Here is a 142,310-nt window from a genome sequence, read left to right as displayed (position 1 = left end):
ATGTGACCCGTTGCCATGGAAATGGCGGCCATCTTGGATCACCAATTGTGAACTCAGAAGACTTTGTGCGCAAGATATCTCAAAAAGTATTCACCCGAGAAAGATGGGATAAAAAGCATTTAAAAGCTTAAGCAATTGGCCATAGAATGAACTAGAATTAAGCCAATTGAGCACTGCTAACCAGTGGAAGTATTTGATTTGATGTGTAACAGGGACAAAAATAATTATTGTTTTCTTTATTGATGAAAAATATCATGTTCTCGTAGGGTTAGTGTCATCTATTTAGTTCATTTCAAAGCCACTCTCATAAGCAATTTTCTTGCCAAATGTGGTGAAAGTCCTAGCCCCTGTTTGAAATACCCTGCGTGCAGTGGCACAAAATTGTGTTTTTCGAGATATCGGCCGTTGAAGTGAAACGTTACTTAAAATTAATTAGGCAGTTCATTCATAGATCATCTAAATACATTTAGATGATCTATGGTTAATAATATTTATTATTAAATAAATGGACATAAAATTAAAGAATAATGATATTCATAAGTGATTCAAAGTAAATTAAAGCCAAAATATGTACGAATTTGGCCAAAATTGGGTCAAAATGGCATAAAATTCTACAAAAAAACAATAGAATATAAAAGAATTCAAAATAAATGAAATACATAAGAAATTCGCGATTTCACTGTATGTACATGGCGTGCAGAAAGGTCACAGAAAATATCGTCATATTTTGATGAAAATGGTCTCAAAATGTTCGACTTGTTATAACAATATTTTGCAATACCTGAGATGTTTTGTTGCCTAGGTAACACTGATACGGGTCAATACCCAATCAGTCCTATTGGTTGTGACATATTTTGCTGGGTTTCCTAGGTAACCAAATGTCCTAGATAGTGCAAACTACTCTTTTTCTTGATTGCTATTACAAGACGACAAATTTGAGAACATTTTAATCAAAATTTTCTGTTTTGACCCACGTACAGTGGACTTCGGGTATATATATAAATGCGCATTTATAAATGCGCACGTGACATCTACAAGTCGCCATACCGTGTTCAACGATGTAAGGTACCCGGATGTGCACAAATTCCACACGCAAAAGTATAGGCGAAAATGACAGGTTACAAGGAAAATTGGTTTTGCAAAATAGTGGCATTGATTGCAAAGGGCAAAATAATTTGACCCGAAACATAAACTCTTTATTTGGATTTTCCATTACGGAAAAAAAAAATTATGACGGAAAAGCTAGATATAGCTGATTTAAACAGTTATATTTCATTATTTCCGTGCTAAATGGGCGTGGCAATTGGCCATATTGATGACGAAATGTGATTCTTACTGGCATTAAGGTCAGAACTGGGTAGCTGCCGATGATGTTATTTGATAATGTTTGCACGTAGGGAACTTAGGGGGCTGTCATTTTCTTCTGAAGGAAGGGGTCATGGATTTATTTATTTGGGAGTCAAGATAAGTATCCCCCCCCCCGTAGCGCCGCCAATGAACATAACTCTGACCCTAATTTTAACTCTAATTATAACGTAAATTGAGACACTATAACCTTAGCCCTTTTTCGGTATAATGACCCTCTCAAACTAATAGGCTAGATGTCCCCGCCCGACCTCCTCAATTCTAACTTACTCATTCGCTCGCAAATGGACAAAAAACAAATTCAAAATGTGTTTTAAGCACCTTTTGTGTCCCCATGCTAAATCGGTAATCTGTACACCCTTTGTCACCCTTTGACGTACAATTTAGAGTATAAACACGTAGATGACTGTACAAGATCTAATCATCCCGGCTGGAAGATGTTGAGGAAGACTCGTATACTATACATCACGCTCATACGTTATATGACAATATGACGTACAATCACGTATGTGATGCATGGTTTGAGGTTTATTCAGCTAGTAAGTTAGATCTCGTCATACACATTATTGTCATGGTATATTGTAATTGTATACGTCAATTTTGTTCAGTTTGATTCAACCGGCTTATAAAGTTTTACTTTACACGGAAGGGGAAAGTTAGCAAAAAAACAATTAATTTATGAGTGTAAAAGGGGGAGGGGTGGGTTTTTTTTTTTGGGGGGCAAATAATATTTATAAAATTATAAGTAAGGCGAGAAAGAGAGAAACCCTGTTCTACGGGCGAACGGACCTTTCAAGTAGGGTCGGTCGGTCGGTTGGTATTTTTTTTTAAATTTTTAAATAAACCAAAAAATCACAAAAATCTGTAAATAAATTTCAATTTGAGAAAATACAAAAAAAAAATTGTCCTGAAATTTCCGAAATTTGGGGTCGGCATTCATTTGTACAGGAAAAATTTGTTTCCCAATTTGTTCAAAATAGAACAGGCTTTTCGTTTTTCGTCGCATAAATAAATAAATAAATAAATAAATAAATAAATAAACATTAGTTATGTTTGTACATGGGGGGTGCTGTGCAATAATCATGATCCTTTGATATCCATGATTCATCATTGCAAATTTATAGCATCGAACCTCCAGCCAATGTTCCTTGCCAGTGCTAGCCACGAAACAAGGTCACAACTGTAGCCACTCCTTCAATGGTCGCCATTTCAGTGATTGACAGTGATGTAATGCAAATATGGCGCTGGCCATCTGGTCACGTGCGCATTTATAAAAGCGCATTTATATATACAACCGAAGTCTACTGACGTATAGCCTAAATGTTCGACATTTTCTGAATACTTATGACCTGAGGAATATTTTGGAATAAGTTTGAACAAAAAGTGAGTAACTTTGAAATTTGACCCTGTGTAAACTTTGACCTTGGAATTCTGGGATTGCACAAAGGACTAACATTGGATAACGTACTTTTTAAACTGAGTGACCTCCTTGCTTGTATCACCTTAGGCTCAATTGTGGCATCAAAATTGGTTAATCGGCAGTACTATTACTAAACAGAAAACATTAGTACATTTTGCCATGAATGAATTGAATCATTAAAAACATCGGTCGATGTTTTGCCACAAGTTTAAAAAAATAACGGTTTGTTCATGAAAAAGAAGAAGTGAAATTTAGCAAAACGCGACGAGGTTTATTTGCCCGTATTAGAGCTCTATTGTTCCGCTATTGTATCCGCTATTGTATCCACTATTGTATTCTATTCATAAAAGCTACTGCAAGAATCGCGGCAATCCCTGCTATTGCTGGTGTCTACCGACGGCGTTTCGCATTTATTAACATTCAAAATGATCCGATACTCTTACATTTATAGACTTATTGCCGCTTTTTATATCATATTCAGAAATTGCAATTATGAAAACTACAAACTTTGAAAGTGAAATATATTTACCATCGAAAATATATCATACTTAAATTCTATAGAATCTAATCAATCTATAGATACCCAACCCAGAAGTGCCCATTTATTTTCTAAATTTTTGAGTGAACACGATAATGCGATTGATTTTCTTACACGTAAAATACGGCCAATTCAGAGAGAAAATCTTGTTTCACGTATAGGGCCAGCTAAGGGCCTACTATAGACATTTTCTTTTTCTGGGCTGGCCGCTGAGCTACATCTTTTTACTAATTATAGATACGTCAAAACGTGTTCCCATGTTGAAAGTGTACAAGCTATTTCTACTTGCTTTAGAGAGAGCACAATTGAATGAAGACGATTTATTTATGCCAGGATTTCATTTAATATAACTATTTTTTATTTTAATAATACCCCATACCTAACAAGAACATAAGGAAATATTGTAAAGGCCATAAATATACGCACTCATGCATAGGGAGACAAACATGATAAAGTTAATCTGTTCTTTTCATTCTCGTTCATTAACCTTTGGAACATTTCAATCCTTCTCGGCAATCTAGGGCCATAGGCCTATAGTAATTTAAATCGTGAAACCGTAGAACGATCTGTTGGTTGGCATAGATTTTGAATATAATTGAATCCCATCACATCAATTCAAAGCTACACCCTTTTTTGAAATACTGGCTACCACTGGCTTAAAATGAATTGACAATAACTTGTCATTTGGATATTTTGAGATAAATCCATATCATGGGTAATGTGAGGCCGCTCTTTTCATTGGTGACATCCTCAAACAACCACCATGCCGACAAATAATGAAAAGTAATTGAACAAAGTGGTGTTGTTCAACGATGTTTTAATATAAAATTATACACTGACGTTTCGTACAAAAGTACTTTATCAAAGTGAGCAAAATAGAGAATGTCTGCGAGCGCGGAAAATAAAAATGAGAAACGCGATGTTAAAAGGTGCGTACTGGAAATGGCGCAACACGCAAATTAAAGCAGCGCGAGCGAAAGCAGTCGCAGACAAACTCTAGATATTAAATGAAATGCAAAGAAAGAGGAAGAGAGACTGATGAAAATAAAGGAAGAAAGTAAAGAATGAACAAGAAAGAGAAAATAGAAAGAAAGAAAAAAAGAAAGGAGGAAAGAAAGAAAGGAAGGAAAAAGAAATGAGAAGAAAGAAATAAAGAAAGGAGAAAGGAAAGAATGAAAGTAGGCCTATGAAAGAAAGAAAGAAAATAAGAAAGAAAGAAAGAAAGAAAAAAAAAAAAGAAAAAGAAGAAGAAAGAAAGAAAGAAAGAAGAAAGAGAGAAAGAAAGGAAGGAAGAAAGAATGAAAGAAAGGAAAAAAAAGCAAGGAAGGAAAATGAAAAGAGAAGAAAGAAATAAAGAAAAGAAAAAGAACTAAAAAGGAAAGGAATAATGAAAGTAGGCCTATGATAGAAAGAAAGAAAAACGAAAGAAAGGAGGTAAGAAAGGAAGAGAGAAAGAAAGAAGGGGAGAAAGAAAGAAAGAACGAAAGAAAGAGAGAAAGAAATTAATACAAAAAACTGCTATAATGGAGAGAATGAAGATCTACCAAATGGGCAGGGCGTGACCAAAAGGAAATTAAAGTTTGAATGCAGAAAATTGGACATTAAGTCCGATGCTATCAGGGCCAGCAAGGGTGCCGTAATGGCATAGATGAAATAAATTGATTGATTGATTGTAGGTTGTTCCTTCAACCAACGCTAGTGATCTGAACCTGAGGTTTGGAGAAGGCCAGTGACTTTAAGATCAGACGGAATATGGGGAATCTCGTTGTAGTGGCGCATGATGGGAGTGTCACGGTTGTTTTTGCTCACTTTGATAAAGTACTTTTGTACGAAAGTCAGTGTATAATTTTATATTAAAACATCGTTGAACAACACCATTTTGTTCAATTACTTTTCACTTTTTACCATGCGATGTTACGTGGGACTCTTAATTTTTTTCTGCACCAAATAATGAGATTTATATATTTTCTAAGACATTAGATCTGTTTAATAATTTATTTTATTTAAAAAGAAAAACGTCAAGTGTTCAAACTTTAAAGCTCTTTTTCTCGAAACAGCGATTTTAATTTCAAGTTAGATCATTTGACCAAATCAGGGCCGAATTAGGCTGTTTAGCTTAATCATGTGAAGTGACCTCTTGAAATGATATCAGACTGATCTTTATGTTATTACAGTGAGGCCCACATACAAAGTTCAACAAAAAGTGAACGATGTTATAGCTTGGAGGGCTAACAAACCAACACCGCCAAATTCGACTGACGTGTGTATAACGTGGGAAGCTATGAGGAAATTGAACACTCGTTGTCTGCTCATGCATGGGTTTATGGTTATGGATTGAATACACTCTATATATAGTCATCAATATGTCGTTTCCAGTCCCTCGCTGAACTATTGGGTTCAGCTATTAATTTTTTAAATATTTCTTACCCCATGCAGCTGATTGGGGTGGTTACGGGTCGTCAAAACCACTAACCGTGAAATGAGGATATCGAACTAGTTTGCCCCGCAGGGCTAAAAGAACCACAAACCGCGAAATATGGATATCCAACTAGTTTGCCCTCGAAGCTTCAAAAACCACTCATCCCGAAATATGGATATCCAACTAGTTTGCCCCGCAGGGCTACAAAGAACCATTAACCGCGAAATATGGATATCCAACTAGTTCGCCTCGCATGGCTACAAAGAACCCACTTACTGCGCAATATTTTTACCTCAAAAAAGAATTAATATCTACCAAAAACGTTTCAAAACGTAAAAAGGGGCCAAAGTTTAAAAATCTTTCCTGTGTGGCTTTTCACCCTTTTTTAAACTTGGTCCCATTTATGAAAGTTTCTAAAGACCCATATGAAGTCATCTTTAGGCTACTTGTTTGTTTTCTTAGTTGTCATTGTTCATTTTGTAGAGTAAATGAATTAATGTTCTTGCGTGATTGAAGTTTTTCCGTAAAGACGTTATAATGTATTTTGATTTAAGCAAAAGTAGCAAATACTCACTTTGTTAAATTCTTCATCGTCTTGTGCGATTCTGCGCCTCATGTACAGATGTAGGGCCTATATGCAAGTTGACAGACAGTGAATTTGCTAAGTATATATAATACTCTACTACTCTCTATGAACACGCAATATCATAAAACATAAACCTTCAAATGATTTTGATAATACATAGCCTATGCTTTTGAACAGTCTTAAACCTAATTGTAGAAATTACTACTATACTGAATGGGACCAAGTTTAAAAAAGGGTGAAAAGCCACACAGGAAAGATTTTTAAACTTTGGCCCCTTTTTACGTTTTGAAACGTTTTTTGGTAGATTATCATTGCCTTTTGTGTTCAATCAATATAGTAAGGCATTCCAAGTATGTGAAAGCTGATCACGTAATTTAAGTCGTGTTCACACGGTCGGACATAAGTCACTTGTTACCAGTAATAAGTCACTATTACCGGTAATAAGTAACTTATGTTCGACCGTGTGAATACGACTTTAGTAAAGCACACACGTTTTCCTGCACAGCCCATTCTATTCTAAAGCTATAGTTCTTTCAGACACCCTAATGGTTACAGGCCAAAGACCGCGTGTTCTTCTGAGCTGTATAATGTTAACGTTCTCAATCTTCATTTATCATTTACACTCCGGCAACCACATGACATGCGATCGGAAATCTTATATGGCTCATTAATGTTAAGCATGAGCATTGAATAATAAGGTAACAAGCATTGATCTGAAGTTAACAGAATGAAGTCATTTGTTTAATGTATTGAATTAAAAGCTACAACCAAACACAAGGTATGGAGTCAGTCAATACAATTACCTGAATACGATATAAAAATGAAATAACCTTAGTCGTTTCTAACATAAACATGTATTTCGTAATCGAAACACGGATGTCGCATTTTAAACAAAAATCATCAAAAAGACAACGTTTGGTTAATATTTCAGTAACATATCCCATATGTGCGAAAACTTACATATGATTGATAATTAATTGTATTATTTTATCTACCTTTCTGTTAGGTTTTTAATGAATTTCCTATGCGGCCCCTAGGTGTAAATCGCAATCAGAAACAGTGTGTGCAATGAGAACGATAAAGAAAAGCCAACAAAATATGTTTTTATCAATTTATAGTACTAACTCTTTGAAGTATATCGAATAATATCTAGAAACAACTGCGCCGCTTTAATTTTGTTGGGATATTGATATAGCCCTGCATGCTATCATCTTTACATCTGGATATCTGTTCAAGCATCGCGTCTTATGAATTATTTGGTCTTGTAATGTATTCCAAATTATGAATAACTCAGCCGTACTTGATCCAGACAGTTCGAGAATAAAAACTACAAGCATATCACACTCAAATTCCATTGGGGTATGACGCCAAATAGTTTGCTGCTTTGAAGTAAAGTAGACACTTACGGTGCGTAAATTAAACACCAATATTCCTACAAGAGCAAGACTGTGTTCTATACTATTACTAGTACTAGCTCACAAGCAGACGATTTCTTTTTTCGCGCGCTTTCTGTTGGATGCGAAAACATGAAAATGGTTTAATTGGATAATTACTGAATTTATCGACTTGTCATGAATGTGTGGAAGCCGAATAAGCTGTTAAGCAGATAAATGCCGTTTAGGTAAGTAATAACTTATCATTTAATGTTTAACTAAGTTTCACGCGTTGTGTCTGATGTTCATAATTTGGACCGCTCAATCGTCATTATAGCTCACAATATATGTTGGTTGTATAAACACCACCACCACCATGACCACCCTACCCACGACGGACCACCCCATACACATACACTGCAGGTATTTAGAACGCTTTTCACCCAATATGCAATATACACATTTATAGTAAGTATTAAGATGACTCTTATAACAGTGTCATGTCAGAAGCAGTTCTGATGGTGATAAGCAACGAGTTCCACCGTCCGGCACTTTATACAGTGACACAAAAAACGGCGATCACCAATGGCTTGGTTCAATTAAAGGAGTGTTGTCTATAGCAGATCATGAGCGGGCGGGAACATAGATAGTGAATTGTTTGCTGATGAGCTCTGATGTAAGCAAGAACAAGGTTGTTTAGACGAGAACCTCAGGTAAACAGTTGTTTTCTTGGCCAGGGGTCCGAGGAATTCTGAAGTTGATTTAATTATTTCACGAAACAAACAGACTCGAACTCGCATCGCTAGACTAATGGCTATTCTTAACTGCCTACCTTAATGATGTTAATCCTTTAGGGGTTGTCATGTACCATCATGATCTGTAAAGACAATAATCTCATGCAAATATGTTATAAAATGTATTAGCTTTAACGACGCTCATGTTTTCATCGAAATGACGATCAAAAATAAGATGACATCGATATGCCAACTTGTTTTTGTAACCTAGTTATAGCTCAATCGGCAAGGCGCTATGATTCTGGTGCGTGAGTTTTTGACATTACAAGTAAGTGTAAGCCTATCTATTTCTATTTTCAAGGAAAATTGAACTATTTTGAAATTTCACGGGGCAAGGAGCTTACTCCTATTGTCCCAGTCACAAAATGTGGAGAGCTGATACTTGGTGCGATGGCTACTCTATATGTTGGCTGACTAGGGATCTGCGCCTGTATAAAGCTGCGTCCCTGAATGATGCTAAATGGTTTATAAGGTGTGTCTTGGGGTAGCGATGGTCATTCTATGTGTAGGCTTATTAGGGTTCTGTGTCTGTATAGAGCTGCATCCCTGAATGATGCTAAATGGTTTATAAGGTGTGTCTTGGGGTAGCAATGGTCATTCTATGTGTAGGCTGATTAGGGTTCTGTGTCTGTATAGAGCTGCATCCCTGAATGATGCTAAATGGTTTATAAGGTGTGTCTTGGGGTAGCGATGGTCATTATATGTGTAGGCTGATTAGGGTTCTGTGCCTGTATAGAGCTGCATCCCTGAATGATGCTAAATGGTTTATAAGGTGTGTCTTGGGGTAGCGATGGTCATTCTATGTGTAGGCTGATTAGGGTTCTGTGTCTGTATAGAGCTGCATCCCTGAATGATGCTAAATGGTTTATAAGGTGTGTCTTGGGGTAGCGATGGTCATTATATGTGTAGGCTGATTAGGGTTCTGCACCTGTATAGAGCTGCATCCCTGAATGATGCTAAATGGTTTATAAGGTGTGTATTGGGGTAGCGATGGTCATTATATGTGTAGGCTGATTAGGGTTCTGTGTCTGTATAGAGCTGCATCCCTGAATGATGCTAAATGGTTTATAAGGTGTGTCTTGGGGTAACGATGGTCATTATATGTGTAGGCTGATTAGGGTTCTGCACCTGTATAGAGCTGCATCCCTGAATGATGCTAAATGGTTTATAAGGTGTGTATTGGGGTAGCGATGGTCATTATATGTGTAGGCTGATTAGGGTTCTGTGCCTGTATAGAGCTGCATCCCTGAATGATGCTAAATGGTTTATAAGGTGTGTATTGGGGTAGCGATGGTCATTATATGTGTAGGCTGATAAGGGTTATGTGCCTGTATAGAGCTGCATCCCTGAATGATGCTTAATGGTTTATAAGGTGTCTTGGGCCATTATCATTATCAACGACTTTCTCTAGAGGCACAATGATCTTATGTAATGGTGCTAATACAAAATCGTGTTGTTGTTGTTTTAGTTTTAGGCTATGTTACATTGATATGAAATGGCGGGAAAAGGTTAAGGTTAAACTATTATTGGAAAAAAGTTTACATCTTTTCTCTCCTCATAGAGACGCTGTTCTTTAACCCTAACATTCACTCTATTGTTTTATTATTATATATAACGTAAGTATTGTTAAACAGTAATGTCATCACAAAATTTACATAGCAGACAACAGCAACTACGATATTCATGTCTATACTCCGGCATTCCATTTTCATCAATCAAGTAGAATATAAAAGATGACGTTAAAACATATTTTACTAACTCGATACATTTATAAGGTTGCGTGTTATGACAGAAGTAGCTATATAACTAAAACACGGAGTGTGTCTTTATACCGGTATATTACATTGATCCTTTAGGAAATGAGTCAAAGAAGCTAATAATTGCATTTATGTTCGCATAGGTCTTGCGGTTCTTGAGATAAAGCAAATAATATATCGAAAGTGTTTGGGATATTCACCCGCCTAAGAAAAATAAAACGCATAGGTCGGAAATTACACCCCTTATATCAATCCTTGATATATCTTTATAGAACCCTTAACATTATATTCTGTCCGCTTTATTGGTCTCAAAATTTGAGTGCAAACACAATTAGGTCATGCTCCTCTCCGACCCAGCGTAAGGATCATCAGCTACATATTTTATATTCCCAAAGTAATTTGCAAAGAATGACGTCATTATTAACACCAATATTATATGTTTGCTACATGATATTGCATTGGGCTATTCCAGTTGAAATCCATACACCCTATGGAAGACATGACCTTAATCTTTCACAGAGGGGCTGTATATTTCAGGTAGATGAGAGTATTCTTAATCCCTGTGTGGAAGATTAAGGTCTTGTCTTACATAAGGGGTGTATCATTTTTCAATTCAATTCAATTTATTTCTATCAAAATTACAAAAAATATTTACACACCAAAATGATTTAAAAAAACACAAGATGAAGGAGATGCAACAAAAGGCAAATGCCTTGCAAAAATAAAACATACACATAACAACAAGACAAGACAAGTGCGGAGGCCTAACAAACAAAGGATATACAAAGATAAATGAATCATGGAATTCAGCTGGTGTAGCCCATCATCATTACTTGATAAAAAAGCAGGTCAATTAATTCTGAAACAACTTGCGTGCATTTTGGCATTTAATGCTAGCGCCCCTAGCTGTGTTCTTCACCCCGATACCCCCAGCTTCAGCCCCATTAATGTTTCATTTGATCTCACACTAAAGGATAAGAACGCACTAATGCTCTCCCATAATTCATTAAGACATTATGTAAGAGTTGACTAAGAGATGCTATGAAGAGTTCAGCGCTTAACGGGGCATGATGGCCAAATATTTCATATATTAGTTTACCTTGTTAACAAATTATGATTCCAGGGGCCCACTGACGGTGGTGCCCACTGACATAACACATTACATGAGCCAACGCATAACTATATAAAAACACCTTCGCTTACCCACTTTTGTTGAATTGTTTTGAGACGCCATTGAAAGTCAGACAGTTGTAATCATTTGTTAATCTACAATTAACATGGATTATTTTAAACTGTTGCGATTTGGTAGTTCACAGCATCTTGCGAATGGTAGCGAGCTTTGGCAAAAGTTTCATTAATAATTTTATAGCGAATGTGTAGAACAATTCAAATATCACAGATATATTTTATAGGTCCTGTGGTTCTTGAGTAATGTTGCAAAGAGGGCCGAAACATTAACGTGTTATTTTTCAATAATATATTGATTTAGATAATGCAAATCGATTTTTGGCTGCTTCTACCAACAATACCGCGTCTACCCTTAAGGTGGATTGTAATGATGGGTTTCTTTTTTCGATGCGACACTTTTACCCATATGTGACGCGATCAAGCAAAATCAGTCGGAACTCGGAAAAATTAAATTTTCAGTTTCTTATAGAATAGTAAAAAGCATTTACAAGGCTGGATTTTGCAGAAAACCACATTGAAAATGAACAACCAGTTCCAAAGAGAAATTAAAGAGTTTCCGAAACAATAGGAAACAAAAGAAAATATTTCCTTTGCTTGGCTATATCTCAAAATCAATATTTCCGAGTTCCGACTGATTTTGCTTGATCGCATCACATATAATCAATGGAAACCGATGATTGCAAATTATTTTCATACAAACTGTAATCCTCGTGCACTGGGAATTTGCATTGCATATTGGGAGTATTAGTTACTATGTTTGCATCTTTTATACCTCGCAGGTCTTGTTGAGGATACTCTCATCTACATCATCAGGGCACACACTCTACGTGACTCTCAAGCATGACTCAATGTGTGGCATATCTGACACCTTTTTTCATCCTTTTAGTGGGTAAGCTAGACAGCTTTAATGTTTAATTTTATGCATAGTTGGAATTAGATTATTCCCTCTCTCTCTCTCTCTCCTTTCTCCCTCTCTCTCTCCCCCTCTCTCTCCCCTCTCCCTCTCTCTCTCCCTTGCTCGTTCTCCCTCTCCCCAGTCGCTCAAATTTGCAATATTAGTTTTATTTAATTTTACATTCTTTCTATAACAAGACAACTGACAATTATTCTAAAACAACTCACGAATTTGAATGAATGCAGGACGAAATCAAATACAATTGGCATCACAGTCCAAGATGCAACTTAAAGTTATTATCTTCCCGCCTGGAAATCGAACCCAGGACCTCAGGTTTACGAGACATATGCCTTAACATGATTAGGCTGGTTGAAATTCTAACCCATAAGCGGTCACTTAAACTTATCTCCTCCCCGCAAATAGCCCTAGGGCCGTAAATGCGAGAAATAAATTGCCATCCTCCCTGTGAGGAAATTGCCATCCTCCCGTGGCCAAGTGGTTAAGGCATATGTCTCGTAAACCTGAGGTCCTGGGTTCGATTCCCAGGCGGGATCATTTTTTCTCCTTGTCTCCTTTATTATTTGAGATGGTAAAAAATATTGTTTATTTAAATAATTCCGTGGATCATGCCACTGTTTTTCCGTGTTATTAAAACATTTCACACCCTTTATATCAGTGCCTTTACATTTACATATTCCCTATAAATTCGAACATTTTTCAAGATCGTTTCGTGTTTGCCTAGTTTTCATCTTTAAATTTTCTCTCAATATATTGCACGATCATATGTTATTGTGGCCCTCCTATTATCTTTGCCTTAATATTTCAAGCTACTAACTTAGTATAAATATTTTAGTAGTAAGTTGACGGCCATGCATAATTATATTCATAAGCACGTGGTAAGTCATCCATAGCTAAAAGAATATGTAAAAATAACGAGACATTACTCACCCGGTTCTCTCATGGTAATTGGCCAGGTAATGAGAATTTGTCACCATATTTATATTGCCTCATTTCCTCAATAATTTTAAGACGAAATACTCCATAAAAACCATAATGTAAAAATGAAATTGGTTAATTTCTTTCAAACCTGTTTTTGTTTTCCCACCTAAATGGAATCAACTAAATTGGTTATATTGGTCAGATCAAAATAGCACTTTTGACATACTGACATTTAAGTTTCCCGTACAAGTCCACATTAAACTGTAATAAAAATGTTAAACGTTGATTTCGTATTATATCATGAAATAATAAAGAACAAAATATCGTTACATTTTGTATTATCTTTATACAAACCGTTCGCCCTCCTTATAGCTAAATGTGGCTGAATGTAAAATAGACTTCTATGCATTTGACGTAGACCTGTATGTCTATCAATTCACTCTCCCAAGCTTTTAGATTATAAATTTATGGAACAATACTCGAGATACTATTACCTATGAGCTCTTTCAACAGTTTTGAAAGTATTCCACGTAGAATCTTGTTGTAAGGTTTAAGGTTTCAAACTCGTTTGCAGCCCACAAACCTAATTTCTTTCCATTTAAAAGCATTTTACTCGAGCCAAGAATGACACTATGTTTTTGCTTTATCTCTTGAACAAAGGCATAAAACATGGATAGCAATGATAGTAAACCTGATATCGATATGTTCAACAAAATACGACGCTCACAAATCAAGGAAGTAAAATCAAACCGTATTCGTACCATTATCAAGGCAACAACAATGATCATCGGTATAGTATAAATCTTCACTTTTACTAAGCATCTACTAAAATAAATGTAAATTACATTCTAAAATATTATTACTAAAATTAGATAATGAAGAATAGTTAATGAAGTGAGGCGATATAGTTACAGACACGGTAATACCGCACATGGTCGCTAGTATTTATTATATTATGTTTCAAATTCATATCGTATTATGTAATTTGAACAAAATATCGGTTACTTACACCGACATTCAAGTAAATTATATAACTATTGAAACAGCAGCTGTATTTGTCGAATGATTTCTTAATAATAACTCAAGACAAGATAAACCAAACGTGTGAAATTGTTGATTCAATATTGGAGTGCTTTGGATTCATTATATACCGTTAAATGACATTCGAGATCGGTTAATAGAGAAGAAACGCGTCATAATAAGGAGGAAAAGACCCTTTTTTTGTAGATCTTACTGTCCATGCTGTCCGGGATTTTAATTTATGAGCTCTTTTATCCGACAATTGTCAATGTTTCATACACACCATAAAGGTAGCGTGCGGAAATCCCGATATTTTTAACAGATCGTTTTCAACCAAAGAACCAGCCAGATAAGTTCTCTATATTTTTCTAAAACCACAGATACCATTACAAAGGCTATAATAATAATAATCAATTTTAAAGGCTATATACAAAAGTATAAGAAAAATTGATTGTCGGCTAAATATTTTTTCACCAAATTTTCTCCTAGATTGATAAGGAAATCACCATTTCAACTAAAAAAGTAAAAAGTCAGTAACTCTTGGAATACTTTTACAAGAGCGAAATGAAAATCATTGATTCTACTGTACGAACCAATGGTGTGCCTTACCAAACGCCCCTCTATGGTCATTTTTGACGCCCGATTCTATCCCCGGGTAAGATACTGGGTGAACATTTTATCACTTAAATGAGCGCAAAGGATGAATCTACGATTAGCTTAGGTCGTTTGGGCGGAAACACGCGCGTGTTTTTTTATGACGGACAAAAAATCTTGGGGATTTGTACAACCCCCCTCGTAGTTCTAGGGTTAAAAGAGCCGGAAGGGGACCCGATATATTTGGAAAATCGAATTCTTTTACGTTTAACATAAAATGCATATAATATTTCTTGTAAATGTGACTAATTCCTTATATAATTACTGACATTTATACAGCGTGATACTGGTAGTCTACGGTGTTTTTATTAATGACAATCGTCATGATCATGTAATATATTGATATCAAATGAAAGACCCTATTTTCTCATTAACATATTGAAATTAGGAGTTCCAAATCAGTGTATTTTTGAAGATATCATCAAAAAACTGTCAAATTAGTATCAAACGTGTCGAGACTAAATTCGACAGTTTTTTTTTATTGCTTCGGAAATATACCGATTTAGGATGCCTAATTTCAATACATGTATGTTAATGAGAAAAACATGAGCTTTCTCCTGATACCAAAATATGTATTTTGATACGGTAATGAGGCTGTTAATCGGGGCGAACAATGCCAATAACCTTTCATTGAAACAAAATCAAATGTTACATGAACAGCAATATATTATTATTCTCAATAAAAAAAATACAAATTTCAAACTACCTCAGCGAATTTCTCAAAAATTCCTAAATTTCTTTGCCAGCCCAAATAACCCGAGCTGCATCACCTGCGAGAACAGCTGAAAAACACCTTAAATCCAATGTAACAAGGCCAAGTACCCCGGGCCCCTTCATGAATAAGCGCATTGAATGTACACTGAATATTTTAACTCTTCTTTACCTTCAAGTCATTTGGGACAGCATGCTAAATGAGGTGTACGAGGTAATTATGGTATTTTATCTAAGCTTATATAAAATGTGTAATGGTACATGGTAACTAAGAGGTTCTCCATTTGTTCCACTCAATCTGTCTCCTTTCTTATTCTCTTCCCTCCCAGGCTTCCATGTTGTCCCCGGGTCTCTGTCTCACTCTCTTACTTTCTGTAGCACCATTTCTTAATTTTTACGATATTCCACACTCTGCATATCAGTTCTTATTTTTTACTCATCCTGTCTTTCGTCATCATGTTTCCAAGTGATGAAATTTGATCTGGTAAAAGAATTGACAGCGCAAAAGAAAATGAGTTTTGTATACGATGCGATGTGTTTGTGATAAGGGTAAGGACTGTACCACACATGTATTGCAAGGACATAAAACTGCAGCGTATATCTAAAAAAAAGTTAAAATTTAATCCAAAGGAAAATTATTACAAATATAATATCAAATTAAAGCTTAAATTATCTAAAAAATGACTATTTACATGAAGTAAAAAAAGCAACTGGTAAATGTCGGTATCTCTTTAAAACAAAAGCTGCTACACAGGAATATATATCCAGACTTGGCATGCCTAATCGACATCACTCAACACCACCAACGACATATCATTTGGATATTACTTTCTTTTTCTAGTGGATTTTGTTTTTCTTCATTTTTGAGATACACGTACCGCTTGATGAGTGAGTACGGTGTCTTGGCGTGTGGTGTGGGGATTGGGTTGGGGTGTTGTGCGAATGGATTTACTCTTTTTCTCATCTCCCCATCTCTTCTTATTTCTTTCCTTTTATTCTCTGGGTCTCTCTTTTACCATACTTCTCTCTTAACATGAAACTTTCACATAATCCGTTATTTTCACCTTTATACAGGGTATCTTCTACCGGTTGATAATGCCGAGAGTGTTGAAACTTCATTCAGGTGCTACAAGTGCGCTTCAATCTTGAATCCTAACTCGAGTTGTTCCGTTGGACCCGTGGCACAATTTGAAGAGTGTTCAGAATACTGTTTTGTAAGTTTCGTCATCAGGGTGTCAGATAACCATTATAATTATCTTTTAAGTTGAATTTGTATCGCTGAGCGACGAGCGATTGGTTTCTAACCAATGAGGTGAGGTAGCGGGCTTTTTGTTGCGTATGGAAAAGCTCGCAAATACCTCATTGGTCAAATACCAATCACGCGTCGCTCAGCGACATAGTATAAATCCAGCTTTACACTTAAACATTCAAGGAATGAGGAGAAGTATAATAACGTAATTTTATTTATTTTCAACAACTCTTCCTATACCTTTGTACAGGAGCCAACCGTTGTTAATCCGTGATGAATCCACAGTTCAGTAGCGTATACGCGAACGCAAGGTTACGCGTATGCTGTACGCGTTACGCATGAGCGCGTAAAATTCGTCATGCCTGGAACATAATTATGTGTAAACATGAACTCTCTTATGTTGGCAGTAGCAGCTAAATATTACCACTTTATTCTTTAGTTTTATTGCTGATATCAACAGAGAAATGCCGCGATCTTTTTGTAAGGTTGAGTGGCAATGATAAACGGACGAACGAAATAAACGAATGAAAGAATAATGTAAATGTAGACATCTTTAGCTTGTTTCGCGTCCGACGCGTCTGCGTGGTTTACTTCACTCGGGCAGCTAAAGCTGCCCTCGCGAAGTAAACCACTCAGACGACGCGGACGCATCGTTGTTAATCGGTGATGAACAAAGGTGAAACATGATTGAATCCTTAAATAAAGTATTGTAAAATATTTTGCAAGTGTTTGCCAAAATACATTTTACAATAACATTTTGACATTTTTGAAATGTTCTCGTGTTGTTGTGCCGATATTTAAATGTTATTACAACGTTTGGAGCAAAACCAAAACCTGTATATAACACGTTTATAATGTTTTAAAACATTTTTGTGTTTGCTGGGTTATACCCTTACTTTCACTCTGACTTTCTCAGACATCCAGAAATATTAATATATTTAATATCCAAATATATAGTATTACGGTAATTTATCAAAATGTTGACGACGATGATATTTTTAATGTAATTAGCTATTGTAACTTTAATGGTGTGATTTTTAAGTAATTGCATTAATGATAATAAATTATTATTTAGCTTTAATTCACTTGTTTCGATTTCATTACCATATGTTACAGGTGGACGTATATACTGCGGCGGGAGTAAGGATTCACATTACCAGAGGGTGTTCTGAAGATAAATGCTCACCATCAGAGTCCTGCAAATTAAAATCTAGAGTTGGAAGATGTAAATCCTGTTGCCAAGGAGAGTTATGTAATAATGGATCCCCAGATATAGATGGCGCTTTAGCTTGTAATAGTTACTGCAATACTCCCATGATCGTAGTGCTTTCATGTTCTGTATTAATGATGACGATGTTTGGGAGAAGATAACATTCATTGCATTGATTCTTTTTATCTTGAGAAAGGCGCCTAATGTTCAGAAAATTGATTTGACTCTTGCGAGTTGATCATACCAATTTGAACTCTGCAGTGAGACACGAAATTTGACTGTTAGCTGATGTTGACCGCAATTCAGTATCGAAGTTACGTAATGTTACTATGTCAACGGGATCACGCACTAGAGTAATGAACCACGATCGAAATGATCACCACATAAAGTATATGGCACTCGAAGGCATACCAAAGTAGCGTGATCCGGTAACCAAGAGAATTACGTAACCACTTCGATGCTGAATAGTCAACTTATTACCATTTGATTATGGAGGTCCCGGCAATTGAACCAGGAGAATTTCGCAGCAGCACTGTCCAATATCCTTTGAAAGGAATTGACGCGTTTCTTGAATTTGCACCTCGGTTCTGAATAGTATACATAATGCATCAGGCAAGCTTAATATGCATCGGTATATAGAGGTCAATTTTGATGTCATGCAGCAGCTTTAACACCTGTCATCATCTTGTTTCTGATCAGTGGACCGAAACACTTATCCCTCATCATCAGATGTCACAACATTATATTATGTTTCAAGTTATTAAAGGGCAATATTAAATTGTGTGCCTTAAGCCGTGTTCAGACAGGTTGGATTATTGAAGGTGTCGGACCCTCGAGTCGAAGAGTGATACCCCCAGTGAGGTATCCACACAGCGGTTTGCGGTCACGACACCCCGCATTACTGTAACCCAAGTATTCGCCGTAGAAGTGATGATGTAACAGGATTAACTACCATAGCAAATGGTTCAAACAATTTCGGAATATACCGCACTGCACTAGTACGTTCACCCGGTATCTCTGCATTGAACTATAGATATCAATGAACAGGGATAAAGACCCGGATCGTAATTCTATAGAATATTCATATCGTGTTGATCACTCGCACCTGTGAGATTCCTATCTTTGAAAAGAGTCGCATTGTATTCAATCTATGATTGCAGCCATGTAAGCGTTCACAGGTGATGATTGCAACCTACTTGTAGTGCAGGGAGATATATTCAAAAATTGTTTGAACTAATTGCTATGTTAGTTAAGGTTACACGAAGAAACGTATAAAAAACGTATAAAAGACGTATAAAGTTGTTCTCTAAAACCGCGTTTTCTCAGCAATCAAATATCGCAGTGAGTCAAATGTTGGTGCATGGATGTATCTTACCATTATTTTTGTGTGTTTATACAAATTTGTAGAATCCGTTTGAAAATCCTTTGTTTAAATCATTTTTACGCACCATGTTCACAAGATCAAAAACACGTTCCATGCAGTTTTTTTCAAATATTCGCTCCGTATAAAACCACGCCGAGTGATTGTTTTCTCCTTTTTTGTATTGTACTACAAATCGACCAACGAAATAATGTTGCCATGGGGAAGAACCAAATACAGTACCGATTAAATTTTATTAGCCCGTTTTTGGGAACAATTTTCGAGAATCTTGTACCACAAAACCCTGTTATGTAACATTATCGATATCTGGATTGTGGAACGTTAATTTTGATTTCTAACTGCCTACATTATTTCTCAAAAGTATGTCGATTCCTTTACCATTTGAATTTCACTCCAAATTTAAGCTACTTTTGCAAAAATCGAGGTTTTTCGCCATCGATACCTCCGACATTTACAGCGGTGATGAGATTGTTTATCATAAGAGCCTGTAATGCATTATTCCATAATAGTCAGTTTGAGATCAATCGATTTCACATGGCACTCAGTAGCTCAATCGGTTAGCGCGCTGGACTCACGTTCGACTATATAATACTATAGTTTTGAGCTGGAAAACTTTGGTACGTGTTCGAGTCCCTATGTGGTCCATTCCATCTATTTTATTTTATTTTTCTCTCACTTTTTTCTTTTTTTCTTGTTCGTTTCTTTCTTTCTGACTGCAGCGATTGATTGTTTTTGCCCGGTTTTTTTCATTATATGGCCTAATTCAGGAATTTTTAGGCTATACTAGTCTAATAGGCGCGGCCTATGAATATATTTAAAAAAAATAGATTAACAAAATATTGGTTGTTGGTTTTGTTACTGTTGTTGTAGTTATTTTTGTAGGCCTATATATTGCATAATCAGGGTATAAATAGGCATACTAGGCCTATTATAGCCTATAGAAGCATTGACTTATTTCACGACAGATATCATCCAGGATAATTTTAAAAATTGAAAATTTAGAAAATCCAAAGGAAAATTGCCGAAAACGGCTGCCCACAATCACCCCCCCCATCAGCCCATATTATCCTATCATGGTCGCCCCTTCCCTATCCCTGCAACATATAGGATGACTCACGAGCCGCGGTTTGTCCGTGGCCCTAGTTCAGATTGATACACTATTGTACGCGTGAGTTCCATGTTCATTCTTTTCTGCATGGCTGTTTCCATTATTAACTTACGCCCCTCTGGAATCAAGCCTTGAAAATCAATTGTATTTAACCTTAATCCTGTTACATCATCACTTCTACGGCGAATCGCTGCACAACTTGGTAGTGTATGCCGAATACGACTTACCGTGTTCCAATAAACAGAACAAAATTGCTCACAAAACTAAGGAGTCTGGTTATATTGGTACCTTATTGTGTGAAATTTGCATTGGTTTTGGTTCACTGCTTTTGGAAACAAAGGTCATCGACGAGGCGACACAGCTGTTATTGTCTCATTACAAGTTTGGCACTAACACTCGATCAACGATGAATAATGGCCTATGTTTGCAAAATTAATTAACAGATATTAACTTTAAAAAAATTGTCTCTCTGTTTAAAAGAATCCAGAAAGCGTTCTGTAAAAACCGAATGCAACCCAAAGCCAGCAAGTAAACAGTGTACTTCGGTTATATTTATAAATTTCTAAATGAGGACATTTTTTTCTGAAAAAATACCCTATCAATTTTTGTGTGGAACTACTAAAAAACGGACAGAGAAAATACATAAAACGAAAACTGTAAGGGTAAAATGCAGACGAAAGTGCTAGAAATACACCCTATTTTTCATTTCAAGGACAATTTTGCTCCCAAGCACCCATAATTTGGACAATCGCGAACAATTTTGTTCCCAAAAATTCCGCGGACATTTCTTAAAAAGTACCCCTAATTGGAACCATCATGCAAACTCTCTAATATGCCAAGCACAATCATGACAATAGGCTATCATATAAAGACTGCACAAAAAGTAACGCAGCTGTTATAAATACGCCTAATAAATACGAACTAATAATTGTGTTCACAATATTTCAAGATAGAAAGAAGGATGGTTTATTTACGCGCATTTTGTCCAATTTGGTTCAATATTAACAACACAGCAGTGTTTTAATTGAAAAACATCCGAATTTAAATGTTGCAGCTATTTGTATTGATTTAAACTCAGCGCGAAGATAAATGGAGGGCTTTACGTGCCACAATGCTTGCGTAATAACCATTGATCGCTGTAAACTGCAACTTTTAAATTCGGTTATTTTTCTTTAAAAGCACTACTGTGTTGTTAATATTGAACGATATTTGACAAATATAGTATCGAAATGCGCGTAAATAAATCATCCTTCTTTCTATGTAGAAATTTTGAGGAAACAATTATTAGTTCTGAAGATATAGGCGTATTTATAACAGATGCGTTACTTTTTGTGCAGACTTTACTTATACAGCCTGTCTAAAAAAAATTGTGCAAGTGAAAAGCGCCCTCTTTGGCAATTAGAAAAGTTGTGACAAGATGCTTACATCAGCGTCAAGGGCACAGTCTTAGCTCTCAAATGCCATATTTTCTGTTCAATTTGCTTGTTTTAATCTCGAGATATGTTAGTTCATATCGAAAGGGTCAAATCACAAATTGTGCCACTTTTACTAGGGAAGTACATGCCGTACATTAGACGCATCTACATAAGCTATCATAATTATTTACATGTACGGCATGCCGTACATGTAAATAATTATGATAGCTTATGTAGATGCGTCTAATGTACTGCATGCCCCTTCAGGGCTCGTACATTCGGATGCATCAACAACAGCGCGCATGAATTATTTTGTCTAATTTCTCTCCCAACAAGTAATACGCGTCCATTGACTTAATTTTCATTATAAGTGTGCAATATTGTTTGTCTTTTAACATGTCTTGAGTGACAAAGAGAACAGTATTTACCATGATAAAATCATTGACATGCACATTATATGTAATTTTACAGCACAATGTGAAATACAGTAAGCCACACAATTAAGGTACCAGTTGCGTTCACCCCATGTATATCCTAAACAAAGGCAAAGATTGTCATAATTGGAACCAACAGCCAATAGCTGCATCTTTCAGCTCGAATTTAAGACCTCATTCGTTGACATTGTCCACGACGATCCAAAACCCAAGGACGATGCATATATAAAAGTTGCAGTTTGCCACATTACATGCCCTATTGATTTGTGCACAAAACTTACGCGAACAAGATAACTAGCGCTGTGCTTTCATTGATTAGCACGAAAAACTAGCATCGTGCTTTCATTGATTAGAACACACAAGTGCAACTTTTTATTTCGTATCTTCATCAGGTTTTGGACTACCGTTTCTTTAATTCTCAACCAATTTCAACAAATAAGGTCTTAAATCAGAGCTAAAAAGTAGAGGCATCGGCTGCTTGTAATTTTGACACATTCGTCTTTATTTAGAATATACAGGGGTGAACACAACTGCTACCTTAATTCTTTTGCCTACTGTCTGACTGTATTTATTTATCTTTTAATTTGTTTTAAGTGGAAAAAGAGAATCATTACACCTGTATTATGATAAAACAGTAAAAACCATTTTGTATTGTTATGTAATAAATGCATTCTTTTGATTTCACGAAGGAACTCTTGATAAGCTTGATGCTATCATTGATTTACATATAGCCCTTTTCCCTAGTAAAAGTGGCATAATTGTGATTTTACCCATTCGTGGTTAACTAAACATAACTCGAGATTAAAATAAGCAAATTAAACAGAACAAACGACATTTAAGAGCTAAGACCACGCCCATGACGTTGATATAAGCACCATGTCACAACAGCATTTTCTAATTGCCAAAGAGGGCGCTTTTCACTTGCACTTTTTTTTTGAGACAGGCTGTATGGTACTTTACACTGGTGTGTGTCCTTCACATGATTTGATGTTTTAAGTTGTATATATATCTATTATTATATGCATGTACGCGCCATGATTGTTTGTATTATTTTCTTTATGTGTTTACATGTATAATTTTAATATTGTTTTAACTTTGTATATTACAAGGTCCCCGTTAGAACAGCTTTAAGCTGATTCGGGTATACCCTGGGTAAAGATAATAAATAATAATAATAGTAATAATACACTAATGTTGAATTTATTATTCCATTGCTGAGCGAAAAGCGTTTGGTATTTGACCAATGAAGTAGCAGTACTTTTCCCTCATTGGCTAATCGTTATCGCTCAGTGATGAAGTTTAAATTCAGCTTTCGGTGTTATGATAGCACACAAGATCTGCTCCTGTTTTTAATCCCTTGATTTTTGATTTCTGAAAACTTGAAACGAGGGATTTTACAGAACTGAAATGTGGACATTATTTTTTATAACATTCACAATAATTTTGATTCCTGATGCTCAATGCAAACGCTAGTTTCAATGTTTGAAAACCTCATGTTTTGCCATGTTTAATGTCCTCAATCGAGTTGTCATAATAATACAGAAGCATATCATGATATTATCATGTAAGTTTGAATAACAAAATCGTTATTAATTAAAAAGCAAATCAACCATATCCGATGATGTTTATGTAGTGGTACCGCTGTTATTCAAAATGAATTTTCGTCTCGCCTTTCAGACGGGGCTTAGCAACTGTAAGACATTCCCTCATTTCAAATAATTTAGTTTTGGTTTCTCTTTTGTTCAGAAACCAAAAATCAAGGGATTAAAAAGTAGAGCTGATCTGGTCTGCAATCATAACACTATTATGCTAGGACGACACAGTATAGGGTATATAACCAGAAGAATAGCCTATTGTGCTAACATAATTATTATCATGATCGATATCGGAAATCTATCCCGCGGACGACAGTTGATGCTCTCTGTCGAAGGTAGGTGGCATATTACACTCACGAGTTCTAGGCCTAAAAATCATATACATGCGCGTATATTGAAGGATGGGGTGGGGTGGGGGATTTGTTTGTTTGTATGAAACATAAACGATGCATGGTGATGATTTGATTATGAATTAGTTTATTATCCCCGGGAAGCACAACCCATACCTCTTTAAGAGGGGGCTCCCCTCCCTATATAACCACCTCTTCCCTAAACTACCCATTCCCCCCTCCTCCTCCCCTACATTCGATATCTTCATCTCGAGCTCTCCTCCCCCTTCTCTTTCATTTCCAATATGCTCTCTCTCATCTGTTTCTCTCTCTCCCGGCCCATATCCCCCTTGCCCTCCAACCCCCACCCCCCCACCACCACCACACTTTTTGCAGTAAAATTGCTTCAGTAAAAGTCATTAGGTTATTAGAGGTCATATAATGGCCTTCCATCGATTCTGGTACATGGGATTAAGGACATGAATCGATTTTGTTTATAACACCTATACAATTACAATAGTGGCCCTTTTGTAATGTCGAATGCAAATATTTCGATGGTCTATATTTTTCACAGGTGAATTCAGCGCACTGAATGGTCTATTGTTCTATTGTGTCCGATTTGAGCGCTGACAATGTTGCCAATCAATATTCATGAGAGTGTACATTCAACCATAGACGAACTCCTGGATGGGGCAGCTTTAATTAGCATGAGGCCGCATTGATATGTAAATAGCGTATTGTTATTTAAATTTGTGCCCAGACGTATTGAGGGCGACATTCATGTAATCCAGACGGAGAATGACTGCATATGCCGGGCATGTCAATTTGCTGAGTGAAGGCTGATAATCACCTTTCTGTATAGGTAATAAGCTAGTATCGTGTACCAGTTGGTTATAACAAAAAATTAGTATCATATTAAATATATTAAATGTATAAACTTTGAAAGTTACATGAATTTGAAAAGCAGCGCTTCGAAATCTAGCTAAGTCAGGTGATGTGAAATTCTGTTGCGTGACCCCCTCTGCGTGGTAGAATTATATTCATAAAACATTGAATTTAACAGATATGGGCAGCCAACCACGATTTATCAGCATTTAAAATATATGTTAATTAACAAAGATAAATAATAAAGAGTACAAATGGCAATTAACAAGTAAACAAGCCTGAAATCTTAAAATGTTGCCACGTGATTTCCCGAACACATGATATCAACATGATTGTGACCAATATTCAGATTTACCGTAAATATTTGGAGTATGCTTGCACATCATGCACATACACTGTGCATTTCTTTACCTCCGTATAAAATCAATAATTCATGCTGGGAGCCAAGTAACATTGTCTGCTCAGTGCAGATTGGTATTTTATTTTACTTCAGAGCATAATAGAAATACATAAGACGAATCATGGCGCCATGATGGAAGGTCAGGTCGGGTATCAAAGGTTATTATAACTTAAATACTACTTGTATTTCCCACCGTCCGCCATTTCATTAAACTGGATCGTTTTCGCCTGGTTTGTGCCCAGATGTATTGGGGGCGCGCTATACTCTCATTGAACAGGCAAAGTTCGCAAAACTAACAACGTTGTTATTTGCCAAACTCAATCAACATGATCCAAGGGGTCGAACATGAATTATTCATAACGAGCTATAACGGATCGATAACTGGCCTCACTTTCTAGCTAGTAAACCAGCTGAATTTTTCATAGATTTTGCGTTGCTAATAGAACAACCGTGAATTTAGTGTCACCCCCTTAATTCAACGTCCAATTTTCGAAATTGGGTGACTTGTGCTTGGCAGGTGTAAAATACATCTGACTGGGCGTTTTAAATACGTAACGCATAAAGGCATTGACATCATCGAATGGCTGCCTATAGTGCTGTTAGTGTTAGGCCTATGTGGGGGTGGGGGCTGTGTTTAGTTTCTATAATAATTATTGTAAGGCCTACATTTATTTGTCATTCCTTTCTTTTCCTTTCTCTGTACTTATTCTTTCCTTGCTAAAGTATCTCTCCCTCTTCTTATCTCCCTTCCCTTCTCCATCCCCTCATACTTTTTGTCCCTCTTTCTCTCTTCCTCCAGCCCCCCTCTCTTTCTTCATGTCCCTTCCTCCACCTCTTCCTCCCTCATCCCTCCCAAGACCTCTCACAAAAGAGCTGCCCCCCTTCAGTACGCCACTGTTTATGACATTCTCCTTCTTAAAATAAAATAAAATGTCAATTTGTGAAACAACTTTTATACAGGCCTATACCGGTATACTTATTATATGATACATGTATACGTAGCCATTACCATTATACAGTAATAGACATGCAGACATGGCAGCCTTGATGAGTAATCATTCAGCAAGCGCATTCAATTTATTTAAATGAAGCACCTACAGTCAGTGGGGTGACAACGAACTGCATCAGCGGCTAATGTGTGCCTTTTGAGCTTACGGCTACTCAATTACACCCTTGGTGGTATGACAACAAAAGGTACTTTTCGTTATAGTAAGCGCTTTCACGCGACTTTCGTTTGATCATTTATTGACAGTAGTCTGCTAGGTAAAGCGTTAATACACTGTCGGGTCAGCTTACCGATTTAATGGTGGAAGCCCTTTGTCCCAAACAAAAGGTACCTTTCGATGAATAGCTTGTCAGATTTCAAATCGGCACAAGTGTACAATGCGTTACATAATCTATTGCCTCTCCATTCTTAATAGCTCCATGGGTGAATCAGCCAAGGCTTATTCGGTTTTGTAAACCACGTCTTTCAATGTAGATTACCATGCTCGATTTCTCTCCTCGTGAATATTGCACTGCGAAATTTAAACTTTTGTATACTTAGACTAGGTAACTTCAAATCAAATAATTTTACGACTCACACCACTTATAAGAAACTGAAACCAAAACCGAAACTGACTGACACAAATGTTCGGTTTTAAACAAAAGGTAGAAACAATGAGTTCGATATCTTATGATTCAAGTGGTTAGGCAGGACAATAAGAAACCACGTGACCAAAACCAAAACCAAAACTAAAACTAAATATTTGAAATGAGGCTGTGTAGAACTCTGACCATAGTAACCGGTTGTACTTTTACTAAGGTAGACACACTTTACTTTGAATACAAATTCGAAAAGGAATGGGCGCCCAATGGGAGCTTTGATGTGATGTGCACGGAACGCGATGGAGATCAATCAAAACCGACGCTGATCGATTAGAGATCATCAGACCAGTCCGCCTGCATGCACAGGAAACATTGCCGGGCCAGATAGCATGTTGCCTGGGCAAAGAGACAATATTGTTCAAGGTTGCGCCGCAGGCTTACAAAGAGACAATATTGTTCAAGGTTGCGCCGCAGGCTTACAAAGAGACAATATTGTTCAAGGTTGCGCCGCAGGCTTACAAAGAGACAATATTGTTCAAGGTTGCGCCGCAGGCTTACAAAGAGACAATATTGTTCAAGGTTGCGCCGCAGGCTTATAAAGAGACAATATTGTTCAAGGTTGCGCCGCAGGCTTACAAAGAGACAATATTGTTCAAGGTTGCGCCGCAGGCTTACAAAGAGACAATATTGTTCAAGGTTGCGCCGCAGGCTTACAAAGAGACAATATTGTTCAAGGTTGCGCCGCAGGCTTACAAAGAGACAATATTGTTCAAGGTTGCGCCGCAGGCTTACAAAGAGACAATATTGTTCAAGGTTGCGCCGCAGGCTTACAAAGAGACAATATTGTTCAAGGTTGCGCCGCAGGCTTACAAAGAAACAATAGCAATCAAGTTTAAACTTTAAATTAGCACCCGATAGAGGGCGGGGCCTGAAGAATGAGGGAAATTATGGGGTAAATATTTAACGGAATAAACTGCATAATCATATTATTTAGATTTATTCCGTTAAAAATCTTATTTTAACTTATCAAATTACTAGTTTTTATATTCTATGGTGTCAAATATTTAATATGTGATCCTGTCTTCTGGAGTACAAGAGTATACTCTCACATGATACTTAATATGTGATCCTAATACAGTATCTCATATTAGTTTTCATGTTCTCCTACCCACTATGGATGATCTTTTATAAAATCACCATGAACAATTTTAATAGGGCTTAGCCTGTCAAATTCGCCTAGAGCTACCAAAGTCTATGTTGCCTGCGCAGGCAACATGCTACCTGACCCGCCAATGTTTCCTGGGCAGGCAATCGGACCGGCCTGGTCAATGGTCGTAATACTATCCCCGGAAATACTATCCAATAATCATAACATGGTGGGATTGGGAACAATGAAATCAATATCAAAACATGTTTGAAAGATCCAGTACAAAAGTTAAAGCACTTCAATGCTTGATCGGACTAATGTGTCGGGTCACTAATAAAACTCACAATCGTCGGTCATTTCTAAAGAAGCATTTTTATTCAATCGCTTTTGCGATGAACCAAATCTCTCGCATGGTTTAGTGTACAAAATCGCCGTCGTATTTGCATGCTGAGCATGAGAGCGATTCGTTGTTTTTCAAAAGCGACAGGTATAAGTACTGACACCATCACCGTCATAGTAACTGATTGATGTTAGTTGCAAGTCATTACTAAACTGGCCTCAAAAAGAAACTTATAATTTTTCACAAGGTCATATCTTAAAATCTCCTGTCCATAAAAATGAATACTTCAATACTCTACTCTAAACACTGGTCAGTAACCAAACAGATGTGCAACTGACACAACAGCAAAATGCACGGACATGGAACAGCTTCCTTGACCACATTTACAGTCCAATAATTTGCATAAAATCAGTAAATGGAATAGTGTGGAACAAGATCTGTTTCTTGAAGAAAGTGTGTGAAAAGCAGTAGCAGCCCCGTAACCCACTATTCTGCTTCCTCTTTGAAATAATCACCTGTGTAAGAATCGTGTACGCATTCTCACATATTTCATTTGCTGGGTGCCAATTATTCGCCTGTAAATGTGGTCCAGGAAGCTGTTCCATGACAGTGCATTTTGCTCTTGTGTCAGTTGGACAACTGCTTGGTTACTGACATGTGTTTAGAGTAGAGTATTGAAGGAATCCGGTGTGTAATTTTTGTTCATTTTTATGGACATGATTTTAAGATGTGACCTTGTGAAAAATTATAAGTTTCTTTTTGAGGCCAGTTTATATTCAGTCAGCGATTAGGGATAGGATTAAGGTTAGGGTTAGGGATTAGGGATAAGGGTTATAAATAGGGTTAAGGATTGGGGTTAGGGATTAGGGTTAGGAACTAGGGTTAGGATTAGGCGTAGGGGTAAGAGTTAGGGAATAGGGTTAGGGCTGGGGATTAGGGTTAGGGTTACTTTTCAATAGTACCCTTAATATATATATAACAGCATGAAAACATGGTGAACGTAACCTTAATGGGCCATTTTCCAATAAATAAATTTTCCCCGTCAATAACCTAAATATTTACCCCGTAACCTCCCTCATTTTTCAGGCCTTGTACCCGGCCCTGCCCCTGGCCTTGTCCTCTATCGGGGGCTTAATTATAGTGTAGGCTTGTTGGATATCCATATTTCGCGGTTAGTGGTTCTTGTTTTAAACATTCATTAAATGAGGGATATCCAGTGGATGTCAACTTGCTAGTAAAAACTGAACTTTGACCTTTCTAAAATTCATGCGCCAACATAATCCCAATTATTTTTCAATTGATACTTGTTTGAGAGAATCCAAAAAAGCTAAACATGAAGTAACTTTGTTGGGATCATTTTATACCAAATGCTGGCCTTTAGTGAATTTTAAACAACAAAAAATATACTAATCAGAGATCCCAAGTTTATTTGCCTTAATTCCTTATTACATAGTAACTCTCTGGTATTATTCTAGTAGCATGAGTCTAAAAATGCAACAAACTGGTAAAATTTGACCTGTACTATCTATTTTATATGTACATTTGTTGCAGGGCTTGATGTTCTTTCATGTGGACTTGTTATTTTCATGGGATCTTACTGTCGCATTGAGGTATCAAACCATAAAAATGACACGAGTGTGCTTTTCATCAAAAGTCTAAGCCACAATAACGTGATGCGCCAGCGAGACCGCATTTTCTTTAAAATTTTGTTATGAGACCAACGGAAGGTTTCACAATTTATTTCATTTTCATTGGGATAATGTTGGCCCACAATTTTCCATTCACTGTTAAGGTGTTAATCGTTTCATGAGGGTTTTTGGTCCGAATTTTCAAGCTTTCTTTTATGTCAGGACGCTAGCTAAACATTTGGATATATATAGAATTTTGAGGTAACATGCTATTAACATGATTAACGTATTTTTAAGAAAAAAAAGAAGAACAAAACACTTGTATCAGACACCCCAAAATATGGTACAATCTTAGCGACAATGACTGTTAAAGTAATCCGGGATTATTATCTCGTCACTTCCGGACATCCATTTCAGGATAATGCAGTCACTTATTTAGCTTATTTGGTGCAACTCCAAATTTAACACATTCGTCAGCAACATCTTGCCACATTGTTCGCATATCTTCAGCTTTCATTTTCCATAAACGCTCAAGAATTGACCAGCCGCTCTGATTTATGAGTAAGTACTCATTGCCTGGATGTAATGTGTACTGGTGCAGACATAATACTAGAGATTGAGCAAATCTTGCAGCCTGGCAGACGTGGAGAACCCCCGGGGGAGAACCTCTAATTCTGTTGGGGTTAGTGGATTTACATGTTGATACCCTGCTAGGACGGCTGCTGAAACTTTCAGTGGGTTGGTTTTTGCTGCCTTTGAAAGAGACATGTACATCATACTGATGCCGACGTCGAAGATCAAGCAATTATACTCGGCAATATCAAAGTCTATGACTCCGCAGAGCTGGTATGTGTTTGCTGTACGTGAATCCAAAGATACAACCACGTTGGTATGGCTAAAATCACCGTGCAAAATACCCGGGGCAAAATACCTGAAAATATGAAATAGAAACAGAATGCATTTACGCTATTTCCGATACGGGAGACCGGGGAGTGTCCACCCTTGGGGAAAGACCGCTCACCATGCGTTTCTAATGACATGAATGCTGGGAAAATACCAAGATTACGTAATTAGCTGGGAAAGTACTAAGATTATGTAATTAGCTGGGAAAGTACCAAGATTATGTAATTAGCTGTGAAAGTACCAAGATTATGTAATTAGCTAATTTTAACTAATGCGCAAGTTTGCAATTTTTAAGCTAAACTGATGAAATATGGTGCAAAGTGGAATAAATGCGCGCGTAGCGAGTGAAAATGTGCACTTTTGGGGCTAAAATGGGCAAATATGATGTTATCTAATATAAACTGGAAACCAAAGCGTTAAAAAACAAACCAAAAAAAACACCACGCCAAATGTAAAAAAAAACCGCCAAATGTAAAAAAATACACTGACCCAACGTTAAAGCTCCCTCTTTGACGTCTAACGGCGTGGCGTGTCCCTTAACAACATGCTTAAAGACTATGATTACATGAAAATAAAAAGCGCATGTTTTGGAATAATTGTAAAGGACAAAGTATCACTTTATGTAACCTTGGGAAGAAGAGCGATAAGGAAGTGCTTTTCACGAGGCATCACTTTTTGATAAATGTTTGTGCACACGACAAAATTCCCAAATGGGAATCAAGGTCACTCATTTGCCCCAAATCAGTTCCTCAAGAGGCGGAGCCCAGTTTCGGTAAGGGCCACTCATAAAACGTTCCTCTTAAAAATTCGTCATTACTTTTCTTATTTTTCTAGAGCGGGCGGAGGGGTGGGCCGCCTGGATTCATCCCACATCCACTTTATCACGACCCTGATTTGGAAAATAGGAGATGCAAGGGCGCATACCAATATCAAGATGAAAATTGAATAAATACTGTTACCCTTTCTGAATACGTCTTTCCTTTGCAACACCCTATCTTCAAATTTTCTGACAACATCTAGAATAAGTTCCTTCCTTTTCTCGTCTTTCATAACATCTATGTACTTCAGAAGCTCACTAAGACTCCAACTAGCTAAAGACAATGTTAATGGTTTTTCTTTCAGGGATCCAATGTCACCTGGATAGCTCTGTAATAATGAAAAACATACTGTAAGTTGTATTAAGATTATAATGTAGGTTTAGGGTGTGGGACATTAAATATTAGTTGACTACATGATGTTGTATAATGTTGTGTGCTGATGTGAATGTACATGCATCTGATTACCGATGTCGGATGCTTCATGTTATTTTGTTGCTATCTCTATATCTAATTACGATAGTTAGACAGTTAGCTTAAAGTAACACTCCAGCAATCACAACATTATACATTATATGTTAGAAAAACAATAATCAAGCACGAATCACGTGGTTTTATTTAAAACAAACTCATATACGAATAAAAACAGTCGGCTCTCAACACGCGATATTCAAAATTCCCGAGACAAAATTGCCTGTGGCAATGACGTCATGTTTATTCGAGGTCAATTATTGTCACCATTTAATGTGTTACTGGGACGTCATTGCCACATGCAATTTCGGTGCCCGGGAAATTTGAATATCGCGTGGTGAGATACGGCTATTTTTATTTGTTTTTAAGGTCAATATAAGTTTGTTTTAAATAAAACCATGTGATTTGTGCTTGATATTATTTTCCTAACAATTATAAGGCATAATGTTGTGATTGCCGGAGTATTCCTTTAACAGATTTACCTCCAGACTCTTGTGGAACTCTGCTAATAGCTTTCCCGCCTCGTAAAATATTTCGATTTCATCAGCAGGCAAGACATTCTGTAAAATAGTTCCCTCCATATACGGATACACTCGCACCATAAAGCGTCCATGTAATCTTTGGTTCGTTTCATTGTCATCTATACAGTTTAGATAAGGAAAATGGTAACATAATAAATAATTCAAACTAGCTTCCCTGGTTGTATCGTAATGTTGGCGTGATCCTACAGTTTGAGTTTTTCGTACAAGACCAACGTACCAGGATGAAGCATTATAATCAAAATGGCACTGTACAGTGGCGTAGCTGGGATTTTTGCCGGGGGGAGGGAGTCTGTATGGGGCGGGGGTCCAACCCCAACGTACCCGTCACATGCAACCCTAATCGACAAAAAGTGCACTTTACAGAGTAAAAATAACAAAGAATTTCTGATGCTAAACTGTTCAAAATAGCCCACAAAAGTTTTAGATTTAGATGGATATATATACTCCACTTTTTGTGTTTTTGTAGGTAAAATACCCATATTTGGAAAATGGCAGCTACGCCACTGACATTGTATATCATTATACAGGCTTGACATTAAATATGGAATATTTTTTTCGCAAAAATTCCCAGACTGTTCTGGAAGGGGTCTACATAAACTGCTAAATATTGGGGTATGTCGGGAGATGATTTCAAATAATACTGTTTAATAGAAAATGTGCTTTCCCATTAGTTTATCTTATGGCGCCCATATTGTAGTAAATTAGCCTAAAATGGCGGATTTACGGACATTGAATTTGAGTTTTGTGGGAGTAAAATTAATTTGAGCAACATTATTCTGATATTATCAAATTTATTGAGGTTTGAGGTGATATTAATTTTTCTGAACCTAAATACCAGTAAGTGCTGGTCAACACTGAAAATGCCCTTGTAATCTACCAGTTTTGAAAGTGGGAGGAGCTTAAAAAATATGGCTCTTTAAAGCGGTACGCACTCAGACAGTTTGAATAGTCCCCTGCACACCGTCAACATCCCTATATCTTCGTGTTAAAAATTGCCGTGGTAGTACGATAAATCCTCACGTTTTTCAACAACTACGCATGGTGATTTTGAGCTATTTTGTTCGAGATAGGCCGTGCGACTCAGGCTATGCATACAATTTGAGATTTTGAGAGCCGGCCACACTGTTTCTATTCTATGTTTTACGATTTTCGCATGATCAGTATATGGCTGGCCGTAACCGCCACAACGTGGAGCTGCTACGCGTAGCTTACTTTTCGCTTCGCGGAGCTAAATTGACCAATCATGTTAGATCTTTTCATTCCGCGGAGCCAGTTGATGCATCATCGTTCCAGAGAGAGAAAACTCTTGCCAAAATTAATGTTTACTATGTGGATTTTAAATGAATCGAATGTAAATAAACCACAAACAGTTGTACAGAATCAATACCATTGTTTGATTAGTGTATAGTCAATGTTACCTTGCATGCATGTGCCATGTGTGTGGCGTGTTTGTTTGTTTGTCTACTGTGTCAGGCCAGGATCACTGACACCCACGGTACTGATACTGTCATACTATCACGGTGATCATATTGTTGAATGTTGTTGACTTTAAAATAATCATGATGCAGTCATGTCTACAGTAGAATTCACCACGACCTTTGAAGGACTTAAACCCCATTAAAAGCTATTAAACCAAGATAACACTCAATGAAAACAGCTCAACTATGTTACATCAGATCTTCTCTGGTTAAATACACACTGCACTTGTGTCTGTTTTACCTGTGCAATGAACAATGAGCTGGTATTATAGTTTCAGTTGGGTGAATGATTATAAAGCGAACGCAAGGTAACAATACTGTCTGGGCTTTTGTTTACGAAATGAGACAATAGTCTGCTTATTGTTAACCAGCGTTCTTGAAAATGAGAAGCATAATGGTTTGCAGACTTAACACGGTTTAGAAATAATTTGTTCATATTTTTTGGTGTTACCTGTCGTTTACATATCCTTGCTAAAACACAAAAGTACCAATATTTCCAAACACCTAAATTAGCTAAAAATTTAGGAAATGTTACAAAACTATATTTTCTAGAATTTCAGAGAATACTTTAAATATTGACTGGTTATTTTTTACACAGTGACGTCATATAGGCAATGGCATAATACTTCTAACATACACTAGGTCACGCGTCAATGGTGAGCGCACTGAGTATTGTGTATAGGAAAACGGGCAGTACCGTAACTACAGTATGTATGGCCTACTACTAGTATATTAAGTAAATCCGAACTGGTTTGCTGAAGGTCGAATTCCGCAGGCCACGCCGCGCAAGATGTACAAATCAGCTCCCGGCGTACACTGCAGATCGCAGAATTGTGTGCATGGTTTACCACCACTCTGCCTAGCTATATAGTTGTGTACAATACTGTATGAGTTTCTTGTGAGTGCATGTCCATCTTAATAATAAGTCGGTTCGTACTTTTCATAAATTAAGTTTTGAATCATAACTATCGTGACCGAGGATATCTTGCAACTACGTGAAGCTCGTCTGGCAAATTCTTAATGACTAAATTCGCTTCACGTAATGAGTAAGTCGTACTTGATTGGTCAGTTTTACCTCCGAGTAATGAAAAACTCTAACATGATTGGTCAATTTGGCTCCACGGAACAAAAAGTCAGCTACGCGTAGCAGCTCCACGTTGTGGCGGTTGCGGCCTACCATATTAGTATCCCATATGATATTTCTATTGTAAGAAAATTTTATTTGTTGTCACGTAAATCACAGGTTTCGTTTAAATGTACTAACTGGAAATTAAATGTACTAATTAGTGAGGACCGGTATTTTGCTGTGGATATGTTTAACTGCAATTTGCGGGTAAAAATTTGAAATCCTGGGTAAAAATTGTGATCATATTCAACTCTTTGAGAAATAATAATATAAAGGAATGTATGTAAAATCCAGCTGCAATACAATGTACATTATTGACACACTATCACGCTCTTTATCTTCGTCAATAATAGAATAATCGATTTCAATCGAATTGAATGCATGAGTTTGTAGTTGACTACTGAGCGACCTAAGCGATCGATTGCTAGCCAATCAGATAGAACTCCTTTTCTTGCGTTCAGTGAAATACCACTCACCTGTCGCTCACTACCACTCGCCCGTCGCTCACCAACGGAGTATTAAATTTATATTTATCGTATAGGACGTCGACGGTGTGCCCTGGGGCCAAATTTTACAAACTTACTGTACACACAAAGAAATATCGGGAGTTCATTGGACAACCACAGCAGTGGTCGTCATACGCCAAGTGTTTCTAGAATTCCTATAGAATTGAGTGAAAATGAAGACCGAAAAGATGATGAGAATTCTAAAAATTACATAGAACCCCGCTAAAGATCGCTGTTTCGTTTTTATGGTAATCTAATCTTTTTTTTTTCTGAAATCAACTTAGGGGTTATATGCGAATAAAAAAAAAACACACCATCTTTCCTCCTCGACAAAAATCGGAGTTTAGACTTTCTCGTGGCAATCCAATTCTTAGTCTCGCGCCCAAACTGCATGGTCTGTTACGAACGACGAGTGTTAGGACCGACATAAATCGGCTGTGAATGAGACTAGCCAATTCTATCTTGTGTATGATATTAAAGTAGTAAACTCTTTTGTAATGACGGTCAAACAGATTTTTTATATAACCAAAACTCCTATTGTTGAAAGGACTATACGCTATAGAATTCAGTATAATTGTTGGCTAACTGTTTGTCACAACCTGCAAGACATGACTTGGAGATGTTTTGTATGTAAAAAGAGACACCTGACTGTGCAGTCTCTACGCAGGACAACCAATTCTTTTGTTATGCAAGGCTCACTCAGTCATTTAATGAGGCAATACAAACGATCGAATTTGGTGTTGAAATGAGCAAAATTTTGAGTTACACCTTTTCAATGTAAAACTAATTTTCTCGGCCAAATGAAAAGCAATAATTTTAATTTTTTCAGTAAATGTCAGGAAAAACTGTAATAATTGATACTGTTTTTTTTTCAAATCCTAGTGTTAAACTTAGGCGTGAAATTCAGTCATTTAGTGTAAGATTTTCGATTTTGATAGGCTTCAACTCTGCCCGCGAGCCTTTTTTTGGATCAACCTTTTAGCTTTTCAAAGTAATATAGTTCGCTAAAGAAGGATTTTTCCCAACTTTCTAACGCACATCACCGTGAGCGATATATCATAGTTTTGTCAGAATTTCCGTTTTGATTCCATAATTTTTTACTACCAGCTGAAAATTTTTCAAATCCACGCGTGAAATCTTAGGCTAATACTAGCATTGTGGCTCGATATCTCTGGGTGCCCGGCCTGGCTGCAGTGTTGCCAGAACTTCAATATAGCAAAGAAATTACCTAGTGTTTCAATTGTCATGAAGGTGACTGGGTATAGTGCCTTTTGTTTGTGTTTGTTTGAAATTGCTTAAACCCACCGAAAGTCATAATGAAGCAGCCAAAACAATACAAGGTTAAACATAGGAAGTTTATAACAACCTATTAAATGACCTAAAGGAAAAATCATTTATGGCAACAATGAGCCTTGCATTGTAAGTCCACCTCACACACCTCTGCATCCACCCCACCCCCATAGGCCTACATAATATTACATACCGGTACCTAATAATATTTATATAGCACGGCTATAGCTATACATTTAGAAAGTAGATCCTATAGCGCTAAATTATGACAAATAGGCCTACACAAACCCGAACGCAAGTCTGAAGGGTGTAATGAAAATGCCAACCCGCGATGGGGGGGTCATTCAAAATTCACCTGGAGATAGGAGGGACAGAAAATTAAAATCCCCTATAATAACACGCGAATTTTTCTAGGTTTGGACAGTGGATTTTCCCATGGACCTCATCCTATGTAAATAAACAAACAAACAAACAGACAAAATGGTTTTCATAATCATGGAATCCATAGCCCCTATAAATTGAAATTGCAGGCTATCACGGGAGCAAATTTCCAAAATTCACCTCATTTACCAGAACGTCCAATTGGGGATTTGGGCTACCAAATCGCTGGTCAGGCAATCCTGGTTTTTAATGGAAAAGGGACCTGGTTGACAACAATTGAAATATCGATTATTTCTGCTGGTTGCTCTCGAGATAAAGTACTGAGTTTGACATTTTCGGAGCATGAAGGGAAAGGGTAAAATAAAAACGGAAATTCTGACAAACGATAATATCTAGACCCACACGATCTCCCTTACAGAGGTGGGAAATATCTTTCTTTAGCAAACTATATTAGTTTGAGACGCTAAAAAATGAATTCCGTAAAAAGCTCGCGGGCGAACTAAAGGCCTATAAAAATCAAAAATATCACACTAAAAGACAAAATATGATGCTTGAATTTTAACACCAGGATTTAAAAAAAAATGTATATCCAAGCACTATGTTTTTAACTGACATTACTGAAGAAAAAAAATATTGCTTTATATTTGACCGAGAAAATAAATTACACAGCAAAAAGGTGTATCTCTGAATTGTGCTGATTTTAACATGTATCGATCGACTTTTAGCGCGACTATGCATTTGGTTGTCCTGCGTAGAGACTGTGTGTAACTATACATAATGTAAACGCAGAAGTAAAAATCGACACGAGTGACAGGAGAGATTATCCTTGTTATATCGTGTGAGGGCTAGTGATATATTGTTCCTTTGTAAAAAGTATCGAAACAATTATAGATGGTCAGATATATCGGGAACTGAAATATATAGGAAAAACCTATTTAAGGGGGTACTACACCCCTGGGCCAATTCTGTGCCTATTTTTGCATTTTCTCAAAAATTATAGCGCATTGGGGACAAGTAAGATATGTATATTATAGGGGCAAGGACTACAACTACTACACTGGAAGTTTTATTTTAGCACAGACAACAGTTGTGGAGTTACAGTCAAAAATGAGGGAAAACCAATATTTGATCAATAAATCAATAACTACTTGCTTTGAGTTGCTGAATTTTCAGTACAGTAGTTGTAGTCCTTGCCCCTATAATATACATCTTACTTGTCACCAATATGCTATAATTTTTGAGAAAAATGCAAAAATAGACACAAAATTGGCCAGGGGTGTAGTACCCCCTTAATGTATATAAAGCGCAGCTTCCTCCTGCGCATTTTGATACCTCTTTTGTTGCTCTACGATATCATTTGGTTGAGTTATGAGCGCTTGAGTGTCTTCAAGTCGGATTTTGAAAGTTGCACTTAGCTCCTATTCAAGCCAAAAAAATCAAGACAAAAGACACCGATGTGCTCTGTTTACTTAACCATGAACTTTACTTTATTTAACTCCTTCGACTTCTAACTTCAATACTTGCTACTCTTTACTTATCTCTGACTTATCTCATGAACTCTTTCTGTTGACATCTCAATACTTGGTGTGCCCACCATCACTGTCTATCACTGTCTAGCACTGCCTGGATTCGTCGTCGCATGCTCTGAACAAGATGTCTTACAACGCATTTGGCTTGAATAGGAGCTAAGTGCAACTTTCAAAATCCGACTTGAAGCCACTCAAGCGCCCATAACTCTACCAAATGATATCGTAGAGCAACAAAAGAGGTATCAAAATGCGCAGAAGAAAGCTGCGCTTTATATACATTATATAAGTTTTTGCTATATATTTCAGTTCCGGACATATCTGTCCATCTATATTCGTTTCGATACTTTCTGGGTTGAGTTTATTAATTGATCGATAAATGTTCATTTTAGGGACAGTTGGACTAGCTTTTTTTAATTTTTGATGTAGGGATAAGCTTATAACATTTGATATCAGGTGGGGTCATTCAATTTCAGCTGCACGTATTTCATCTTTTACGAATGCCAATTGTTGGCGAAGTTTAGGAAATATCGTCTCAAATCCCAATAAATTTGACAATAACAAAATAATGTTCCATAATTTAAGACAAATTCACTACATTATTTTGCACCATAATGTTAACTCGTTGGAAGTAAATTTTCTTTACAATTATTTTACACCATTTTTCAACACACCCCGATTAATATTTAGCCCGTGTGGTTTATGTAGACCCCTTCCAGACCAGTCGTGGAATTTTGCGAAAATATATTGCATACTTAATGTGAAGTCTGCCCGACTCAATATCAGTTTCTACTGTCTACATCTGGGAGAACGGGAATGTTCGAAGCATTACTTACAAATCGCATGCCAATTTTGGGAATTCATCTAAGATTCAGGCAAACAAATGGCAGATTGTTCTTTACCTTTATGTGTCAGTTCTGTCGTGAATTGGTCCATGTTCAGCATGCTCAGGTCATCACCAAGGATATTCTGTATTGGTGCTACACATTTAAGGCCATGCTGACTGAGGTACTTTTGAACTGAATGAACAGTTCGAAAGTAAATTGCTTCTTTTGAATCCTCTGCATTCATTATTTTCAAAACAAAGTTGTTGAATATTTTACCTATGTGGATAGTAATAAAACAAAAAACAAAACATGGCAACAATAGAATATACTCATCAAACTTTCTAACGTGTCTAAGGGAAAATATTTCATATACTAAGATAGTTTAATATTTGTTGGAGGAGGAGGAGGAGGAGGAGAAGAAGGAGAAGATGATGAAGAGCGAAAAGAACAGACATAGGCCTTAAGGGGAGGCGATCTTTTGTGCGTAATTATATATAGAGGGCCAGGGGATTCACTCTATCATTATATAAAAATATTTGAAGGAATCTAAGAGCCCTAGGAATAAAAATTGTAGTGTAATTCACGCCAGACACAATTTCTTTCAATGACAAAAATGAATTTTTGTAATCGATCAAAAACCAACGTTTTTACCAATTTTGAATTTAGCCTGAATCCGTAAATATGGCACCTCTCGCCCTTTTACAGGTCAAGACTGTTTTTACCATTATGCAACAAACCATTGTTGAAGCTATTTCACATACATGTTCAAAACACTATAGAGAAAGAATGTGGCCGTGTACTGCTGAAATATCTTTTGTTGATTTCGAATGATAATGTCTTGAATTTGACCTTAAAAATTACGACATTAAAACGTCGTAACTTTTAAGGTCAAATTCCTAAAATCAAAACAAAACATTGCGACGCAGATATTCCCCGACTTATTCAATTTCATCATCGTATTTGTGTCTTTATTATTTGTTTGAGGCCTTTTCCAAACGTTCCTGCTATTTAGGCATAAAACGGTCAATCTATCTTTACAAAATACATCATTTTAATATGTAAACAAAAGGCTAAAGATAGCATTATGAGATTTATCTTTTATTATTATACTCCTCTGATTATCTGCCTCCGCGGCCGAGCGGTAAAGACCGGGACTGATAATTATAATCAATGATGCTTGGAATCGTTGGTTCGAGTCCCATGGAAGCCTGTGGAAACTTTTTTTCTTCAAAATTCATGATCGCATTACGAAATGAGTAACTTGTCGGGAAATCGTGTATCGTATTCTTAAGGTACATATTCCGAGGAGCATAACAAACACCAAATTGGCGTAGTATGACCTTTGACATGCATGCAGTCTTTTGTCGAGAGTGACATGCCCGGGGGGCACTTCCATGACAGATATGCATCATGTGCCTCGGGATAGACCCCCTTTTTCAAACCGGCTTGTACCCAATGACCCCTTTTTTGTGTTATGGTCCTACCTATTACCCAACGACCCCCCTTTAAAAAATCCATGTACTCAATGACCCCCTTTTTCTATTTCCTGCTATACCCAATGACCCCCCTTTTAATTCCCAAATTTAGGTGGTATTTGTGTTCTCCTCCAGAAATAATGAGATTTTTCACATTTCCAAGGTGGCCAAGTTGTTTTTACGCAGTTTGGCACTTATTTATGTGTACTTAATGATACTCTTTTGGCAATCCTGTACTAAATGATTCCCATTTTACTTTTTGTTACCCCAATGACCATCCTTTTTTCAAAGTTTCATACCGAATGACCCCATTTTTATTGTTGTGTACTGAATGACCCCATATTTTTGTAATTGTACATTTGACCTGAATGCCCCCTACTTTTAACATGGCCGAGGCACATCCCTGCCATCTAAGATAGGGAGTGCCTCCCCCGGGGTGACATGGTCTTTCAATTCGTGCCGAGTGTCCTTGGCAGACTTGACTATGCTTCAGTGGTCACGAAAGGATTCAATAGATAACCTCTGCCTCAATAATCCCAAGCTATTGTCTGAAATTGCTCCTCGGAAGATGTATCATAAGAACTCAGCCCTCAAATGATAGTCATTATAGCAACCAAAAGATAAATGTGTCGTGTCATGTCAAAATCAGACTCTTTGGGGCAGGTTATTAATTTTGAGGTTTTTACATATCTTAAATATAGAGATATTTTGCTCCATAACGCCATTTTCCCCAATGAAATCGGACATTCCTAAGGGAAGATAATGAGTTCGTAAGTTATGGTAATATAAAATTGGAAATTGAGATATCGGCCTTTAAAAATATTATTGACAATGTTGAGAGTAGGAATTACCTTGAAAAATGTCTCAAAAATACAAGATGCCAGTTATATTCCGGTCTGAAACTATCAGACAATATTTTTAACATTAATAACATCACAAATTCGCAACAAACCCAAATTGTGAAAAAATCACCCCGGGTAGATTTGTGGCTATTTCTCCATTTACGATCCTGCCCAAAAGTGTCTGCTTTTGACATGACACGTCACAAATGACTGACTATCATTGAGGACTGAGTTCCGCAGTCTTAGACTAGACTGCGGAACTCAGTCCTCGTTATATGACTATCATTTGAGGACTGAGTTCTTACCATACATCTTCCGAGGTGCAGTTTCAGACAATAGCTTGGAATTATTGGGGCAGAGGTTATCTTTTGAATTCTTTCATGACCACTGAAGCATAGTCAAGCCTGTCAAGGACACTCGGCGTGAATTGAAAGACCATGTCACTCGCCACAAAAGAATGTCAAAAGTCAACCGACACCAATTTGGTGTACTTCCGCGCCTCGGAAAATGATGTTTAAGGTTTAGGACTAGTCTTAGACTCGCCTGCCAGTCCTATATACGCCGCACACCGTCATCGTCCCTATATATTCGTGTCAAAAATTGCCGTGATAGTACGATGAATCCTCACGTTTTACAACAGCTACGCATGGTGATTTTGTTCGAGATAGGCCGAGCGACTCAGTTTTTACGATTTTCGCATGATCAGTATATGGCTGGCCGTAACCGCCACAACGTGGAGCTGCTACGCGTAGCTTACTTTTCGCTTCGCGGAGCTAAATTGACCAATCATGTTAGATCTTTTCATTACGCGGAGCCAGTGGATGCATCTTCGTTCCAGAGAGAGAAAACTCTTGCCAAAATTAATGTTTACTATGGGGATTTTAAATGAATCGATTGTAAATAAACCACGACCAGTTTGACAGGATCAATACCATTGTTTGATTAGTGTATAGTCAATGTTACCTTGCATGCATGTGTCATGTGTGTGGCGTGTTTGTTTGTTTGTTTGTCTACTGTGTCAGGCCAGGATCACTGACACCCACGGTACTGATACTGTCATACTATCACGGTGATCATATTGTTGAATGTTGTTGACTTTAAAATAATCATGATGCAGTCATGTCTACAGTAGAATTCACCACGACCTTTGAAGGACTTAAACCCCATTAAAAGCTATTAAACCAAGATAACACTCAATGAAAACAGCTCAACTATGTTACATCAGATCTTCTCTGGTTAAATACCTGTGTCTGTTTTACCTGTGCAATGAGCAATGAGCTGGTATTATAGTTTCAGTTGGGTGAACGATTATAAAGCGAACGCAAGGTAACAATACTGTGGGCTTTTGTTTACGAAATGAGACAATAGTCTGCTTATTGTTAACCAGCGTTCTTGAAAATGAGAAGCTTAATTACTTAACACGGTTTATAAATAATTTCTTCATATTTTTTGGTGTTATCTGTCGTTTACATATCCTTCCTAAAACACAAAAGTACCAATATTTCCAAACACCTAAATTAGCTAAAAATTTAGGACATGTTACAAAACTATATTTTCTAGAATTTCAGAGAATACTTTAAATATTGGCCGGTTATTTTTTACACAGTGACGTCAACCAGGCAATGGCCTATACTTCTAACATACACTATTTGTAGAGGTCACGCGTCAATGGTGAGCGCACTGAGTATTGTGTATAGGAAAACGGACAGTAACTACAGTATGTATGGCCTACTACTAGTATATAAAGTAAATCCGAACTGGTTTGCAGTTTGCTGAAGGTCGAATTCCGCAGGCCACACCGCGCAAGTTATACAAATTAGCTCCCGGCGATACACTGCAGATCGCAGAACTGTGTGCATGGTTTACCACCACTCTGCCTAGCTATATAGTTATGTACAATACTGTATGAGTTTCTTATGAGTGCATGTCCATCTTAATAATAAGTCGATTCGTACTTTTCATAAACTACTTTTTGAATCATAACTTTCGTGGGTGACCAAGGATATCTTGCAACTACGTGACGCTCGTCTGGCAAATTCTTAATGAATAAATTCGCTTCACGTAATGAGTAAGTCGTACTTGATTGGTCAGTTTTACCTCCGAGTAATGAAAAACTCTAACATGATCATGATTGGTCAATTTGGCTCCACGGAGCAAAAAGTCAGCTACGTGTAGCAGCTCCACGTTGTGGCGGTTGCGGCCTACCATATCAGTATCCCATATGATATTTCTATTGCAAGAAAATTTTATTTGTTGTCAGGTAAATCACGGGTTTTATCTTAAATACACTAACTGGAAATTAATTTATACACTAATTATTTGAAATTTGAAATCCTGGGTAAAAATTGTGATCATATTCAACTCTTTGAGAAAATAATTATATAAAGGAATCCAGGTGCAATACAATGTACATTATTGACACACTATCACTCTCGTTATCTACGTCAATAATAGAATATCGATTTCAATCGAATTGAATACATTGCTCAGTTTTTAGTTTGTAGTTGACTACTATAGCGACCTAAGCGATCGATTGCTAGCCAATCAAATAGAACTCCTTTTCTTGCGTTCGGTGAAATACCACTCGCTCGTCGCTCACCAACGGAGTATTAAATTTATATTTATCGTATAGGACGTCGACACTGTGCGCCGTAGTCCGAATAATCAGACCCAGAACAAAATATTAATATCTGACATGATCCTGTTCTGGGTCTGAACTGTTTCCATATGAAATCTTGATGGCAAATTGGACAATAGAAGCACATGGTTCTACGTGACAGCTTTTTAATCCCTATTCATGTTACGTGAATCACGCTATTGTGGACCATCTTTCTGATACTTGAGCGTTTGGACAATTAAGCGGAACGGTTTTTTGTCTACCTCTCTGCTTGTATCACAAACCAGGAGGTCGAAATCGTCCTCCTCGCCGAATACGAAAGTCAGCGTAATAGTACGGCACCGTACCTATAGGAAAAGAAGATGTTTTCATAGGCGAATATCACAATTCTGAAAAACTTACTATCTTGTGAATCGTTCATATTCTCATCGACATGGTTGCCATCTCTTCCGTTCACTCTGACAAAGAAATTTAGCGCACAGAACCCATCTAATGGTTTAACAAATGCAGGTTTTCTTCCATAGAAACGGTGAAATACACCGGCAGCATCATCAATGCTCAATAATGGCTTGTTCACTTCAGCGGAAGCCTCTGACATTATGCGATTATGAATTCGGTTACTTATCTTCCTTAGGCTGCGAAGAAGCCAGGCTGACTATCAGTCGCAAATAGCTTCGAAAAGAAGAAAAAAGGTAGACGTGTGTAACATGCAAATACTATATTGGCGATTGAATGTTGGATATATCCAGATATGCTAATTAGTCACGCCCCCTCATTAATATTCACAGTGAGTATCTAATAAGTAACAACAATGAAGTAAACTCGAACATAAACGAAACCAGCAGTTGTTTTAGTAGCAAAAAGGAAGCTTATTTCACCACCGGTGCCCAATTCGTCACCATGGCACACGTATAACCAACGCACTGAATGGTCTATTGTTCTATTGTGTTCGATTTGAGCGCTGACATATTGGAAAATGTTGCCAATCAATATTCATGAGAGTGTACATTCAACGTCCAATTTTCGAAAATGGGTGACTTGTGCTTGGCAGGTGTAAAATACATCTAATTGGGCGTTTTAAATACGTAACGCATAAAGGCATTGACATCATCGAATGGCTGCCTATAGTGCTGTTAGTGTTAGGCCTATGTGGGGGGCTGTGTTTAGTTTCTATAATAATTATTATAAGGCCTAAATGTATTTGCCATTCCTTTCTTTTCCTTTCTCTGTACTTATTCTTTCCTTGCTAAAGTATCACTCCCTCTTCTTATCACCCTTCCCTTCTCCATCCCCTGTTACTTTTTGTCCCCTCTCATTCCTATCATTTTCCTTACCTTTCTATTTATTTACATCTATTTATTTATTTCTCTTCATTTCTTTCTCTTTCTCTCTTCCTCCAGCCCCCCTCTCATTCTTCATATCCCCTCCTCCACCTCTACCTCCCTCATCGATCCCCTCCCAAGACCTCTCACAGAAGAGCTGCCCCCCCTTCAGTACGCCACTGTTTATGACATTCTCCTTCTTAAAATAAAATAAAATGTCAATTTGTAAAACAACTTTTATATAGGCCTATACCGGTATACTTATTATATGTTACATGTATACGTAGCTATTACCATTATACAGTACTATAGACATGCAGACATGGCAGCCTTGATGTGTAATCATTCAGCAAGCGCATTCAATTTATTTAAATGAAGCACCTAAATTCAGTAGGGTGACAACGAACTGTACATCAGCGGCTAATGTGTGCCTTTTGTGCTTACGGCTACTCAATCACACCCTTGAGTGGTATGACAACAAAAGGTACTTTTCGTTATAGTAGGCGCTTTCACGCGACTTTCGTTTGATCACTTATTGACAGTAGTCTGCTAGGTAAAGCGTTAATACACTGTTGGGTCAGCTTACCGATTTAATGGCGGAAGCCCTTTGTCCCAAACAAAAGGTACCTTTCGATGAATAGCTTGTCAGATTTCAAATCGGCACAAGTTTACAATGCGTTACATAATCTATTGCCTCTCCATCTTTAGTAGCTCCATGCGTATAACCATGGTAGGTATTAATAGAAGGAGAATTCACGAACCCAGTTCCCTTTGTATTATGATCGTTATGAGTCGATACTGAGCAATCAGGTATGAATGGTGCACTATCGATTTGCTAAGCTTCTAATCCATTGAGCTTGGCCGGTTATGAACCACCGTTATCGCGACTTCTAAGCAGAATGACGTCATTTTTACCCACAAAGCATTGTGGCCGTGACCATAAACAAAGGAAAACAATTTACTTCCGGTAATTTTATAACGCCAATATTTCTTATGGCCAAGCTTGGCGGATCATATAGAGCGTGTTTATATTGGGAGCAGATGTGCGGTACATTGCGGTACAATTTCTACCCGGTTAGAGATTATTAGAGACAGTGAGACACTCGACAGTCAGCAATAGTATTTAGCCTGGATATTTTGAAAGACAACTCATAGCTGAATCATTAACATCGCTGAGCTATTAGCGATTGTTTTTTAGCCATGATTGGTTTTTAACCAAGCGCTAGTATAAGTTCAGCTTATTTTGTAATAGCAGCTACCAAAATAGCTTTTAATAGAAATAGAGTCGCAATAGATTATATAATGCTTTGTTCTTTTGATGCCGATTAGAAGTTGCGACAGGCTATTCATAAAAGTGGTACCATTGTTTCGAACAAAGAGGTTCCGCCATTAAATTGGTCACTGATCCGGCATCATATTAACGCTCTACACAACAGGCGAGTATCAATAAGTGACCACAATACAGTCATGTGTAAGGGCAGTCATGTGTAAAGTGGTACCATTGTTCTCACGTATCCCAAATGTGTGCTTGTGTGGGTCTGAAGTCTATAAAGGAGGCTTTAGCCAACGCTCTGCAGGGTCTATTGTTCTATTGTTTCCGATTAGAGCGCTGACATATTGGAAAATGTTGCCAATCAATATTCACCCCTTTGAGAAGTCTTGGGAAGGGAGGAGGGAGGAAGAGGGGAGGAGGGGATATGGATAATGAGAGAGGGCTGGAGGAAGGGAGAAATGAAAAGATATAATAAAGACAAGTAGATAAATAGACATATAAGGAAAATGATGGGAATGAGAGAGGGAGGGTGAGAGGGGACAAGGAGAGCGAGGGAGTGATAAAGTGTAGGCCTAGAAAAGAATAAGTACAGAGAAGGGAAAAGAAAGGAATGATGAATACATTTAATAATAATTATTAGGCCTATATAATAACTAAACACATAACAGCACTGGGCAGCCATTCGATGATGTCAATGCCTTTATTCGTTACGTAATTAAAACGCCCAGTCAGATGTATTTCACACCTGCCAAACGCAAGTCACCCAATTTCGAAAACTGGACGTTGAATGTACACTCTCATGAATATTGATTAATGGCAACATTTTCCAATGTCAGCGCTCTAATCGGAAACAATAGAACAATAGACCCTGCAGAGCGTTGGCAGTTACTCTCAGCAGCCGGCGCCGAGGTGGGCACTTTATAAAGACACATAGTTTGATGCAAGTTGAATTTTTATTGGTTCGTTTACCAGTCGTCTTAGGGTCACACCACTCTTCGCCATACATACATTCTCCCAGCCACATTTCCCTAACATAATATGAAATTTAAAAAAAAAATTGTCAGAGGCGCCGGCGGGGCTCGAACCCACGCTGCACTGCGCCGCTACCAGCGCCTTTAGACCACTCGGCCACACACACCGTCATCATCCCTATATCTTCGTGTTAAAAATTGCGTGGTAGTACGATGAATCCTCACGTTTTTCAACAACTACGCATGGTGATTTTGTTCGAGATAGGCCGTGCGACTCAGGCTATGCATACAATTTGAGATTTTGAGAGCCGGCCACACTGTTTCTATTCTATGTTTTACGATTTTCGCATGATCAGTATATGGCTGGCCGTAACCGCCACAACGTGGAGCTGCTACGCGTAGCTTACTTTTCGCTTCGCGGAGCTAAATTGACCAATCATGTTAGATCTTTTCATTACGCGGAGCCAGTTGATGCATCATCGTTCCAGAGAGAGAAAACTCTTGCCAAAATTAATGTTTACTATGTGCATTTTAAATGAATCGAATGTGAATAAACCACAAACAGTTGTACAGGATCAATACCATTGTTTGATTAGTGTATAGTCAATGTTACCTTGCATGCATGTGTCATGTGTGTGGCGTGTTTGTTTGTTTGTCTACTGTGTCAGACCAGGATCACTGACACCCACGGTACTGATACTGTCATACTATCACGGTGATCATATTGTTGAATGTTGTTGACTTTAAAATAATCATGATGCAGTCATATCTACAGTAGAATTCACCACGACCTTTGAAGGACTTAAACCCCATTAAAAGCTATTAAACCAAGATAACACTCAATGAAAACAGCTCAACTATGTTACATCAGATCTTCTCTGGTTAAATACACACTGCACTTGTGTCTGTTTTACCTGTGCAATGAACAATAAGCTGGTATTATAGTTTCAGTTGGGTGAATGATTATAAAGCGAACGCAAGGTAACAATACTGTCTGGGCTTTTGTTTACGAAATGAGACAATAGTCTGCTTATTGTTAACCAGCGTTCTTGAAAATGAGAAGCATAATGGTTTGCAGACTTAACACGGTTTAGAAATAATTTGTTCATATTTTTTGGTGTTATCTGTCGTTTACATATCCTTCCTAAAACACAAAAGTACCAATATTTCCAAACACCTAAATTAGCTAAAAATTTAGGAAATGTTACAAAACTATATTTTTTAGAATTTTAGAGAATACTTTAAATATTGGCTGGTTATTTTTTACACAGTGACGTCATATAGGCAATGGCATAATACTTCTAACATACACTAGGTCACGCGTCAATGGTGAGCGCACTGAGTATTGTGTATAGGAAAACGGGCAGTACCGTAACTACAGTATGTATGGCCTACTACTAGTATATAAAGTAAATCCGAACTGGTTTGCTGAAGGTCGAATTCCGCAGGCCACGCCGCGCAAGATGTACAAATCAGCTCCCGGCGATACACTGCAGATCGCAGAATTGTGTGCATGGTTTACCACCACTCTGCCTAGCTATATAGTTGTGTACAATACTGTATGAGTTTCTTGTGAGTGCATGTCCATCTTAATAATAAGTCGGTTCGTACTTTTCATAAATTACTTTTTGAATCCTAACTATCGTGACTGAGGATATCTTGCAACTACGTGAAGCTCGTCTGGCAAATTCTTAATGACTAAATTCGCTTCACGTAATGAGTAAGTCGTACTTGATTGGTCAGTTTTACCTCCGAGTAATGAAAAACTCTAACATGATTGGTCAATTTGGCTCCACGGAGCAAAAAGTCAGCTACGCGTAGCAGCTCCACGTTGTGGCGGTTGCGGCCTACCATATCAGTATCCCATATGATATTTCTATTGTAAGAAAAATCACAGGTTTCGTTTAAATTAACTACCTGGAAATTAAATTAACTAATTAGTGAGGACCGGTATTTTGCTGTGGATATGTTTAACTGCAATTTTGATGTAAAACATTTGAAATCCGCTGTAAAAATTTTGATAATATTCAACTCTTTGAGAAAATTATTTTATAAAGGAATGCTGGTAAAACCAGGTGCAATACAATGTACATTATTGACACACTATCACTCTCTTTATCTTCGTCAATAATAGAATAATCGATTTCAATCGAATTGAATACATGAGTTTGTAGTTGACTACTGAGCGACCTAAGCGATCGATTGCTAGCCAATCAGATAGAACTCCTTTTCTTGCGTTTAGTGAAATACCACTCGCCTGTCGCTCACTACCACTCGCCCGTCGCTCACCAACGGAGTATTAAATTTATATTTATCGTATAGGAAGTCGACACTGTGCCACATAGACTTTATATCATCGTGAAAATTTAAGCATATAATATTAATAAATCGCAACTTCATTTTATCTGCTTAAAACATTAATGTGTATTATAATAGAGCTACCATTATTTATATTGTTGAATTCTCAAGCGCATAGAGACAATTAATACGAGCGTCCTATGATACATACACAATACATAAAATCGATTTTGATTTCGGCCACGTGCTCTCTGTCGTGGTTTCCCGCATGTTGGCGGAAGTTGTATTACGAACTGCATCTGAACTCCATTTTGAAGTAAATGCTTTTGACAAGGTATTGGAATGTTCCAGTTTGCATCCAAAATCCACATTAGACCTCTAATTTTATTTACGAAATCAAAAGGTTAGATTATCATAACAACAAAGCGGTAATCTTTTGTGGGGTCTAATGTGAAAATTACATTAAAAAATTACAGTTTTTACAGAATTCATTTCCACATAATTCCAACAAGAAATGTCTTTAAAAAGACAACGCCATGGATGCAGATCATGTTTCATAATTTTACATTGCAAGTACTTTGAATGCTAGTAAATTTGAATGTTTGGTACAACTAACCGGGTGCGAAATATTGGCATTTATTGGTAAATACCACCAATGACATACTAGGAAATACTAGTACTCAAAATTTTCATGCTGAAAGCGGAATTGAAAAATGTGTGCTAAATAGGTCTACATATTTTAATTCATACCTGAACAAATGGCTTTTATTGAAATCACATCCTCTGAGTTTTACAACAATAGGGATTTCATATCAACCAAGTTTCATGACAATCCAACTATCTATTATCAGTAACTTTAACCTTGATATGACCTTGATGGTTTCCACAATCTGACAATCTATACTCAATTCACCTTGGATGACCTTGACCTGACATTCAACATTTTCCGCTTACTAACTCATCATGTCCATAACCCCCATAACAATCTGTCATTTTACCTTTTCTGTGTTTTACCATTTACCAATATTTAGTAAATTACAGTTAAAATCCATTAAAAGCATGGTATTTTATTTAAGATATATTTATTTACAATGTATAGTTTACTGGTAGTTACAATCTACCCCAATTACTGGTATTTACCCTCCCCCTGACGACTAGTGTCACTCCCAACATCAATTATTGATGGCAGTAGTGGCACCTGCACTGTTTATACCCAGCTTGTTTCCTTGTTTGGTCAGATCAGGGAATGGTCACTCAGATTAATGCTCATTATTATTGTTGAATTAGTGGTCACACTTGTTGCAGCTTATCAGTAGCCTGGATCAGCAGGAGTGCAATTGTATACTTTTTCATAGAGCAATGATTGTTCAAAATGTTTAATGTCAAATGGTTCCTAAAAACCTTATTTGTGAACGGCTTTCCATCGTTGAAAAAACAAAATGTATGTTTAATATATTAATTATTTCATTAATAGCAATTTCCCAAGTTTCCATCCATAAATAACCACAGAGCATTATCTGTTTACAAAATAAGTGTTTATTTCAGATTTCCAATTATAGCCATGTTATCAGTATTATACTGATACTGTATACTGATAAGAGGCCAAATCCAGTAGTCCCTGGCAACCCAGTCTGCATGTGGCTCAGTCGCAAACATACACGACAGAAACCGGCTGTGAAGGAGCCTATATGCACGTAAACAACTTTAATTCTTATTATAAAATCCGTTTTTGAGTATAATGGGAAAAAAACTCAGATACCATGGATGGATACTGACTATATATTTAGAGAACTTTGCCTACTAGGAACTGCATTGAAACATAATGGGATAGGTGGAAAACAATTGGACAAGTATTAATTCAAAAGAAAATATCCTATTTTGGCCAAAATTTAACCAATTTGAATATGTTGGGTGTCAATCTGGACTGAAAATGAGCCATTCGCCAGATTTCGTTGATTACAGCAAATTTCATCCATAAACAAAAAACTTATTCAGCACATTTCATATCTACCTAAACTCTTTAACAACCTCATCCTTTTTTCTGAAAATAACCACATTTTGAAGGTTATCACAAGAAACTCATGCATATGCAAAATGAAGCAATTCCCTATTGCTAACTTGGTAAACTGCACACTTGTAGCCCAATCTCGTACGTCATAGCACCCAGTTTTGGTTTGTTGTTTCAAAATATTGCAATTACACATTAATTCTTTCAAATATAAAACGCTAAAACCCAAATCTAGAACAATCGAACATAGCTGATCATTATATTTATAAAGATATAGCAAACTTTCCATGATAGAGATTCGACCCAAGATAAATTACACCTAAATTGAGTGTCAATTCAGTATTATACCCGCACGGCGGGAAAAAAATGGCGTATATAAGATTGAAATAAATTCTCTACCTTCTATACTAGATCAATTGTGACGCAAGTTGTTATCAAAAATTATTATGATAGATGTACAGTTAATATTCATATATTCCATTACCTATCTGATGGTACAGTTTTTACACAGAAAATATTTATTTGAAAAACCTGCCACTCGGCTTTTTCCGGAAAGGTCACAGGGCTGCCGTGACCTGTGCAATAATTACAATTACAATTTTTCTTATTCTAACAGCAAGCGTTTCTAAAATGCAGTATGGCGAAATGTGGTGTATCTTAGGGTATTTAAATAAAGGACATAAAGGCACTTAATTTAATGCCCACGTTGCCAGATGGGCGCTGACATTACAGCGTTTAGACAGGGTGTCTGGAAAAGGGACCTTTGGCATTTGTTTGAAACCTTTTCCACACGTTCGTGCTATTTATGCATATAACGGCCAATCTATCTTTACAAAAATGCGTCATTTTTATGTAAACAAAAGGCTAAATATAGCATTATGAGATTTATATTTTATTATTACAATCGTCTGTGCAACTGCCCCCGTGGTCTAGCAGTACAGATCTCCAGATCTCGAATCGTAATCATCTTTACAACATAACTCAAGAACTACAGAACCTGCAAAAGTATATCTGTGATATTTGAATTCTTCTACACACTCGCTATGAAATGATCAATGCAATTTTGCCCATGCTTACTACCATTCGCAAGATGCTGTGAACTACCAAATCGCAATAGTTTTAAATTGTTGCTAACCTTAAGGGATGGGGTATGAGCGTTTGGACAGTATTTTTGTGGGAGATGAGAGCACACCAGAGATATCGAATTGCATTCTGAATACGAAGAATGTCCTGATGATATCAAATAATTTTGATTTTTTGAAATTTGTAATGTAATATACATTTTATGGTTAATAATCAAAAATTGATATTGTTGATATTTAACAGTCCTCGAAGTAAATTTTATAAATCTGATGATGTGTACTTAAAGTGTATGTAGCTGGGATGAAAAGCCGACGATCAATTGAAAATTTTGACCTTTCGTATTGAAGATATGGATTTTCCCAAAAAAACACCCAAAAAATTAGGTCTTTTGGGAAAAAATGTATATCTTCAACATTTTCAACATTTTCAATTGATCGTCGGCTTTTCCTCCCAGCTACATACGCTTTAAGTACATATCATTAGATTTTTAAAGTTTACTTCGAGGACTGTTATATATCAAAAATTTTAAAAATATCAAATTTTAATAATTTGTCATAAAATTTGTATTGTATCGCGAATTTCAAAAAATGAAAATTATTTGATATCAGAAGGACTTTCTTCGTATTCAGAATGCGGTTCGATATGTCTGATGTGCTCTCATGTCCCAGAATAAAATACTGTCGAAACGCTCATTCCTCATCCCTTAATAGGTATTTTTTCGTCACAACACGACAGCTACGTTTTGTTTTCTTAGCAATATTCACTGAGTTCTTTCAGCTTCATCCAGGTAACACGATCGATCTTATTGTAAATGGAGTTAATTGTCACACATTTTCCGAGTCCCTGGTCGCTCCTCCTACGCCATACATAAATTCGCACAGTCCCATTTCCCTATTTTAAATTTTAAAAAAGAGGGTAGAGGCAGAGGTGGTTTCGAACCCACGCCGCACAGCGTCATCGCCCCGATATCTTAATGACAGAAATCCCCATGGTAGGTTGAATCCACCGCCAAAATTGGCCATTTTGTATCGACCTGTTTACTAGTTTTGAGTCGCATAATAGGCCGAAGGACATCTGACTAAGGCTACTGACAATAGCCCTGATTAGCTCGGTGACTGACCTCGCTGTGTGTCAGTCGAGCATAGTACACCATAGGTCATATTCTTTTAGACTACTTCCACGATTGGCCTATACACTGCGCTATATAATTCGGCACATATAAATCAGAAATATTGTCAGTTTTTGACTCAAGACGCAAGCTACTGTCTCAAGACGCAAGCCAACGACTATCATATCTGTTCAAAATATATATTCATGTGCAAGGAAACACACTGGTTTCTTTATACGAAATCATTTACGGGAGATATTCATCATTTTCTACACCGGTATCCAAAGATTTTCTTCTCATATCAAACTCGTGCATAGCAAATTCACGTGTATCGATCCCGGGTATTTATTTTAGTATCTCTGCTGACAAAGTAATTATTAGCCAGGCGATGTCGGTGTGCGCCGCAACTAGCCGCTTTCGTGGCTACTTCTAGCGCGCTAATCCGTTCGGTCACATGACTTATTGGTAGCCATCATAGCAATTCTAACTTATCGGGTATAGGATTAACAATATCATGACAAGCAAAGACAGAAAACGTACCATCTTTTGGAATTTTATCGGCTTAAAAACATTAATGTTTATTATAGTGTTAAATTGGGTATTCTCCGTGCTATGGCTATATTGCGCAATACACGTGTTCGTATGTCTTACGAACTGCATCCGAACTCGAATTTGAAGCTGACAGAAGTATGTGTTTTGATAAGGCATTGGATTGTCCCATTTGCACCAAAAATCCGCATAGAACCCCTAAATTTATTTACGAAATTAAAAGATTATCATAACAACGAAACGGTAAGTTAATTTTGGTGGGGTTCTTTAAAATTTTTACTGTCTTTTCTTTTTTTTCAGTCTTCATTTTCACTAGATTAAAAAAATGGCCTACCTATACAAAATACTCTACCTTCTATACGAAATCAATCGTTATAATAGATGTATAGTTTACGTATTATTCATTTATTCCTTTACCTATCTGACATTACAGTTTTTACACAAAAAATATTTATTTGAAAAACCTAACACTTGACTTTTTCCGTAGTTTATGTTCAAGTGCAAGGAACCAAATCTGGTTTCTTTATACAAACTCATTTACGGGAGATATTCATCATTTTGTACCCCGGTATCCAAAGATTTATCGTCTGAATATCAATCGTGCATAGCACATTTACGTGTATCGATCCCGGGTATTCATTTCAGTGTCTCTGGCTGTATAATGTAATTATTAACCGGGCAATGTCGGTGTGCGCTGTGTATAACGAGTCTATATATCGCGTACCAACAGGCCGGTAAAAACCAATAAAGTTACAGCTTTTACAACAAATTACAGCTGTTATGAGTCTTTATATAGCGTTAATTGTTATTAAAAGCATTATTATTAAAAATGTGTTTATTATTATTATGATATGAATATTATATAGATTTACGATCCAAGTCGTTATCCCTGTTCTTTGACATCTATGGTTCAATGCAGAGGTACCACCTGAATGTACTAGTGCAGTGCAATATATTCAAAAATTGTTTTAACCTATTGCTATGGCAATAATCCTGTGACATCGTTCACTTCTACGTAGAATAGAGTGCCAGTTTTTTTAACAGCTGGGATCAAATCACTGTTGATGTTCGTGTTTGTATCCACTCTTGCATCTAGGGTTTTTGATATTGATCAATCAAATTGATCGTGAATATGCCGCATAGGCAATATGTATCGACAACACCTACAGCAGTGGCCGCGATCAGCAAATGTGTCTAAAGCTGGGCATACACGAGGAAATTTCAATTGCAAGGCCCATTACTTAGTGGGTGAGTTATGTGCTCACTGATTATGAAGCTGAGCAATTGATCAAAATACACGAAGAAATGCTGTGCCTTGCAATTCCTTGAGCGTGATCATAGGTTTGGGGATATACTCAAAACATAAGTAGTGGTTAATGATTTTCGTAATCATATCAAAATGGCTCATGTGTTGTCCTGAAAGCAAAAGATTGCCATCCTCTCCTGATATCTATACAATTTTCCATAAAGAAAAGGCTAAGGAAAACTAAGATTAAAAGGGCTAAACACCACCACCAACAACAACATAGGCCTACAAGTGTATAATGTAGCATGTGCACACATTATCATGTTGTGGATGGTGAATCAAGCTGGTCCCTACACATTCCCAAATGAATGCAGTGACCAGCCGGTGTTCACTCAGCTGATTGGCTGGAGGAGGTTGCATGCAACAAGCTTGAAAGTAGAGCATGTCTCTACTGTTTTGCCTGTTGCTCGGGGGATTAATTTGCCTGATGCTTGGGGGATGAATTCCTTGCAAATCCAAAATACACGGAGCAATCTTTTTACAAGGTGTGTGCAACAGGCAATTGCTTGGAAAATTGCCTCGTGTATGTCGGTCTTAAAAGGCTGCTAGAATAAGAAAATGCTAATTTATTGCACATGCTGAGGAAGCCTGATTACCTTATCAAAATAGCCGAGTGGGAGGGTTTCCAATGAAATACTTTTGTGTAAAAACTGAACCATCATATGTATAAAAGAATATTTGAATATTAACTGTACCATTAGAGAATGAATTTGGAGAAAACCTTCTGATTATCACAAACACTCGCTGATCAGCAAGACCTTCCCTCTAAGCTTTTAATCCGATAAGCTGATTATCTATTTGTTTTCATGAATTAGAAGACATTCTTTGATGTATTACTGAGCTCAATCATCTGAAATTACTGGAGCGTGAGCCACCCAGGCTGGTGGCTCAGCATAGTATTTTATTAACAGAAGGTTTTCTCCAAATTCATTTCCTAATGACATTCAAATTTACGCATTTTTATTTATTTTCAGCTCAATTTTGCGTCTTTTTTGCTAATTTCACACTGTTTTTCAGGGTTTTTTTGTTGTTCTGCTTCAGCTTTCTTCGAGCAAAGCCACTCTCTTTTGCTCTTTTCAATGATATGATATTTTCATTCACAGCGGATTCCGTGTAGATTACTTAATTTTGAATCACCCTGTAGGCCCGGGCTAACAACAGGTCAGGTAAACCATTAATACCTTTTATACGAGGGCAAACGTTCACTTTTCCGTTGTGCACCCGTGGATGTGCCGTTCATGCTGCTGGTCTCAACTATACATTGCTAAATGTAAGTTTCCTGCATTTTACCCAGCATGTACTATATAGTTATGAGGGGGAACATGTTTGTATTCTGAAAGTTTTATGTTGCATTCTGAATCAGGGAGGTTTATTTATTATAAAACGCATAAGGCTATTATGCGTCATGAATATGATGAATAGTTCAGGTTATGCCGGGTGAAAAGGAGCTAAAAGGTATCAATGTTATATCTCAGGAGTTTGTTTTTGCATTTTCAGAAGTGTCAACGAATTTAGTTTGGTTTTGCTTTTTTGTAACGTAATAAATCGCCCACAATTTATTCCGTTAATATCCTGACACAAGAATGAGTGTTTAATTGTCCATTGGTATACAACCCGGGGTATACAAGCAGTTCAGTGGCGGATAGCTGTCAGCTTTTGGCACATATTCATGGGTAGCCTTTTAAATAAAACACTCTATTAAAATAAGGCTTTAATAGAAAACAGTACGGGAACGCTTAACATACACACCACATTTCGCCATACTGCATTTTAGAAACGCTTGCTGTTATAAGAAATTTTAATTGTAATTATTGCACAGGTCACGGCGACCCTGTGACCTTTCCGGAAAAAGCCGAGTGGCAGGTTTCATCTCATCTCATCTCATCTGTATAGTCAGCAAGACATCATTTCTCGACGCATCACGCTAACTGTGTATAAACCTCTGAATGATGCTTGCATTAAAGTTTAATTTTTACTTTTGGATTGGTAGTGGTCTTTAGCTGCTGACTTGAAACTCTCAAGACTATTACAATTTTCCAAATAAATATTTTCTGTGTAAAAACTGTACCATCAGATAGGTAATGGAATATATGAATATTAACTGTACATCTATCACAACAATTTTTGATAACAACTTGCGTCACAATTGATCTAGTATAGAAGGTAGAGAATTTATTTCAATCTTATATACGCTATTTTTTTTGGAATTAAGTGAAAATTAATTCTGTAAAAACTGTAATTTTTTTATGTAATTTTCACATTAGACCCGACAAAAGATTAACGTTTTGTTGTTATGATAATCTAATCTTTAGATTTCGTAAATAAAATTAGGGGTCTAATGTGGATTTAGGATGCAAACTGGAACAATCCAATGCCTTGTCAAAAGCATTTGCTTCAAAATGGAGTTCGGATGCACTTCGTAATACAACTTCCGCCACTGCGGGAAACCACATGCACAGCAGAGCACGTGGCCGATATCAAAATCGATTTTATGTATTGTGTATGTAGGCCTATTCATAGGACCCTCGTATTAATTGTCTCTATGCGCTTGAGAATTCAAACTATAAATAATGGTAGCTTTATTATAATACACATTAATGTTTTAAGCAGATAAAATTCCAAAATATGATGTAGTAATGAAGTTGCGATTTATTAATATTATATGTTTAAATTTTCACGATGACACTATCAAGTCCTTCGTGGTCGAGCAGTCTAAGGCGCTGGTTATATGGTATACGTGATAGCGGCGCAGTGCAGCGTGGGTTCGAGCCCCGCCTCTGCCTAATTAATTTTCCTTCTTTTTTTAAATTTCATATTATGTTAGGGAAATGTGGCTGGGAGAATGTATGTATGGCGAAGAGTGGTGTGCTTAACATGCACATTTTTCTGTTCGCTGCGCTCGTAATAGACCATTGGTCATGTTGGTATCCCACAATATTAGAATGTAGAAAGGGAGGGGGAATTAGGTTCGTTTTATAGGACTATATTTTTGTGTGTTCCATAAATGATATGGTTGATATTTCAAATTTTCAATATGATTCATTTATTTATTTATTTATTTATTTATTTATTTATTTATTTATTTATTTATTTATTTATTTATTTATTTATTTATTTATTTATTTATTTAATTAATTTATTTATTCAAATCCTACATCATAAAGTATTGAGAGATTAATTGAAAATCATTCTTATATAACAATAAATAAGCAACTATATGATATTAAAGCATGATTTCTTCCTGAATTCGCAGAATTTTTCCTCGTCAAAAAGTCAATCGTATTAACCTTGCGTGACTGGACTCATTGGAAGGTTCGAAACTATAGCCCGGGAACTATACATTGGTCTACCAAAGTTAATGAATGGATAAATAGATCAGCATGGACTGACCATGCAAACTCCCCGGGCAAACTCACAGTGTGTAAGGAAAACAGGTCATTGCACTCAGAACGCTACTCAATTGTTATGCATAGTCGTGCTAAAGTCGATCAATACCTGGTGAAATCAAAGATACACCTTTTTGCTTTGAAATTAATTTTCTCGGTCAAATAAAAAATGTGATGCGATCAAGCAAAATCAGTCGGAACTCGGAAATATAAAATTTTCAGTTTCTTAAAGGAAAGTAACAAGCATTTACAAAGCTGCATTTTGCAGCAAAACACATTGAAATTGAACAACCAGTTCCAAAGATATGAGCAATTAAAGATTTTCCAAAACAAAAGGAAACAAAGGAAAATATTTCCTTTGGTTATATCTCAAAATCAATATTTCCGAGTTCCGACTGATTTAGCTTGATCGCATCACAAATAATAATTTTATTTTTTGTTGAACCATGAAATGGTATCAACCTATATTAGGGTGTGTTACGTACTTACTTACTAACATACTTACTTACTTACTTACCTCAGACGAAGTTGTGCTAGGACGTCTCTGTGTTCTAGAAACCTAGTCTTGAGAGAACGTTCAGTCTCTCCAATGTACCATTCTTTGCAGGTGCCCCTTGTAGTCTGCCCCTGGCATGGGACCAGTTACGTCCTTTTTCTCAGTTTTGTCTTTTGGCGCCACTAAAAATTGGTGCAATATCTCCTTTTCCTCAACAGCCACTTGAGGGTTGGTGATCACTATCTCTGCACGATGGAATAGAGTCTGTATTACACCAAACTTGTGTTCTAATGGGTGGTTGGACGAAAAATGCAAATATTTATCCGTCTGCGTTGGCTTACGGTATATTTTGATTTCTAAGGTGCCGTCAGCTTGGATCACGGTCGAAGTGTCCAGAAACGCGAGGGATTTATCCTCCTCTCCTTCAGTGGTAACTTTGATGTCAGGGTCCAGCGAGTTGAGATGATCTGTAAATTCCTGCGCGTGTTCTTTCTTGAGCTTTGTGTGTGTGTCGTCGACGTAACGTTACCACCACTCCGGTGGGGTGCTGTTTGTTCTAAATGTTCCATGTAAAGGTTACACACAATCGGCGAAACAGGCGAGCCCATAGCCGCCCCATGGATTTGCTGGTAATAAATGCCACGGTAAATATATTTGTATTGAGATCAAGAGTTAAAGTTCATCTGTATTGGTAATCCATATATAGAAAGATTTAAAAATCTTTCTATATATGGATTACCAATACAGATGAACTTTCATGCTAAGGTGTCAAATGAAAGAGAACAAAGTAAAGAATATAATAAAAAATAATTTCCCCATCGGGGTCACACTCCTCATAAGACCTTGGTCAATATTCATATTTTGAGTCCTTTTCATATCTCAAAATGCCAAGAAGGTATGACCCTCCCCCCGAGTGATATCAAATGAAAGAGAAGCAAAGAATGCATTAAAATTATTTTCCCCACCGGAGGTGACACTCCTTATAAGACCCTGGTCAATATTCCTATTTTGGGTCCTTTTCCATATCTCGAAATCCCAACTTAGATATAACACCCGAGTGGTGTCAAATGTAAGACAAAAATATAAAGAACAGAATAAACATAACTTTTATACCGGGGTGACACTCCTCGTTAGACCTGGGTCAATATTCATATTGTGGGGACTAATTTTCACCACTAAAAGTATCATTTTGAAAATAAAGTCATGATATATGCATGTAGTGGTCCTCAAACCGCAGAAATATTAGGCTTTTTCATGTCAATTATACGTGTATTTATGTAAAATAGTCGATTGACCCTTTCAAGTCCAGAAAAGCTTGTCAAAATGGCAATGGATCGGCCGTCATTCATGTAAAAAAACAGATGTACCAGATATTGAATATACAATTATACAACAAAATGTTCTTCGATGTCTAACCAACATGAAAAAGAGTATTCATTCCCGACATATGATATTACATTATAAATGGCAAACGAATTAGTTATGATATTAGATCAGCATGTTTCCTTAAGAATCCGTTCATCAATTCAGTCAGTAGGTCTGCCTACGTGAACTGGATTGGATTGGGTATAGATGTGCGACTTCGATTCCGAAAACATATTCTAAAAATCGTACCAAATTTTACGGAAAATAGACTCAAGTATATACTAATTATCGATTATGTTCAAAATGACGGTAAATTTGCCCAATTCTATGTTCCCAAATGTTGCTAAAAACAATGAACTTAACAATTGTTCCGCTAAGTAATTGCTGTAAGAATATGTATCTAGTGGGAAATATGAGGGCCAACTCAAATATAAATACCATGAACTTTGGCCCAACGTAAGCTATAGGGCCTTATTTGCTTAATATGCTCAAGTGCTATCAGTGTAACAACTCTGATCCCCGAAGCTGCTTTTTTTGCTGAGAGACTATCGGCTCTTTGGTGTAACATTTGGGGACATTCTGCCCATAATATTTGACCTATGTGGCTCACGTGCACACGTTATGCTCAAGTGCTATTCGTATGATTTTGATGAATGTTTTCAGTCATCCAGGTGTAGTATATGCAGTTTGGAATTAAATCCAAATACTGGACTTACTATTTTTAGCAAAGCTACGTTGTGTGTGATACTGTCACACTTCATTAGGCAACTGACCCGCTGGACTGGTCATGTGACAGATGGCTAGCTAGGAGTCATACTAACCCTTCAGTATAGAGCGGACACTATAATAAGTGAAACTGAACAAGTCCCGCAGGAGAAAGACCACATTGAAAAGTCACTCAAAAACTGTGGCTAACCGAACTGGGCATTCTTGAAAGCCAACAAGAAGAAAAGCCAGGATAACCAACAAACCAACCATTCAACGCGTCAAGAAACATCTGAAAGCGTACGGGATTGCAGCCTCGTTTAAACCAGGAAATACCCTCCATGGAAAACTTGTTCATGTCAAGGACAAACAGCCCAAAGAGAGATCTTCTAATCTTGTGTATGGACTTGTGTGTGCAGGCAAAGATTGCACTGGATACTATGTGGGTGAAACCAAACAAGCCCTAAAATCCAGAGTAAACCAACATAGGCGGCCGAGCACCAACGAAGCCCAAAACTCAGCTGTTTAAATTTACACCTCAGAGAAAGTGGTCATTCCATAAACATCGAGGATGCAACCATTTTAGACAGGGAGGAACAGTGACACCGCCGAGGCATCAAAGAGGCTATTTGGGAGAGAGTAGAATCACCATCACTCAATAAAAGGGGAGGCTTACGATACAACAAGAAAGATCTCACGCATGGGACAGAGCCATCAAGCCGATCCCTAGCCGTCTGTCACATGACCAGTCCAGCGGGTCAGTTGTCTGATGAAGTGTGATGGTATCACACGCAACGTAGCTTTGCTAAAAATAGTAAGTCCAGTATTTTGATTTAATTCCAAACTTCCTATTCGTATCATTATTTACTGAGAAATAAAAGACCTTTCTCCATCTCGACACCCATTATTCACGCAGTTCTGCAACAATCCATTTGACATCAATAAAACCAGAAATCAACCCGTCTATGCTGGTCGTACTTGGATAATCTATCCAACAACCGATGCGTCGTTGTATTAGCAATCTTATTAGACTCTCTCTGCCCGGCCACGTTTAAAGGAAGTCTCCGGCAGTCACAACATTATGCCTTATAGAAAAATAATTATCAAGCACAAATCACGTGGTTTTGTTTAAAACAAACTCATAGTGACCATAAAAATGAATAAAAATATCCGTCTCTCGGCACGCGATATTCAAAATTCCCGGGCGCCGAAATTGTCAAGTGCGATGACGTCTCAGTAATACAATGAAGGCTGGCAACAATGGAGCACAAATAACCATTGCGTCATTGCACTTAGACAATTTCGGCGCGGGAATTTTGAATATCGCGTGTTGAGAGACGACAGTTTTTATTCGTTTTTATGGTCAATATGAGTTTGTTTTAAATAAAACCATGTGATTCATGCTTGATATACTGTTATGATATAGCGCTATCTCATTGATATTATTTCGAAATGTGAGCACATTTGTTACATTTTTATTATTTATGCTTTTCTTTGTATTTCAGGTCACATATATTTACAGTACTGCCAGCAACCATCATTACAGAAGGTGTACCACGAAATGCAACTCGACGAAATTAATGTTTACAAAATCTGTATGAAAACCTGATGAGAACCAAATGACATCGATATGATATGATATAATTATGCGCATGCTCGTATTGGCGCAGTGGTTTGGATTACTAGTATATAGTGTCACACTCAAACCATGTGCAAAAGTTGATGGAAACGTTGAGGCACTTGGTTTGTCAACATGGGCAGTTTTGGTGATCTCCACGTCTGGTTCTGTGGCCTGAATAAATCATCAGGAGAAGACGACCTAACTTTAGGAAATACATGCCGAGTTGATGCATTGGATCTCATCTTACAATTTGTAAGCACCATTGTACTTTGTGTAATCCTGCTAATCGGTGTATGCTTAAAGGTACCACAACCTTTGTGTATTACGAAGTTCCCAGCTCATACTTGCCGATGGTTGCTTCTTGTTGGATTGCTAATACTTCTGTTGGGCTCACTTGCAGAAGGTATAATAACGGATTCAACATTTGATAACAATGAATCAACCAAACCACATTTGTATTTAACACAATGTTTTGCAATACTGGTAACACTTGGGACATACTATTGTCTGCAATTAGCAGAAATGTACCGACTGAAGTCATTGCTAATGGGAATAAGTGTATATTGGATATGTTCCTTATCGATGCAGACGCTACGCTTGCTGAGTCTGCAAGAGATGGACGCGCCACTATCAGATACGGCAAGGTTTTACTTTGCGACAGCAATGATAGTCATCTATGGGGTTCTTTTGCTTCTAAATTGTTTTGTAATACAGGTATGTATTATCTTACCATCATTGGTTTGGTTAATTGAAAGGGAATATTCAGATTCTCACATGTCGTGCTTTGTACCTCATTATAGAGACCTGTACCAAAATAATATGATTCGCAAGTTTTGAGTTAAACGTTTTCTGGCAACCTTTTCTAACTTTTACGAATAATTTTGAAAACGTTGTGTGTTTGCGGGGTTAAATCACTGTAATAGTAGACGTTAAAGCTCCTTTAAAATAATAAATAAAACAATGACAAAATTCAATGTTATTTTTCGTGTCAGAAATATTGGCAACAGAGAGTACCTGAAGAATATGAAGACCATCTAGATGTAGACATGTATTACAAGTCTGATCACGTAAACACGTTATCAACATTGACATATTGGTGGTTAAATTGGCTTCCAATACTTGGTTATAAACGTGTCGTAACCATTGATGACTTGGGTATATTACCAAAAGGGCACAGAACGAAGAGGATCCATAAGTTATTCAAGCAAGCATACGAACAAGAGAAGGTATGTTGAGGCATATTATAGAGCTTTATAGTTGTTATGAAATCCATTTCAAAAAATAATTACAAGTAGTAGCGTAAACTTCCGACCAGTGGCTCAAAAATAAAAATGCATAAGGCAATGACAAAAAACCCTGTTCTACGGGCGGACGAACCTTTCAAGTAGGGTCTGTCTGTCGGTCGGGCGTTTGTTTGTTTGTTTGTTTGTTTGTTTCCAGGAGGCTAACATTACCTTAACATTTCATCAGAATCTGAAAAAGATGTTTTCTTAAAAGATTCAGCCATAATTAATCAATTTTGGTCCCAACAATGATTTTAGCAAAATTTAAAAAATAAAATACAAAACACAAATTCTGGGTCGGTCGCCTAAGCGACCAAAAAGGCCCCGTATTTCTTCTTGATATAATACACATGAACCAAATAGTATGATTATCAGCCCCAACATCCCAACAACATGATTTCCTAACAATAGTATTACAGAAATGGTAACAACATGATCTTTATTCCTTTTTATTTGAAATCAATCCTCTTACATCCCATGCATTACGATTTTACACCTCTCTCACTGTAAAAGATATGCTTTACATTTCCTAATCTTTTTTGCTTACTATGCTAATGTTACATTATTGTTTCAAAATTGTACCCAAACGGTTACATTTCAGCACATCACATCAAAGCTCCCATTGGGCGTCCCATTCCTTTTTTTAAAGGAATTTTTATTACCTTTAATACGTGGTGAAACAATCTAAGCAAAGGATGTAAGAATAAGTTCAGTATGCCAATTTGAATAAAAATGAAAATCCATTTTGTCCATGAAAAGACTATACTTTATTAATACCTAAATAAAAGTTCGAATTTTTCTCCAACCTAATCCTAATATCATGTTCCTAACATCCACCATATTCACCTCGTTTATGTCTCATTGTGTAGGCAATGAACAATAGAGATTCGCCATGTTAAAGGGGCATTTTATGATCCAGAGCCCCACCCCATTTTTCTAAAAATATCGTCAAATGTGGATTACGTTCTACGTTCTGGTACACCAGAACGAAATTACAACACTGGTGCCTATGGTGCAGTGTAACAGTTCACATAATCATGCATAACTTGCATGACTTGCAAACGCAAAATCGGAATCAACTGAAATTTTTGGAATAAGCTTTTTTCATAGATATCTACTGCAAAATGTCATAAAACATGTCAAAAGAGGATGCTAAGGATCCGGCGGGCTAAGGATCACGAAATGCTCCTTTAATCCCGAATGTTCACTCAGGTAACAGGATACATCATTGCATGTTTATTTAGTGGATCAGCTATGTACACTACATGTATAATAATAATAATAATAATAATAATAATAATAATAATAATAATAATATACACTTATAGAGCGCGTAACAAACAGAAAAATCTTAACAACAAGATATACTACAAAATTAAAAGTCCAATAGAGCAAGACAAGATAAAATCAACCCGGGAAAATCAAGCAAGATTATTTACAACACAGCATAATTCTGCGCAAAACGAATTATAAATCACGACAACCACCAAAGGTGCTTTCGTAGTGTAACACAGGGGAAAAAGCAAAAACAATGCAAGCACCAGGCCGCGAAAACACCCGGAGACACCAGAAAACACGCCTAGTGGTTGAAGGAAGAATGCAAACAATTAATGATGCAAACAATCAATAAAAAACCCAAAGAAATTCATAATATAAAGACAGTCTGAATGGTCCCTAAAAAACAAACAATATTGCACGAGGATGAAAGATGCGGAAAACGAGGCGGCAAGCAAAGAAAATACCCTCGTGAAATACAGAACGATCATAATATAATGCATACAATAACACCAGAAACAACATAACAATATGCAAGCAATAAAAATATGAAACACTAATGCCCTAAAGAACAAATTAGATATCCAAATTAAACTGGTATGTTTTGGTAACGACTTGAACTGCTCTACGGATTTTGCTTTGCGTTTGCTGCCTTGCTATTGAAAAGTACAACCCGTTGTGCCCGTCCATAATGGAAAAGTCCACTCGAGGACAATTTTCTCTTAAGAATTTTTAGTTGGCGAGTTCACATGGCAAGGACCCCTTGCTATCTTGGCCTTCGGGTCTCCACACTACAAGAATAGAATAGAAAATTAATACTGTTCTGCTAAATACTAGCTGTAAGGGTATATATCCAGGAGGAAATTTGAGCCCCCAAGTGTGAATCTTAGACCAAATAGATAACATTTCACAGGGGGCCAATAGCCCAATTATAAATATCTATAACATGGGCCATGGTAAACTAGAGGGCCTTATTTGCACACAAATACGGCTATAACCGAATACTATTGACATGGGCCTCAAGTACTTTTGAGTGCTCAAGTGCTATCCGTGTACGAACTCTGAGCCCGGCCCTGAAGCTGCTTTGTTTTCTGGGTAACTTCTGGCCATTTGGTGTAACAGTCGGGACACTTCTGTCCATAATATTGGACCTTTGGGGCTCATGTACACACGATAAGATATAATGCTCAAGTGCTATTCGTATCATCAACGGTTGTAGCTGCATTACTGAGAAACGACCGTGAGAAACGATTGCCCTTTATTTTAAAATTTGGCCCTCTTAAGACTTAGGCCCCTAGCGATGAACATCTGGGTCAAAATGGACTGATAATTGGACTGATAACATCTGGGTCAAAAATTATGGACTATAATTGCTCATTATGTCTTGTATATATATTATAAAAATGAAAATAAATGAAATACTTCCCAAATCAGCCTGCCGGTTGCAAAGGCCTTAATCCCCTGTTGTTAAACACATTTTAATTGGATTAAGTATTTGACCTGCCCAGCTCACTTAAGCAACACATTTTGGGATTTGGGGACTCAATTAAGTTTAAGAAAACAATCAAATTATGATAAAAAAAAGTTTTTATATCAACAACGTAAACTCGAACCCCGACTTTATATCATCACAATCCGCCACACAACGGCCGAGATACATGTGGGTACGTTTTGTTCAGATTTAAGTTGAAACATGTTTTCTAGAAATTCACAGAAAATCGCATGACGATGCGATCAGTTAGCAGCCTGCACAACCGATTCTTTTGTTTGGCAAGGCTCACTCAGTCATTTAATGAGGCAATAAAAACGATCGAATTTGGTGTTGAAATGAGCTAAATTTTTAGTTACACCTTTTCGATGTAAAATTAATTTTCTCGGCCAAATGAAAAGCAATCATTTTCATTTTTTCAGTAAATGTCAGGAAAAATTGTAGTGCTTGATACTGTATTTTTTTTCAAATTCTAGTGTTAAACTTAGGCGTGAAATTTAGTCATTTAGTGTAAGATTTTCGATTTTGATAGGCTTAAACTCTGTCCGCGAGCCTTTTTTTGGATCAACCTTTTAGCTTTTCAAAGTAAGATAGTTCGCTAATGAAGGATTTTTCCCAACTTTCTAACGCACATCACCGTGAGCGATATATCATAGTTTTGTCAGAATTTGCGTTTTCATTTCACTATTTTAACTGCCGGCTGACCATTTTTCAAAATCAACGAGTGAAATCTAAGGCTAATACTAGCATTGTGGATCGATATCCCTGGGTTTAGTAGGAATACCGGCATGGCTACAGTGTTGCTAGAACTTCAATATAGCAAAGAAATTCCCAGGCCTATAGCGCTCCTACTGATCATGTTTAACCAGAACACTCAATTGGGGATTTGGGCTACCAAATCGCTGGTCGGGCAATTTGCTTTCAATGGAAAATTGACCTGGATAAACAACAAAGGAAATATCGACTATTTCTGTTGGTTGCTCTCGAGATAAAAGTACTGAGTTAGACATTTTCGGAGTAAGAAGGAAAAAGGGTAAAATAAAAACGGAAATTCTAACAAAACTATATAGACCCACACGATGTGCTTTACAGAGGTGGGAAATATCTTTCTTTAGCAAACTATATTAGTTTGAGACGCTAAAAAATGAATTCCGTAAAAAGCTCGCGTGCGAACTGAAGGCCTATAAAAATCAAAAATTTAACACTAAAAGACACAATTTGATGCTTAATTTTAACACCAGGATTTGTAAAAAAATGTATATCCAAGCACCAAGTTTTTAACTGACATTACTGAAGAAAAATAAATATTGCTTTATATTTGACCGAGAAAATTAATTTCATAGCAAAAAGGTGTATCTCTGAATTGTGCTGATTTTAACATGTATCGATCGACTTTCAGCGCGACTAAGCATTTCTAAAGAATCGGTTGTCCAGGCTGCTAACTGCGATATTGCGAAAGAAACAGAAGCACTGTTTACTATCGCTAAATGAATAGGGGGCATAACAAAAGGAAGGTCCGAAATCTTAAAAATCTGTGTTAAAAAGCTACCAGGCGTAAAATGTCTCATTTGCATAACAAGGAACAACTTTAATAAGTTGATTTCTCATAAGTTGCTTAAGAACATATCTTACACTTCCCATAATGCATTTCTTCCAATTCAGTTTTCTGTACTGATTTGCTATGTAGTGCAACATGGGTCGATAGTGAAGAATGTTCAGCCAGTCTAATTCTCAAAATGAAAACAAAGGAAACCGGTACAAAATAATAGGAGCGTCATTAAATGAGGGGATGTATTATGTTGCAAAAGATTTTGAGAAGGGTAAGATATCTTCTCTAGTGCCAATACCAAGATTTATTACTGCTGATAAACATAGGGAATAGTGCCCTTATTTCCTACACACTAAATATGGTCTAAACCCTTTTGAATAGTATTTTGAGTGACGGGATTTTTTGCGAAAGCGAGTGAAGCAGGTTTCTAAACTACCCTGTCAGATTTTAATTTTCTTGATTTTCTTTATAATTCGGCCACCGTTTGTGGTAAATCTTACAGGATAATTCACCTGCATGAAACCAAATAATCTTTAAAAAAAAACCTGGAGGAATTCGTTGAACTTTAAGCCAGAGATGGGGAAATAAAAAACCCTTTAAAGGGAGTGCTCAGGCACGATTGGAAAACATGGTTGTGCAATGTAGGTCGGTTGTAAATTCATGTTTGTAGGTAGGAGCTAGGAGGCAGTTGGTCAGTGTGGGATTTATGCGCCCTTGTGGCTGCTATGATGGATGTGCAGGCATCGCATTTATTTGAGCTGGAATGGGTATACTAGTAGATTGAATGAACAGTTGGAGACATTGTTTTTTATCTATAGCGATATTATGTTTATTGACGCAGTAAAATGTTTAATATATAAGGTAACAATAGAGTAAAGCAAGAGGCAATGTATGAGACAATAGTGAAGTAGAATACAGTTATAATAATATGTATGAATTACCTAGAAGAATGGACAGGGTAAATATTCTTTAAACTGAAACTAATATTAAATGCGAATGCAGGTGACAGAGTAATATTCAAGGCAATTTTATCCTGTTATAAGCGTGTACTATAAGTCTATTCATAACATTGTTTTACTGGTGAACTGTTCAAGAAGAAGTTTGAAATTAAATATATTTGATGACTGATCATTTTTTTTCTAGTGATACTGCATTTTGATGTGAACATATGCAGTGTTTTATTGTAGTTGTTCATGTGCTCACATGTTTAAATGAGAATATGATTTTTGTTTAAATAGCATTACTAACGTGATGCATGCCTCCGCACTAAGCTACTTTGAATATACTGAAACAATATGATATTATTAATAATATCATGCATAGGTATAGTTTCGCAGACCTTCAACTGTTACCCTCCCTTTCATGTTGAAACCCCGGGGGGATCACTCGCATACCAAAGTGGTATGCATGCTCGTCCCAGCACCTCAAAAATGGACCCTAAATGGCGTAATCAGTGTGGAAAGATTTCACCCCTTATTGGCGTAAGACTCTGTAAATCTTACCCCTAAAATATGGCATAATTCGGCGTAAGAAACTAAAATGGACCCCTAAATGGCGTAAATTCTAAAACAAACCCACTGAAGTTGAAAAAATATACCCTAAACGTCGAAACTTTACCTGAAAAGCACCCTTTTTTCTAAAAACGGCGACGCCGCCACAAGGCCAAAAATCAACCCTTTTTCGCCGTTTTTGGGGACGAGCATGCATACCACTTTGGTATGTGAGTGACCCCCCCGGGGTTGAAACGCAGTGGCTATTATTTTTTAGATAAAGAAAGTTTGAGGAAAGGAGTCTTGAGGCAACTGTCATTCTTTTTAGATGATAAAAATATAAATTTGGGCCGAGTTGTGGGTTAAATTTAGATGGAGTGACGTAAAATGTGAGTGACCTCTGCATTGGGTAAAAGTTGAAGGTATAGAACTGGGCCTGTTTGGGTTAATTATTACCATCCACAACATGCTCATTTATTAAAGCAATGTTCTTCAACCCCAACATGTTTGTATGTTCATTGGATGACCTTTGAAAATTGGGATACGAAACTCATACTTGGCAATTTGAGGTTGAATTGGACACTATATTGTTTAACTGAGATTATTGAAGTATGCCTTTGGGATGAGGCCATTGTGGTATAGTGAGTGCTGGGAAGTTCATTAGTGGCCACTGTTCTGCTATAAAAAGTGAAGGTCTCCAGTGGGTGATGCTTGTAATTTTATGGACCAGTAATTGAGCTAAATAGCCAAAATTGTCTTGGGGCTTTTCTCTCTGATACACAAGACAATAAATTTGGTCCTGGTTAGTCAGCTTGTTCTGTGTATAATTCCCAGGTTAAGTGTATTACCAATTATAGTTAAAAACACAAGTATTGACAGATTTGGCAAATTTTGCATAAATGGGACCTTGGCAGTGGGGTTAATTTCAACAAGAGAGGGATACATGTAGTAAGTTGAAGGTCTATGGAACTATACTAATGATAAAACTTGATAAATTTGTGTCTGCGGGATATTCCAATCTGTTGGTGTTGAAGATGATGCTGTGGATATAAATTTGTATCTGCGGAATATTCCAATTTCTGGAGACATTTGGTAAACTTGGTATACCATGCAGGCTGACCTAGCTTGCTGAATGTCCATAAAACAAAATCTGTTCATGGCCAATAGGTAACTTGCTAACTTCAACTTCAACTGACATCATTCCCAGGTAACAAAACCCTCCACTAATGGCAACAGAACATAGTTTTATAAATAATTTCATGGGAAATGAGGCTAATATTTCATCCCCACCTCTGTTTAAAATCTCACTGCTGCATATATTTATGAACTATGTCATGAGGAGTGAGGTTAATTTTGGAGCAGGCATTAGTCTGCACTTAGTGCATTTCTATTACTGAGATACCATGCATTATTCCACAAAATATTTTTAGTGATTACAAAGCAAAAGCATTTGCAAAAGAAGCTCGACTTAAAGCTACTTAGGTTCAGAGGTCGATTTTTTTGATTTTTATTCCAAGGTCTAACCTGAATGTATAATATTCACTCAGGTGTACCTGAGCGAAAAAACAACAACAAGAAAACGTCCTTGATGGTGTTTACATCGTGTAACGGTTATTCTAGGCGTTTGCCTTGCAAATTAAAAAACACCTTCACAATAGGAAATGGCCCTAGCAACCGGCAGACTGAAAGAATATAGAAATGTCAATAGTTGGCATTCCGGGAACTTTCAAATTTCACGCGTTATACCGGGGCGTTATACAAGAAAGCAGCGCAGCACTGGTGGTAAATATAACCATAAAAATATTTAATCATTATTTTTTTCCAGCCATGGCTTAATTCCGAATTGTCACCTAATTTGGGTGTACTTGGTCTTGGGTCTAATCTCTATCATGGAAAGTTTGCTATATCTTTCTAAATATAATGATTGTTTGTTCTAGATTTGTGTTTGAGCGTTTCATATTTGAAAGAACTAATGTTTAATTGCAACATTTCGAAACTACAAACCCAAACTGGGTGCTATGATGTACAAGATTGGGCTAGGAGTATGCATTTTACCAAGTTAGCAATATGCATTTCCTTCATGTTGCCAATGCATGACTTTCTTTATTATACTCAAAAACGGATTTTATTATACATGTACTAGAAAGTTGTTTACGTGCATATAGGCTCCTTCACAGTCGGTTTGTGTTGTGTATGTTTACAACTGAGCCACATATAGACTGGGTTGCCGGGACTACCAGACAAAGAATCTGTTTTTGACTATAATTTGGCCTCCTATCAGTTTTACTGATAAGATGGCTAATTGATTTGACTATAATTTGGCCTCCTATCAGTTTTACTGATAAGATGGCTAATTGAAAATAAACACTTATTTTGTAAACAGATAATGCTCTGTGGTTATTTATGGATGGAAACTTATGAAATTGCTATTAATGAAATAATTAATATATTAAACATACATTTTGCTTTGTTAACGATTAAAATCCGTTCACAAATAAGGTTTTTAGCACATTTTGAACAATTTTGCTCTATGAAAAGGATACAATTGCACCCCTGCTGATCTGACTACTGATAAGCTGTCAACAAGCATTGACAAGTAAAGTGTGACCACTAATTAAACAATAATAATGAGAATTATCTGACCATTCCCTGATCTGACCAGAGCTGGGTATAAATAGTGCACTACTACCAACACTAATTGATGTTGGGAGTGACACTAGTCGTCGAGGGGGGGGGGATACCAGCTAGTAATTGGGGTAGATAGTGGCTTTGGGAATCCCTGGGATTGAGTAATCAGTCTTTTGATTAGGCCAATGAAAGTCGATTTTGAGTTTCCGTCACCGCCCTCACTTCATTTTCTGACCCTCATTTGAATTCATTATTGTGACTATTTTTAATATACTTTTGAATCTCATTAGGGCTAAACATCCATCTTCAAAGTGAGTGAGTGGCAAATAACAACACATTTTACATTCGTGTTAGTCATATAACGAAAGGCAGAAAAATAATGAATAATGAAAAAGTTACCTCACTTGTTTTCAGAAATTATGTGACGGGAAACTCAAAATTGACTGTTAGTGGCCTTATGATGTGATTGTAACTACCAGTAAACTATACATTGCGAATAAATATATCTAAAATTAATTACCATGCTTCAATATCAAGGTTAACAGTTACTGATAATAGATAATTGGATTGTCATGAAATTAAGCAGCAAACATTCTTAAGGTTATCTGAATATAGATTGTTGGATTGTTGTAAAACTCAGAGGATGTGATTTCAATTGAGCCGTTTGTTACAAGTATGAATTAAATGTAGACCTATTTAGCACACATTTTCCAATTCAGCTTTGGACATGAAAATGTTGAGTATTTCCTAGTATGTCATTGGTGGTATTTACCAATAAATGCCAATATTTCGCACCCGGTTAGTTGTGCCAAACATTCAAATTTACTAGCTTTCCAAGTACCGGTACTTGCAATGCAAAATTATGAAACATGATCTTCATCCATGGCGTTGTCTTTTTAAAGACATTTCTTGTTTAATTTCATTGTAATCATGGTAATAAATTTATAATTCCAAGCGTTCATTTGCAATGTATATCCTCACACATAATAAATATTTTATGATGTAATAACGAAGGGTTAATTTTCTTTTTATTTTATTAATGGACGAAGTTTTTCCTTATGTTCAACCAATTGGTTATTATTTTATGATAAAATCAATAAAGCAATTAAAAGTTTAATAGCAGCAAATATATCATGAAAATACATAAGTTAAGGAAGTTTTATTTAATTTTAATGCTTGCACGTGCAATCAAAAATTCGTCAGGGAAGTATAGCGATATAACAGTATTACCATGGCAATGGTTTATTGCCCCGTACTATAAAGAGGCTGTACTCACCACCTGTACTACAATTCTGCTCTTTCCAAAGACGCTATTCTTATAGATGCAAATGATCAGCATGATGTGAGCAAATTGCGATCCAGGTTTTTATCCCTGTTCGTTGCCACTGACAGGTTTGACGATAACGTGACAATTCGAATCATATCGAAAGATCACATGATCTGTAAAAATATCAATATCGATATCAATACTATTTGCAGCAACGAAACGGACCATATCTGATGTACTAGACTGTCTATTTGAATAATATAAATTGGGTCACAAACCAATTCGGCCACGAATCGTCAATTCAGTCCCAAACCAATTCGCCCACATGCCAATTCGAACCCTGTATAATTGATGTACAAAAAAAGTTGGCAAAATTTAACTTTTTCGTGATTTTCTCCATAACCGTTGTTTTTACACCAAATCTGTATATTTAGATGCCTTGATGTCTTGCATTTGGTCACAAACCAATTCGTTGTACTTTTAGGGATTCAATCATGTTTCACCGTTGTTCATCACCGTTTAACAACGATGCGGCAGCGTCGTCTGCGTGGTTTACTTCGCGAGGGCAGCTACCGAGCGAAGTAAACCACGCAGACGCGCCGGACGCGAGTTGTTAAACGGTGATGAACAACGGTGAAACATGATTGAATCCTTTCAACAACGAAAAGAAGCTAAAGATCGTATAATTCACGGATTATTTCACGAGGAATGTCAATTAATCATTGCCACTCAGCCTTACAAAAACTTCGACGATTGCTCTGTTAAAATTAGCAACAAAACTGGGATAAAACTACAGAATAAAACTGCAATGTTTAGCCGCTACCTGACAAATACTGAATTCAACTTGTAAGCTTGCATACGCACAAAGGTTCCAGATATCATAGACATACCACCTAGACCTGTAACTGCCCATCCCTAACCGTGGCAGTAGGTGAAGCCACGTATCCAAGGTGATTTTGGTCGGGTGGTCGGACGCGGAGAAATAAGCGTTCATGTCTGGAACGATAAACGCGATCGTTTGCGTGATTGCTGCGCCGTTATCGCCCGCGTCAAATGCAACGTGTTCTGTAGACGCGAACATGTCTGCTTGTTTGCGTCCGGGTTGCGTCCTTGTCAAAATCGTTGCTAAGCAGTGTTGACTTCGCTACGCAAACCAAAGTTAAAGGTCTAGGTTCTTGTTTGTCTGGGCCAGATATGACGAATTTTACGCGCTCTCGCGTAACGCGTATTCTCGCTCGCGAGAGCGTATATACGCTACAGTAAAAGTGTGGGTTCTTCGCGGATTAACAACGGTTGGCTCCTGTATAAAGGTATAGGAAGAGTTGTTAAATGTGCACTTAACCCTCTATCTTTTTAAACAAATATCCTAAAGAGTCGTGCGATATGTTGAACTTTATCTCTGGTCATAAAGAACAAAAAAGTCAGTGGTCGCGTATATGTACGTAGCCGCAGTTTGTAGCCCTCACGAGCCCTCACGTGCTCAGCGAGCACGTAGCGCGAGGCGTTCAACCGAAGCGCTTGCTGACGCAATCTCTCTGGATAGTATATAAAAGCAACAGAGCCCGAAAGTAGTGCTAATCTTTACGATCATTGGTTAATGAGATTATAGTCACTTATTGTACTCTGTGCACTTAACTCTACATCTTTTCCTACAGAGTCGTGCGATATGTCAAACTTTTCCCTTGGTCATAAGGAACAAAAAAAAGTCGGTGGTCGCATATCTGTAGGATCATTGGTTAATAAGATATAGTCACTTTAAAAAAAAAATGTGTGCACTTAACCCTCTATCTTTTTAACCAAATATCCTAGAGAGTCGTGCCATATGTCAAATTTTTCCTCTGGTCATAAGGAACAGAAACGTCAGTGGTCGCATATCTGTAGGATCATTGGTTAATGAGATATAGTCACTTTTTTAATTTTGTGCACTTAACCCTCTATCTTTTTAACCAACTATCCTAGAGAGTCGTGCCATATGTCGAACTTTTCCTCTGGTCATAAGGAACAAAAAAGTCAGTGATCGCATATCTGTAGGATCATTGGTTAATGAGATATAGTCACTTTTTTGTACGTTGTGCACTTCCCAGCAAACACAAAAACGTTTTAAAAACGTTTTAAATAAGTTATATTTTGGCTTTTGGTTTAGGTAAAAACGTTTTAATAACATTAAAATGTCGGGTTATATAAAGGTCATGATAACGTTTTAAAACGTTTTGTATGAAAAAACACACTACAACAATATTTTTAAATGTTTTCAAAAATGTTATTGTAAACTATTTTTGCAAACATTTTGCCAAATATTGTGTCAATACTTAAATAACATTATGTTAAAATATTTGAACCCAGCAAACACAGAAATGTTCTTAAAATGTTTTTTTCAAAACCTTTTAATAACATTTAAATGGCGGGTTATATAAAGGTCATGAAAACGTTTTTAAAACGTTATTGGAAATATTTTTTCAACCACAAAATAACATTCTGTTTAGAATGTTTTGTATCAAGTTTTCAAGAATGTTTTTGGAATGTTATTAAAACGTTTTTATACCCTTTATATAACCCGACATTTAAACGTTTTCTGTAAAACATTTTGTTTGCTGAGCAGTAGATTATCAAAAATTTTGATAAAAAATAAAAAACGTTTTATACTCTTAATATACCCTTTATATAACCCGACATTTAAACGTTTTCTGACAAACTTTTATAACCTTTTGCGAATGATGTCGAAAACGTTTTGTGTTTGCTGGGTTAATCTTCTTTTTTTACTTCTGGATATCGTTTGGAGTCAAATGATTTTTCATTTTAAAGCTTATGATGTATATTTCTAAACACGAAATCGAACAAAATTGACCGCGAGCCGACTTTACAGCTGTTTCGTGGTGGCCGGTCACATATATTCATTAACATATTAAATTGTTTATCCCTTTGGTCAATATCGAATTGGTTTATGGCTGACTTAGCTCGGGACCAAATTCATGAATTGGCATATGGCCAAGTCAACTGTGGCCGAATTGGTTTGGGTCCGAATCGACCTGCTTCCATGCTGATAGCAGAAAATGGCGAAAAAGTACGTACTTTTACAAGGAAAAAGAAACTTTTCTAGGCATTGTTGACATGGTGCCTTCGCGAAAGAAAGTTTCCTACTATAAAGACCTAACTTTTGAGATGGTTTGTATGTTTGAAGGTGCAAAATTAACAATAAGGCGCCCGGTTATACCGCCGCGTTCAACAAGTCATCTTCACGACACTTGTAAACAAACGAGTTTGACAGATGACGTCAGACGCTATCTCTGTCTTGATAATATCGACATGGACTAATAATATAGAGCACGTAGTGCGATGGACTGGAAACTTGAGGCATCGATCTGAGGACAGCTTTCAAACATAAGTCTTGATAGTAATACGCTGTTTTACTTAGCCTATATCTGGTGGCAGCAGCATTTTTCTTCAGTCACGTGATAATGGCACCGGCGGATAATACACGGGGGAAGCCGACGACGGTGTCCACATCTTTTTATATTGCACTGGTATAGGAGTTACAAGAGCCTGATATTGAATGATAGAATTCGCCATCTTCGTCATGTGAAAAATTTTGAAGAATAGAAGGCTGATGTTGCGCCAAAACACGTAGGCCTATGTAAGTGTATAATTAGGCCTATTTAATGATTCGTCCTGTGAAAAAATGTGAAGAATAGAAGGCTGACGTTGCGCCAAAACACGTAGGCCTATGTAAGTGTATAATTAGGCCTATTTAATGATAAATGAACTACCACTAAAAACTTCTCTTTAACATCACATTCAAATAATAATTACATTGTAAATTGGAACTGACAGGAATATCTTGTTTAACATAATGTACAGAGCTATCGATTATGATGCAGTCATGTCTACAGTAGAATTCATTTTCGACCTTTGCAGGACTTAAACCCCATTAAAAGCTATTAAACCAAGATAACACTCATTGAAACAGCTCAACTGATTAAATCGGATCTTCTCTGGTTGTGCACATGTGTCTGTTTTATATGTGCGATATCGCTATGAGGTGCTATAATACAGCTTCAGTTGGGTAACTGATTATAAAGGAAACGCAAGGAAACAATGGTATGTGGACCTTTGTTCACGAAATGAGACAATGGCCTGCTTTTTGTTAACCAGCATTCTTGAAAATGAGCAACATAATGATTGTTGACTTAACACGGTTTGGAAATAATTTCTTCATATTTTTGATGTTATCTGTCGTTTACATGTCCTTCCTAAAACACAAAAGTGCGACTATTTCCAAACACCTAAATTAGCTAAAAATTTAGGACATGTTACAAAACTATATTTTCTAGAATTTCATAGAATAGTTTAAATGTAGCTCTACGAAAGTGCGACTATTTCTGAACATCTAACCTAGCTGTAATTTTAGGTCATGTTAGAGAAATATATTTGCTAGAAGTTTGGAGAATAGTTTAAATATTGGCCGGTTATTTTTCACACAGTTTTGTTAACTAGGCAAATGCAATATACTTCTAACATACACTATTTGTAAAGGTCGTGCGTCAATGGTGAGAGCACTGTGTATTGTGTATAGGAAAACGGACAGTAACTGCAGTATATATTACTGCTCTGCATTTGTAAAATACATCTTACCGTCTGATACCTTTTCATCATAGATGAGAGCATCAAAGAGGAGTCGACCACCCTCTTTGTGGCGTGTATACTTCACTGTTCATGGTACTGGAATGGTAGAATCATTGGTTATGAAGATAATGGCAGATCTTTTTGGTTTTGTGGGCCCACTTGCTCTGGGCCCCATAATTGTTTACGTCACCAATATTGTTGATCCTCCCATTAACGGAAACGTAAGTACTCTATTTTTTAATAAAATATATTTTATGATTGATCTTTTCTCTATTTTCCTGAGAGGGCGTGATTAATGACGGCAATTTTATCTACTTCCCATTGTAACTTTAATTTACGTATTAATAAAGGGTATGATTGTCACAGCATAAGAAAAATGCCCCCAAAACGCATGTTTTTGGCTCTTATTCCCCATAGTTGATCAAATATATATAAATTTGACTTTCCTTGCCAGTTAGAATTAACTAAATGATTAGGATTTTAGGTAGTTTCGTTTGGCAGAACAGAATAATATTTTTTTAATCCCAAAAAATTAGTGCTGTATTTTTCTGATATTGGGAGTAGACCTGAAAATAGCCATATCTACAATGTTATCATTAATTGCATACCGATATCCTAGACGATAGGAGCAGAAGAAGGAAGAGAGCATCAAAGAGGAGTCGACCACCCTCTTTGTGGCGTGTATAATTCAATGTGAAAAAGTAGAAGGATGTGGTTGAGGATGTTTCATGACTCTCATGAATATTATTGTTTTGATGTTCTTATGACTATTATGAATATCAATTGCTGTTTTATTACTTTCTTTAAGGGGGTAAAATTTTTGCATTTTTCTCAAAAATTAATTACACACTGGTAACAAAAGTTATGTATATTATTGGGGCAAGGAATCCAATTACTACACTGAAATTTCAGTGAATCAAGACAAGCGGTTCAGTAAATATGATAGGAAATGAGGTACATCCTAGCGGTACCTCATTTTCTATCACAAGTATCGAACCGCTTGTCTTGAGTCACTAGCCTGTCACTGAAATTCCAGTGTAGTAATTGGATTCCTTGTCCCAATAATATACATAACTTTTGTTACCAGGGTGTTATTAGTTTTTGAGAAAAATGCAAAAATAGTCACGAATTTATTGAGGGGTGTAGTACCCCCTTAATTCACATACTTTGTTTACTTGAATGTTTTAATTAGACAACGCCTGGGTTTATATCAATGGAGATGTTGTTTACAAATGGATTTGTTCTAGTTGGTGTCATGTTCATTGCTACCGTATTACAGTCAATATGCACTCAAACATATGAATATTGGGTCAACATAGAAGGTGTACACATCAGGTCCGCAATTCAGGTAAGATACAGTACAAAACTAAAATACAGTTATTTGTTTCTAATAGATATACAATACACAAACACACTCAAGGTTTGTAAGAAGATGTTTTGTCCAAATTAATATAGATACACAATACACAAACACACTCCAGGTTTGTAAGAAGATGTTTTGTCCAAATTAATATAGATATACAATACACAAACACACTCCAGGTTTGTAAGAAGATGTTTTGTCCAAATTAATATAGATACACAATACACAAACACACTCAAGATTTGTAAGAAGATGTTTTGTCCAAATTAATATAGATACACAATACACAAACACACTCCAGGTTTGTAAGAAGATGTTTTGTCCAAATTAATATAGATACACAATACACAAACACACTCCAGGTTTGTAAGAAGATGTTTTGTCCAAATTAATATAGATACACAATACACAAACACACTCCAGGTTTGTAAGAAGATGTTTTGTCCAAATTAATACACAATACACAAACACACCCCAGGTTTGTAAGAAGATGTTTTGTCCAAATTAATATAGATACACAATACACAAACACACTCACGGTTTGTAAGAAGATGTTTTGTCCAAATTAATATAGATACACAATACACAAACACACTCCAGGTTTGTAAGAAGATGTTTTGTCCAAATTAATATAGATACACAATACACAAACACACGCAAGGTTTGTAAGAAGATGTTTTGCCCAAATTAATATTTATAGGTTAATGAACGCGTATTACTTGTTGGGAGAGAAATTAGACAAAATAATGCACGCGCGCTGATGTTGATGCGTCTAATGCACGAGCCCAGAAGGGGGGAGTGTATTAGACGCATCAACATCAGCGCAAGTGCATTATTTTGTCTAATTACTCAAGCAACATGTAATACAAGTTCATTAACCTATTTCATACACGAGAGGAATAAAACATGTGATTTTTGCTGTCTTTATAACAAAATTATCACTAAAAATGTTGGAAAATAGAACCAAATATAAATGCATCAACCCGCCGAAAAATGGACCAAGCCTACGCGGCGCGAACGCGTGCGAAAACAATGCGGGTAGTCCGCGGAGTGCAATTAGACACAATCAATGCATGGTTTGGATTTTTCTAACGCTTGCTCTGATTGGTTCTCGCTATCTAAGAGTGTATGAAAGATACACAATACACAAACACACTCAAGGTTTGTAAGAAGATGTTTTGCCCAAATTATTAGACACAAATGGCAACAATATTGACAAGTGATATTTTAAATTTATCGAAAACTTTCGATGCCATTGCATGAGAGTACATGCAAACTCAAATACGTCCACCTTTTTCTGATCAGTGTTGAAGGTAGGATACGGACAAGACAATAGATCTTCTGGAAAATGCAAATGAAATGCATTGTTGTAATATGTTCCAATGAAAAATGACCTTTTCACTTGATATTTTTGACATTCTAATATTGTAAGAGAAATTCCAATAATATGATATTGATATATGATATATGATGGATATTTTCAAGAAGCTAAATTTACGGAACGGAATATAATTGTTTTGGTTGGTGGACAATGAGTGGCTGCATATATTTTGCAGAATGTTTGAATTAAAGAATGGAGTGCATCTAATGTCTCATATAACACGGGCCACATCATTATTTTAAGTAAAACAACTCGGCTTCGCCTCGTTGTTTTACGCCAAAAATAATGATGTCGCGTGTTATAATAAGACGATAGATGCACGACAGCGGCCAAAAACAATACCTTTATTCTCATTCTTAAACATTTTAATTCAAATAGATATATTAATCATAAGTATATCAAATTTTAATCAAATCAAATCCTAAATTTTACCAGGAATTACCTAGGGCTTAGAATCGATAAGTCCAGTTGTTGCTATGCACCTCCGATTGGTTCAAATAGCGCATGTGAGTACCGTGTCGACAAACACGCGCTAAAGTGTGTGATATCGTGTCATATAGCACACGGGTAAGAACCAATGAGATTGCAAGAACATTCTCAAGTGTTTCAAAATGAACGTTTTTGGCTAAACAACATTCCTGAGATTTTAAAGGTGCGAGTCTTGACGGAGGCACCAATCATGTCGATAGTTTTCGAGACAGAATATACCCAAAAACGTTGCTTTTTTACCTGACGGGTTTTGAAGTGTGTTTAAACTTTAATGTAGAGGGTCTTATGGGTCATAATTTATTCTATCATTTCATCTGTCATAAAACTATCCTGATGACGCTATATTCGTCTCTATGGTCACAGGCCTATCAAAAATACCATTGACATGCTGAGTGCTGGGCTAGAACGAACACTTCCACGATACAATAATTGGTACCTAATACTAATGGGATTAATTAACACACCTGACAGATGGACTGCTTTAGTATTTTCTAGACTTCCGCCATAACACCGCGGTTAAGGCTCTAAGTTGTGCTTGGTCACGTGTATAACATCAGATCGTGTAGCACGGCTTCACCAAATATATGACTATTTCCGGCAATTTGTCCCGATTGCAGCTAATATGAGAGAATAACGAGGTGCTAGTTTGTAATGTAATGTGTCCATTTCTAGCCTCTAACCTAGACTGAAAATTATTCGCACCTGCCGTCAGTACCGTGTACTTCTTCAGACCATGGTATTTAGAGAGCATTTTCAAAATATCTTGATTAATTTACACACATCTTCTGCGCTTCAAAGGAACTTTCAGGAATACCTTGAATGCCACAAGTGTCTGCTTGCTTCTAATGTCCAACTTCAAAACTTCTTTCCAGACAATTGTTTTCGAGAAATCTCTTCGGCTCTCTAGTTACGCTACAAGTGGCGGTGAAATGACGATCGGCCAGATTACCAATCACATGTCAACGGATGCCACTAACATATATCATGCGTTTCAAAGTATCAATGGTTTATTGACATTTCTTATACAGGTAGTAAAAGACTTCCCTTTTGCGCTTTCTGATAATTTTATGGTTTATACTTTATACCCGGCATTTAGACGTTTTTCTGTAAAACGTTTTGTGTTTGCTGGGAAAAGAGTGTGTGAGGTGTAGGGCGCGGTGGGTTATGTTTGCGCAGAGGCAGAAGCTATGGAGTAATCGGAAATGTATGTATCTTAATTTTCTAGAATAGATTAATTGGAATTGTAGTGTCAAATTAAATTCAATTATTATGCAGACAAGTCCAAAGTTCTACTCACTGTTACTATCAGATAATTTGGTCACCCAGGTCGGGTGTCTTCTTGAGTCGCTACGTCACTGGATGGTTAATTTGCTTTTTTCTTTTCAGGTTATCATAACTTTGGTGCTCTTATATTTTAAGATGGGCCTTTCATCGACATTAGGGGCTAGCATTTTTGTCATTACTATTTCCGCTCAATTTTTAATTGCTCGCTGTATGAGCATACATGAAAAACAAGCACTGGTGAGTATGTTTATGCATCACTAATATGTAAGGAATACTTTTTTGAGTGTATGATAAAACCAGTAAATAAAAGATCCAAAATAATTTACAAGGGGAGTGAATTTTTGAAGATTAAAACCAGATAATTAGTTTTGAGAGTTCAGGCGCAATAATTGGCCATTGTTATTATAAATATTCGTTATATGTTGCAGTGAAAAGAAATTAATCGGAGTTCGGAGATAGATTGAATAATTGAAGGAGCAAACACGTAGGGGCGTACATGTAGCTAGGTTATGCGAATGTCGTCCCCCTTTTTTTAAGGTACAAATCGCTTATTTCCTTATAGTTTTTTGCATGAAATAACTTGCGCAGCGACGTAAAAAGTTTGAACAAATATTACTAATTTGGTCATAATCAAGTGGTTCAATGCTATTCAAAAATTGGGCGATTTGACGCGCCCTCCAACACGACGCCCGGCACATCCCCCGTCCCTTAGCTACCCCTCCCCCGATTAAACGAATAATAATAAGGCCTTGAGCAAGTATTTATAGTCAATCAAACTGACACAATTTTTACGATATTTTATTTACCATGTTGACATTTGATTTAATACCACAGAATTATGGCGATCAGCGTCTGAAAAGATGCAACGAAGTCCTGCAAGGAATGAAACTTATTAAGCTTTTAGGATGGCAGGACATTTTCTACAAAATGATCAAGAATGTGCGCAAACTTGAAGTCAACTCGATGCGCAATATCAATTCATTCTTCACTGCTTCGGGTAAAAGTTTTATTCTGTTAAATTGATTTCTGTTCAATTGAACTCGCCTAAAATTGAAACTAAAATCCCGATAATGATACGATATTGGAATCGATTTAGAGACCTGTCCCTCGGTCATCTCAGAACTGTTATCTAACCGACAAAGCTGCCACGGATTTCAACTGTTGTTGCTGTTGGTTTATTGCATACGGTCTAGAGATAATGTGTTTTTTGTGGCTTATAAAATTAGGGGAAAGGCAAACCATTGTGATTTTTGTCAGATCAAGCCTTTTCCTCATGACTTTATACTTGAATGGTTATTCATCTGTCATCTAAATACATGAGGTTTGTTATCATATAGTCTTAAAGTTACGTGTTTTACTCAATTTCAGCAATCCTGACCGATTCCTCACCGCTGATGGTTACAATGATAGTAAGTCACAATGGATTATGATCTGGAGCTACTTAGAGTAAAATTATAAAAGAGTGAAATTCCACTCTTTATATTGATGTAGTGACCACTCCTATTGAATGAAAGTTCATTCTTTTGAGATGATGAAATGCTGTCCTATTATTGGTTATTTACAGAGTGAATAATTTCACTCTTTCCTGGGTGATAATCAGGGGCGGATTTAGAGGGGGGCGCACCCGACGCGCGCCCCTCTTATTTTTGCAGAGCGGCGCCTGACTATGTGTATTTCTGCAGAGCGGCGCATGACTTTGTGTGGGCGCGGCAACGGCGGTGGCTCGGCGCCCCCTCTATTGAAAATTTCTGGGTCCGCCCCTGATAATTACTCAATTTTCACTCTTGACATTTCACTCCATTAGTGAGAAATGAGTGACATCATCTCTTGTTCACTCTTTCACATTAGAGATAGCAGTTTGCATTTGATAAAACTTTGTAAATACAAAGTCACGAAGCTTTTTGGATAAATATAATTATTGTTGGAGTTTTTAGTAATTACGAGTGTTTTCTAACAGTATTCTATTAGTGGTAGTGTCCCTGCTATTGTTTACGTTGCTCTTTTGTTTTTTATATTTCAGGCGTATGGATCATACACTGCTATCACTGGTCTTGTACTCAAACCTGACGTCGCCTTACCAGCACTGGCTCTTTTCAACATCTTTCAGCAGCCAATGTTTTTATTTCCCATCAATATGTTTCTTACCGTAAACGGTGCTATTAGTACGAAGCGAATACAGAAATTCCTAAATTCACCTGAATTGGACGAGTCTAATTTCAACGATAAACACCTAATTGATGATAAGGAACAGTCAAATCAGACAAAAGACAAAAATAGAGCGAATTCCATGAAAGCAAAATATGTAAGTACCGGTAGCACTTAAATATAGCAAGTACTCACTAATATCTTTTGTTAATAATACAGCATTAATATAGCGCATTATGATTTAATAATCTCTCAATGTAATGTGCTTTCAATGTAAATGTAAACATATTTATCTATTTGTAGTTTTGGTTGTACAATCAAAACATTTACAAATAATTACATTATTACAAAGTAGCAGTAATGAAATAGAACTTTCACTGATCATTAAAACAAATTACCTATACATTTTCATGTTCAAACCAGCTGAAAAGTCATAGTATAATAAATCGACATTATTATCTATATCAGTAATTTGAGCGATACAACAAAACTGCATGTATTGTACAGCTTTTGCAAAGTACCCAGACGCAAAACAATATTATTTTGACACGAATGTCTCATACAATTTATATTGTAGCAAGCTAAAGACACAACTTTGTTGAAGCAAAACGATATTTCAGAATCGTATGGAGCGTTACAGTCAAGTTTCAATGCAGTCGATGTACAACCAGATATACCAGATGATGTCGCCATAAAGGTACATAAAATCAAGACATACAAAAATGTGTAGACACAAAGTATGATAATTTCTAAAAGAAGGTATGACAGGGAGGATCTTTCTTGAAGATCTAAAGCATTTTGGTTAAATGCCACTAATTATCTGTCACACGGTTTTCAATGGGAAAATGGTTAATATTTCGGAATAAAAAGCATTAAGCCTGCAAAATGTTGCCCCGCATACAAAGCTGAGAAAAATACTACATTGTAAAATACTACAAAAAAAACACCCAAAACAATTACTTAAAAACAGTACAAACATGTAGCAAGGAATCTCAATAAACTTACATTACAATAGCAATTTGAATTAACAAGATTATAATTATTTCAAATTTAGTTATCACAAAGAAAAAGCTTTACACTGAAGTTAAAGGACTAGATAAAGGACCAGATAAAGGAGCCATAAATGTTTTGATTCCAGGTTCAATATGGGTCGTTTACCTGGAATCCACGCAGCTCCATACCAATCATTTCAGATATTAATATCGAAATTCCACGAGGTAAAGTAATCTTCGAAAGATCATATTTTCATCATTATAAAAATTCATTATTCTTTTCTTCTTATACGTATTGTTGTCGTCATTATTATTTTCATCATTATTATCTCGAGTTTTGAAGTCTAGCTTCAGTTGTCGCACGCTGACAAGTTAAGATTCACAAAATTCGCAACTACGTTGACATGGTTGAGCAACAAACCACAACACCTCCATGGATTGCGCGGTAATATTTCCAGATTGGTTTTACTTGACGACTATTTCTACCTTGACCATGTTGACAATATCTAAACTATTATAGTTCATAATGATTATTACCGTAAACGTTCGCCTAACTGCGCACCTGGGTTCTTTTGCCTTGTGGGTAAATTCCATGTACAAATAGAGAGCTCCCTCCTCTAAAAATCCCACCAAGAATTAAGGATACGTGCCCTTATTTGCTGGTGGGATTTTGATGGGAAGGCACTTTTAGTTTGTGTCTTAAATTCCAGTTATGTCAAGGGAGCCCATAGCGCCATTAGGCGAACGTTTACGGTATTGTTATTAGTGTTATTATTGTTATTATATATATTTTAAAATTTTGTTGTCATCATTCTAGGGAAGTTAACCATGGTAATTGGCGAAGTAGGAAGTGGCAAATCTTCACTGATATCAGCCATGATTGGTGAAATGACATCATTACAGGGACGTGTGCAATTCAATAGGTAAAATGGTTGAGTGTTACCTGCAATCCAGCAGGTAATATAAAAATAACATGAAACAAATATTATTATGTCTTATGAACATATGCCAGTCAAATTAATACTGCGCTATTATCGGTTTATGATGGTTTGTCAACGTGACTTTGTTTGGTTTCGGTTGTGGTATATAATTTACTATCTAAATATAAAAGAGTGAAAAACTCACTCCCCAAAACCACTCAAAAAAGAGTGAAATGTGTTTGTAAACTTTAAAACCACGCAATAAAGAGTGAAAACCACTCTAAAAGAGTGGATTTCAACTCGTTCAAGGAGTTAAATGAAGGACAGCACGTTTTTAGAGTTGCATCTTACGCATTCAGATGCTATCACTTCCGGTAATACCGCACACAATTTATCCTCGTGTGTTTATAGTGCAAATATCTCGCGCCAATATCCTTCGGTTGAGAAGGATATCGATGTGCGGTACATACAAATACGGCTAGTGTTTATACATGTAGTGAGCAATTTTCAGGATAATATCTGACCGGATAGAAATTATACCGCAATGTACTGCACATCTGCTCCCACTATAAACACGCTGATAGTGACATTTGGCATAATGAATTAACGATTTATGTGCATATTGTTTTCTTGTTAGTCGACAGCAGACTGTGGCATTAGCAAGTCAGAAGCCCTGGCTTATTAATGCATCTCTGAGGGACAATATTCTTTTTGGTCAGCCCTATGATTATGAAAGGTAACAATTTTCTATTGATCTTTCCCTCATCTCGAAACAAAACCTAAATAATTTTTTGAAGTAAGTTGCTCCGCCCTAGAAGACATGTAGTCCATATGGACATGCCACACAGCTGGGAAAAGCTGATCACATGAAACACATGAAGAGTCTAATCAAAGTTGTTAATTTGCTTTAGTCTAATCAAAGTTGTTAATTTTTTAAAGTCCAATCAAAGCTGTTAATTTGGTTTAGTCTAATTATTAATATGTGATTATTTGAATACAAAGGTATAAGAGTGTCCTGGAGGCCTGTGCATTGCTTCCTGATATAGAGATCCTTCCTGGTAGAGATATGACTGAAATTGGTGAAAAGGGAATCAATTTGAGTGGTGGACAAAAACAAAGGATCAGTGTTGCCAGAGCCGTATACTCGTCCAAGGATATTGTTATATTCCCGGTTATATTGGTATGTATGTATGTATCTATTTTCAAATAGGCGGTGTAAGGCGATCGCTAGATACCTCAGCATTAGCGCAGCCATTGGCTCAAATATTATCTGGAAGCAACGCGCTCGCAATATTTTGCAGCGATAATGGTTGTCGATTTGCTGAGGTATCTGGCAATTGTCCCAACCATCTTTGGTTTCCCACAAATTTATAATGTCTTCTTCATTGTTGCGCAATTATTGCATTGCTATGCTCCGCTTGTATTATATATTATGTATGTGATATCTTCATATTAGCGAATATCATATTACTAAACCCTTTATAACCATGATAACCTTGATGTATCACCGTGGTAAAATTTGCCTTTCATTGCAAAAAATATTGATAACGTCACCATTAACAATCAGAATACATAATAAGCGAGCGGTTTGTGGTATGTTTCTTTGTTTAACCAGTCGATCCAGGTGGACATACACTTGGGTCCTGATGGGACCAAGCTCGAGCAAAATACCTCAAGCCAAGCTTAAAGCTTATATATAAAGCATACTGGTCTGTATAAAAAGAAAACTAGAAAGAAACAGAATGAATAAAAAAAGGGTAAGGAAAAGAAAAGCCACTCCCAACAAATCAATTGTACAATGTTGCTCTTAGACCTTGGGTCGAAAAATAAGAAACCTCTCCACGTGTTCATGGTGTTGCCCATTTAGTAAGCCTTTCATGTGCATTAAAAACAGTGTAAAGCATAGGAAAGCATTCTTGCTCGTTTTAAATACGAACAAGAAAAGCGCGAAACCCAAAAAATGCAATTTTGCGTATGCAGTTACAAGATAATATCCTATGTTTCTGTCTTGCTCATTTTGCAGGATGATCCCTTGTCTTCTTTGGATGCACACGTGGGTGCTCATTTATTCGAAAATGCTATAAAGCGCTTGCTAGTCCAAAGAAATACCACCGTTATCTTGGTAACTCATCAGATACGATTTCTTCCACATGCAGACCAGGTTAGATTTTACCCTTTCTATAATCCTATTGTTGTCTATAAAATTTTTGTTTGCTTTTGATAAACCCTGCTCACGTGATTGACGACAAAGCATTGCAATTTGTATAGCCAACCGTTGACAATGGAAGGACATTCCTGAACACTCGTTGAATTGAGGATGATTTGAACTGACCGCCAATTATAACGGTCTGATGATCATTGATTTTCCCCTTGCAATGTGGACAAAGAGATGCATGTAGCAACCCACAAGAAGTACCTATCCTTGTGACTCGTCACAATTTCATTTACGTCACATTTTCATCTTTTAAATTTGAAAATAAAATATAATTCTAACTGTATTTTTCGTTTTCCCTGTAAAAATCGAATAGCCGAGTAAGTAAATACAGCTACAATCCAGGAAAAAAATAGCTGGCACACTTGCACTAAACAATGGAAATGCGTGCCCTATCAAAATGGGAGAAGCGAGCGAAACATGCATGCAATATATATGAAGTACCGCCTCCCCCCCCCCCCTATATCTCACCCTTCCCCACTCCCCATCTTTCAATGTTGGAGGGTCTCACGGACCTGTTGACAACATGGCTTGGTCCAACATTGAATTGGGGGAGCGGGGGAAAAGATATACCAAAAGACAGGCAAAGTGTGTCAACCTTTTTTTCGTGGATTGTAGCAACGAATCATACCAGTGAGCAATCATGCGATGTCCAAATACGGCGACCAGCATCCGCGTAAATTGTTCGAATGTATAAAACGTCACGCAACACGGTCATTGTAAAGCGAAATTCTAGCTACGTTACGAGACGCGGTCATTATATTTTTTCACTAACCTGCGTTTGCGTCCGTGTATTTACATTTATAAAAAATTATTATCTGTGATTGGATTAAACACATCGCGTATATTCACGTGGTTATGAATTATTTTCAATGTTTTATTTTACCAGATATTGGTCTTTGAAAACGGCATGATATCATATCAAGGTCAACTTAAAGACATGGAAAACCACCACCCAGACATCTTTAGCTATGTTCATCAGACCGAACGTTCTGATTCTGAATCTTGCACTCATGAAGATGCCCTGTTCACTGACACAGACAATGAGAGAAGATTGCTGGAAAAACAGGTGGCTAGAATATTGGAAGAAAAGCACTTATCCAAATCTGCGGATTTTTCGTTAACGTTTGCAGGTCAGTGTTTTCATTAGCAAGTAGCCAGGATTTTTTTCAGAGGGGCAAGTTGGGCAAAGGGAGGTAATGTGACAAGGGGGACCTAGGGTTAGGTCAACGATTGCGTGCCTTATTACGTTAAGACAACGCTACATATTTCGTTCTCCGCTCATTCATTTGTTGGGCCATTGTTGTTCGTCTCTATATTTTGTCGCTATACAGGGGCTATTTTAACGTGCCTCCTTGCACGTTCGTGCAGTGAGAATAAAAATCCGTGCAGTGAGAATTACAAATCCGTGCTTAAAATATGTCTAAACGTTTCAAGTTTCAACCCGACCAATGACTAGGAAATTAAGCTCCTTACAAAGTAAGACTAATGGAGATAGAATAATTATCTGCAAAACAAGTTTGTGGCAATCAATCAAACATTCATTTTGAGAAACAATTCAAGCAAGTATCTCCTTACAACAGAGCTGGCAATGCCCCAATTTCTCCCCAATTTTTCGCCCACTCGTGGGTGAAAACCTCGGGAAGAGCAGATGCACAATATAGGCGAAAAAAATTATACCGGCAAAAATTAACTAGAATATTATTATTGTATATCATGATTTGGGGGCAAAATAGAGTAAATATATTTCAAATTTTCCCGTCTTCACACAACATAATCACCTTGATTTGGGGTTAAAATGGAAAGTTTTCTCGTGCTCCGCGCAAAATTGACCCGGTAGAACGGGCCAAAACGCTGCCCACCCCTAATACACACAATGGGGCGAGAGCACAGACGAAAGAGCAACAGACCGCGTACAACCAGTCAAAGTCCCCGTGCATTGTATGATGTGAGTTCTCGAATATTCATTAGGGCCGATTCGATCGTGCCGTGTTGCGTTGCGTGATTTATGACCAAAATTTCCTTTAATTGGTGTGAAAGAGGTACAAAATCCTCTGACCATGTTCAAGGAAACCCCTTTTAAGACTTGCAGCGGCAGATTCGAATCGCGCTCGCTAATTTAATCCCGCTGGGCGTATACATACGCATAGAAGGGCGATTTGTCTGTACGCTGTTAAGCAGTATATCATGTATATAGTAGTTCATAAAAAATGTGTTTAATTTTTTTGTAATAAAATTTGTTTGCAACTTTGCCGAATGTTTGCAATTTGCAATCACATTTTGAGAATGTACGTGACTGTATGATATTTCAAGAAATCGCAGGCTTCGGCAGTGCTAGGGCGGCAGGGGGGGCAACGTGCCCCGGGCGCCACCCTTAGGAGGGCGCCAAATTGACCGATTCAGCATCGATTCTGCGCCCCTCCAAGCGATGAAAGTCCAAAATTGCGCGCATTTCAACACAAAATCAATTGAAAGAACATTTTAAGACCGATATTCAACTATTAGTAACCAAAATTAATTAGTGGTAGGCCTCATTTGTCCAAAATTTCGTGCGCTCCGCGCGCAATTGTTTCACGAATGGGGGTCTAAGATATTCTCGGGTGGTGGTGGTGGTGGGGGGTAGGGGGGTAGGAGCGCCGATTTTATTTCTTGCCCCGGACAACTATGCAGAGTTTGTGTGTGTTTTTGTACTATAATTAACATTTTAAAGCATAATACCGTTTGGTTAACTTGATATCAGTAAACCAGCTGTGTACTTTATCGAGCTGCAGCTAAGTATTAAAAACATTCTGATAAACATTTTACAGAGATTATAATTTTATGACGTTATAAACACATGTGTGCATATTACTTTTATCGAGCTGTACATTTTTAAGCATAATACCGTTTGGTTAACTTGATATCAGTAAACCAGCTGTGTACTTTATCGAGCTGCAGCTAGGTATTAAAAAACATTTCTGATAAACATTTTACAGAAATTGCAATTTTATGACATTGTATACACCTGTGTGCATGTTAATTTTATCGAGGTGTAACTTTTTATAAAACATAATATATACTCCATCGTATGGCAATAACAAATTGACAATGACAATAAAAAATAGGACAAAAATATTACATCATGTACACTTTTAAACAAAAGACATATTCCCCACTGGTTTTATACATCTCTCGACACCCAACGCTACAGCGGCCATAAAACGTCAAGTTTTATTGCACAATTGCACTGGTCTGCAATTGAACATTTTTCACGCGCTTCGCGCGAAAATGTCATATTGTCCGTATACCTTCCTCGAGTCAGTCAAGTAAAATCTAATTTTGAGATTTTCTCAAAAACTGCTCATTCTGTTATGCTAGTTGGATTCCTAGCATCAGTTCCTTTCTAAAAGTGTATACTTTTATATATTTTTCATAATTACATTTAGAGATTCAGTAAAAAACAAAATCTAAAGTACTGAGTCGAGGAAGGTATTCATACTATAATAAGACCGGCACAAAATATTATCGCCTTCCCCAAATTGTAGTCAGTCTCGCTTGGGTACACGGATTATCTCCTTTATTATTAAAAAAAACCCAGTGATTTATAGTGCGCTACGCAAAGGCACAACGCCCAGACGTTGATCCACAGGCCTCAGCACAGATTCTTGTCAACTTATCAAGTTTGAGTAGTTTATCTTCTCAGAGAGGGACATGGTCGTGTGTCTTGAGCTCGCCACCAAAAAAAGGTGGCGACGTTACATTTTGCCAAAGTCGACTCAAAACAAATGACGATATCTCTGTCAAGCAAGAAGGTATTGTCATGCTTGTGGTCTCATTTTATTGCTAAATAAAATGCACTTTCAACCCTGTAAAAAGAAATACTTGAACTTGTTTAATACTAACACTGTGCTTCATAGAATTCGGAATGGGCAGGGTGGCGGTGGTGGGGGATGTGGTGGTGGGGGATGTGGTACACACAAACTCTATGGGATTGATATTTTTAGTGCGTAATCTGCTTCTGTAAAGGTTGTAAATTGGATTTGGACTCTATTTAGCATATAAAACCCTCATGGCCTTACAGCTAAACAATTCTACTAATTGTTTTTAATAATTTATGATTGCTTTAGTCTAGAAAATACAAACTTTTCCATACAAAACTACCCGTTGTCATATTAAACACTGTATTAAATAATGCAGATGTCTTCAAAATCTAAAAGTTACTGTAAAATTTTAATTACTTATCCTATCATAGTCAAAGTATAGATTTTCTGAAGGAAATTTGACGAGGAATCTAAATATGGACATATTTTTTCTGTATGGGTTAGGGGAAAATGTTTAGGTTCAAAATATGTTGAATTGTAAAAAATCGAACATACTTCGGGACACCCTATATTCCGAGATTACCAAACAGCTGTGATTTTGGTTTCTTCCAAAGTCAGTTGGCCCTCCATATCCTCTAACCAAATGAATGTTGTTTACTTCCAGTTTATTACTGTAAGTTGGTAATAAGCAATGCATTGAGTGACCCATTTTTTATCAAAATCTTTTTCATTCCACCCTGTATAACTTGCAGGTCACCCTGTATAATGAGTTAAAATATATATATTGGAATTGCTTATGCCTTCAGCTTTCCAAAAATGTATACTTTTGCTAGTTTAAGGTTGGTGATTGTCAAGATAATCTAATTAGAAACCCGGTTGGTGTAAAAATCCATTATATTTGTCATGTAACGCTAAGGGTGGCGAGTTCAGGACACACGACCACATAACAAAATATTGTCAAAACGAAATGAGTAATCTTGTCAAATAACGAGTTGGAGATCTTGTCAATTTGAATACACCAGGCACAAAAAGAAACTCGTCAGTTATATTCATCCTTGCTGTTCCATAACTTGATAATTTTGGATTATTCTGAAATATACATTTTGTTAATTGGACTTTGCTTTCTCATTTGACACCCTGTTCGTGAAAAACGAACAAGAATTGACTAAGATATGCGCCTCCAAAGCCTCAAACCCCAAAATCAAAAGTTGCATTTTCAACTATTTTCAACGGGAACGCATCGTTGTATTGCACACAAGCACCACGGGCCAATCAATAAAGCACACAGTGTAACAGGCACAATTGAATCGTTAAAATTGCAACTTTTCATTTTTGGGTTTGAGAGTTTGAAGGCGCATATCTTGGACAATTCTTGCACCATGTTCACGCACAGGGTGTCAAATGAGAAAGAAAAGTCCAATGAACAAAATGTATATTTCAGAATAATCAAAAATTATCAAGTTATTGAACAGCAAGGATGAATATAACTGACGAGTTTCTTTTTGTGCCTGGTGTAGTTACTTGTTAAAATAAAACGGAAACTATTCATTTTGATGATATACCTCAAAATGAGCAGTACATAATCAAAACGAATAGTTACGAGATTAAATATAAATGAGCAGCGACGTTATTAAAAAAAATGAATAGAACGAAATTAAATTGTATGTTCCGGTTTGAGGCATGAATTGTTTTAATTTTAACCCATTAGCGTTAAAATCGAAATAACATGGTGGCCCGGCGCCCGGTATAATCATACGCCCCTGGACGAGAGTCAATAAAAATTCCTTTAAAAGTAATAGGGCGGGCAAATGAAAAACTGTCAAGAGAAATGAAAGAAGGAGTAAGTCTTCACAATTATAAACAGGGACAATATGACACAACATCGATTTCCAATAGGAATAACACAAAACGTATAAACAAAGTTAAAAGAGTTTTTAACTTTATACGTTTATACGTTTGTTATTCCCCCATTGGAGGTTGTGTCATATTTTCCCTGATTTTAATCTGATCTATTGCTTATCCTTTGTTCTCTGCTGGTCAGTTGGAACAGATTTTCCCTGTTTTTATATTAACCCTTCACATCATAACAGAAGACGTTTTATGTTAACATTTTATATAAAACATTGTTATAAAACTTTTGTAGATAATAGTTATTTAAAACATTTTCGTAATCATACCTAGAGGTTTTTTATCATCAGATAGAAAGACTTCTGCTCATCTTCTCTGGTGAGACAACAGGGCTGGGGTATCTTTCCATATCAAAGTTTAAAAATCTGTCATATCAATTTCCTCAATATGTTGGTTTTGATACAACTTATGAGGGGAAAAATTTGATTTTACAATATTTCGATATCATTTTTTAACTTTGTAACTTTATTATGATTAACATAACTGTATTTCAAAGCGTCAAACTATATCATTATTTTGTCCCAACAAAAATAATCCAGGGAATAAAATATTCATTCATATGTTTATTTATTTTATACAACCTGGGCCATTTCTACTGGTGCACATGAATTCTAATAATTTGTCTATAATACCTTATACAAGCATCAGCAAGCACAATTTGTCACAAGATTTGAAAAGTAAATAGCCTATGTACACACTGGACACAATGCACATACAAGCTGTAAAGTACATCCGAAGCTGTCAGTATAAAATGATATAATGACCTTCATGGTGCTATTAATTTAGCCCAAAGATTAGGAAAACTAGCAAAACTGGTGAACTGGTACTGTTCAAATAAAAACATCTGCAAATCTTGCTGCAATTTCCAAATAGTATTTCTATTACTTAAATAATTATTTTTTTTATTTCTTTTAATACAAAAACATTACTGCCTATGACGACTTTATCGTATTACTTACATATCAAAATCAAGTAATAATTACAAAACTCGCTGTAAACTATCACCTCTGTGGGTGTTTGGGATATAACCGGCACAAATATTTTCTCAACACTGCGGCATGTGAAAAAGTAGGTCACGCGCGCAACCTATGCACACGCGCAACCTATGTAATGGCATGTAGGCCTGATAATTAGGGAACTTGATAGCCCCTCTGGCTCAATATCGGGAACAAATTGACAAAAAGCACAGTTCAGTGGATCTGGATCTCTTCTTATATACTCATTTATGGCAAAAATTCGCTTTAAATATGGAAAAACTTTTGCTTTATGCTGATTCCGAATATGGTCATAAAAATTTACATTTCTGAAATATTTGAATTTTTAAAAATGCTCAAGGAATCCTCTTTTAAGACCATTTTAGCATTAAGATTGCAAATTTGTTCTGGTGAAGTAATTATAGTAGTCAATTAGCGAGACCATTTGAAAATTTTCCCTTGCCTCATCTGCCTGGTCAGCCTATATCTCCCATGTTTAAAAGAAGTCTACGTGAGGTCACAAATGTATCATCAAAATGAGTGCTTTGAACGCGTGGTTTTAAATAAAAATCTCTGAACTCGGGGGGGGGTGGCTACCACCCCCTCTCTAATGCCCACTGCGACAAATGTAACTGCACTGTCTTGCCAACGTGCAGTGACTTTTACCGCCTAAAATAGCCCCTGGTCGCTATGGCATATTTATGCAAACCTGTATCAATTGCGTTAGTCACAAAAGCAACAAGACCGTGCAAAACTCTATACTGACCCTAAAGGTTATACACCACTATTAAGCCTGGGCGATACATGGAAATTCGACGAGTAACTATTTGGCATGGCATCTGAAAAGACTGCTTTAAAATCGCTGAAATTGATCAAGTTATATAGCCAAAAAAGTACTTTTTAGGGTTTGATGCTTCAAAATGGCATACATTCTCTCATTATATGACATTTTTGTTGTAATAATACCAAAATTACGCACGGCTTCGGTTTTTAGTAAATATTCGCCCTACCATATTGTAACTTTCAGCTTCGAGGGCGCACTGTCATTTTAAGGTGTTTACGGTTCAGTGCGTTAAAACAAGAAAAGTCTCAGGTCAACCTATCTGGAGTTTTTGATCATTTGGCATCCAAATCATATAGTTTCACCTGATATTAGTGGCATTTAACTGTGAAGAGTTCTGAATATGTGAAAATTCCACCCGAAATAAGCCATTTTCCCATTGAAACACGTGCAATACATAATTAGTGGTGATGAACCTAAACTTTCTTAATGTGACAAGTTCCCTGACAAGTTATAGATTAATTAAATCAAGGTATCAAGTAAAACCTCATCTATTTTACTTGTGTTATATGGAGAGAATAATAAACTAGTAATTCAAGTAATTAAAAAAAAATCCGTAATTTTCCTATTCACCTCCAGAAGCAAATGACGAAGCTCGTCTACTTGACGAAGAAGAAATAGAGCGTGGTTCCGTTTCCTATCAGGTTTATTGGTATTACTCCTCCTCCTTTGGATGGACAATGGTAACCTTCATATTATTCTTTATCTGTTACCCGTCCTTTGTAATTGGTGCAAATTTCTGGCTCGTTTCATGGGCTGAAGATGGTCTTTCAAACGTAAGTAACTTTATTTTAGAGACAAAATGTCATTTCTTTCGCATTAATTTTAAAACAATTTTCAGTTTGAAAATACCAAGTACACAGTTTCATGGAAAACTAACTTTTAAGTGAGAAAATAGTGGGTATAAATAAAGAAATATTAGAAAAGTGAGCAAATAATTGTTTGCTGATTAAATAGTATAATAATAGAAAAATTTTGAATTATCCACCTGATCTCATAGTATAATAAATGAAATATATACACGGACTGATTTGTCTTCAATTTAAAAACACTGAATGTATTCAGTTTATAGTAAGTACAACGGGTTTGCATATGTAAATTATAAACATCTCAAAAAAAGTAACTAACCCCCTTAAATAATGGCCATTATTCAAAAAGGGGCTATTGTATTGCAAATCCGTTAAATGCGTTGGAAGCAGAATTTATATCTTCGCATTTTGACACCTCATTTGATACGATAGCCCAGAAAACAATAAAACATCGGTCAATTTAATGTAGTGAGGTCCAGATTTGAAAGTTTCACTTACACACAAATTTTTATAATACAAAAACACTCAGATATCATTACACAGATTTCCTTCCATTACACTGAATGCAAAATCAATAGAATTTACTGCAACTTTCAGATCTTGGGCTACATTGATTTAAATGTACGCTGTGACGTCAATATTTAGTCAATTACTACAAAATGTGCAGAAATAAATTTTGCTTCCAACGCATTTTACAGATTTGAAATACAATAGCCCCTTTTGGAATAATGGCCATTATTTAAGGGGGGTAGTTACTTTTTTGAGATGTTTACTAATCCACGTACCATTCGCGCATTTGCTACCGAAACATTTAAAGTCTGTATCAAACTTCGAAGTCCACAGAGCCCGTGAGTTATTACGTCGGAGTATACACAAGCTTGTGTTTTTCTGCAATTTTATCCGATTTCATCGCATTCGTCTCTCTTATTATCGGAGTAATCCACGCTGCACGTATTATATACCTTGACATGTTGGGCAAAATAATGCAATCACCAATGAGGTACGTATACGTGAAACATTAGTCTTCTTGAAGACATCAGTCGTAATAATAGTAGTCACGTGGCAAGAAATTATCTGTGCTTTTTTGTGATTAAGGTGCAGATTCGGTTTTAAAAGGTTCACCCTGGAATCGAAATCGAAACTGCTAAATTGTTAAATTATATAAAGATGTACATACTTAGAATGGCAATGAATCCATTTGTGAGGCCAAACTTGGACAAAAATGCTCAGTTTAGGAGATAATCCCCTTAACCGTTATTTGGTTCAATTTTTTTCATTGAAGGCGTTCTTTATGAAGGCGGTATATACCGACGGCAAAGATATTTTCATTGCGCAGATTACGGTAGACATAATAGGGCCCTCGTGCAATCAGAAACAGGAGTGTTGTGGATAATATTATAACAGAACAGAAAGTGAAGAACTAAATTAGGTGTAGTTCAGGTGAAATTCCGATGGAGACTACTATGTCTATTTTGAATATCTTTAAAATTTAAAAAATGCATTCTCTATCTTTATCTTTACATGATCAAGGTGCCCTTTGGAATTCATTATGCAAACGAAATATGTACCATTATTCATATTCTTATAGGTTTTTTGACATCACACCGCTTGGGCGAATCCTCAATCGCTTTTCTGCAGATACTCAGGTTATAGATTCCGTAAGTGCATTTATCTTAAGTATACCATTTGTGGCAGTGTGTAAAAGATGTACTTGAAAAATTATGTCGGATAAATCGCGCGTCGGGTTGTCATGTGAAGTGAATGAGTGGGTTCATAAAATTGTTTATCAACTATTCCTTTTATTCTCCCCAGCAACTCATGACTACCATAGATAGTACCTTATTTTTCACGATGTCGTGTCTAGCAGCTGTCATTGTCAATGTCGTCATATCACCGTATTTTCTACTAGTTATCATTCCTATCGGGATATTATGCTACTATTTACAAGGGATATTTATAGCGTCATCAAGGTATGGTACTTGTATAATTGACCTTTTCAGTGAATCCCTTAAGCCTTTGCGAGTACACCTGAGAATTCGTCATTTGACGTCATGCCGACTTGCAATGCGCAGTAACGATGTTCGATAAATAATGTGCGGATCGACGTGACGTCAAATGACGAGTTTTCAGGTGTACTCGCAAAGGCTTATGGGATTTACCGAAAAGGTCAGTTAATATTTATGAACTCTCATTTTTAATAAATATTGACAAGTAGACTCGGACATTTGCATTGAACTAAAAGTCAGTAAATTCGACCACAGATCCTGAGTTTGTATAAACACGACCATTCCGTGTTCGTTTGCAGAGGGTTGGGAGACCAGTGAAGGCCACCTACCCCCTTTCAGGGGCATAGCAAGACCCTCGGGCCCATAGACAAGGAGCAGTGCGGGGCCCTTTTAACATCTCCTTTATCAGCCCTTATTTCATTTTCGCTTTGCTCGGGTCCCTAAACCTTCGGGGCCCATGGCCTTCGTCCACACTGTCAACCCTATTGCTACGCCCCTGCCCCCTTTTTTTTATCCGCCAGTTTAGGTTTTCCTTCATGGCGTGTTTTACTTAAATTATGTGACAATTAATGATACGCTTCAAATTCCCGGGGCTTCCGTTTTCAAGCCACGCCGTGGTGCCCATTTGCACCGGGTATGACCTTACTTGTCCCGCTGTCAAATACTATGTATAAATAAATAAAATGGAATATCTCTGGTGTCTCTTCATTTCCTTATTGTATAGAGAGTTACAACGTCTAGATAGTGTAACAAAGAGTCCTGTGTTTTCACACTTTTCTGAAACTCTGGGAGGATTACAAACTATCCGAGCTTACAGGTGAGTGTGTTACATGATAATAGAGTGCATTTTTAGCTAGACAGATTGGTCGGACCATATTGTGTCTTAGTGGCCAAAAAAACTGGCCATTCTGGGGAGGGGGTATCCCGAAGGGCCGCATCCATTGAGTCAGAATGTTTTTTGTTGTAAATTCACGGGGTTACAGGATATCCATGTTTTGTCTCATTCTTTTCTTTTCCACATTTTAAGAGGGAGTGGGCGTACATCCACCCAGGTACAAATATCATATTTATAAGTAAGCCACCGTTTATGCCTACATGGTCTATACTGCCACAAGACTTGGCAATATTATTCCTCAACTGCTCAGTGCAAGAAGTAGGTAAGTGCAATACAAGGCAGCTACACAGTGCGGCTATTGTACAAACAAACTTCTGTCACTGACTGAGCTGTCGACCTGTTTAGCAATAGAGAAGTCTTTGGTTCAACCATCCAGAGGTGAAAACTCCAAATTGTTCAAATGTTGTTATTTCTTTGGTCATAAGAGGTATAGTTTTGCCTATCTGTGATATTGCCATCAAAACACCTCACACTCGTTGTTCTAGATTTTTGCCGAGCTCGTAGCGAGGAACCGGATAATACGTCAATGAATAATGAATGGTTTTTATTCAAATATCCAGTAATGTCGTGGCTGCGAAGGTCAATTGTGGAATGCCTAAGGTGTGCGCTCCCAAGTTACAAAGTCCTCTTGAGTTATTATTAAATGTTTATGGAATGACCGCAGTAGTCAGCGACGACCTGTTAAGTGTGCTGGGCGGCATTGTTTTACGGCAGAGTGCTTTTAATTTCTACTAAAATGCCAGTTATGTCAACATGGTCAAGGGAGCCAATAAGCGCATTAGGCGAATCTTAACGGTATACACATGCATTGAATGGATATGTGAAAGAAGAATATATTGCACAATTGCATTTATATTTCATATCGATTTCAGATGTCAACGGCGGTTTTACAACACCATAATGGATCGTGTTGACATCAACAACACTGTATTTCTTTATCTACAGACTATGAATCGTTGGCTAGGCGTAAGATTGGTACGTTTCATTTTACTATCTTTATAAAACCAAGTGCCTGAAGGCGTTTCTCCTCGAGAGCCTGGTTAACTGATGTAATTGCTTTTTCCTAGGCTTTCGCCACACATGTTTTCTCTACTCCTTCATTATCTTGTCCCCTATTACCTTAGTCTCGACCAAGCCGGTTTGTGGTTCTTCGACACTAAACAAACCGTTTGTTAAAAGACGAAGGAGCACCAATCGGGAACGAAACTACTATTACCCCTGCTCTCCCGGGCGTTATGTTTCTGTTACTGAAGTTCTCCGATCCACACTAGAAATGACGCTATTGTTTTACCATAGCTTTAACGTTATAATTATTGAAATGATATGAAGGTAAATATTCTACGTAATGTTTAATTCTTACATACAGGACTTCTTGGGTGCCATTGCTGTACTTTTTAGCGGAATTATCACAGTAACAACGGCATCAGTTGGGTATCTAGCACCAGGTTACGTCGGTTTAGCGATCGCTTATGCTCTTCAAACAGCGTACTTTCTTAATCTATTAACAAAATTAGTGGCAAATTTGGAAATGCAAATGAATGCAGTAGAACGGGTTAAATTTTACACTGATTTACCAACAGAATCATCAGAAGGTAATACTTGTAAAAGTTCTGAACTTATTATTTTTCCTCATCCATTTCCGCTATCTTTGTCGTATACATAATGTATGTTCGTCATTCTTAAACACTTGAGAAAGTTCCTGCAATATGATTGGTTTTTAGCCGTATAATATGACATGATATACGATATAATAACACGGTTCAGCTCGTGCGAGTCGACGTAATGCGCGTACTTGCTATTTGAAACAATCGGAGGCGCATAGCAATAACGAGACTGATCGACACTAATCCATAGGTAATTCCTTGTAAAAATGATTTAATATGATTAGAATTTGGTATGCGTATGATTAATATTTTTGTTTGAATTGAAGTGTTTATGAATGAGAATAAAGGTATTGTTTTTAGCCGCTGTCGTGAATCTTTCGTCGCATATAACACGGGCAATGCCATTTTTTTGGCCTAAAACAACCCCACTTCACCTCGTTGTTTTACTTAAAATAATGATGTCGCTCGTGTATGAGACGATAGATGTACTAGCGGCTAAAAACAATACCTTTATTCTCTAATTGTCATCATAATTCTGTCTCCATCTTTTCCATAACATATTTTCTCATGGTGCTGCTATACATTGCTATATGCTATTATATGCCTACTTCTGGCCTTATGTTCATCAGAAACAATGATAATATTATTTGAAACATTTATATTTCTTGCAGGAGAAGAGCCATCACGACATTGGCCATCGGTAGGAGAAATCAAAGCGCAGGAAATGTGTGTGCGCTACGCTCCAGATACTGATACTGTGTTGAATGAAGTCAGCTTTACAATTCACCCTGGACAAAAGGCATGTCAACCTAAATTTTTACAGATGTATCTCAAAATGTTAAAGGAAACTAAATACAAATTCTTTCATACACAGTAATAAAACAAAAGCCCTTGTTATTTTTCATTGCGTCGTGATAAAGGGACATCTATGAAAGTTTAAATTCACCTTTGAATAGATCAAAAGTTGAAATACTACAAGCTACATTTCCTTGTAGTAGCTACAATGTATTTAAAACTCCCGTTTATTTTTAAACACAATTCCTGTGAAATTGTAAACATATATGTTTAAAGAAATCGAGTAATTTCATGGAAGCCAATGACCGCGCTATGGATTCTTGGGTATTTTTTAATGGATTACACTTACCCCACTTACTTTGCTTACTTTGCTGGTGTGAGAATGTGGTCGTGGCAAGACATAATGTGTTTAGGCAAGACATATAGCTTTCACATGAGTCAAGCAGGGTCTTCCTATCCTTTAAATAGACATCGCTAGACTAATCAGAAAACCATTGCAACAAGAACCACTAACCGTTAAATTTGGATATTAACTAGTTTGCCCCACAGGGCTACAAAGAACCACTAACCGCGAAATATGGATATCCAACAAGCTTAAACTATAAATTGGCCCTCTATAGAGGGCTGGGCTTAAAGAACGAGGGAAATTTAGGTGTAAAAGCTTAAAACATTAATATTAAAAGTAGAATATATATTCTGTGTTATTAAATTACATTAAGGTTACTATTTTACATTAAGGTTACTCCTGCCGACCCTGCGGCCTTGATGTTTTCAGTATTAACAAAAACACTAACCTTACTGTAAGTCGACTTGGCATGTTCGTTTACCCCACCATATCAACATCCACCTTTTTGTCGATTTGGCGTGATGTTTATCTTGACATGTTACCATAATGCTGATAATATTAAAGTCGACATGGCGAGGTAATTATCTTGCCAAGTCGTGGCACTTAGACTTCTGTAAGTAACATTACCCAGTCTCCCTTGTAAGGCTACATGTTTCAACATTTCATTACACGAACTATATAACCAATATTTCTGCTTTTTGGGACCCACATTGAAATTGTAGTGCGATCAACCTGGTAAATGTTTTAATTGAAATTGTTCCGCAACTTGGCTTATATTATGTGCTTTCACTTTACCGTTAGGAGAAAGGTTTAGGTTTACTGTTGAGTGTAGAAAAGTTGATTTTTTTCTTCGTTGATTTATACCTTTTTGAAAACGGTGCACTCTTTAGATCGGCATTTGTGGACGCACCGGCAGTGGCAAAACATCTCTTGCATTGGCTTTCTTCAGACTCATTGACACTTACAGAGGTATGTATAAATCAAATAGACTATAAATGCTATAGACCAAAGTTGGCGTAATTGATTGAGTTACATAGTTTGTTGTTTTGTACCGCCGGCAAACCTGATGAAAATGATTACACTAAACGACTGGTTTCCAAATGGCACCAACATGTGTATTTTGATACTTTGGCACTCAAAAAGCATCAAAAAAGCTTTATATTTTAGGCTATATAATAATAATAATAATAATAATAATAATAATAATAATAATAATAATAATAATAATAATAATAATAATATTGGATAGCTTATTTTCGTGTGATACGAGAATAAACCGCACTCGCCTTCGACTCGGTCGGTATTTTTAATGACTCATGCCGTATAATCTCGTATCACACTCAAAGGCGTCCAATGTCATATAAATGACACATGATGTCAGATAATGTCGGTCGTGTAGACAAGAAAATCGTAATTATACCATAATCCGGTAAAACTCGTATCTAGAATTGAAATTGATCAAATTCGATGTAATGTTGTAGGTCGCATACTGATCGATGATGAAGATATTGGAACCATCCCACTGACTACCTTACGCAAACGTCTGGCTATCATACCACAGGACCCTGTATTGTTCAGTGGGACTATCAGGTTCGTCTCTTTTAGTCTTTGCATACAAAAGCATTTACTTTATTTACCTTTGCAGTCGGATATTGGCTGTGTCTCACTCTCATTCTTTTTTTCTATTCCAAAGAGAGTTTTTTGGGTTGGCAAAATGTATGGAGAAAAAAACATGCACAACTCAAACTTCCATTCGGCCACACCCGGAAATTACTCCTTAGGCATAAAGCAGCTTGAGGACTAGGGTTGCACGAGTAATTTAGTAATCACGGCTGTTTGATGTGATCATTTATTAGTTTTTCAAACAAAATAGCATCATGATCATGTACAACCCAATTTTAGGCTTAAACAGTTAAAAGCGATATAATGCTAATGTATACAGATGCTTTTGAGTCATTTTCAACTTTACATTTCCCCTAGATACCAAATTATTCACTTTTGCAGCATTTTGTAAAGCTTTTTGGATATAACATGTATCTATTTATGACAAAATTGGTGGCGCTATTTAATTACTGAAAATTACTCTTTTAAGCTTTTAATTAGTCTCCTCCGCAGCCAGTTTGGTTACGCTCCCTCCACACAAACAGTCTGCCAATGGCCACTTATAACGCCGTTTCTGATTGGCTACACGTATGTAGCTGTAGAGCTGTACATACGGGAACTTGATTGACCTCAGTCAGCTGGCGAGATGGCGGGTCAAAATTGCTCGTGAATAATAAAGTAGCCGTCTAGCCGATCGACCAATTGAAAGCTTTGTTTGACGTCAAGCTGGATGACGTCGTTAGAAAACCGTTAGCCAATCAAAAAGAACTCGTTCGTTATCATTGGCAGACTGTTTATGTGGAGGGTGCGGAACCAAACTGGCTGCCGTGGAGACTAGCTTTTAATACGAACAATAAATTTCTTTTATTTTTTGATGAAATATGCTTATAAAATTTCTTTGCTGCTTGTTCACCTATTCCATCTGTTTTAAAGGCAGTATTGATCACCTACCCCTTGCAAATTAAGAAATATGATTTAAGATAAATATCGCCATCTATAGTTTGCATTTAGTTAATAATGAACCCAATTCTATATACATCAAACAACCGTGTAATTGACTAGTTGGCACCAAATATTCAAAAAAGTACAAAGTGACAACGCGCGCTTATACAGCGCGTTAACAGTACGTAGTGCTGCGTCTCTGCTGCAGGTATGCGTGCCTTCAAAGTCGGCACAATGTGTGCGTCGACGTCTGTACGACTATCGACTAGTCGACTAATTACGACTATTTTGAAGTAAACTTTTTAAAGAAAACTCACGGTAACTTTCATGCCCAAAATGTATAAATCAACATGTAGATCTCGGTGGACTGAGGGATTGATCTAACTGCCAACAAACGTGGCAATCCAAACAAATCACGAGACAAGGCAAATACAACGGGTGAAGTAATGACATACGTATTAAGTGCATTCCGCCAAATGACCCCATAAATGCGCTGAACATAATCTTAAACTACACACTTAAACTATACACATAATAATAAATATGCACAAAATACACAGTCAAATGTTGAAATGATAAGCTTTTAGTGAACTCTTAAATTGATTGATTGAAACTAAACAATGAATAGATGCAATATCTTGCTATAGATATTTGACACCTCTTTTGATCTGCTACGATCTCTACAGCTTGCATCAGTTCCAAAGAGGTTTCAAAATGTGCCGAATATGATATTCTATCTATTAAAATATAAATGTACCCACTTGTTCTTACACGGGTTTGTTTTTCCGAATGTAAAGATGGAGGATAGAAAGTTATTATTGATGTGATACATTCTATAATCAATGTTAGAAAGAAAGAAAACTGGAGATAGGAAATGTGTGGAAATATGTTTGTATGTACTATTCTCTCCTGTGATGTTACAGATTCAACTTGGATCCAGAAGGCACTAAATCTGACGGCGAATTATGGCAAGCTTTGGATATTGCACAGTTGAAAAATGTTGTCGGAGACATGAGGAAAGGTCTAGGCAAGTCTGTATGGCTCTGTAACCGTACCACAATATCGAGTGTCCAATTATCAAAATGGAGTCTCAGGATGCAGATCAAATTTTATCATACCCGCGAAAACGAGATCTACACATTTTTAATAGAAACTTGTCCAATTTGACATGGGAAACTATTCCGATGGGGATATGATAGATTTCTCTTCAAAATGAATTGGATAACTCTTCAAAATAACATAGAAAAGAAAAGTGATCCCACCCTGGAATCGAACCCAGAACCTCATGTGCCTCATACGGGTTCGAATTTCAACCAGCTTAAAGACCCATTCAGTGATCCCAGCGCAAGTGTAAATTGTTTATAAATTGATTAAAAGTGAAGGATAAGTCATTCAAACTGTCATTTGGTATTTTTGAAATGAAAAATTTGACAAAAAACAAAGAAAACAGCAGTATTGACGAAGTTGAAGCCCCATTCAAATATATACATGTAGCTAATTTATATACTGTCAGTATAAATTTTCAGATTCATGCAAAATCTATTTACTTTTGTCTTAAATACTTGGCTTTCAGCTGAACCACTAGCAGGCTAAGTTAGCACATCTATGTCAATGATAAAGGTACCAAAATCTGAATTTTGATGATTTTTAAGATCGTCTGGATGAGCAAATCACTGAATGGGCCTTTAATCATGAAGCTCCCGTGGTCGAGTGGTCAAGGCACGGGTCTCGTAAACCTGACGTCGTAGGTTCGATTCCCGAGCAGGATCACTTTTTCCACTTGTTTCTTTATTCTTTGCGACGGCGAACTTGGTGAAAATTATGTTTATTTTATGAATCTGATATTCTCATCCTTGTCATTTTAACAATGAATAGATTCTGGTCAAAAATGACACAACTGATCAAATTTGAATAGTTTGTCTTGCCTGACGGGAACATAACAGAATATTGTCAAAATGAAATGGGTAATCGTGTCAAATATTGAATTTGAGTTCTTTTGTCAATTTGAATAGTATGTTAGAATAGAACGGAACCGTAATAAGATTGTCGGTCAAAGTGAATCAAAATGAACAGTTCATCTCGTCAAAATAGTAGGGATTCCATTAAAAAAATGAATAGTACGAAATTAGAGTATTATAAATGTATATATTGATCCTAACTCTCCAAGTGGTTTTTGGCTATCGGAAAGGAAAGAAACAACGACAAATGAGAACGAAACCGTGTTTATTTATGACTTTAGGGTGACTACGTCATCCGATCACATGGGATGCATGCATGGGCAGTGATTTTGCTTTGTTAGATTTTGTTAGATTTGGCATGGTTTAAAGAGTTAAAGAATTCTAAGGATTATATTTGTTGTTGTTGGTGGTGGTGGTGTTAACTGATGTTATTGTTGGTGTTGTTAATGATGGTGATGAGCATGATGATGATGATGATAAATTTGGCTGTTGTAAATTTCAGATAGCGGAGTATCAGAAGGAGGGGAGAACTTCAGCGTTGGTCAGCGTCAGCTATTCTGCCTTGCTCGTGCTTTCTTACGAAATTCTCAGGTCTTGATAATGGATGAAGCCACATCGTCTATTGATCATCAGACAGTAAGTAATATAAGCGTGTTCATGCTCACTAGTTTAATCCGTTGGGTATAAGTTCTTCCAGTACCTCTATCTCTAGTCTTTTCACTCCACTGCAGAAGGAAGATCTCGTTATCAATCTTCCATTTCACTCCATCCCCAGTCGCGAGTAGCCAGACTTCATGCAACGTCACCACGCTCTCCAACGCATCCCATCCCGTCTGTCTCTTAACTCCAGTACATGCTCCAGGTACCCATTCCCGGGCCTCCACCACCCTGACATTCCAAACCTCTGACGTGTTCCTCAAATCTTGACCGCGACCCCAGTTCAACTCTATAGACCTTTTTCCCTCTATCCCACAATGCACTATTCCAGGGGGGTATGACGTAGTTCATCAACCTCATAGATCGTGTGCATCCGATGGTCTTTGCCATACCTTTGCAATTATTTTGTCTTAATATGGGCATACTGATTCCATATATGCGGATTATCGTAAAGGCCATCGATGTGATGCAGTTACGGAGCGATGCAGAACATCTGTGTAAGAGATTGTGTTTACATTTTATTTTCCGATCCGAAAAAAAAAGTGAAACGGACACCGACAAAATATCACGGCGTGGCCCGTCATTAGTTTATTACCATTAGGTCTATAAAATGTATACAAAGTTAGGTTTCAATAGCAGGAAACTTTTTTGGCTGATGACACCATGTCCATAAGGCATAAAAATGTTGTTTTTGCCCCGAAAGGTATTAGTGATCGCGGCGCCATTATCGTGATTATCGGGGATTCCTTTTTTTTGTGATGAAGGCACCAGCCGAAATGTCCGTATTCCAGAATGTAATGAACTTAACTCTGTACTCCCCCGGGGAGATGATGTAGTTTGCGACACTCATACCCCCCTGGAATAGTGCATGATGGGAAAGAGGGAAAAAGGTCTATTTCAGATCGGTATAGCAAAATGATTACAGCAAAATGATCTAATCCGATTCAGTGATCTGCTATGGCTACTTCGGTATCGTGACCTCTATATATGCCACCTGAATTTCCCTTTAAGACTGACAATATATGGGGTAACATTTTTTTTAAATGTGTATATTTTCGTGCCTTTGACAAATTAATTTGCATAAGAAAATGTAAATTACTTTAAACTTCTTTCAGGTGCAAATTCTTCAGAAAGCTTTAAGTACAGCATTCGCCAAACAGACAGTCATTACAATAGCGGTAAGAAGTGTACAATTAAAGCCACTGAAATTATTTAAAAAAATATGCATGATAAAAACTTGGCTGTATGTCCGGAGTGAAATAGTTTATTGTAACAAATTAAGTCTTTGAATATTCCAAATTTGAAAATGATAATACTTGGAGCCAAAATTCACCGCCAAAGTATAAATGTTACATATAATTACATTAATTCATGTTTATCTTAGTCACATTTTGGCGGAACCAAATTCTATATTCAAAATATGACATTTAAATCAGCTCTATTATTCTGCACCTGTTGTAATTTATTTATTTTATTGTGTCCTCATCTTGCAGCATCGAGTGTCGACCATCATGGATTCGGACATCATCTTTGTTCTTCAGTCGGGAGAAATCGTCGAAAATGATACACCAGAAGCATTGTTGGCTAACGATAAGAGTATATTCTATTCCCTAGTGCTGTCAGATAAAAAGAAATATGTAAAAGCGAAAATACACCAATTTTAGAACTTGTATGACACTGTGCTTCATCGATTCACGACGGTGAGGCGGGTATGCGGGTGTAGTAAAACACTGCACTCAAAATCGGTACGATACATGCAAAACCACCACCGCTTTACGCTGAGAAGGTACACATGCTCGCTCTGTGGAGGGCGTAGCTAACTAATCTCCACATCATTATTATAAATGCTTCAAAAGAAAGGAATGATATGCACTTCATAAAGTAATTGGTTCATTCATAAAGGTTCAAGCGGTAACATTTTAAGTTAACTAAAGATCCAAGGCAGCTGACAATGCATCTGACATGTCTGCATCCTTTACCAACGCAGATAAGGATGTAAGATCATGGCTTCATTCATTAAAACCCACACACAATAGGAAACAAAAACACAATTTCGTAAAATCTTATAATTAGGCACGTACATAATGCAGCATTTCTCTTCTCTAACACAGGTAGGAACTGTTCGCTAGGTCCAAGGTTCCTTTCTGATAATAAGGTTTGCTAGTCCAAAGTAAAGGTTTGCTAGTCTGAAGCAAATGTTCGCAAAATCCTACAAACGAAGAAAGGGTTTGCTATGGTTATGGTTAGGATAGGGTACTCGGGAGGGTACTAGCAAAGTTTTGGACCAGACTAGCTAACTTTAGAAATAATCCTGCAGACGTCTCATGTCCGGTCCTTCAATGTCCGGCAAATAATCGACGAATGCATCCCATGTGACGCCAGCAGGGGCGTCGATCCTATTTGAAAATTCGGGGACAGAGAGAATTTGATAATGTAAATAATGAGCGGCCATAAATGTCACGTGTTTTTTGGTCCGAGGACCCACCTTCAAGCACTGCCTAAAATATTCACAGCCTACTTAAGTAGTGATGTAGGTGCCCGTTGAGGCCCCATTTTTCGCGTGGTGCCGCGGTGCTTGTGGTGTCTGTATGACGTCACCACACTCAAGGCCATTTTGAACTTGGAATTTCCCAGATTACACAATAACCAACCTTATGAGTCAGTGTTATTTTTAGAATCACGATCTTATCTGGGAATTTCCCGATGTTTCGTTGTTCTGGCTCAGAATGAGGTAGGCCTAAAACATGTAGCGCATCATGACCTATAAACTACGGGGTGAGTAATATATCTATTGACCCTTATGGAGCCCGCCCTCTAGACTCGACACGCATGAAACAAAGTACTATACGACTCGCAAATGTATTTTTCGGTTATATTTTATTCAGTCAAATCAGGTATTATATATAGGCGTAGTTGATGAACAGGGTATGTCCTTAGTTTATTTGAATTTATTCAGCATATACACGGTTATGGGTTTACTTGTACCGAGAAATTGGAGTAACTGAAATGGTATATATATTTACAACAACAACAAAATATTTAATAACCGCTTGATAGATAAACATAACATAAATAAACACTTAATAATACATTATTTGTCACTATGTTGGTAACATTTATGAAGAACGGACTGACTATCTTATTGGAATGATAAATAATTAATTCTTTGTTGTACCTGGTAGAGATGTGAATTTGGAAAATAATGAAAGTTTCCATATCAGGATGTATAAAACAGTGTTCTAGTCAAGAGATAAAACAATCTATATGTCAAGGTATGTGGTAGTGATGCCATCGGCAAGAACCTTTCGTTTGGGGTAAAAATAGGTAAAGGCATCCTTGACTTGCTCGTCAGACAAGTTAAAACCATGTTGTCTTTGACACGAAACCCTCTGTTTGTGGCAGACTCGGCTTTTTGTTCTATCAACACACGAAGATACTTTTCTTTATTGATGATATTGTTTTTCTTGTTGGCCCCCTTACTGCTAAATTTGTCTTTTGAACCAAACCCATACCATGTCTTGCTACAGAGTGCAACAATCCCCTCCCCTTCCCACTCCAGTTTGAAAAGACCAGGGGTACGTTTGTCATATCTAGCGTGTTCTACAGTATCAGTACGTGGCAACCACTTGTGTTTTTCTCTCTCAAATTGTTCTCTCAGTTCTGGTTTAACCAAACTTTCGATGCTGTCGCCAGATATGGCAAAGTAAGCCGAATCTGTATCCATTTGTACGTACTCAAAATCAGACCTGTCTAGATAAAAATCGAGAAAATTGTAATAAAATTGAAGCATTCTGAGCTTTGCATGTTGATAGACAAAAAAGCCAATCTGAATAGGAAGGTCGTGTTTGATCTTGGCCTTGGCCATTTCTACCTCGTAACAATTGTCAGAGATGTCATTTAAATCACGAAAGAGGGGTTCGTTGACAAGGTTACTGGCCTTCGTACTATCCGTAATTTTGATATTTCGATGCCTGTACTTATTGGTGATGGTCTTACCATAAGAGGAATTACCCATCAGCTTCATAGTATCGGCAATGATAGCCTTGGAGGGATCACTATCACCAACTCGTCGAGCATCCGACACATTATCGACAAATAGCGAGAAGCAAGCAACTGGTGTATATTCGGCTACTTCGTACACTCGGGTTATCTCTAATCCTTCACTAAGGTACCACTGCAGAACAGGTGTAGCAAATAGCATCTTTTCCCCGAACATACTACCAATTAGACTTTTCCTAGGTTTGTTCATAATACCATGCTCTTCGGCATAACTTTGCATAAAAGGCCCAATATCTTGGCGTGAAATTTCAGTATTTTTAAAAATTGGGGGCATCTCTGAAAAGCAGGACTTCAAATGGTCTGGAACCCAAACATCACACTCAACACAACCAAATAATTGACCTGATTTGATGGCATCAATGATTTTGTTCATGCTCAGTTGAACTTTGGAGTCTAAAGGACGTTTTCTACTTTGTAGAAATTGTCGTAGTTCTTCACTATCCTTTTTCAAACGATTAAATTCACATTCCCACATTTCTTCATAAACGTAACCCAACTTTTCTATGTATTCTCGTTTCTCCAAGGTCTTTTGGTACCTTTTTTGCATGGTCTCTTCTCCGTGACGAGGGTTCATTTTACAGGGATGACCATGATACCAACATCCTTGCATTTCAAACACCCTGTTAGTTTTGGCTGAAAAGCCATCAACAGGTAGCATTCTAGGGCCTATCCTTTTCTCACTATTATTCCCTTCATGTCGGATGGAAATACCTCGCCGATGGGCTTCCCATTCTAGCCATTCTTGGGCAACAACTGAGAAAGGTTTGGGTTCCTTCTTAAAACCTGTGGTCTCTTTCCTACGTGTCGGATATCCCGTGGGCATATCTTGTTTAAGAGCGCTAAGGTACAGGGCGTTAGCGTCGTATCCCACGATCTTTTGGACACCCTTACCACCACGTATTTGCGTCTTGCCGGTTTCGTGGTATCTGGTGAAGACTATCGATGGACCCCCACAAGATTATTCCTGAAAGTGTGGTACAGATCTTGGTCCTTGTTACCGAATAGGGCAAAATTGGCCCGAGGACTGATCTTAAAGAGATACTTCATTGTTAACCCTGGTACAGAGATACCGTCTTTGAACAAATCTATCTCTTTTTCACGGTATGTATCAGCCATTTTTTCTACGGCTTCAACAAAAGGTTGTACATCTCGATTGTTGTACCAAATCAAATAATCCCTCATGGTTTGCATCCCTTCACGATCCCACACCTCTTGACAAGCTTGGTACTCATCCTCGGTGATAGAGGTTCCCTTTAACTTACTATCAAACGCCTCTCTCGGTGGTAGAGAGGTATGATCAAGATTGTCCAGGTGAATCCACTCATAGGGAAAGAGACCTTTTTGCAGCGAACAATCATAGGCGCGAATAAATTGGTCTAAGCTAAATCCTGGGGCAAGAAAATTAGTAACATCCAAAAACTTGACATGATCTGTGACGATAGACATATAGTTGTTGTTTCTCTTAACCAGATGGTTCACTGGTTCATTTTCTACTAGATATGGAAGTAGATATCGTTTGACAAGATTAATGTCATATTTACCACTGTTGAAGCCCATTACCGGCAATTGGTGTAAATGAGCCTCTAATTTGGAGCGCAAGTTGCCTAAATAATTTAGCTTTGCCTTGCATTTTTCCTCTCCATGTAACTTTTGAATTTGTTCGTCCAATTGAACGAAAATACTACCAAAAGTATCTTGCAACTTTTCATAACTAATAAAACTTATCTCTACCAGATACTTGACCATAGTTTGAACAATTTCATTCGGATTTCCTCGGCTAACAAAACAGGTGGGTTCGGTATAACCTGGTACATTGCTACAAACACTCACGCTCAATGGGATATGATCGCATGTCCAGGTTAACTTTTCTCCACCTGATTCTGCCGAGGATTTGACCATGTAACATTCAAAATCGAATGTTGCAAAATATGGAAAGTAGTCCCAGTCTGAAGGTACTTCGATGCCTTCTTCTCTAATCTGATCCAGCACGGTTGGTGGACTCACGTAGATGCCACGCGGAAACACATCCACGGTACCTGTAATGAAATAAAATATAGAGAGAGTGATTATTTAGTATGTGTAATAAAGTGTTATCAAAATATAAATTTGAAATTATTATGACCTAATACTGATTTTGGTTAGAGTATAGAAACACAGGCTTAATGTTTTCTTCATTAAGCCGATATTGACCTTAATGATTCCAGCGATTTGCACCATTGTTATTTGTTTTTAAGAGTTTTAAAATGCACAATTTCATTCTTACTTATGTATAGAATGTTTGGTCAGTGATTGTTCAAAGTCTGCTTCTACACAATTAAACACTATTTACAGTAGGGCCTAAATTATGTGTTCATTGTAGTGTAATAACGATCATACCTTCATATTCACAGATCACTTCGTGACGATGAAGCTGTTTGGCAGTCTTCCACAGTTTCCGACATTTTCTGCAGCTGTAGCTTCTACAATATCTTTCAATATCGGTGATGTAGCTGAAATGGCGTTGGCTGCCGCTGCTGTACAAATTTAGGTGCATGGTGGCTGAATACTTTTCAAGGCTTCGGCGAATCAAACGAGATACAACTTTCTTTTCGGGGGCTTCCACGGTGTCTTCAGGTTCACCATCCTCGGTGTTTGTCTTTTGTTCATTCTCTTGTTCCGTAAGCTCGTAAACAGTAATGTTAACTTCGAAGCGATCTTCAATCCCGGGAAGCTGATCAAGTGCCACTCCCTTGAACTTCTTGATAGGTTGATTGGTGAAATCATGGTAAAGTGACTTTGTTGTCTTTTCCAAAGATCTTGTTTGTTCTCCAGAATGAAGAGCAAGACATCGGAAAAAACATAGGTTATCCTTGTATGGTTTTCCATTATGTTTATTGATGATGAGAGATATGACATTTTTGTTTTGTGTGATGAACTCTGGTAAGCTACAATGGGCGCCGATAGGGTGGTCTCGGATTTTGTAGACAAAAAACGTGATGTTGGTAATTTCTTCAACGATCCATTTGCTGTCGAAAAAAAAAAGATACATGAATTAGTAATAATTTATTACTCGAAACATTTTATTATGTTGCATATCACTTTAATATAAACATTCAGACCCGCATTCAGGTCACACAACCTTTTATTATGGAAGGATTTGGAATTGTTATCAAGTGTCAATAGGCTTAGAGAGAGAGAGAGAGAGAGATAGAGATAAAGGGAGAGAGAGAGAGAGAGATTGTTTGCTAAGCAAAAACACAAATTAAGATATCTTACCTGTTTGGCCGATTTTCTCTAGCATAATCCAGAGGATTGTTCTGTTTTAAGGTCGTGATGAATGCTTCAAAGCTGTGACGGTCAGTGATCAGATGAGGAGCAGGAAATAGCTTGGTGTTTCCAGAGGAATAATAAAATCGCAGCTCGTTGGTCTCATTGTTCCGCAAAATGAAACCGAAAGAAATATTCATTTTGAAAGCATTCCTTTGCTGTTCAAAGACTTCTTCCGCACACTTCACCATCGAATCAGTACTCAAATTGGGGAGGTAGCAGTTGTATTTGGTCAATATTTTCCCTTTTTTGATGTAGGTTTTAATTTGTCTCCAGTTGGTTTTGTAGATTTGCAGCAGTTGCGGATCATCTATGTGTTTTAGAAGAATGTCGTCCTTGTTTTCTGCATGGTTTTCTAATTTACTTCTCTTTGGAACAGGTAAGGTGTCATTATCATGTTGGCGCTTGGTACTTGTTTCCTCAGGCTCAGCTGTAGACTGGATAGCTGTCGTCTTTACATTTCGTTCAACTCGGTGAAGCTTTTGATGTCGTTGTAGAGTGTCCGGTCTTTTAAAATTCTGCCCACACTCAGGGCAAATATACAGAAGTTGATTCAGTCCATGAACGCATCTTTCGTGTCTTCTAAGAGATGACACACAGTTGAATTCCCGTTGACATGTTTGACATTGGTAGGTTTTAGCCATGGTGAATCGGGTGCCTAGGTTATACTGAGATGTTACCAAAACTACAGGAAACTAGTAGAGAGAACTTTCCAGGAGTGTGGTGCTTTTTCTAATGAACATAAAACAGGTTTGCTCTGCTTTTATAAGTTAAACAGAAATCGGGATTCCCCACAATGCTAAAAATAACTCTTACGCAATATCTGCCAAACATGTTTTGACATGCCCTGACACATAAAAGTATAAACATGTACTATTTGGAGGTCACTAGCGGCAAGTTATACAACCAAATCTTTTGTGCAAATATTATCTATGTTTAACCAACCATGGTTAATGAACAAAATTTACAATAGAGTGACCTTTGGTCAGTTGAATCAGATTTGGGATTCCCCAAATAAGTATATCAATCATCATATTAGGCTAAAAATAACTTGGTCATTATTATTATGCAAGATTGACCAAAACATGTCCAGACAAGCATGGGCTTTGGAGGTCACTAATTTCAGCCAGTTACAGTAAATTTCTACAGCTGTGTTCATTGAACGATGACAAACAGAAACTAGTTGTGAAACACTGAAGACTGAAGACAATAAATGATTTGATTAATTAACTTGATAAACAAAATTAATTGATATTGAGGGAATCAGTAAGAAATACTCTTCTTTGTATATCACTCTTCTTATAAATTAAACCTAATTAAACATATACTTTCTAAAACAATACATTTTTGCTGAATTGAATAGTACTGTGACTATACATGTGTTAAGTATTTGGATTTAAAAAAAATTATAAACAGAGGAAATACATCATGGACTGATTCAACAATGGTTTTACGCTGCGTCGATATTACCGATAATGCGTTGAAATGAGTTACGCAGGGTCGTTATCTACCCTGAAAATACATAGTTTTAAAAATTTCGATAGTCGTAGAAGATTTGTTAAATGCGTCGTTTGCATCTCAAATGCGTTACGCCGCGTACACAGTGCGTCTCAAATGCGTTACGCAGCGTCGATAGTGCGTCAAAGAGCGTTGCGCACTTAATAACGCATTCAAAAGCGTTGTCCAGCATTAAGAGTGCGTCAAAAAGCGTTACGCCGCGTCGATAGTGCGTCCAAAAGTGTCGTGCAGCGTTAATAGTGCGTCAAAATGCGTTTTAGCATCGCTTGAATCAATTTATACTAATGTCAGTCAATTTTCTCGTCATTTGTACACAATCCTTCAACGAGTCAACATGAATGTTCTTGCTGCTAAACCTCACCAGTGTTCCTTGTGTGACAGAGGGTTCACTCGCAATTATGATCTAAAACGACATGAGAAAAATGTACATCCTGAAGAAGATTCTGAACAGGAGGAAGGCGATTCAGAAGTAGATGATATGGACTCGGATGATTCACGAGTAAATGACAACCCCGAATCCGAAGATTCTGAAGTAAATGATTCTGAATCTGAGGCGGAGTCATCGGATGAAGAGACAAGCGATGAACTGGAAGACAACGCTACCTATCGAGAATGGTACGCACAAGCCATGGAAGCCACTGAAGAAATGAGAGCTGAAAAATATGAAAAGTACATTGCCGAGGGCTTGGACCAAGAGCAGGCTAAGGAAAAGGCCTACACGAAGATCCTGTGGGCTGTTAAACGTATCTTTTTCAACCATTTTACCACATTTTTGTGGAGTTTTGCACATTTGAAAGATGATGACTTGTATCAAGAAATCACGGATGAACTTGAAAACAAAAGGGCCAAAGGCGTGGATATTAACAAATCTATCAAAAGAGTGCTGGCTAAGTATCGAGCCAAATTCGATGGTCTATTCCAGTATGATGATGATGAGGATGAGGAGGAAAATATGGACGATACGAGCGGAGACAGCGACAAATAGAAAGACATATAGAGACTTTATATCAAACAACAAATCTGTGTTATCCTTGCCTTAAATATTTTGTAATATATGTATGTATTATATATGTAAACAAAGTGTTTTATCATTCTAAACAAGTTGCTTGGTAATACTGAATAAAATATAACCGAAAAATACATTTGCGAGTCGTATAGTACTTTGTTTCATGCGTGTCGAGTCTAGAGGGCGGGCTCCATAAGGGTCAATAGATATACCCCTGTGTGACTCACCCCGTAGTTTATAGGTCATGATGCGCTACATGTTTTAGGCCTACCTCATTCTGAGCCAGAACAACGAAACATCGGGAAATTCCAAGATAAGATCGTGATTCTAAAAATAACACTGACTCATAAGGTTGGTTATTGTGTAATCTGGGAAATTCCAAGTTCAAAATGGCCTTGAGTGTGGTGACGTCATACAGACACCACAAGCACCGCGGCACCACGCGAAAAATGGGGCCTCAACGGGCACCTACATCACTACTTACTTATAGGCTTACTATTGACCTGGGTATGTTCAATTACGTGCAATGTTACCTTTTATTTTATCTTTTCCCTTTTCTCTTCTTTTTTCTCTCCTACCCCCTTTTCTCCTTTTTCTTCCAATGTCAGTCACTCTTCTGAGTAGGCCTATTTGCGAAGAAATAACAACTTGTTTGTATTTATACGTCGTGCCACGGTCTCAACCCACCTAACAAATGAATAAGTAGAGCGGTTCTCGGGGTGCGCGGTTTTTGACATACGCGGTTCGTGGGTAAGGTTGTTGGGTGATGGTATGGTAGAAGGTAAAACAATGTATGGTCGTGTTTGTATGTGATGTTTTGTTCAGAACATTGTGTATGCGCAGCCAGGATGGTCACTGGAGAAAATGGGGAAGATGAAAAAGGAAAATAAATAAATAAATAAATAAATAAATAAATAAATAAATGATATGGAAATGTAAGGGGGAATACAAAGAACCCCGTGTCTTAATTGAACTTTTATTACATTTTTCTTAATGTGGGAAACGGGTGGTAATTTTTGGTTATATTATAAATTGGTAGGTGATTACAATGTTAGGCAATTAATTGCCAGGGCTTAATAACGAACTACTACATGTGTTCCGGTATATGATAATTGAGATGACTTACAAAATATTTGATCATTTATTGTTTGAAGAAAAATACACATTTACATTTGTATGTTTGTTTAGCAGGACCTTTAGCAAAGGATATATCTTTGAAACTTAAAATACATTTAAATACCTACAATTTGTGACACCGTTGTTAAAGTGCTTGCAAATTAATAGTTTTAGGTAATACTAGATAGTTGATTTAATATTAATTTTGTAAAATTTAATTGCAGAAATTTACTGGTTCATAACAGGTAAATATTATGCAGTGACAGCAATCAATTTGTTCATTGCTTGTTTCACAGTGGGAGAGTGAAATGTATAGTTTTTGCTTGTTTGGTAAAGAGAAAACTTAAATAAGTCACATGATGATGTTTGATGGTATCGAACGAAACCTCGTTTTAATAAAATATGTAAGTTCCCGTTTTTGATTAAGTTTTGTGGATTTGTTTGACCAACTGGAAGAATAATTTTATATTAAGTATACATGTACATGCATGCAGGGGAGTGGGATATACAGCCCCGTGTATCACCCCGTTGTCACATTTTATCTCGCTTCGTAGCGATCAAAAGGTCTTTTGGGATTCGCTTAGTAGCGTCGAAAAACCTACATCGCCTGGTTAATAATTACATTGTACAGCAGAGACACTAACATGAATACACGGGATCGATACACGTGAATGTGCTATGCACGATTTGATATTCAGACGATAAATCTTTGGATACAGGCGTAGAAAATGATGAATATCTCCCGTAATTTTTTTATTCTAAAGAAGCCATATTTTTTCCCTGCACTTGAATATATGTGTTGAAAGGATATGATAGTCGTTAGCTTGCGTATTGAGAAGAGACAATGCATATTCATTAATTATGCCTATATTATGCCCAAATGTTAATGCGATTACCAGACCTTTATTACGAAGAGGATGGTGCACAGCCCGTGACCTGACCGCTGCTTACAAAGCAGGGGATTGCGACTGTAACAGTCGCGATCCCCTGCTTTGAAGACTGTTACACAGTTCTTGTCCTCAGAATCGGTATATGCAGTTTGTACAGAGTACCGCCGGCCTGGTTGAAGCTACCAACTCAACCATATCTAGTTCGGGAAAGACATGTGATTACTTCCGGGTACAAGTTAAAATCAAAACAAGGCAGCAAAATTGCGAATGCTTGCGGATCGATTATTCACAAAACCAATGTCTTCAGAAACTAATGCCGGTCGTAGAGGTGTTATAAATGACGATGAGGCTACATCACTTCTTGGGTTATTACCGCATCATTCCCGGAGCCCTAAAAGTGAGTGCAAAAAACTTAACAATTGATTCATCATTGTGATTTTTGTTATGTTTACAAGCTTAAATTTACGCATACCTTGTATACGCGTATCGTATGTAAGCTCGAAATACTCTTATCTGAAATTACACTTACAGGTTATATTATAATCTGACATTTTCTTACTGCATTTCAGCTACAGCTCCATACGTCGAAAACGGAGCAAAATAGAACAAAAGACAGTCATGACAGTACATATTGCGTAAGCAGTCTTTTCAAGACTTGCCCTGCTTTTTTGACAGAATTGACTCGTAGCTGGTGTGTGTGCAGCTATCGGCTCAGCTCAAGTTAAGCTTTAACTTGCCAGTTTCTATTAAAGTCCCATTCAGTGATCCCAGTGAAAGTGTAAAGTTATTTAGTTCCAGGACACGGAACATGCATGGGTGATTTTTTAACAATACTTGATTTTGAGCAATATAACTTGTTCATATACTGTTCAGCCTTTCTCTACCTTTTTCTGAATCATACAAGTGTACAAACTTACCAATTCATACCCAGGTGATCAGTATAGTTTTGTACTTAAGCAGTGTTAAGTCTGGTATGATATTTGGTTTCATTAATCGCAGCCTTTTTTCCAAAAAGGCAGTAGAATTTAAGTAACGCATCTGTAGCATGTGTAGTGACCTTGATCAAAGGACTTTTTCCATTAATACACCTAAGATTCTTTTACTTTGTTTTATGTACCACATATAATATATAACCCTGAAATCTGCTTCATTTAGCAGTATATAAAAACATTCATATACCCAATTATTTTTACAGTTTGTTATCCATTAGAACAATGGTAATGTGAGTTTAGCATCACATTATTTTTGGCAAGGGATGAGGGGAGATTTCATTATTCAGTATTCAGTATTTTCAGTATTATATATCTTATTTCGAAGATATCTAGCTTTCGTTGATGGCCTGAGCATATACTTAAAATTAGTCCATCATTATAGAAGTTTAAAAAAATAACTTCAATTAGCAACATTTATTGGCACAATCAGTGATTTTTGAGGTTTAATTATCATCTACAAAATCATGTTTGTTTGTTTAAAGCGTTTGTTGAAACACACCACCCACCCCATAACCTTTGCACATAGTAGCATGCCTTTGTCATGCCCTCCTGTAGAAATTATCAAAATAAATAATTAAATTGACACCAATACGTAAAAATTTAACATCAGGACTTATTTACTGAAAATATAAATGAAAACAAATAATATTGCACAAATTTGCAAGAATCACTGTACATAAATATTAAAAGCCCATTCTGTGATTCCAGCGAGAGTGTAAAAAATCAAAATCGTGTATAGATTGTCTAATAGTAAAGGATAACTGCAATAATTAAACTTGTCATCAGTGGTATGATAAAAATTGGGACAAAACAAGGAAAACAGGTGTATTGACAAAGTTGTAAATACCCATTCAAATTCATGTGGCTACTTTCTCTGAGAAATTACAGATCCATGTAAAATGTCTTCTAGTCTTTCATAACACGTAACCACTAGCAGGTTGTGTTAGCACATCTATGAGTGACACTTACAAAGGTTTAAAATCTGAATTTTGATGATTTTTTACGATCCTCTGGATGAGCAAATTCACTGAGTGATGGGACTTTAAATACAAAAGTAATATTCTGTATCAAAGCATTATTATATGTGACACGATCTGGTCCATGGAGGCCAAAGGCGGCAAATTTGAAATTCAGATAAAGGCAAACATATTATAGGGTCAAAAAGCAATAAAATACATAAGAAAATAGGCATCACAAAACTTCATAACTTTAGAACCATCAACCAAGTATGCTAGACCTTTGGTGTTTTCAGTATATGATAGCCTAATGTTTGTTTCGGGTAATCATTAGGCCATGATGCACTTATGGTCCATGGCAAGCCCGATTCGACCTTTGTGGCATTAAACCCAGTTAACAGGATATTAATCCAGTAAATCGATTCAGTAAAGCAAATAAGCTCATGCATTAACGACAACCAGCTTCGGTCGATTACCCCAGCTGCAGCGTGTGTAAACTCTAATTTGCATAGAGGCTGTACGTGAAATTATTGATTGGCTCCAAACAAAGGATTTGAACCGGTGCACCGTAATCATGTCGCAGTGCAGTCCATTCAATCAAATGTTGTCATCAACCTATTTGATCGCAGTGCATTGTTATGTGTGTGAGACGAACTGTCGCGGTTGATTGCAATCAAACAAACGATGTCTTATGTATTACTTTGTTCCGTGATGAAAATCGTGATGTTTTATTTAATCACTCTCGAAAAAAGTATTTCTTTTGTAGACCTATTACTTTGTTTTGTGATGAAAATCGTGATGTTTTATTTCATCACGCTCTAAAACAAACGATTTCTTATGTATTACTTTGTTTCGTGATGAAAATCATGTTTTATTTCATCACTCACGAAAAATTGATTTCTTATGTATTACTTTGTTTCGTGATGAAAACCGTGATGTTTTATTTCATCATCACGCTCTAAAACAAACGATTTCTTATGCATTATATTTGTTGTTTGTGATGAAAATCGTGATGTTTTATTTCACCACGCTCTAAACAATAATTATAGTTAAATGCATTTTAAGAAAAAAATCTTATTAAAACAGTATGTTGTTTAGAAAAATGTAGAAAGTGATGATGATAATGATGATGATGATGATGATGATGATGATGATGATGATGATGATGATGATGATGATGATGATGTCTCCAAAAGTGTCCCGGTTTTTTTCTTGCCCTAAATCGTGCGTATCTATTAATAAGGCACTTCAATAATCAATAATCAGTCCCGTGACGGCCTCCACTAACTAGCTACTAACTAGGGTTATGGGCGCTGAATTTCATGTTCACTGTCACTTACTCATCAGCGAAGTACGACCCTTTGTCAACCACCTACAGTACCCAATTTCGGCATACTATGTAAGAAACTCATCATGATGATCGAACAGAGAGTACTTTAAATGTAGCTTGTACCGTTTTCGTGTGGCATTCGTCAGAAGTGAGCGGTCCGTTTACCAAATTTTCGGTCAAATCTCCATTCAATTAACACGGGACGTTGGCTAGCTATGTCTTGCCCTCACTCACTATTTTACCAAAGTACGAATATTTCTGAGCATCTAACCTAGCTGTAATTTTAGGTCATGTTAGAGGAATATATTTGCTAGAAGTTTTTGAGAGTACTTTTAATATTGGCCGGTTATTTTTCACACATTGACGTTAACTAGACAAATGCGTATTCTTCTAACATGGCACGATTTGTACAGGTCACAGCTCAATGGTGAAAGCACTATGTATTGTGTATAGGAAAACGGACAGTAACTGCAGTATGCTTAGAGTAACTCAATGCCTCCTTTGGTCTCCATGGACCAGATCATGTCACATATTTTTTATTTTTGTAACCCTGAAATATTGAGTGTTTTCTGCGCTGATTTCACATGTTTTTATGGTTCCATACCTAATTTGGAAAGTTTTCCCTCCCCAGGGGCTCATAATTATTGCACAGCCTCTTAATATCTGCTGAACCATCTTCCAAACACCGATGGTTTGCTTTCCCAATTTGCTGTTTACTAAGTCTTAAAAATTGACCTTCAAAATACTGCAACCTTTTGTCCGTATTCATTTGTCCTTCACGGTCATTGGTTTTAGGAACAATAACACGAAATATGTTCATTATATTGTTATCCAGTCTGGGGACACAATGACCCCTTCAGATCGCGAGATATATCTCACACGATCTGTTCATTATACATATGACCTTAACCTTTGTACAAATTACTATTATATTTTATAGAAATTTTCAACGTGCTCCGATATAATGACACTAGTATTCATACATTGTATTCGTATGTCGCCTCTAAAACTAATTTAGTATCAAACTAATGAATATATAAATTTGAAAAAAAGGTCTGATATTCCGGGCTGAAATTTATAGCTTTTGATTGTGGCCAAAATAGACAAAAATGCCACTAAAGAACGTCTGCTAAATATTCCCGGTCCTGTCAGCAGGACCTTTGTCAACCACCTACAGTACCCAATTTCGGCATACTATGTAAGAAACTCATCATGATGATCGAACAGAGAGTACTTTAAATGTAGCTTGTACCGTTTTCGTGTGGCATTCGTCAGAAGTGAGCGGTCCGTTTACCAAAATTTTCGGTCAAATCTCCATTCAATTAACACGGGACGTTGGCTAGCTATGTCTTGCCCTCACTCACTATTTTACCAAAGTACGAATATTTCTGAGCATCTAACCTAGCTGTAATTTTAGGTCATGTTAGAGGAATATATTTGCTAGAAGTTTTTGAGAGTACTTTTAATATTGGCCGGTTATTTTTCACACATTGACGTTAACTAGACAAATGCCTATTCTTCTAACATGGCACGATTTGTACAGGTCACAGCTCAATGGTGAAAGCACTATGTATTGTGTATAGGAAAACGGACAGTAACTGCAGTATGCTTAGAGTAACTCAATGCCTCCTTTGGTCTCCATGGACCAGATCATGTCACATATTTTTTATTTTTGTAACCCTGAAATATTGAGTGTTTTCTGCGCTGATTTCACATGTTTTTATGGTTCCATACCTAATTTGGAAAGTTTTCCCTCCCCAGGGGCTCATAATTATTGCACAGCCTCTTAATATCTGCTGAACCATCTTCCAAACACCGATGGTTTGCTTTCCCAATTTGCTGTTTACTAAGTCTTAAAAATTGACCTTCAAAATACTGCAACCTTTTGTCCGTATTCATTTGTCCTTCACGGTCATTGGTTTTAGGAACAATAACACGAAATATGTTCATTATATTGTTATCCAGTCTGGGGACACAATGACCCCTTCAGATCGCGAGATATATCTCACACGATCTGTTCATTATACATATGACCTTAACCTTTGTACAAATTACTATTATATTTTATAGAAATTTTCAACGTGCTCCGATATAATGACACTAGTATTCATACATTGTATTCGTATGTCGCCTCTAAAACTAATTTAGTATCAAACTAATGAATATATAAATTTGAAAAAAAAGGTCTGATATTCCGGGCTGAAATTTATAGCTTTTGATTGTGGCCAAAATAGACAAAAATGCCACTAAAGAACGTCTGCTAAATATTCCCGGTCCTGTCAGCAGGACCTGCCTCATGGTTTGAACGATACTAGAGAGATTGCGATTTCCAAACGTATCATCGAACGTACGTGGAATATATTCAAAATATCGTCACAGGAGAGTGATTTTGAATAGATTCCACGTACGCTCGATACGTAAGTTTGGAAATCGCAATCTCTCTAGTATTGCAAGACGTACAACCAATCGCCAAATCGTGGATACGCACCTGATAGGGAAGGTTGTTTTGGGACCCCGTTTTTTAGCCATGGAAATCTAAAAAGCGGAGACCTAAAACGGTAAATCTCAAAGCAGCCATCCACTATAAATATAGGTATACTCGTACGTTATAACATATTTTGTTTTAGAATCCCCCTTTTCAAGACACTAGTTATATCTACACAATGGCAGATCAAGAAGTTCAAAATTGTAGTTCAATTAGTTATCAAGGTATTTTTTAAATGTTTTTTGTTATATAATTTAGGTTAGAAAGTGTACTAAAAGTAATAGGTCTTCACTTTTGTGGAAATGCCGGAACTTATTTACTTTCCATAGCGTTACTTCATTATAGGGGTAACTTATTATGCCAATTGTCTAGTTTAATTCCTTGTAAAATATCATAGAACCCAGACAAATGTTCAATATTTCAGGATTACGTTTCTGGCATCCCGGCAAGAAGGGAGGTGTCGCCTGAGAAACGAAACTAGTTTCGTTTATATGACGTCATCGATCTTTTGCCTTGATCCCTTACGGGGACTCACGTCTTGTCAATCTTGTATGGTATGACATAAACATATATATAGTAGTACAAGCTGGCAGGTCTTTAAATTTTTTTGTTAATTGGATATTTTCATATGCATATAATATTTTCAAAATATTTTATATATTCATAGTTCCAGGATGTATTGCAACTCGCCATGTGCTGGTTCTCCTTGTATTTCTGGGATTATTAAATGTGTACTTGATGAGAATCAACCTCAGTGTGGCAATAGTAGCAATGACGGATGACAACAACAAAACCATTACACCTATACATCCCAATGATGAATGCCCAGGACCATTTCTCAACAGTACAAAGAAACCTAAGGTAGGATATTGACGAGGAGGCCACATGTCACGATTTTTGGCCCAGTGAAAATTTGGTACACAAGAATTTACAATTCGGTATCATAGTTACTATAGCAATTTGAAGAAATTTTGAGAACAAAATTAAGTCTCTATGCAAAATAGACAGAACATAAAATAAAAAAGTGCTTAAAATTATTATAAATTACTTAATATCTCACAACTGCGGTTGACTTGCAGGATTTAACAATACTAATCATGACCGATCCAATTTGCGCAAAACTCATGCACATTTCTGCTCATTTTGATATTCAATTTAGTGAATGACTTTTTTACCATGAATTGATAAAGACAGTAGTATTAAGATCATTCAACTATATTTCTCTTAGTGTGAGATCTTATGGCCCATAGTGCACCTGTTGTTATACAGGCGATACGTCACGGTGTCATTTTGGACCACTTTTGGTGACACTTTTACACTCCACTGATTTCCCCATGAAATTATTGTTTTCTTATTATTGTTATTAAAATTCTCAAGCAATAACAGAAAAATCTTTATAGATACATTTGTGTGTAGCCATGCGACAGAACTGCAAGAATTCTGTTTATTTTAAGGTGCACGCTGACGTAATTTCTAGTTATTACAAAGTAGTAATCCTATGCCTTCTAAAAGCTTTGCAGCTTTACTTACTGCCATAAGCAGTGGTATGGAAATGTTTCACCAAACATAAACATTCAGCCTATTAAATAAAGAAAATAATGTGCAGAGTAAACATTTATTCAATTTCTTTGTACGGCTGTTATTGTTCTGAGCAACATTAAAATAACCATATCTCCGGAACTGGATGCAAGTCATGGAATTTTCATCGAAATAGCTAGAGCATAAACATGATAAAAGGAAATTAAAATTTGGATGATGCTCGCCTTATTTTGCTTAATCCCATCGCTGGGATCGCATCACATATTACTCTTTGCCGGAAAATCATAAAAATCATCAAAATTCAGATTTTGGTGCCTTTGTAATTGTCATCGATTAAGGGATCAGAGTGTTTATGATACTATCTGTTTTGTCTCATTCAGAGTACAGCTAAAACATTCCCATGGGACGAGGATACTCAGCACCAGATTCTCAGTTCTTTCTTCTACGGTTACATGCTTACACATATCCCCGGTGGGTGGATTGCAAGCAGATTTGGTGGCAAGTGGATCTTTGGTTTAGGAGTTCTTTGTACTTCCTTCCTAAGCTTGTTAACACCATTGGCCGCTTCAGCAGGTGTAGGATGGTTCATTGCGCTCAGAATTCTTGAAGGAATTGGAGAGGTATGGAGGTGAAAATATGTATCATTCATTTATAATTTTTAAAGCCTGAACCCAAATAAGCGTGATATTATTTAAGGGCGATTTCCTCACATTTTAAAACTCTGGTACATTCAAGTCATAAATTTTCTATAAAATTATGATATTTGCACAGTTTTGGTATTGGTGACCTGTTTGATTTTCTGCAGTAAACCAACCAGAAGAACCTGTATATTCTAGAAATACAGACTTGCTTTTGTTCGTACATTATTTCCCTGAATTTAGAGAAACAATTGAACCTCAAATTTCATAAAATTGGTAAATATTACACGCTTGTTTTTCACTTTCGATTTCCAGGGTGTGACATACCCCGCTATGTATGCTATCATGGCTCACTGGGCACCCAAATATGAACGCTCAAAGATGCTTATCACTGCTTTGTCAGGAGGCATCTTCGGAACCGTAGTTGCTAATCCAATTGCTGGAGTGATGTGTGATTCCAATTTTCTGCAAGGATGGCCATCTGTGTTTTATTTATCAGGTAAGTGCGTTCCGGTCAAGGATTTTGACCTTGTCCAAATCAACTTGGTGGCCGGGGGATTCAATGTGAATGTGCTGGGAGACTTCCGACGAGGTTGTACTGACTCGGACAACGGTGTTCTAGGAATCTGGTTTTTAACGATCTTTCCGTTTCACCAATATATGATTCCGCACACTGACCCCTCAGGGTTTTCCCCTGACAAGGGATATAATTTATTGGTCTTTTTTTGTCCTTGTTGTCTTTGGATGAGACAAGTAGCTGCCGCAGAGTTTGACGCAAACTCTGATTCCGTAGCTGCCTAAAATTCTACCTAGTGTTTCGGAGGTTCCTTTTACATAGGGCAAAACTACTTGTCCTTTTTGTATTGTTAGATTTAGCTTCCTTGGCTTTCTTGGCTTTGTCAAAAGACCTGTTCGGATAACCGCACTTCTTTAATGCACTATTTAACCCGTTTGCTTATACCCCGGGGGCACTCCAACTTTGGAGGTGACGCGTATGTAGGGCTGTTAAGACCCCTTTTTCATCATCGCTGTCACCCAAAGACCCCATATTTTTTCCGAACACATGCTCTGTCACCCAAAGACCCCCTATTTTTCCATTTGATCTGTCACCCAAAGACCCTTACAAGTTCAATTTGAACAGCAACTATCATTTATCACTGATTTTGTTACTTATTTGGAAAAAAACAATGAAATTTGAAGCCATTTAGAACTAGAAATTCGATTTTCGAGGTTTTTGTGGCGCTGTTTCGGCTCTCACCCAAAGATTCCATTTCAAAAAAGGTCATGTTCTCACCCAATGACCCCATATTTTTTACATTTTGCTCTCACCGAATGCCAAAAATCATGCTCTCACCCAATGACCCCATATTTTTTACATTTTGCTCTCACCGAATGCCCCTTAGTGCGAAAGTGCCAGCCCTACACCTATATCCATTTCATATTGAAGTGCCCCCCGGGGCTTATACACACCGAGGCGATGTTATTTCCCTTTTCCCGTGTATTTGTCTCTCTCTTTCGTTCCACAAGTCGCGTGAATTTCTGTTGTTGTCGGCGTTTAGACAGCATATGTTCCTTCAACTGCGACAGCCTGCATCGTGACTTCACTTCCCTTACAATGTCGTTAGGCAACACATTCGCGGTGTTCAAAACATTCCCAATATTATCCACTTTGGTTCCTTTGACTGTGCTAGATAGACGGAGACTTACTGGTGTAATGCTTTGATGTTTACAATGGAGACTAAACCGGAGATGGTTCCCATACGGGCGATTTTACATCATTCCATTACTAGCATGAAAGTTCATCTGTGTTGGTAGACTTCATACTGAGTGATTTTAAACCTATGGTCTCAAAACACGTACCTCAAATTTTCTATACACACGCTTTAATAATGCCTGCAGTATTGTCCTTGACTCTCATGCACCTTCAACGCCCTCCTTGGTTCGCTGATCAATGCGTTATTAACTTAGAAACAGGAGTAACGTCGCCTTGAACGAAGGTGGCTTAAAAGTGGAAAAGTTGATGATAAGGAAAATAAAAAACAACATCTTTGGTACATTAAAATGTTAGAGGGCTCTAAAAAGAAGCACAAAAGTTGCAGCCTTGATGTTCTCCCCACTCAGTTGGTGAAAAGCAATACTGATGTTGTGTTACCATGCATCACAAATATTGTTAATTCCTCCCTCAAAGAGGGCACATTCCCTGAGGATCTTAAGCAGGCCATAGTTACTTACAATCTTAAAAAAGACCAATTTGGATTGGAACGACTTGAAAAATTATAGGCCTGTTTCAAACATAGGTTTCATTGGCAGGTAATTGAAAAGGCTGCGATAATCCATGTCAACGAGCCCGGTCACCGAGCAAGTTAATTATCTCGATCATGTCGATGAGGTGTATCAATCGGCATATAAGAACATGCATTCCACCTAAATAGCATTGCTCAAGGTCACAAATGACATTGCGATGACCCTTGATGAAAATAAGGCAGCATTTTAAATAATACTTGACCTCGGTGCTGCCTTTGATACCATTTACCATGATATCCTATTCCATCGGTTAGAACATGGCTTTGGTACCAAAGGCACCGCTCCTAAATGGTTCCATTCGTACATGACTGGTCGTCAGTTCCGGGTTTCTGTTGGTAATGTGTTCTCTGATTATTACGATCTTAATTGTGGTGTTCCACAAGGGTCAATCATTGGCTCCAGGGTTTTCGTACTCGCAAAATGTTCTTCTGGAAAAATGGAAAATTGTTCAATTCATTGTAAGATCATCATAGGTCATTTGAGGTAAAAATAGTAAAGGTTGTTAGATTTTCATGAAATTTTTGCTTCTAATTGTTAAAAATGGATTTTTTCAAGGTCATCTGATGCCAATGTATTGAAGATTGTTGAATTTTCCTTAAACTTACAATGTTCTAGGTGAGCATGAAAGAAGGCGATGTGGTTCGATTGTTTACATTCTTATTACCTGCTAATGAAAAATGCAATGTTCATAATGTGGTTATGTGGAATTTATATTTATAGGTGCTCTGGGTATTGTATGGTTTATATTTTGGGCTCTTCTCATACATGACACTCCAGCAAAGCATCCAAGAATATCACAAGAAGAGAGAGAATATATAGAGAAAAGTATAGGACCGAGACAGATGGTAAGGTGATAGTTTACATGGTTTAGGGGTGTATCTATAAATTGGCATCGTTATTCTGTGCATTTCTTGCGACATGGTCAAAAGAATGAAAACCATTAGCCTCTGAAAGAGTAAGTAATTTATGATCACCACTTTCAGCGGATTCAAAGCGCTGTAATTTCGATGTCACATGAATCAGCATAATCAAATCGCATCAACTAGGCCTAGACCAGTTGCAGCTGAACAGTGCAAACCTATCTGCAGTTAGATTGTAACAACCACCAATTATCTGTTCAGCTCCCCAAATTTCATTAAAAGTGCTGTTTTGGTTAAATTCAAGGGTCTTTTGCAACTGAGGGGTTTCTTCGAGGGAACACTACCCACATTGTTATTTGTCATTCGCCACCCCTATTTTCAGCCTACACGAATGCCTCAATACATTTGTCACTTGCAGTTTAGTTTCGGGAGCCCAACTTCTCGACCCGATCAAGACGCACAATTTTTGATTATTTTTGATAACTTGCATAATCATGGCTAATTGTTTTATGTTCCCAAGTGCCAAGGCTGGGGTTTACCAAATGTGGAAGGATATGACGTTATGTTCCCTTCACTATCCTTGATAACTCAGCTGGTAAGATTGCAGGACTTAGCAGTGTCCATTTGTTTTAATTATATGTTTTCTTTTCTTTTTTCTTCATTTCTAGACTTCCATGCATGTACCAATAGTTAGCATCCTGACATCAGTTCCAGTTTGGGGTATTATTATATCATCTTTTTGTACAGCGTTTGGTGGATATATTCTTCTAATAGATCTACCAAATTACATGAAAAATGTTCTCAAATTTGATCTATCACAGGTAAGAAATTATCACAGGTTAGAAGTATTAAAATTAGAGTGTGAAATATTCTGTTACCCAAAATGGGCAATAGGCGGATCACTCTCTCTCTCTCCCTCGCTCAGCTTCATATATTCTTTGATGTTTGAGGGTATAAAAAGGGTATAAAACGTTTTCATAACATTAAAAAAACATTTTTGATGATCTACTGCCTGCAAATATCTAAGTGTTGACAAAATATTTGGCAAAAAATGTTTGCAAAAAATAGTTTACAATACCAAAACGTTTTAAAATGTTCTCATGACCTATATATAACCCGACATTTAATGTTATTAAAACGTTTTTACCTAAACCAAAATACAAAATATAACTTGTTTATTTAAAACGTTGTAAAATGTTTTTGTATTTGCTGGATTTATTCATCAAACAAAAACCAGGCACATCAGCCCACTTTCCAAAATATTTGTTCCATTAATCAAATCAACCTGGTGTGCTTCTACAAATAAAAACATTGTTGTTCTTTTTTACCAGTTTAAGATCGGAACTAATTTTGTGATGTGATATGTTTGGCTCATGAGTCTTTTGGAACTGTTTTATCTTGGTCACTCTTTTTCTCCCTGCCCCACCTGATACACCACCAAAGAGGGGGAATAGGTGGAGTGCTGATCAGTTAGGGTTCATTGCTAGCTTTATCAATTATATCATTTTCCTGATAATTCCTGACCTGATGATTGTTTTTTCAGAGTGGATTTTTGTCAGCATTACCATTTGTTATTATGTGGCTATTCTACATCATTGGGAGTTTTATTGCAGATTTTATACGACAAAATGGGTATCTTTCTACTGTAGCAACTAGAAAACTCTTCAATAGTTTAGGTATGTTGAAAAGGTTTTCATTCACATTGTTGTTTGCATCACATACTGTACTATTTTACAAAATACAAACACAAGGAACATAAAATTAAATCACAGTTGTTTGATGGCATGTAGAACTGTGTTCATTTTAAAGAAAATTTGAACACTGATGGCGCTAATTATATTAAATCTTGTTTGCATCATTAAAACATCGGAAAAATGAGTAATAAATAGCTAGGAAATGTTCTTAAAATTTTTGTCATGAAATGAAAGCAATAACTAATTATTGGGCTTATTATTATTATTATTATTACAGGACATTTCTATAGCGCTCTACAGATAACACAGCGCTTTTGCTCCAACACAAAATACACAAGAAAAAAACAATATAAAAACAACAACAAGAAATTACAGATTTGGAAAAAGATACGTCTTCAGAAGACGTTTAAAAGCAGCCACAGATTCCGCTTCTCTGACATAAACAGGGAGCTTGTTCCAGTGCTGGGGCCCGAAAACGGTGAAACAGCAATCCCCGGCTCTTTTACTGGAGCGAACTGTATAGAGCCTTGTTTTGTCAGATGATGAGCGAAGCCTGCGACTGCTTCTAGATGAATCTGGATGATTATAAAACGTGACAAGATCTTGTAGATATGCCGGAGCAGTACCTGATATGCAGTTGTATATGTGCAACATGATTTTGAAATTAATTCTTCTTTCACCGGGAGCCAATGGAGGGTATTCAACAAATCGGCAGAGCACCTGTCTCGTCCACATGCGAAGATCAGCCTGGCTGCCTTATTTTGGAGACGCTGCAGCCGTTTTAGGTCCATTTCACGGGCACCATACATGAGGGAGTTGGCATAGTCTATGCGAGACAAGACAAGTGCTCTGACGGCATGATGACACGCGTCCTGACTGAGAAAACGTCGTATCCGCCATAAGTTACGGATGTGAAAGTTGAGGGTTTTACAAAGATTGCTAATATGAGAAGACATATTAAGAGCTCCATCAAAAACAACACCTAAGTTCTTAACATTGGCAGATGGTTTGATTGAGTGGTTACCCAAGCTCAGCTCAATGACGGGAAGCTTATTGAGAGCTCTATTGGTGGCAATGATGAAAAATTCCGTTTTGTCCTGATTGAGCTGCAGCTTGTTATTAACCATCCAAGAGTTAATATCAGAAATACAAGCAGACATGTTATTGAGCACACGCTCACGGTCACCACTGACTTTGGGTTCAAAGGCAGCATAAAGCTGTATATCGTCAGCATAACAATGAAAGCATATGTTGTAACGACGAATGATTTCACCAACGGGAACGGTATACATGATGAAACACTGAGGGCCAATGATGGAACCCTGGGGTAATGAGTAAGTGAGCGTATGCTCACTAGACATGTCGTTGTTAATTACCACTCTGACGTTACGTTGATTAAAATATGACCTATACCAGGAATGGACTGTGCCATCGATATTGAAATCTGATTTCAGTCTATTCAACAGGATATGGTGATCCACCGTGTCAAAGGCTGCTGACATGTCAAGCAGCACCAGGAAGACAACTTTACCATGGTCCACGTACTGGAGGATGTCGTTTTTTACCTTTAACAGGGCGGTTTCAGTACTGTGAGACCTCTTATAGGAGGATTGGTTCACTTCACCCAGGTTGTAGTTGTCAACATGTGTGACTACTTGACATGACGCAGCCTTTTCAATAACCTTACACATGAATTTCATGTTGGCCACTGGCCTATAGTTCTTTAAGATATTGTTGTCAAGATTTGATTTCTTGATCACTGGAGTGATAATAGACTCTTTGAGTGCATTTGGAAAAATACCAGATATTAACGAACTGTTGACAATTTTTGTGAAAATCGGCAACAAGATCGGAAGATTATCCTTTACAAGCCACGTCGGCAGAGTATCTAAGTTACATGTTTTACTAGGAAACCTTTTTATGATCTTCTCAATATCTGTCTCAGATAGCGGAGTGAATGTGTTTAAGCAACAGTTAATGTTAGCATCAAGATTACAGGCATGACAGGGTTCTATAGAGTCAGAATTCGCAATACTATCATCATTAACATTGGCCCTGATCTTCTCAACTTTTCGATAAAAAGGAGAGAAACTTGTTGGCAAGAGCTTGATCAGGACAATCAAAAACAGGTAGTATTTTTTGAGATTTGTTAAGCAACCCATTAATTGTAGCATACATATCTTTAACATTTGATTCAGCGAACTTATTGGAGAAATACTCAATTTTAGAGTCAGTGATAAGTTTAATGACTTGATTCTTTTGAGCGACAAATTCTTCTTAATTATACTTATACTTATATAAATGTAAATAGCGTCCTCTATTTGCACACAAAATATACAATTTATAGAATAAATATTATTGCAAAAAGGCAGAAAAAGATGAAACATTTGAAGAAAAAAAAAGAAAATCTATGTAAAAATAGCTAGAAATATATATGTATATTAGAAAGATAGGTGTTGGTATTGTCTAGGTCTAGAATTGAAAATTATGTTTTGTTAGAAAAGTATCACATCAAACAACCGTAAGTTCAACGTACATGTGCTATTGTGAATCGGTAATGATAAAAGGGAACTGGTAAATACTTGATGTGTTGTTAAATTTATTGTAAAGTTCAACACATTTTGAGAATTAATTTAATACTGTAACTTACTATTTCTAGAATTACTAAATTGCATCTGGAACTTCAAGCCTTCATCATGCAACTTATACATATTAAGTTCTAGGATTCTATACAATCTCACATTTGGATGACTGAGAACATTTTACACAGTGAAGATTCAAAATTATTCCTTCTGAAAGAACTCCTCCAGATGCAAAGAAGAAAAAATGGGTTTTTTTCGAAATGCGCATGCTGCATAGGTCTGGACCACAAGCTTGTGTACCTCTTACAAGACCAACCTAGGAAAACAAACAAACATGATATAAAGATTGTATATGTTGACTACTGTTTTAGACACCCATGCACTTTTTGTTTTAAGGAATGAACAATAGTGTCAAAATGGTCCACAAAATGGCTTTAATTGGGCCTTTATTTTGAAAACGTTTCCAGGCACCACCACGGGTCACGCAAGGTGACAGCAAAAACTTGTTAGTGTGCCTCCTGTCCCAAATTCCTGGATCTACCACTGTACCAAAGAATACACTGAGGCTGGGGAATTTTTTGACAGAAATCAATTTTACATATTGTTTATCATAGGTTACTTTATATAAATCTCTGTTTTTATGCTGATTGTGTTGCTTTTGTTGTTTTCTATTTCATTTGTATTTTTCACCTAGGAACACTCATAGCTGCATTATCTATCGCAATGGTAATTTATGTAGGTTGCAATAAATACCTTGCAGTGATGTTCTTCTGCATCGGCAGTATAGGCACTGGTCTATTCCAATCAGGGGCTACAGTGAATCACCTTGATATAGCACCTAAGTATGCAGGGGTAATCTATGGGATTGCTAGCCTGGCTGGCAATTCCACAGGATTCCTGGCACCAACTGTCGTAGGAATACTCACAGAAGGCAATGTAAGTAATAATGATTGATTTCAAGATATTGTGAGAAGATTTAATCAAACGTAAGACTCCACTTTTAGTATCAATGCAATTATTTTTTACAGAATAAAAGTATTGTTTTGAGAATAAAAGTATTGTTTTCAGAATAAAAGTATTGTGCATGTCTCTATAACCTGATATAACATAGGAGATAGCATTATTTTAACAACAAGGTGGCAATAAAAACAAAGGGGTCATTGTGACCTCACATAATCACATCATGAGTGCCCCACACTCCATCTAAAGAGTACCCCTCTCCTAATTAGTACCCCTGTAGATTCTAGAGTCTCAGTACCCTCTTTTTAATACATCCCTTGTTTTTATTGGTCCAAAGACCCCATTTATCTTATATATCCCCTCCTTTTTTGTGTATTAAGTGTTGACTGAAAAGACTGGCTTTTTCAAAATTCATCCCGTTACAAGTTTTTACCATGGATTTTTGTATTTTACAAAAAAAATTGGTACAAATAAAGACCACACGTACACAAAAGGATTTACTAAGTGAATTTTCCAACCTTGTTTGTAGTACACTTTTAGCATCTCCCCCAGAATTACCCCTAATTTGTGATTGTTACATGTGCCCCTACGCACCTATATGTTGAAAGTTGTGGCAGTACATGTCACTTTACTATTCGAGTGCCCCCATATAGTTTTAGAACATGATTTTTGCCCAAAATAATGTAAAAAAAACTGGAAAATCATTGTTTTTGCTGGAGTTTCCTATATTTTTAAAAGCTTTTTTAAGAAATTCAGTTAATTTCTTAAAACACAGCTTCATCTGTTTCTGGTAAGTGTTAAAATAATATCCTTAAAGCTAAGTTTATACTCCATTGCTGAGCGACAAGCGATTGGTATTTGACCAATGAGGAGGTGTACTTTCCCAAATGCAGCAAAAAGCGTGTTGCCTCAATGGCTAGAAACCAATCACTCAGCAACGGAGTATAGTTTAATTGACAGTTTTGTTCTTCTTTATTATTGATTGACAGAATACCAAAGATCAATGGCAGATAGTATTCTGGATATGCTGCGCCCTCTATCTCTTGTCGTTTGTCATATTTGTATTAATGGCCTCGGGAGAGGAACAACCATGGGCCAAGAATGACCCAAATGGACCAGTCCTGGATGTGAATGTAGATTACAATACATCCCAGGTCTCAGATTCAGATGATCCGAATGAAATTAGTAAAGATATGTTGGGTAGCTATGATGAGAGGTGAGGATCTGATGATGAATAACATGTGTGGGTATTTCCAGGGCTCTGACTCAATGTGGCTGGTTATCTTTTGCATGTTAAAGATCCTGAATAAAACAAATCACTGGGAATCAGAAATTTGACACACAAATTGAGGCTGCTATAAAGAAACATGCATACATGGTGCTTAAGAGTTCCCATGCAACATACACTACTTAATTGTCCCAGGATACGTGATGGCAGGGTAATGGTGGTGGCTTACATAAGCTTCCATAACAGATGTAACTACTGTTACAAGCGCCTGACAATTCCCAATATTGGCATTTCTAAAACTCAATATTGGTTTTATTGAACATAAATTTAGGACTTTGCTACAAAGCATTGATTAATCAGTCCTCAAATGAAGGACAATTAATCCAAGATAAATTGGTTACAGACCACTATTCTGTAAGTCTGTTATTCTGAGCGGCCAATATTCTGAACATCCTCTGTTCCAAACACAGTTTTCTATTATAGGCCTAGTGAAAGTTTGCTATTCCAAAAACAGAATAAAGGTTTGCTTTTCAAAACTTGGAATAGTGACCTTCCCATATAACGGCTAGAACACATACAGATAGAAATCAATTTCATCATACTAGTACACCCAGGACTGGGGACCCCTGGGCCCGGGCCCCTAGGTGGAGTGACTTCTTATAGCCCAAATAGGCTACACACCTTATGCAACTCCTGGATATGCCCGCATCAAGGCAGACCCCATAGGGTACCACAGGGTAACTATCCATAGTGCTTTTGGTTATTTCAAGGGTTTTTTTGAAGATAATACATGTGTATAATAATTTATAGTTCCCTTAGCCAATGCAAATTACTCTAAAAAGAATAAGTTTTTAGTCAAAATCAAATCAACAATTGCCAAAACGGGCCGATTTTAGATGCTTACCTACCAGTCAGCATCGCGCATTTATGCACGTGCTGCTTGGTGTAGGAAAAACTTCCATATGAAAAACGGTCCTTGGTAGCAACTCAGCTTCTTCCAAAGCCCACCTGGTGCCAAGTCTATCCACGTCCCTTTGAATAACAGTCGTCCAAGTTGTCCTAGGGCATCCAGGTCTTCTCTTTCCGTGGAAGGGATTCCAGAAGTAGAGTTTTCTTGGAATGCGACTCTCATCCATTCTGAGCAGATGACCAAACCACTGTAAGCGGCGCTTTCCTTATAATAGTAGTGAGCTTCTGTTGTTTCGTCATAGATCGTATGAAGTCGTTGCCAATATGATGGGGCCATTTGATGCGCAGAATTTTCCTTTGGCATCTCATATCAAATGCATCTAATCTGGACTCATCTCTTTCAGTGAGGATCCAGCATTCAGAAGCATATAGAAGGGTAGAAAGAACGCAGGTACTATAAAATTTCATCTGGTGTCTAAATTGATATACCGGTCCTTCGACGCCTTCTCGTGTTCTTTAAAAGAACTTGATGCTTTGCCAATCCTATGATTGAGCTCCTTAGCATTTGATCCATCAGCACTACAGTATGTTCCAAGATACTTAAAGTGATCCACAACCTTGATGAGGCCTTCATCTCCCATTGGAACCGAGGGTTCTGAGCTCGAACATGCTTTCTGTTTTCTTGAAACTCATTTTAAGTCCCAATTTTCCAGCTGTTTCACGGATGGCTTCAGTTGTATCTGTCATCATGGCATCAGAATTTTCTAGTAAGGCTATGTCATCAGCATAGTGTAGATCAGACATCTTTACCTCTGGAGCTCTCTGGGTACCTCGAATTTAGCCTAGGTAGAAGGGTTATACATTTCTTCTTCTTATTATTATTTCTTATTATTATCTGTGGCTGATTTCATTACGATGTCGATTGCAAGGCCATAAAGCAGTGGTAACCAAATCCAGGGAACCAAATATCACCCTGTCTTACGCCGGTACCTATACTAAATATTTGGAAAGGGAGCCCTCTGATTTGACCACACGTGTTGTGTCATGACAAGAATTACTTACGATGTTGATAATCTTCCTTGGGATGTCATAGATGTGCAGGATTTCCCATAGAGATGGTCGGTGAACTGAGTTAAAGCCAGCCTTAAAGTCGATGAAGTTAATTAGGCATGATAGCTGTTGGTTGAGACATTTCTCAATGGTTTGGTTCAGGCCGAATATTTGATCCTGGCATGAGCATCCCTTTTTAAAACCAGCTTGATTTTCCCTCATTCTCACGTCAACGTCATCCTTCACTCTTAGAAGTAAGATTGTAGAGAAAACTTTGCCTGCAAAGTCCAGTAGAGTGATACCACGGTTATTGCTGCAGCAAGAAAGGTCTCCCTTCTTTGGTAGTGGAAGGATTATGCCTTGTCCCCATTCTCTTGGTGTTTTCTCGGTTTGCCATACCAGTTTGCAAATTCTCAGCAACCATTCTTTGATGTTGTTCGGGGGGGGGGAGTTATCAATACCCGATGCTTTGTTTCTTTTGAGCAGGCTAATTGCCTTGTCAAGTTCTTCTCTAGTTGGTGGTTCCATATCATTGTTCAGTTCTTCTCAAGGATTGAAACTGGAGAGGTCACTAGGCTCATCAGCGTTGAGCAGGTCTTCAAAATATTCAGCCCATCTCTGCAGTCGAGCAGCCTCATCCTTAAGCATTTCTGCTGGTTTTACCAATGAGAACATTCTTCAGCTTGTAGACTTCTCTCATGTTATTT

The 142,310-nt window shown here is 37.1% G+C and overlaps 5 protein-coding genes across 5 annotated transcripts; 3 read left to right on the top strand and 2 right to left on the bottom strand.

Annotated features, from left to right (window-relative positions):
- Positions 1-30,976: 30,976 nt before the first annotated feature.
- Positions 30,977-45,833, bottom strand: LOC140150369 (hydroxylysine kinase-like). Its single transcript, XM_072172378.1, has 5 exons — positions 45,569-45,833; positions 40,308-40,508; positions 33,039-33,196; positions 32,230-32,416; positions 30,977-31,224 (listed from the first exon to the last, which is right to left on the bottom strand). The coding sequence occupies exons 1-5, from the start codon at positions 45,762-45,764 to the stop codon at positions 30,977-30,979; spliced, it is 990 nt and encodes a 329-aa protein (XP_072028479.1). The 5' UTR covers positions 45,765-45,833.
- Positions 45,834-58,306: 12,473 nt separating this feature from the next.
- Positions 58,307-84,642, top strand: LOC140150368 (ATP-binding cassette sub-family C member 9-like). Its single transcript, XM_072172377.1, has 6 exons — positions 58,307-58,354; positions 64,542-65,371; positions 65,650-65,883; positions 80,291-80,479; positions 81,451-81,606; positions 84,520-84,642. The coding sequence occupies exons 2-6, from the start codon at positions 64,790-64,792 to the stop codon at positions 84,640-84,642; spliced, it is 1,284 nt and encodes a 427-aa protein (XP_072028478.1). The 5' UTR covers positions 58,307-58,354; positions 64,542-64,789.
- A 258-nt stretch (positions 84,643-84,900) lies between these two features.
- Positions 84,901-112,693, top strand: LOC140150366 (ATP-binding cassette sub-family C member 9-like). Its single transcript, XM_072172376.1, has 25 exons — positions 84,901-85,012; positions 85,610-85,772; positions 86,144-86,184; positions 86,796-87,077; positions 87,498-87,617; positions 88,059-88,137; positions 88,730-88,835; positions 89,470-89,568; positions 89,835-90,012; positions 90,856-90,993; positions 91,934-92,177; positions 99,147-99,343; positions 100,213-100,376; positions 100,965-101,034; positions 101,189-101,346; positions 102,107-102,199; positions 103,150-103,252; positions 103,644-103,869; positions 104,553-104,680; positions 105,913-105,991; positions 106,504-106,612; positions 108,490-108,593; positions 110,027-110,160; positions 111,297-111,359; positions 111,675-112,693. The coding sequence occupies exons 1-25, from the start codon at positions 84,911-84,913 to the stop codon at positions 111,843-111,845; spliced, it is 3,351 nt and encodes a 1,116-aa protein (XP_072028477.1). The 5' UTR covers positions 84,901-84,910; the 3' UTR covers positions 111,846-112,693.
- A 480-nt stretch (positions 112,694-113,173) lies between these two features.
- On the bottom strand, positions 113,174-118,190 carry LOC140150365 (uncharacterized). Its single transcript, XM_072172375.1, is given in 5 exon segments — positions 113,174-113,555; positions 113,558-115,194; positions 115,197-116,276; positions 116,617-117,245; positions 117,496-118,190. Coding segments are annotated over 5 exon segments (4,155 nt in total). The 3' UTR covers positions 113,174-113,441.
- Positions 118,191-122,340: 4,150 nt separating this feature from the next.
- LOC140151398 (sialin-like) lies at positions 122,341-139,863 on the top strand. The gene is made up of 9 exons (XM_072173727.1): positions 122,341-122,473; positions 128,507-128,700; positions 129,759-129,998; positions 130,332-130,515; positions 133,041-133,165; positions 133,849-134,001; positions 134,724-134,856; positions 138,151-138,392; positions 139,406-139,863. The coding sequence occupies exons 1-9, from the start codon at positions 122,344-122,346 to the stop codon at positions 139,634-139,636; spliced, it is 1,632 nt and encodes a 543-aa protein (XP_072029828.1). The 5' UTR covers positions 122,341-122,343; the 3' UTR covers positions 139,637-139,863.
- The last annotated feature ends 2,447 nt before the right edge of the window (positions 139,864-142,310 follow it).

This window comes from Amphiura filiformis, chromosome 4 (assembly GCF_039555335.1).
Source record: "Amphiura filiformis chromosome 4, Afil_fr2py, whole genome shotgun sequence".
In the NCBI taxonomy this organism is placed as follows: domain Eukaryota; kingdom Metazoa; phylum Echinodermata; class Ophiuroidea; order Amphilepidida; family Amphiuridae; genus Amphiura; species Amphiura filiformis.
The sequence above is the reverse complement of the archived record's forward strand: the minus strand, read 5'-3'. Positions and strand labels throughout refer to the sequence as shown.

Bases quoted from the DNA above. Each gene is read 5' to 3' on its own strand.
- LOC140150366 (XM_072172376.1), top strand. From the start codon at position 84,911: ATGGGCCTTTCATCGACATTAGGGGCTAGCATTTTTGTCATTACTATT. The intron at 102,200-103,149 runs GTGAGTGTGTTA...TATCGATTTCAG, and splicing joins CAAACTATCCGAGCTTACAG to ATGTCAACGGCGGTTTTACA. The intron at 103,253-103,643 runs GTACGTTTCATT...TCTTACATACAG, and splicing joins GTTGGCTAGGCGTAAGATTG to GACTTCTTGGGTGCCATTGC.
- LOC140151398 (XM_072173727.1), top strand. From the start codon at position 122,344: ATGCTTGCGGATCGATTATTCACAAAACCAATGTCTTCAGAAACTAAT. The intron at 134,002-134,723 runs GTAAGAAATTAT...TTGTTTTTTCAG, and splicing joins TCAAATTTGATCTATCACAG to AGTGGATTTTTGTCAGCATT. The intron at 138,393-139,405 runs GTAAGTAATAAT...ATTGATTGACAG, and splicing joins GAATACTCACAGAAGGCAAT to AATACCAAAGATCAATGGCA.
- LOC140150369 (XM_072172378.1), bottom strand. From the start codon at position 45,764: ATGTCAGAGGCTTCCGCTGAAGTGAACAAGCCATTATTGAGCATTGAT. The intron at 40,509-45,568 runs GTAAGTTTTTCA...CTATCCACATAG, and splicing joins TATGAACGATTCACAAGATA to GTAAAATATTCAACAACTTT. The intron at 33,197-40,307 runs GTAAAGAACAAT...TAAACTGTATAG, and splicing joins GACAGAACTGACACATAAAG to ATGACAATGAAACGAACCAA.
- LOC140150368 (XM_072172377.1), top strand. From the start codon at position 64,790: ATGGGCAGTTTTGGTGATCTCCACGTCTGGTTCTGTGGCCTGAATAAA. The intron at 65,372-65,649 runs GTATGTATTATC...TTTTCGTGTCAG, and splicing joins TAAATTGTTTTGTAATACAG to AAATATTGGCAACAGAGAGT. The intron at 80,480-81,450 runs GTAAGTACTCTA...TGTTTTAATTAG, and splicing joins ATCCTCCCATTAACGGAAAC to ACAACGCCTGGGTTTATATC.